The sequence below is a fragment of the Dermacentor silvarum genome, chromosome 1, assembly GCF_013339745.2.
Source record: "Dermacentor silvarum isolate Dsil-2018 chromosome 1, BIME_Dsil_1.4, whole genome shotgun sequence".
NCBI classification, from domain to species: domain Eukaryota; kingdom Metazoa; phylum Arthropoda; class Arachnida; order Ixodida; family Ixodidae; genus Dermacentor; species Dermacentor silvarum.
This window is the reverse complement of record NC_051154.1, coordinates 224,379,800-224,523,978: the sequence shown is the minus strand read 5'-3', so window position 1 is coordinate 224,523,978 and position 144,179 is coordinate 224,379,800. Positions and strand designations below refer to the sequence as shown.

Below are 144,179 nucleotides of genomic sequence, written 5' to 3'. Positions count from 1 at the left end.
GTGGGAGAAGGAAAAAAATACAAAATCTTGTATACTAAAATTAATAAAGGGCACTTGGAGCTCATTTTTCGTTGAAGCATTCTTGCTTTTGATTAGAAGTAATATAAAAGTTTTATACTAAATGAGCTATCTTCCTGCTGGTAGGTATTTAATTTAGCAGGCTCTAGCTCACAATGGTTTTCAGATACCAAGTATTTAGGATACAGTAATTTAGGCAAAGCAAGTTACTGTTCAGACCTGATCTTAGATTACAGTGCTGCAGCAGCTATGTGAACAACAGTGTGCACCGCAGAATGAACCCCCGTTCGTGCATGCTAACTGTAAAGGTGCGTTTATAGTTGTACGCTATCGGCGCGTGGCGAGCATCGTTTGTGGCCAGTCACGCTATGCCGCTTGCGCGTTGTTGTTCTCGCCAACGTGACGCAGCGTGTGCATACGCTCATGCTGCGTCGGACGATATACATGCCTTAAGAGCCTGTTCATTATCTTGATGTATTTTTTTAGAGAGGGGCAAGCATTAAGTTGTTCAGCATTTTCTTTATATTTGATCACGCATGTGTCTGGAATAAACAGATATCTCAAATGCGTTCACTTCAGAGGAATTGTTGTAGCCGGACAGCTTCAAAATGAACTTTACCTACCGCTTGCAGGTTAAGCCCGCTACCAGAGCTGCCTTTGGAGTGTGAGGAGGCGCCACCCTGCCCAACTAAGTTTGACTCTGATATGCTATGGCGGAGAATAACGATTACTCGGAGTGATCCTGATCGGTGGGAGGCCTTGTGCGTCATGAATCCTCAGCTCGAGACAAATATTCAAATGGTGAGCAGTGCACTTGTGGATGACCGAATGTATGAGCTATAATATCATGTTTCCATTCATAAATAAATGAACTTTGCGAGAGGTATGTACTTTATTGCATTTAGATCTGCTCTGTAGAAATTATGAAAGAATTTTGCTGAACCTGTAAAAAGCATTTATGAGCATAGTTATCTACTCAATACCTTCCCTGCCCTGGTCCTACGACTTTCACTGCTACATGTTGCTTTCGGACGCATTGCACTGTAGGATATTCTTAAGTTGATTGAGCTTTCATTTTAAGTGGCCAAAAGTGCATTTGTTGCTTGTTTAGTTCAGTGATATAAAATGAGAAAAGGTAGCTCTTGACCTGTTTGTCCTCTTTTTTCTGTGCCCATCACTTAAATTTGGAGGCGCGACTTGTCTGGATACATTTAAAACTTCTTCAGTGCATTGGCATCTAAGCTGGTTTGACTTGTGCCAGGATAATTGCATTCAGTCAAAATCTGTGGCATGTTCATCGATTCTTCCAAATACTGAAAAAATTCCAAATGGTCTCTGAAATGTGTTCATTGCTTGTAGTGTAATGTCGGGCATGCATAAAACAATTTTTATAAATGGGAACATATTCTCTTTCACAATACATGCTTATTTGACAGCCTGGTACCAATGAGGTTTTGGTGTTAAGGGCTATGTGTAGTGTGCCAGCAGCAGTGCTTGGCAGTTTGTGTTCTCCCATTTGGCACAATATTAGAGGTTTGATTCCTTTCTGTGGCGATCATACGCTGAGGAGAGTAGAATGAAAGCATTCGGTCTGCTTTGGTGCAGGTGCACTACGGGTGCACATTACAGGGCTTTGTGCCATGTCTGGCCATTCTGAACAGGCAAGTGTGGTATTGTTACGTTCGGCGACCAGCGGGGGCAGCGATCTTGGAAGTATCTCCTGTTTACCTGCGATGAATCGCTTCGGGAGGCTGAAAAGCCGTCCCGCCGGGAAAGATCAGCGGCGACATCACGTCTCTACACCTTTCAAAGAGTACGAGTCTCGACACTATAGGAAGAGGAGACTCTTGGAAAAGGGCCGCTACTACGACGCGTTCTAACGGCCGCTCGACAGACCAGCTGGTCGCCAAGGCCGTTCTCCAAACACACCCGTCGTTGGCTGGCCATTCCAGGAACAACAGATGCGTCAGTTCAAGTCAGGTGCAAAGCCACCTGTCTTTGAGTGTCCCCTCCTTTATGTGGGGAAGTGAGCAGTGTGTGCCCGAGGGCACTTCTCCGAATGTGGTCGGGCAACGAAGGCGCCGGGGGATTATGCGTACCCTCGCCCTCAACGCAGACCATCGGTGACTCTCGACACTCCGATTGGAGGATGGTGGGACCGCAGCTTGGACAGGGGGATTTTAAGCGAGACTTTGGCGGGCCATCGAGAGTGTTCTCCCATCTGCCCAGAGATGTAGGCAGTGCTTCGATCTAGTATGCTTCGATCCAGTCATGTTAGACTGAGGTGTAACTTCTCGTACTCCTACTTTTCTTGTAAATAATGTAAATAAACCCAGTACTCTTCATTCTCGATGGGAACCTGTTCCTCCCTTCAACAACGTCTTCAGCGCCAGCGTGGATGAGTCGGACGATGGCATGGGCCAGCTACCACTTTAGATATGCCCGACTCCAACTCTTACAACTGCTGGCGAGGCCACGACCCCAACTCCAACAGTATGTAGTTGATGCAGCAATGATTGCACCAATGTGTGCTTCGAAAACAGTTATAAACGTAAACGAAAGCCCATGCTTTTCTTTTAGGAGGACCCATGCTCTTCACCAGCAGTGACAATGTCACGGGCTGCTTCACATCACATATACCATATCTACTCGCACAGTGAAAGCACTTCTTTTTTTTTTCCCCCCCACAAAACCAAACTAAATTTGAGAAGTGCATTTAATTTGTGGGGATCATTTTATGGGAACATTTTCAAAAGAGCAAAAATTCATAAGACACTAATGACTACAAAAGTGTTGGATAACGTAGCTTTGCAGTAAGTACTGCATAAACGGGAGTATAGGTTGACCCCTTACCTTGAAGTAAACCCCTCCCCCCCCCGTTGAATAAGAAATGAAAAACATATGCGTCTATATTTACAGAAGCACTGTCACCGGCAGCGAGCGTGTACAAAGCTCCCACACAAAGTGTGCAAATGCGTCCTCAAAATGTGGATGCACTGCACAACGCCCACAAAATGATGTTTTACGTGGGTTGTACACTAACAGTTTTCCTTTTTGTGCTCACCAATATTGCACTCTTTTTCAGAAACTCCAAACTGGTGTTAAAGGGGTTGAGACATAAAATTTGCGGCTTCCATGTTCTTTGTTTCAAACGTTTCTTATTACTCCATGAAGCTTGATACACACTCGAAGATTGATATATTCTCGGTAAATGATTTATATCGCATTATTTATGTAAACGATTTTCAATTTCGGTTTCTGGTCGCCGAAATGGACAGTGACGTCACTGTCTAAGCTTGGTCACGTCGGCCCACTAAGCTGTGACGCACGCATTGCTGCATTGTCTGCTCTCGCACACACGTTCTGTACCAGCGCAGGCAAACAAAACCACGCCAACAGTTGTCATGGCTAGCTGTGGCAGCTTCGATTCCGACTCTACGTCTGCATCCGATGCGGCTCACTGCACTCTAAACTCGAGGAACTCTAGGCTTGCCCAGTGCTGTGGGTCACCGCTCATTGTACATCACTCTAAGGTGGTATGATGTCACTAAAACTTTCGTTACGCTTCCAACACAGTGACTTCAGTGTCAAATGTGCTAGGAATGGGTCTTGATCGTGAGAAGGAGCATTTAGGCACTCTTTGGAAGCGAATTGAAATATATTTTAAGTGTTTGTGCCCACCATTTCATGTTGAGTGTCCTTGCATACAGAGGAAGCCTACAGCAGGCTTTTTATAACCTCAAAATTAGGTGCCTCAACTCCTTTGAGCAACCATGTTTCCATTTGCTTCGGTGTAGTCCATAACCTTTATCTTGAACGCCACTGAAAACTGTCTCTGCATTACTCATTGCTCACCAGACAAAGAACAAATCACACTCGAAGTCGATTGGAAGAGCACCCACAAAGAGACTCAGTGACAACAAAAAGAAAATGCCAGCAATCACATTTGGATGTGGATATTGCTTAGACTATGCATTTGCCAACATGCATGCCCTAGGTTGCCAGATGGCATACATTCGGCTAAAGACTGCTATATAAGACAGAGGGTCACTTTAGCCTGCTTTTTTCAAGAAAATATCTTGACTTGTATTCCGGTTTACATGGTATACACGTCCATAATTTGCAAAAAGTGACAGCTTTTTGGTATTGGGCCACTGGAAGGTGTGACCTGATTTGTAGCAAGCAGCTTGTTGTGCTGCTTCAACCAGTAGCACTTGCAGACTGTCAACGCCAAAATGCCTCACGGCAGCATGATCCCCATGCTCCACAGCATACCGCATAGCCTTTGACTTAAAACCAGCAGTATAACTGGTATTACTGCCCATTGGCCACAGCAAAACGTAAGACAGGCAGAAAAGCAAGCAATAAATGGCGCTGTCACACAATGTTAGCTCGTGTGTGCAGTGCCCTCATGTGTACAGTGCACAAGAGATTCATTGCAATAATCTGAGCCCTTGCCCATTGATACAGCTTTGGCACTGTAAAGCGTATGCATATGTACTGCGTCTGGCCCTGCACTCTGTTCACAGAATCTCTTGTGCTTCCAGATTCTGCAACTAAAGAGGGCGGCATTCTAACCTATCTTCGTCATTTTAATTATTCTCTTTGTTCCATTGTGTTGTAGCCCTCAATGGCTCCCAATGCTCAGCATGTATAAACCTGAACTGTGCACGTAGCACAAGCTACTGCTTGTGTGAGAAATGTTTAGAACATTCTGGGCTCACGCAGGTCTCGCTATGCATGCTCAGATTTTTTTCTCTGGGATCTTGTCTACTCAAAATTCGCAGTGACTTGCCGTAAAGAGCAGACACCCTGTCCAGTGACACTTCCTGCAGGTTTCAATCTGCATTTCCTTTTTTTTTTTTTTGAAGCCTTGATGACTGCATTTCACAAAATTTCACATAAACCATACTCAAGGTAAAACAGTGCTGCCTTTATTCATATTTGGTGTTTTCAAGCTATTATACTTTACCAGCTCCTCCATTCTCTTTGAAGTGCCATAAAAACATATGAAGTGGTCATGCTGTGTCAAAAGAGCAATTTTCCATTACAGCAATACCCCACCCCGTTAAGTCGAAGTAGTAAAAACTAGTAAAAAATTTCAAGATAAGCAGAGTTTCGAGATAGCCGAATTCACAAAATTATAAGCATAACCACCGCGTAAAGCCAACATGACTCCTTTCCAATAAGTGCCGGTAACCGCCGACTTCCTCACAAAAGCTTAATGTACCAGGAGCGGTACTTTTAGTACCGTATATCATTTTTGCGATATTATGTGCGACCCAGGAACTCGCATGTCGGTCATATAGGCATCAGCGAACCTCGCACATAGTATATGTGTAAATGGACGTTTGGCACAGGTGCAATGATATTTCAATAATTCAGGTTGACGCCATTGATTCTCAAACCATTTATGTTCCACAAAAGAAACTTGTAATGCTGGTCTGCTTGGTGGCTGCACTCAGTGCGAGAAAAGAGTTCTCATGCTGCCCGACACACCTTATCAGTTGTTCGTCACCACCACTGCACTCGACTTTGTTCCTAAGCAGCCGCAACGAATTCCTTGTTTTGGCTGATGTCGGGGAGTCTCGTGGCTCCTCATTTTGTTCATCCATATCCTCACTGTTAACTGTGGTTTCCGCAATTTCACCATTTGTCTTTTCCCCAGTCAGTCACAGGGACATCTTGGCCCCACCGTGGTGCCTTAGTTAGCTAAGGCGTGGTGCTGCTAAGCACAACTTCGCAGGATCGAAATGCGACCGCCGCGGCCACAATTCGATGGAGGGGAAATGCAAAAATGCCCGTGTGCTTGCATTGTAGTGCACGTTAAAAGGCAACTCCGGCGATTTTTTGACCATATCAAGCTAATAAAATATTTAGGTTCCCGAGACCCTCCTGTGACGCGCCTGATAGAATTGTTCCGCAAATTCGAAAATAATTTTAAATAAGCAAAAAAGTGCCAAAACGAAACCGAAACCTGACCAAGCAGCCGAGCGAACCTCTGCGTGTGACGTCACGAGTGTACCTCCAGCGGAGAAGGCGGCAACGCATGCCGGCCTCGTCCGCGGAGCGAACGAAACCGGCGAAGAGCAGACGCTCAGCTTATTCATGACCGCGCCAGACCTTCGGGTGACATTGTAAGCTGCACCACCTATTTGGATCTGTCAAACAGTGACAGTTATGATTCAGATGAATTCAATAGCCATGAATCGCCGTCCGCATCCGACCCACTACCACTAGAGCCAGCGCCCATGCGCAACATATTGCACTGCAACATGAAGACCAAAGGTAGCCCTAACCACTGATTGTTATACGTGCTGCTTGCTATTTTAGGTGTTTTACCCCTTCTCAGGGAACCGCTTCACATGCTGACTGTAAGATGTGGAGCACGACTTTCCGCATTTGTATCCCGCAAGAACATCGCTGACAGTCCAAAGCACCGACCGGTGCATTTGTTTACATCGGCAGGTACAACGACCACTCGTCGTTCGCTTGAGATAGGCACTCATCGGTGACATCAATTAATGTCAGAACATATCAAAACACGCAGATTTTGCTCATGTAAGCACCATTATATCACTCTGGGTCACGCTGATATGAGCGACCACACACCTTCGAAAACAGCGAGCGGGAGACTGTAGTAGGAGAGCGTTATCATTCTTCGTATTCTCTTCATGCTCACAATTAGTGTTCTGTAAAGTATACATAGAATAGGAGATTGTGCGTATGATCGTTCATTTAGAGAATACATAGTTTTCTTGCGGAAACGCCGATGCCATGAAGTTTGACATCGTTGGCAGCTGAACGAGACGGTTGTTCACGCATGCTGTATCAAAGGGGCCTCCGCTTGCTGTCCATTTTGGATACGAGGCAAACAGTGCACCTCATAAGCTATATAATGAGTCAGCATAACAATAGGTAAAAATACACCCATGGATGTGCATAGTCACATTTCATTTAGGGAAGCGCCGGCGAGTGTGACTGGCTGCATTCAAGAACGGCAACGTATACGAATGTTGATTGCGCGTCGTGTCGTCGCTTCTATCTTTTTGCGTTTGCTCTGTACGAAATAAGGAATGGTTTATTTCAAATCCATATGGTCAAAACTGAACTACAGATGCAGCTTTCCTCATCCTAATGGCTTAATTAGCTTCATATCAGTCACTCAGGTCCGCCAGCAGTAGACGCATGAACTCGGCCACTGTGATAGGCTTAACCTCGGCTGAACGCGATCGGCATCCGCACAAACTGTGTTTGCATATGGCGAGGGAGACTGTAGTAGGATGTAACTCTCATCGCTGTCGTCTGCATGATCCCAGCATGCTCTGTGTGGCACACTCCTGACGTCATACACAATGTGGCCTGTAACTGAAGAGGAGGTAAGATAGGGTCTCCGAGGCAATTAATAAAATTCATTTGTAAAAAATGTATGCAACTCTCAAGCCTGATTTTTTTAGGACGTGTCGGAAGTGTTCAGAGGAACATACCCAGTGAATTTCATCGACATCTGTTGACATAAAAAAATCGTCGAAGTTGCCCTTTAAAGAACCCCAGGTGGTCAGAATTAATCCGGAGCGCTCCATTACGTCGTGCCTCATAATCAGAACTGGTTTTCGCACGTAAAACCTCAGAAAGAAGGGACATCTCGCTCGTACAGAGCGTACTCATCAAAGCCGAAATCCGACCCATCACCGCCATCACTTGCAGAGCCTGTAAGTTGGCACCCTTCTTCACAAAGTTGGTCGCAGCCACTGAAGTCCTCCATCTCCGGTTGTGGTTGAACTGCCTCCCGACAAAATTCGGCATCAGCAAAACAGTTAGCAATCAACAACTGCAGCATGTGTTTCCAGGCGCCCGTGAGAAGGTGGACTGCACCAAGTAGATCAATTTCATAGCCCTTCCCGTTCTCATAGGACAACAAGATCCGCTGTAGAAGGTTTTTTCTGTACAGCTTGTGGGTTATCTCGATGACACCTTGGTCCATTGGTTGCAGGAGGGACATCATGTTAGCTGAGAGAAACTCAAGTGCGATAGCCTGCAGGTTTTCAATTTTGCTGTGCCCAGAGCAGTTATTGATGATAAAGATGACTTTTCGATTTTTTTGTGCCATTTTGCACTCTAGCATGTGGACGTAAAACTCTTAAATCCCGAAGAGAATAAAAAAAAGTTTTGGTACTATCTTTTTTTCAGCATTTTCGCAGTCTAAGTTTCGAGGTATTTGGAGTTTGGCGCAGTGGCGTTTTGAGATTAGGGGTGAAAAACACATGCAGTTGACACTATGCCAGGGAAAAAAATTCCACTTATCCGATGATTCGAGATGTCAGAGTTCGAGTTAACGAGGGATTACTGTATTTGTTTTGGCTGTACAGTGCATTTGGCTGTAGGGTGTAGGCGGGTTTAAGCAATTGTATGGACAATACCTTTGATTCTCTCTCGTAGTCTCTGGTTTGCTGCTTTTGGTGATATATTTCATGCATATCTAACTGTTCTCTGAAGTCAAGCTATCTGCCACCACTGTATGTGGCTCTCCTCGCAGGTGGCGGGGCAGCATCCTGAGGGTGTACGGCTATCATGGTTTTCAGAGGTGTACAAGGTGAGGAGTTAGTTACTTAATTCATAGTGGATGCTAGAACTCAAACTTGCATTGCACTTTCACCATTTGTTGTTAAGTTGATGTGCCCTCAAGTTGCCTGGCCTATGCAGGCTCTTCTTCTTCTTTCTGTGGTTTTATGCAGGCTCTACATATTACATAATAAAATTTTGGACTTATTGCCGTTCTCAGATTTTTATTTTATTTACTTCATTACAGCAGAGCACAAAGATAAAAGCAACAAGCAAGCAGTGCATATTGAAAAAACATCCTCAACAAAAATAATGTTCAATGAAACCCCCCCCCATCCCCCCCCCCCCCGGTCGGAAGATCTCCAGGATTGAGTGTTTTTCGAACTTGGCAGGTACGAGTCTGCCATAATAGTTGCGGTTTCATGCCAGTCGACATGGTGGCAACATTTTTCATGGCCGCCATTTATTCGGTATCTCAGCGCGGTTCATGGCTGATTGTGCAGCACCAAAATTTCAATTATTGCCATGATACATTGGTGCTAAGGGTTGGTTGTTGTGCTACAGGAATCGCACAGGTCTGAAAAATCAGTTTGTGACTGTATTATACATTTTTGCTACTAGAGTACGTATTTTGAGGGAAGTGGAAATCGGAATTTACTTCACTATAGCTGATACCATGTCTGATTCCACATTTTTGGTTTCATTATACCAGGAGAATAACCCATAGTTAAAACGTTACCAACCAAATTTTATACTTCTCGGATATAATGAACTAATTTGTTAAATCGGTAATCATTATATCAAGGTTTAACTGTATATGCTTACAGCATATATCAGATACAACAAAGGTATCTTAGCGTCGAATGTGGCTTTGTGAAAATGAGGTTTGACTGTATATGAACCCAAGGTCCTTTGTACATCTTCAGGTCTAGAGATGTTGCTTTTTGTGTAAGGATTTCATACGGCAGCAGCATATTCCAATAATAGTGGCTTAATGTTTTAGAAGCAAGGATTTTATTTTTTGTGTTGACTTGTTTAGGGGACTACCTCAAGTACCCCTACTTTCTCGGTGCCTTTCGGTATGTTCAAGGTGGTCATTGCATCTAAAGTTGAAGAAAACAGTACCTAAATTTTCAACTAGTTGTTATCATTATGGAGAGAAGTTCATGTAGTACGAGAATGATATAAGCTTTTCCAGTTGACAGTCATCACAACATATTTCTAATAGTTAAGGTTCATTCGACACATGAAGCACCAGGCATCAATTTATGCTCAAAAAGGGTTTAGTAAAGTCTGATCCCTAGTAATAAGAATTCCTTGGTATAAAATGCAATAATTGGTAAAGAGCTTTATTTTTACTGGTATGTCACACACTATGTTGTTATTCTTATATTGTGGTGCAGGAAGTGATCGGCACTGAGCTATGTCCTGGGGACTACGGCTACAACAACATCCGGGACCTTATTATTGACTTCAGACACGTGGTGTCAATGAGACCTATTCCTGACGGAGACATGATGATCAGTCTGCATACTGTGCCAAATTTGGCACTATGGATTTGGGCATGATGGATATGGGCGACAAAAGAAGGAAGCAGCAAGGAATATGTCACACCTTGTACATGAGCTGGAGCTGAGCAGTTGGTGCTTGCAATAAAATGTGCTCGTATTGCATGCACATATTCTTGCCCATTTTGTCTGTTCATTTCATCATGCAACAGGGAGGGGAGGCGACGCTTAGCTACGGCTCTAAATGCGTATCTTGCGACCGGGTGCAAGGGGAACTGGCGACTCAATCTCCCACGCGAAAGGAGGAAAGCAGGGAGGCAACGCTGGAGGGAGGAGGTGCGGCTTCTACTCTGCCAGCAACTGCCTACTTGTACTTCGCGCGGCTACGGGTGGGCGTGCGCACCGTACCTAGAAAGTTATCTCCACACGGCTTTTACCTTTGGACGTGCTGTGCTTTCGCCGCTTCACTTTCCATTGAAGCAATAGACCGCACGACCCTTCGCTAGCTGCTGCCGCCGCGCTTGCTCACGCCAGCGTTTTAACAATGGTTGTCCACGGTCATCGAGTGTGGTCTATTCATCTTTGCTTGTGCACGCCGACACCGTGATTGCTAATTCAATTAGTAAGCAAATGTGTCCAAGTTTATGCAGCCGATAAAACTACTATCTTTACTCCATATAGCTCTCTACTAATTTGCTATCACAATTGATGCTTCACCTTTTGGGCGAAACTGGGACATTTTTTGTACACTGCTATCATAGTAAAATATTACATGGGATTAGGTGTAAAACAGCTGGGTTCTAAAATAATTTTGTGTGTTAATGTGGCAGAGGTTTGTGCACTCAGTGTCTCAACTGCTTTCTAAAAGCAGGAAGAAATGAAATTTAAGTTTCCAAAAACTGCGTTTTTAATGCGAAAGCATTATATGCCCTATTAGTGAAAATCCAGTGGCCTCGGCGTTGCTACCGAGCGAATGGCACCAAAAATGGTCGACGGCTCAAAGAGTAATAACATGTCAGAAATGCTCGGAGCTAATAAATGAGTAGCATTGAAAATTTGGTAGATTTTGGTCTGTGTGGGAATCGAACCCGGGCCTCCAGGGTGCACACTTCCCCGACACCCTGGTGGCTTCACAGTTGCGATTGACTAAAGGTGTGCCTAGTACGTGTGTCATTGTGCATGTGACGGCGCAGGCAATGAGGAGGAGCTGGTGCCACGTCATGAGTGTATAAAAAATAAAAAGCATTAATGTCCATTTAAACGCTGCGGAGCGATCCTTTGAGTTGTAAACTCCTCGCGTTGAGATGCTTGGCACGTTTTAATTTGGAGTTTCTGAGGTGCAGTTAGAATGCAGTGAGCGCTTGCGCGGACAAGGAACGCTCGGAAAAAAGATTTCACCAAAGGACTATAATGCTTTCACATTCGCACACCTGAGTAATCTTGTGTCTCAGTGAAATTTCATTTTTTGGGTAGCCACTATGAAGTTATGTGTAGACTTATAGACCCTGTAGTACACAATTAGATATAGTTCCGCTTTTCTAGAGTTACAATTTTGTTTTCACACTGCCAAATATTTATGCATGTTGCTAAGAACACAGCTGCAAGAAACAGAATATCAGCTATAGTACAGGTGCTTGAAGTCTCTCCAGATCTGCCATAGTCACTTAGTGGCTATGGCGTTGCGCTGCTAAACATGACATCACAAGCATGATTCCTGTCCGAAGGCAGGCTGCATTTTGATGGTGGTGAAATGCAAGAATGGCTGTGTGCCATACATTGGGTTTGTATTAAAGAGCACCAGGTTTGTCTCATAATCAGATCGTGGTTTTGGTGTGTGAAACCCCTAGGGATGGTAATATCGATGAACGATTAATCGATTAATCGACTAAAAGTACGCCGCAAAACGATTAATCGTCATCGATGTGTACCTTTAATTTAATCGGTTTAATCGATCAAAGCAGTTCGATTAATCGTTTTCCAGACAGTGACTAAAGTGGCGTGAAAATTTTGAAATCGTACTGTAGAATGCGGAGTACGAGCAATGACCGCGCGGCTGTGAAGACCGAGAGCGACTGTCGACTGTTTTCCCGAGTCATGTCGAGCTGGCCAAGCGCTTCCCCGCTTTACGCGCACGTCACACAGGCTGCCTGGGGCCCGGAGAGAGGCCGCCCCCGTGGAGGAAGAAATAAACTAGGCGAGAGCATTACGTGAGGCAGCCAGTCTTGGCAAGCGAACTCACCGTCAAGCGACTTCCTTCGCTTTTTACTTCGCAGTAGGGTCAACACGTGACCCTGAGTGACAACGTATTGGCCGATAATGTTAGGTTCGCAGCAGTTTCAAATCAGTGCGCACCCGTTCAGCTGCGCTGCTGCCCTGCACCCGGCAGCATTAAACCTACCGCGCGCTCTGATGTGGTGATCACGTGTTGCACCATTACTTCTTGATGTCAGTCGTGCTGCGATGTTCTCTTCTAATTATTCCTTCCTCCATGCCCACCCTCCTCAGTAAGCGCCATTTTTAACATACAGGGTGTTCATTTTTAAGTTTTACGGAATTTTTAGAAATCGCCTGTGGCAGGTAGCATAATTTTATCATTGAGCTGGGTTATTCGATGAGGCGCAAATTCGCACGAGAAATCGAAACACATATTCAACTAATTAACAAAAAATCACTGATTAACTTCTTAGTTAATTAATTTACGACACATATAACAATTTACGAATTGTAGCCGGTGATCTTGTCAGGCGTATCCACTTGCAATGAATTTCCAGAATGACACCAGTTTGGAGATATGCGCCATCATACTCGCCGTAAAAATGCACTGTTGTTCCACTTAATTTTTTACCAAAATGCATTGAAGCACAAAAGTAACTGTAACGTCCATGTATTTCGTCCCACACTTTGAGAAATAGTATCTCGAAACTGGTGTCATCCTGGAAATTCATTTCAAGTAGATGCGTCTTGCAAACTCACCGGCTACAATTCGTAAATTGCGATATGTGTCATAAAGTAATTAACCAAGAAGTTCATTAGTCAATTTTTGTTAATTGGTTGAATATGTATTTCGATTGCTCGTGCTACTAATGTCCACCGCTCAACGATAAGAATTATGCTACCTGCCACAGGCGATTTTTAAAAATTCCGTAGTAGTTGTCACGTAGTAGTTACGATGAAGAAAACAGTCGCAAAACTGTGAATGACGAAACGGACTTTTTATTGGGCGAGCCTGTGCCCACAAAAGCAAGTTTCACTCGAAGCACAACGATAGCGGCGAACACAATCGGCGATCGTCGAAATCTGATCAGCGGCGAAGCGCGTCGGCTTTTATACATGAGTCATCGAAGGTTCCAGAGCAATCTCTGGTACCCGCGTGTCTTCCAGAAGGTACTAGACAATTGGCGTCGCTCATACAATCAGATTACATAAGCGTCGGTGACAACTGACAACGGATAGAAGCATCGATAACGTTCGAGAAAATTCCGATACATGCAGGCGCTTCCTGCGCCGAGCGATAACGTTTAAGGTGGCGGTCCGGCAGCACCAGCCCCCCGTTTTGAGTACATTTGGAGCAACCGCGGTGGCTCTTCTACTTAGGATATAAAGTTGTGGTATAATCCATAAAAAAGCTTAATTCTTGTATATTCTAACTATAGATAATATTATGAAATTGATTAATGTGATTTAGAAATAAATGTTCAAGAACAAGCATGAGATGCATGGTTTTTGCGAACTGTGTCTCAGGTGTGACCATATTTAGAAGAAATTAGCGCATTTACTGCATTGCAGCTTGCTCTGTAGCTTTAGGACATATTTATTTCCTAGACGCAGCAAAACAATGTTAAATTTTTACTTTTTGGATAATTTGCTTTTGAAGTTTGCCAAAATATCGCAACTTCTGTTGCAAACAGCCCGGCAACTAAACGCTCAAGGAAGCTAAATTTTGGACAAATTAGAGATCAAGCAATTTCCAATTGGGATGCAAAATTTTATTTATGTACCTTACTTGGCTTTCCTAATAATGCGACCGAAAAATAAGCAATATTTAGAATTCTGGCCGGGCTGTTTACAACAGAAGTTGCGATATTTGGCAATCTTCAAAAGCAAATTATCCAAAAAGTAAAAATTCAACATTATTTTGCTGCGTCTAGGAAATAGATAAATATGTCCTAAAGCTACAGAGCAAGCCGCAATGCAGTAAATGCGGTAGCTTCTTCTAAATATGGTCACAACTGAGACACATTTCGCAAAAACCATGCATATCATGCTTGATCTTGAACATTTATTTCTAAATCACATTATTCAATTTCTTTATAATATAAATAGTTGGAATCTACAAGAATTAGGCTTTTTATGGCATATACGACAACTTTATATCCTAAGTAGAAGAGCCACCACGGCTGCTCCAAAAGTACTCGAAACGGGGGGCTGGTGCCGCCGGAGTGGGACCACCACCTTAACATTTGTTAGCCGGTGAAAAGCGGTCACCGGGGAAAGATAAACAAGCGCACGTGTCGATATGAACACTCTGTATATTGCTTATTCCTTCACTAGTCACTAGTGGCAATTATAGTTGACTTCTAACAAATTAAACATTATTCTTTATCAAAATTTATACGCTTGTATGTCTTTTCCTGGTTCCACCTTTCAAGCGTTAAAATAGGTACTTGCGTTAATAGATAACTGTGTTTCAGCCTTTTTAAAGCGCCCGAAAAAAATTCGATTAATCGATTAATCGACGAAAAACCCCGCATCGAAATCGATTAATCGATGATACGCTAAAGCGACGAACGATTAATCGTTAATCGATTAAAACATTTAATCGACCATCCCTAGAAACCCCAGAGTTTAATCAAATTCATAATATAATTTAATATAATAGCAAAGACAGCTTGCGCTTCGCTTTCCGTGGACGCGTGTCTGTTTTCAAACTTTTCTTTTTCTTTAGAGGGTCGATTTGCTGCTTCAATTCGCAATATGATCAACAAAGAAAGAACGGATCAATAGTTTTTGAAGCAGGTTCACTGGCAGGCCTAGCAGACGAGTGCTGTGCTGGCAGCATCAGGGCACTAGTTGCCATAGCAACCACCAATCGGAAGGCGCCTCTCAGCGTGCTGGAGCACTGAGCCAATAGGAGGGCCGTGTGCATCGCAAGCTTCGTCATACCGGTCCCTGATTGTTTTACGTTTGCGCTTTTTCTATGAGGCCATCGTCGGTGGGAATGCGGGGAAAAGAAAGATGAAACCATGAACTTTGAGCTTACCAAGATGGCGGTGCTCAGCGACGGGAAAGACGAGAGAGAGCTCCGTGAACTCCATTATTTCTGCGCGATTTTGAGCTCATTTCTTGCTGTCTGCGCTGACAAAATAATTTTTTTTTCAGACACTTAGGGTGCGTTTTTGGGCAAATCGTTTTCATGCGGTGTAGATTAGGCATTATAGATGCCGAAACAAGTAGTTCCCCAAAATTGATTTTTTTTTCACGATTTTCGGTTTTTAGGACCCGTGTCCCCCCTTAATCATTTTTAAATCTTGCCAAGATATCTCAAACGTTTGGCTGCCAGACAACAAAACCTCCAATTTACCCCGATGTTCGTGCCATACAACTAAACCTGATTTATCACCAGTTTTCTTTTTTAGAAATATAACAACCAATTTTTACCCTCTGCATTCCAAAAAAAAAAAAAAAAAAAAAAGTCACAGGCCTGCGCGGCACTCGCAGCACAGTCACAGCGTAAGCTGGTTGAGCGGCGCAAGAGTAGCTCCAATTTCGGCCCCACGCACAACAAGGTCTTCGCAGCAAAGTGTATTCGCCTCGATTTTGATGAGAATGATCTGAACTGTCCGCCCGGAGTCGGCGTCGACAGCGAGCTGTGGCTTAATCTAATGCTGTCTGCACAGCAGCCTGCTGAGCCCGATGATGCCTGGTTGTAGCCGCGCAGGTAGCTCTACGATTCGCTTCTTCAGTAGCTGTTCATAGCTTGCGAGGAGACACCAAAGTTGGTTCTTTATTCTATGGAGACACCATAACGTGTACCGAAGAGGTATCCAGAATACGTGACGCACATCTAACATCTGGGTAGTGTTGATTGTGCGCCTTGTCTGAATCGCATCTCTTCGCACACGGCGGTTGCAGGCACGTTAACTAGATGGCGCCACCATACTGGCAGAGGCTCGGGTACTCTGCGCCTGCGAGGTGCAGGGCGCGTATAAAGAGAGTTTTTCTTATCTGTGATAGCAAGCGCTTGCATGGCTCACTGGTAAAGTATCCGACTCCTACGCAGCGGGCCTGGGTTCGTTCCCAGCAGAGAGCGGGTACTTTTTTTCGCATTTCCGGCGATAGCGGCTACGGGGCGGCGGCGGCATCATCGCGACCAGAAACGGCTATTGGAATGAGCCCATAACAGCTTACGCTGTAAAAAATAAAACCTAGAAACAAAGGACCCTGCATATATTCCTTTATAGAAGTGTGCTATTAGAGCAGTGAGGATAATGTAAGATCAGGGGTTCCCAAACTTTCTGGCCTTGGGGAACCCCACCACCTTTCCCAGAGTGCCATGGAACTCCTCACCTATTCCTCTTTACGTAATTACTTTGTTTAGTGCAAAACAATGGACACAAAAAAGACGACAGGACAAGGCACTACTCTCAATCAGTGTTGTACACGTTCCTCAAAAACGGGAACGAAAGCTTGTTCCTCATTCCTTCCCAATATTGAAACGAGTTCCCGTTACAAGTTCCTTTAATGCAAGAGGAACGCGTTCCGTTACACTTCGTACATTGGAATGTGTCATTACATTAACGTTGCATTTGATTTTTTTTTAAATTGAAATATCGTGTTGGATAATGCTGAGGAGAAATAAACTAAGCAATTTAAAACTCGCATCGAACTACGTATGTTATAAGAATTTGAACATCGCCGACAGCAGATTGTCTCCAAAGAAACGCTCCTAGACGAATTTGTTCAGGGAGCACCGCACATACTCCAGGCATGTCTAACTGCAACTTTGGTGCTCGTCTATTACAAGTGCAACACATATGGCACCTTCCACTTCGGTCTTCAAATGCGCTGTCGGGATACTGCGCTTCAGATGTGCAAATATAAAGTTACTCACATGCATAAAAATAATTAAATTTCTTGCACAAGAAACCACATCGAAAGGAACAATACATAGGCGTTTAATGAATGCTGATTCAATATTGCAGTATGGGCAGAAGAAAAATGTCCGCTATACATATTCGCAACTTAGTAAAGTCCCTTGTTTTAACTCTGCAAGAGTTGCATCTCTATGTTAGTGTCCGACAGACGAACCCGTTCCTACGTCAGCACTTCGTTGGCAATGTTGAAGAGCCAATCCACCAAAGTGCTTGAGGGTATACTGCCGCAGTAGCGCACCCAGAATCTCTGCCAGGGGGGGGGGGGGGGGGGGGGTTGACAGTTTGGCAATACCATCTAAACAGCACTAATTTCGATTTCTTCATGGGAAATTGTCAAAAAAATGCGCTTTTTGCGAGTGTGCAGATGATTGCGTGCCTCACATCTTAGTTGCAGTACTGAAATGTTTAAGGAAAGAAAAGGGATTAAACAAAAGGGGGGGTACGTTAAGTCGGCCTTAGGGGGGGGGGGGGTTACAACCCCCGAATCCCCCCCCCCCCCCCCCCCCCCCATCGGTGCGCCACTGTACTGCCATGCTGTACTTGAGGAAAAGTTCAGTTCCTCGAAATTCTTCATCTGTGGCAGCGGGTAGTCAGCTGGTACCAGCAGGTACCGCGACAGCTCATCCTGTTCCTCGGCTGGAAGGGATGGGTGCCCAAACGCGAAGAAATCTTCAGGCGCAGACGAGGGGAAAACATCTGCACTGGCTGGTTTGGTCACCGCAGCCAACTCTGTCTTTATGTTTATGGTCTACAGGAGGGAGCGTCACGTGAGAATCTTGAAGCCTAGTCATGAAAAATGTAGTGGAGAACTCGCAAGAAAAAAATGTACCATAGTCAGGTGACAGGCAAGCGGTAGTTCTTTGCGCCTCACGCGGTCGCCCATCCGCCGTGCATCATGTGCTGCGTACGTGCGTGTATCTGTTCAATGCCGTGGAACGTTTACAGAAGGAACGCCGTTCCCTCTGCCATTCCTTTGTAAACCTAACTAGTTTCTGTTACAGTTCCACCGACCTTTAATGGAACGGTGGTGTTTCTCCATTCCTCCCAAAAGGAACTTGTTCCAGGTACGCCGTTCCGTATAACACTGCTCTCAACTGACATCATTTTATTGCGTCACTCCTTTATAGACAGCAGAATCCAGAAGAACATGTGCAGTGAACACCATGCGCAGCAACCACCACAACATCCGATCACCAGAGCGAACTCATGTGATAGAATCCAAAAAACAATATTCAGCGCTGTACAAGGTTAAAACAAGGCACACTAATGCACTGCGAACCCAGTGACTGTAAGAAAAAAAAAAGCTTACGATAATTCTCGGGTGGTGGTATCACGGCTTTTTTTCAAAATCATAGTATCTTAAAACATAGCTTTGCATTTGCATATTTTACAATGTTGAGCTAAATGGGAACCTGTACCTGTCCATATGGATCGCTCATGTTCTCTAAGGTGCTCGTTAACACAGCGGCCTGACTGCCCTACATACACTTTGCCACGTGACAGCGGAATCTTATATACCACACCGACGCTACAATCTACAACCTTCGCGTGGTTCTTTGCACAATCTGTTCTTTTTGTGATAGCAATTATATGGACACTTCAGCCGGATTTCTGCCGTCGCCGTCGCCGTGAGGTTCCCTATAGATAAAATCTTCGCCGCACGCCGTATGCCCGAGCGGAAGCGTGCGGGGACGCGTGCTATCACGGAGAGCGAACGCACTCAATCTCCCACGCGCAAGCAAGGAAGCGGGAAGCCAGCGCCGGAGGGAGCGGGGGGGGGGGGGGGGCGCACTTCTACTCTGCCAACAACCGCGCTCGTCGCTCGCTCGCACCGTCGCTTATCTCCACACGGCTCTGACCTTTATGCGCCGTGCATTCGCCGCTCAGTTTCCGTTGAAGCGATAGACCGCACGTAGCTTCGCCCGCTGCTGCGGCGTATGCGCTTGCTGCCAACGTTTTGACAGTCGTTGTCTGCAGTCATTCAGTGTGATCTATTCATGTTTGTTTGTGCGCGCTCACACCACGCTTGTTCAATCAGTTAGTAATAGTCGGGCCACATTTTCCAACGCACGCTACACATGCAATGCTGCCCCGGGTCGCAACACTACAATTGCTAGTAGGTACAGCGTTTGACCACTGGCGCCACGCTGCGCCGCTCGCGCGTACCGCGTTTCTAGGTGGTTTCTGTCGCCGAGGGCGCTCGAACGCAATCATATCGTTCGCATGAATGCAGCCCTTGGAACCGTGGCTGTATGGCTGAGTACCAGTATGCAGTTGGAAGAAGAAAGTTTTGACCCCAGACCGCACTGGCATCCGTTTCACTCGCTTCAATACGCGTCCACTCCTGTGGTCGCTGAATACATTGAACGGTACAAAGGAACCGGCATACAAATATCTACTAGGTCCTTGTACAATTTTTTCCTTCCAACAATAGCAAGATAATCAAATGAAAAGCGAACACACAAGAATTCCACGGACCAAGCTACCTCCCGTAAAAAGCCGCGGAGACTTGCACCATTTGCCGATCTTGAGGATACGATAAACTGAGGTAACACATCTCGTAAACGTACTTGGCACACTGTTCGCAAAAAGGGATCCTTCTGATCTCGCAGGAAAATAAATCTCGAGACAACTTGCCTCAAAAACAAATGCACCAACCCAAGGCCCCCAGACTTCACCGATCGAAATAAATTCGTGCGACTGGAAAACAGCACATGCTCTGTGTATCTTTTGGATGGTCATTCTTGACACGCACAGTGCTTGCAGCACATACCAGATTTTCGCAAAAAGAAAAAGATTGCATACTGTTGATCGCGCGAAAATCGACAAATTCCTACCTCCAAACTTTGTTGCTTTAACTTTAACTTGCTCTACTTCTTCTTGCCAATAATCATTTGTATCACGGTAGTGTTGTAGCGGTACTCCAAGGTACCGCGCAGGTGTCACGGTCCACTGCATATTTTCAAAAAATTCTGCTTTATCGTTCTAATTACCATGCCAGATTCCCAATGATTTGCTCCAGTTTATCGCACTTCCGGTGACCTTGCAGAATCTGTTTGCTACCTCTACTGCATTAGAGACGCTTTCCTTGTCTCGACAGAATAGGGCGATGTACACTGAAAAAGGATTTACCTGTCGCACCGTACGGCATCCGTTTCCTTCCAATTGCGAGTGAAGATGTTGTTCCTTATGATATGTTTATGGCGCTGACTCTACACAGCCTGTGGAAAACGCGCATGGATGTCAGGCATGAACGTCTGGTTATTCGCTCAGCTAGGGAGCATTTTATTGAAAGTATTTTGTTCTTGCGCGAGGCTTGCAATGCACGACTAGCTAAGCCTGAATGGGCAACTTTGTTGGATGTACTCGTCTGTCTAAAGCGTTTTTAACATAGAGGGCCAGCCAAATTACGGCAGGCGTTTATACCACCAGAGCATTGTAAATATCATATTCGCTTCATGTGTATGTGTGTTTGTATTTTTGTCAAAGAACGGCAATAATAAAAAAAAGGCTGTATGGCTGAGTGGCTACGGCGCTCGCTTTGGGATCATGCGTACGCTGGTTCAAATCCCGCTTGCGCTACAATTTTTTTTCTTAATATCACGCTTTTCTTTTTTTTGCCAGCGTGGTCGTTTGATCCCCGGTGCCACGGCGGCAGCCGTGGTACCGGGCGCCGACGCGAAGCGGCGGTCGTTGGGGTGTTGCGGAGCGCAGCGTAGCAACACCCCAAATAAAAAAATACTGCTCCAGTCAGGTAGACTGCTCCCTCCCTGATAGTGAGATTATATTTGGATCATCAAAACAGTGATGCGTTTATAATACCACCGATCCCAACAGCAGGCTAGTCACCACCAGCCCAGCGTTTTCTCCGTCAACGCCTCCTCCGTTCCAACGGCGGCGGCTAGAAACATGGTACGCACGAGCGGCGCAGCGTGGCGCCAGCGGTCAAACGCTGTACCTACTAGCAATTGTAAATACGCGCCCGGGTCGCGTATTTTTATTTGCGCCCCCGTACAGCGCTCGACCGCTTGCGCCGCGCTGCGCCGCTCGCGCGTACCATGTTTCTAGCCGCCGCTGGCCCGCCGTTGGAACGGAGGAGGCGTTGACGGAGAACACGCTGGGCTGGTGGTGACTAGCCTGCTGTTGGGATCGGTGGTATTATAAACGCATCACTGTTTTGATGATCCAAATATAATCTCACTATCAGGGAGGGAGCAGTCTACCTGACTGGAGCAGTATTTTTTTATTTGGGGTGTTGCTACGCTCCGCAACACCCCAACGACCGCCGCTTCGCGTCGGCGCCCGGCACCACGGCTTCCGCCGTGGCGCCGGGGTTCAAACGACCGCGCTGGCAAACAGAGAGGAAAACAAAAGGAAAAGCGTGATATTAAATCGAGCTGGGCAGAATTCGAACCCGCGTACGCATAATCCCGAAGCGAGCGCCGTAACCACTCAGCCATACAACCGCACTTGAAAGGCGTGCAAGCATGCGAACCATATGATTAAAGCCCCTATATTTATAAAAGTAGCGCCATTCTTAGATCTTGCCGCCACCGCGCTCACCCCGGCGCTTCCTCCTCGCCCTCTCTTAGCCGCCTCCTGTCGCCCCAGCCTCCTCCGCTCCCCCATTGGCCAATCCGTGTCACGTGGAAGTTCGCGTCGCGCTTTTGTATATTTTTTTCTTTCCAGCGCGCTCCGACTGCCATTCTCGGGCCTGTGCGACGAAAGTGCTGTACGCACAAACGGATCAAACGTCTTAGGGACAAGAACTTCGTTGTGATGGCATGCTGCTGCGCCTTAAGTTGCCGCAACCGACAAGGCGAGGGCAAAAGGCTTTTTTTGTTTACCATCCGGCGTGCGCAAACGCTTGCTGCACACTTGAAATTTGCGCCGTCTCGCATCGTCGCGTTGCTACTTCCAAAACGGCATTATTAAGACCAGTTACTGACTGACGAAGCAAAATCGCGCCTCAAAAACGTCTCCGCAGGGCGCGATCGCAGTTTTCCTCGGATTTCCTCTGGTAGCGCGTTAGCTGTCGTCTGCCACGGCAGGCCCGACGCAGGCGGCGCCACTGTCGATATCGCGCCTCGATCGCGCCGAGCGCGATAGTGGAACGGAGGAGGAGGGAAGTGGATGGCGCTACTTTTATAAATATAGGGGCTTTACATATGATTGCGTTCGAGCGCCCTCGGCAAAAGCAACCACCTATAAACGCGGTACGCGCGAGCGGCGCAGCGCGGCGCCAGCGGTCGAGCGCTGTACGGGGGCGCAAATAGAAATACGCGCCCGGCGTCGGCAGTGCAGCGCTACAGGTGTGTCCCTTCGCACGCGTTGCCCACGGGAAGCGCTTCTCATCAACACCACCGTTTCACACGCGCCTTCTCGTGGTCATCGAGTCTCTCTTCATGTCGGTCTACTTACGCCGCAGCACACCTGCTTACTTAATCAGCTCATGTTTACTACAATTCATATTGCTACCAAAGCCGCTCACCTTACTTCGTATGACATTGCTGTGTTGCTATCGCATTCATTGCTTCGCCCTTAGGGCGAAACTGTGACATTTTTTTTACTTGTTTTAGAAATACGGCTGCACAACATTGACAGCTTCTGAGAAGCAGAAAAATACTACTGGGATTTTGTATCTAGTAGCGACATTCTTTGGATTGTGAGCCACTCTATGGCAAAACAGCACAACTTCAGCCTGGCCTCTTCTTTTGTGTAACACAGTTCCTTTTGTGACGTTTTCCTTCCAGTTTCAGAAACAATATCTCAGACTGACGTCACCACCGGCCACTTGGGTAACCCGCAGCCTGCAGCCTATTTAACTGTGCAATGAAACTCTGGTTCATAGTGTGATGACATGATTGCATTAACGAAGATTCTAGACACACCAAAGCAATGGCGCGTTTCACAATCTTTGAGTGCGCAGACGCATAAGGTAAAAGTTCCTTACGTGCACGTGACGAGTACATCCAACAGGTGTGGCCTGTTTGTAAGGATAGCTGCAAACCTAGAAACTGGAGTTTACCATCCTTAGATAGCTCATGTGTGAAAGTTAAACCTTTGCTATTGTCAGTGAACAGAGTTAAAATATCAGCTACCGTAATGGAGCATTCGTTGTTAGGCTGTTTTATCACAACAAGAAAATCAACATATCTAAAAATTTGAAGCAAGTCATTGTTTAAAGCACTCTTAAGAGCGCGGTCGACACGACAAACGATAAAAAAAAAGAAATATTAGAGAGCAGGCGCCACACATGAACCAATACACACGCCATTTTAAAAAAAATAAATAGCTTATTTTCGAACCAGATAAAAGTTGCACGATAAAATTCGAAAAAGGACAGCAAATTTTCCGAGGACAACCTGGTTGCATTGTGAAAATCTACATCGCCACTTTCTTTGATGCACGTCATCACACTACGAAATGGTTTTCTTCCAGAAAAGAAACAACATCGAAAGAATTCTTTATGCCATAAGGATCATCAATAGTTAAATGCTTCAACTGTTTTTGTAAGAAGCGGCTTACCAAAACCTGCTTTTCTTTGACTATTGTACGGAATGGCACATCCGGTTTGTGCGTTTTTTGCAGTGAAAAAAACCTCCAGAGCAAGCACCCTACATTGCTTGACATTTTTCGCAATCTTGGCGAGGCCTATATTTTCCAAAAAAAAAAAAAAAAAAAAAAAAACGGCTTTGCGTTTTACCTTATAAGCTTTCTCGTTTTGTCAGAACGAAGTTCTTGTCAACAGCCTGGATGCATGAACAACTAAAAAGCCATCCAGGCCTTTAAATTTGGAAGTTGCCCTAAGCTTGCAGAACTTCTGAGGTCATTACCGCTCATGTGCTGCAAAAGCCCATTTGAAGACACTGTGGGCCAAAAAAAGGCTCTCGCAAAGATTACTAAGTGCAGATTCGGCATATGGTGGCTTCATTGAATCTAAAGTTCAATAGAAAATTTCTTCTTTTAATCGAGAATTTGGGAAAATGAATGAAGGCAAAACGGGTTTTCGTTTTTCCCCTGTGCCATTCGCAGTACCCAGTTTGAGAACCTCTGATTGATAGCAAAAACTTGTGTGCATGTATAGGCACGGCCACTAATAGAGGTAACACGGAGCGGGTGGCCGCGCTCCACGGAGCGCCACGACGGGCGCCGCGCGAAGTATTGCGGCGCAAGCGCAATCGGTGCCAGAGAGAGGCGGAAGTTAGCTGCACGTCGTCTGCTACGGTTCCTCCCACTTCGCTGCGAGTGGCAAAACCTATGCGCGCGCGCGCGCATTTGGAGTACGCAAACCCTGTAACAATGGTGCGTCAAAAAGTAGTATTCTAAATCACTTATCAAAGCACGCAAGCATGCTGTACGCCTAAAATTTTAAGTGCGCCTTTTACTTCTAACAGGTCCCGTTTGTCACAGAGGGTCTGTTTCAGAATTCACATACTAATGAAGTAAAAAATCACACGACAAACAAGGCATATTTATAAATCTGCTGCAGATTTATTATATGGTATATACAAAGAAGCACAGACCACGGCTGCAAATGAAGCTTAGATGAAGGTCTCCTTCCTTTCGGAGACAATCGCGGCAGCAATTCCGCGAGACCAACAGGGCTCACCTTAGCAAGCGGGCAATTTTAACCCTTAGTGGTCCGAAACTTTTACCCACTTTCCGGCTGTTCTGGTCCGAAACTATTTTGCCAGTTTATAGCGCCGCGATGAAAACCACAAACTGTGGACGAAAAACTTGTAGGATATTTATTTTTTCTTTTGCATTCTGCGCAGGCAACTCCTCTACCGATATTTGAGCAGCGTGTGACACCGCTCGAAGCATTCTCCTGGATGCAGGCCAGGGTTGTTACTGCAGGTTTTGCAGAATAACACAGTTTCCCTCCTGCCTCCGTTTGTTTTTCGATCGCTACAAACAGCACAGTCCTTGCTGCTTCGGCCTGGGAGCTTGTAGATGAAATGGCTCCTCCCATCTAGTCTTTCCTCGCACTCCTTCTGCACAGATGGGCCCTGCTTTTTGGCTCTAGCCCTCGCGTCACCCACCAGCTGTTGGAAGAGATTGCGGTGGTACTGCAGGTGTCACTGTTCTTTCTCAGCATGATTCCGCAGGTGTGTGCGCCTCAAAATAAAGCTATTGACAATGGAAATCTCACGAAGCTTTCACTAAATTCGCCGCCGTAAAACGCACGCGATGAAAATGCTTCTCAGCAAACCGTGCGAACGTGCTGTTCCGCGCGCAAGTGAGGCTCTGGTATCCAGAAGCCGTGCTGAACATTGTGCTGCACCCTAGTGCAAAGAGAAGTAAACTTCAACAAACAAAGTTTATTTATCCCTCAAGAGATGGCGCATCGTGTATACAAAGAATGCGCACGAATCGCAGTAAGAAATACCGTGAAATTTAACCCCTGAACCTCCTTGTCGGGCGGTGCCCGACAGCGGACCGCTACGGCCGTGTTGCGTTGTCGGGCCCTTCCCGACAACCGACCGCAAAGGGTTAATGACGAAGGCAATTTTCTAGTATCTGGTCGCATCTCCCCCGGAGGCAATTGCGGCAGCCATCCTACGTGGCAAGTAACTGTATAGCGAATCCACAAGGGCGGCATCCAGCTTAAGGCGTTCGCATTCAGCGTGGACGGCACTCCAAAGGCTGTCCCTTGACATTCCATGGAGGGGCTTAGATGCGAGAGCCGCTTTCATTTGGCCCCGAATATTTTCAATAATATTGAAGTCCGGTGACTGGGGTGGCCACCCTAAAACGGTGATGTTCAGCTGGCGCAGTACGGCTTCAACTTTCTTTGAAGTGTGCACAGGTGACCGGTCCTGTTAGAATACAGGACCAGCCTCGGAGAACTGCACCTCTTCAAGTTTGGGATGCGCCAACATGGTAAAATTTGGCAGTACTTGTTCGCTGTGAACTTTCCGTCTATTCTCACAAGAGGCCCGAGACCCTCTTTCGTGATCATGCCCCACACACTTACAGTTGCCCTTCCGCTTTTCGCAACTCTTTGTAAGTACTTTGTCTGGTACCTGCATCAAAAAAAAAAAAAAAAAAGAAAGAAAACGTTTGGGTGTTTAGACTATCGATTGGGAACGCATAGGATGTAAGGAAACTGACAGATAGCTAAAGCCGTTACGATCTTGTTCAAGCTATGTTTGAACTTGCAGTGTTTGAAATGCCTTTACAATTAATCGCTCCTTCATTAGTTGTCATTATGTTATGCTTCTAAACGATTTCAGCGCACGTTATCAATCCCCAGGTGGTGTAAATTAATCCGGAGCCCTCCACTACGGCGCGCCTCATGCCGGAGCCTAGAGATGCATGCATGCAAACGGAATCACACACCTACTTACCTAAACGTACTTACAATACGAAATCGGAAGGCCATGTTGTAAACACATTTCGTTCTTACAAAAAGCACATTTGCAAACACACCACAATTCTCGTGTAGCTTACCGGGTGTTGTTAGGGTGCCAAATACAGGCTTGTTGATCGCACGTTGTACTGAACGTGCACTCCTCTGTTAAGACGACTTGCTTCCAGTTCTCAGTTCCTTGCGCATGCTGTCGAGAAAACTGCAGCCATTTTTATGTTTTGGGTGCGAAGAAGAGGCTTCTGGGCTGCAATTCTGCTCTTGAGACCCGCTTCCCGTAGGCGTCGCTTGACCGTTGTCATCGATGCTCTCAAGCCATGGGTCTTTTTGATTAATTTTCCTGAGCAGAAAAGCCTGGCTTCACGGCTGCCGACGCAACAATGCAAAAATCCTCTTCGTCCATCGTAGCTCGAGACCTCGGCTTCCGCGGAGCATCCTTGATTCGCCAACAAGATTTAAATGCTCTTGCAATCCTCTTAACTGTCTTGAGCCATCTTCCTGTTGCTTCGGAAATTTCTCGCTGCAACAAATCCTTGAAATAAAGCTTGACGATTTCCCATCGCTCATCCTCAGGAACTCTAGCCATGCGCGAAGGTATTGCTTCAACAATATGCAAGGCTAGTAACACTTGCAGCGCCCCTTTTAAACTCGTACCAAACAAGGTTTTATCAAAAGTTGGCGTCACTTTGGTCGCCTGAATGCGCTGTTTGACATTTGAAACAAAAAAGACAAACACTGTTAACCCTTTCAGACCCAAATTAATTCTGTTCATTGTAAAAAGTTGGTCTTTACAATTTGAGATGTGCATGATCGTGGTAGTTAAAAAAAATTTAAAAATCTGTGCTCACACTTTTCAATCAAAACTTAATAAATGATTCCAATTGGAATCAGTGGGACTTGGTGGACTTGAAATGCATCGTTTCAAGCAATACGTGAAAAGTCTATTTTAGATGAAATTCTTTGAAGCAATTCTTTTCTTTGTTGAGGCAGAGGTGTGTGCCACACTTCTTGCACCGAAACCGGGAGTAAGAGCACATTCTTTATTTTTTATAGTTTGCGCAATGACTTCTTTTTCATCGGACGAATCAATGTCACCTCGAGGGATCAACACAAGCCTCGCGACTTCTTTCTTTTTTCAATAAAACTCGCATGTGCTGATTGTCGGCATCTGTTCTGAAAGAAATTGTTTCCGTATTGCGGAGAAATTTCCCCCCAAAAAGTTTATCTACACGGCATAAGCTCATATCAACAGCATAAAATCACAAAAAGCTGAGCAAGGCTCCACCAATAATGCAGGCTCCTGACGCGATAATGATCCATCAGGTAACACGCGCCCAAAACATGGCCAAGTACAGCATGGAAACGCCGTTTGGGCGCGAACAAACGCGATTTAGTCAGTGAGGTAACGTCAATCGAAAATGTATCGCGTCAGTAGTCGGAGCCGCTACGTCCCAATGATTCCATTTGGAATCATCAAGATTCGCAAAGTTCTCCGCTACCCGCAAATACTTTTCGCCGAATAAATTTACTGCGAAGGGATAGCATAGCACCTAATAGTCCAAATCGAAATGTTCGAGACAAAAATAAAATAATTGTCGTACCTCTGTACGGTGAAAAGAAGAGGGGATCTCAGCTAATGGCAGGAACAGTGCAAGCGATTCTTTTATTTTTTCGTTCAGAGGTGACAGAACTTCCTTGAGTCTACCAGCTTGCCAGCATATGTAGAGAAAGGGCTAAATATGAGTTGTAGCATAAGAACAACCTTTTTCTTTTAACCTGGGGTTGCCCACTGAGCTACAAAATTGATGATTCCATTTGGAATCACTGGGCCTTAAAGGGTTAAGCTTATGCCACGTGCTCTATCTTCTTTTGTAACCAAGTGAGATTTCAGCAGTAAACTTAATTTTATTCTATTGAAAGACTCATCTAGTCGCGCTTGCACACTCGTACAATGCCTTTTGGTACAGAAATTGATTGCCATAGCGATTCAGATACGCGCATCGAGACTATGATGACAGAAAGACCCGATAACTGTGAGATGAACTCCACGAAAACGAAGGTCCAAAACTCGAAGCCGGATACTGGGTGCAGCATGAACTGCGCGCCCAGATACCCCAGTTCAAATACTTTTTTTCGAGCACCATGGCTACAGTCTTTTGTACTAGAGCGCGTGCGGCGAAATGGGAGGAACCGTAGCAGACGACGCGCAGCGCCTCTGGCGCTGATTGCACTTGTGCCGCAATACCTTGCGCGGCGCCCGCTTGGTTGTCCGAGGAGCACGGCCACGCGCGGCCACGCGCGCCGCGTTACCTCGAAGAGTGGCCACGCCTGTACAAGTTTGTGGGTGAGGGAGAATGGGTAGCATAGTTCTCGAAGCCAAATGCCAATGAAACTGTTACTCCCTGTACTATGTTCCACAGCTGAAATTCCAAATTAAATTTGTGTCCTTTTCTGTTAAGGCCAAGGAAGCACTTGTATTGTTGTATATTTCATATCACATTTTTTTCCTAACTATGAATTGGTATCACCTGTAATTAGACAATTCCTGAAAACTCAAGGGGAAGAATTATGCAAACAAAAAAGTGACGTGTTACACTAGCACTAATCAGTGAGCTTTGTTTCATGGAATGTGTATGCTTCACGTTTGCATTTTTCTATTACAGGGTGAGCAGCCCAGAGGGCCTGACAGTTGATGAACTTCTGCATTTCTTTGAGGAAGTAACCGGGAAAAGCTTGAGCATCAAATAATATGGCTTTTCAATCGAAGCACTTGTTGTTTTCCTTGCCATGAAGTTCAACTTTACATTCGACTCTCTGGGCGGAGGTGCGTATAAGCTTTGTTTACCAGTTGAGTATGTTATTTTCATTTCAGGTAAAAAAGAATGCATAAAATTGGACCTTCACTGTGAGTACCTCTCTGTATGTGCTACATGGTTTGAACAGTGGCATCAAAGAGCATTGCCTTTTCAAGTAAAGAGTTTTCCACTTTCGCATTTTTTGAGTACCCCTTCATAATTGCTCTGCACTTGCTCTATATGAAGGCTGTCTGCTGTCTTGACTCTTCCAAAGAAATTAGGGTGGCTGCAGTCTGACTGTACACACATGTGAGCTTCCGATGCGCCTGCAAGCTCTGCCATGACTTCCTCAAGTTGCTCTTTGAAGTTTATCAGGTATATTCTCATGACAGTATATAATATACATGAAAACTACATGTACCGAGAAAACGTTTGGCGCAGGTAAGAGCAACAGTGCCCTATGAAAGTATTTGCTGCTGTGAGTACTCAAGTATAGTATGAGGACGAGATCAAAAACCCAGAAATTGCAAAGCAACGCAGGAATGGCAAAGCCATTAAGCTTTATCTGTGAGACCAATTTATGCCACTGTCAGACCTAGGAGCATATTCTAATGTGCTTGAATATTGTAGCTCATGCCGAATGTGAGAATATACATTCTTACTATGTCCTACCCCAGTAGCGCACCCAGGATCTCTGCCAGGGGGGGGTTGACAGTTTGCCAATACCATCTAAACCACACAAATTTCGATTTCTTCACGGGAAAATGTCAAAAAAAATGCACTTTTTGCGAGTGTGCAGACGATTGCGCGTTTTACATCTTAGTTGCAGCACTCAAATGCGTAAGAAAAGGGGTTAAACAAAAGGGGGGGGGGTTAAGTCGGCCTCAGGGGGGGGGGGGGGGTTACAACCCCCGAATCCCCCCCCGTCGGTGCGCCACTGTCCTACCCTATATGTACAGCTAATGGGAGACAAGCATGAACTAATGGTTAGTTGAAAGCCATTAAGCTTTATCTGGGAGACCAATTTATGCCACTGTCAGACCTAGGAGCATATTCTAATGGGCTTGAATATTGTAGCTCATGCCGAATGTGAGAATATAAATTCTTACTATGCCCTACCCTATATGTACAGCCGATGGGAGACAAGAATGAACTAATGGTTAGTTGAAAAGTATGCGTGTCTGAGTAGGTGTGGAACTACCACCCCCATAGGCATTGACAATCATTGGTCTGCATGTACTGAACAAGCTGTACTGATGTAACAAGTGAGTTTTGGGATGGTGGTCTGCTCATGCATGACTACAATTCTAGTCTATTACCAATTTTGAATTGTAGCCGCATACAAAAACCTAAACATTGGATCATATATCAACCGGGCCGGGGCCATATGCTATGGAAATGCTGCGTGTAGCTCGGTACCAACCATAGGTTTACTTGTTCAGTACAGTGTAGACCGCTTATAACGTAAGTCGCCGGAGTCGCGAATATCTGCACTATAAGCCGTACCGCACTACAACCGAAACAACGATTTTCAAGCACTGCACGTATGCAAAACATGTAGACCAAGCATGTAGACATGCTTTGTACTATCGCGCGCACATCGCAATTACGTTTTCGTCAGTGAGCTGGCGAAAATATAATCGCGATGTAGCCAGGGCTCTTCAAGCTCGACAGCTTTGCACCGAGTCAAAACGAAACAACTGTTTGCACAACCGCTGCGGAAAAAAAATGTCACAGTTTCGCCCTAAGGGCGAAGCAATGGATGCGATAGCAATACAGCAATGTCATACGAAGTAAGGTGAGCGGCTTTGGTAGCAATATGAATTGTAGTAAACATGAGCTGATTAAGTAAGCAGGTGTGCTGCGGCGTAAGTAGACCGACTTGAAGAGAGACTCGATGACCACGAGGAGGCGCGTGTGAAACGGTGGTGTTGATGAGAAGCGCTTCCCGTGGACAGCGCGTGCGAAGGGACACACCTGTAGCGCTGCACTGCCGACCCGGGCAGCATTGCATGTGTAGCGTGCGTTGGAAAATGTGGCCCGACTATTAGACAGTTTTAGTTTAGCGTTAGCGTAATAGCGGGGTTACGGGAAATAGCGTTACCGTTCCGCAAACGAACTTTGCAGAAAGAGAGTTTTAGTATAGCGTGATAGCGTAGTTTACGTGCGGGACGCTATTCCATTACGCTTTGAATTTCGCATACATAGGGCACCTAAGATATGTTTGTGTGCGTCCGGAAAGTGCGAGAGGCAGCGCAATGGAAGCCAGGAGCGCGTTGTATTTTTACTTGCCATGGCCGCCGAACTGCAGCAAAACAGACAAGCAGTACAAGCTGTCTACCATAGCCTCCAAAATCCTCCAATCTCAGAGGCCATATGCCGTCGTCGCGCCTATCTCCCGACTTTAGCGACAGATGGCGCTCGGATCTCAGAAAAAAATTTCTCTCGTTAGGCTTAGGCGCGTTCGAAACGAGAAGCGATCTCGAAAATTCCTCAAGATTAGCCATAACACTCTCTCGGCGAAGCGACATGAGACTAAGCAAAAGCCGTTTACGCAGTCATTTGCTACGAACGAAGTGAATTCTACAAAAACAACACCAAATTCAGTTCGAAGCGGGCGGCCGGGACCGCCGCCATGTTTTACGTACACTACGTAAACACGCTAATACGGTAACGTTAACTCTGAGAAATAGCGTGCACACGGTAAACGGTATGGGTCGGTTAGCGTTCTGCGCATGCGCACTTCGATCCCGCTATTCCGGTACGCCCGCTATTCCGGTAACCACGCTAAACTAAAACTGTCTATTACTAACTGATAGAACAAGCGTGGTGTGAGCGCGCACAAACAAACATGAATAGATCACACTGAATGACTGCAGACAACGACTGTCAAAACGCTGGCAGCAAGCGCATATATACGCCGCAGCAGCGGGCGAAGGTACGTGCGGTCTATCGCTTCAACGGAAACTGAGCGGCGAATGCACGGCGCATAAAGGTCAGAGCCGTGTGGAGATAAGAGACGGTGCGGACGAGCGACGAGCGCGGTTGTTGGCAGCGTAGAAGTGCGCCCCCCCCCCCTCCCGCGCTCCCTCCGGCGCTGGCTTCCCGCTTCCTTGCTTGCGCGTGGGTGATTGAGTGCGTTCGCTCTCCGTGATAGCGCGCGTTCCCGCACGCTTCCGCTCGGGCATACGGCGCGCGGCGAAGATTTTATCTATAGGGAACCTCACGGCGACGGCGACGGCAGAAATCCGGTAGAAGTGTCCATACAATTGATATCGCAATAAAACCGTGACCGCTATCGACACGATTATGAACGGTGACTTTGCGGTGCTGAAGGCATGTGCCTGACGCACGCACCGAGTCTGGACGAATTAACTACCATTCGCGGCAACAACTGCAGTCGAAACCGCGGTCGCTATCTATGCGATCATTGATGGCGACTACGCAGTTTTCTAGGCACGCGGCCGACGCGCGTACCGAGTAAAAACGAAACTACTGCGGAGAAAACCGCAGCCGCTATCGACGCGATCATGGATGACGACTAAGCAGTTACGAAAGCCCGCGGCCAACGCGGTGTTGTACGCGGTGGTAAACGCAAGAATTCAGGCTTTAAAGACACAAATAGGCTCGAAGCATTCCGGCGTTGCTGTCATTTTCACGTACGATTTCAACTGATGGCTGTGGCGATGCGGGCTCCGCCGCTTCGTTTTGGTTGGACGCTAGCGCCGTTCTTGCTCTTTTTCGTCGCACAGTTGCGGCGCTCCTCACTCACCGAGCTCCAAAAGTAGTCCGGATTAACCGATGTGCGGCCAAATAAGTCCGAATTAACGAGAGTTTGATTGCATTGCATAATGCATACGCCGGCCGGCAGCACGCATCTTGTTGAGAAGCGTGCTCGCTGCCGCCCTTTTCGGCGCTATTTTCCCGCGGAAGCCACATTATAACCGGTATTTCGTCTCACGCGGCTGCAATGTAAGCGGTATGCATATACATGGAGTGCTATGGGAAAATTAACGGGAGTCTGAAAAGTCCGTACTATATCCGGTCCTGCACTATAAGCAGTTACGTTATAAGTTGTCTATACTGTATACAGTACATATTGAAATCGAATATTGTGAGACATTGCTGTTCAATTTGTGTTCATATACTTAGATTCACACACTCCTAAAGCTAATGTAGTGTCTATTTTTAGTATCTTTTGGACTGATAATTTCCTGCAATCCTGATAGACCAGTTTCGAGATTATTTCAACTGAGACCAGCAAATTAAAATAAGCATGTACCACATATACACGATTATAACCTGGCCTTAGTTTTAACACGTGCTTCGATTCTCATACTTCAAGAAATGGTAAATGCAATGCCCTTGATATTCCATCACTAGTTTTTCATGGTAAGAGAGAGAGAATAGTGGCAATCTGTCCTTACTTGGTAAAATAATTTATTGTATTCGAGCTACAGTAGACTGGGTTTCACTCTTCACTACTGGATCACTATTGGATGTATTGGCACCGAAGGCACATGTATGACATCTCGGATACCACATTTATTAAATGGCTTGCAGCCTAATGAATTTTCGGAGCAGGCACCAAGCTACCGGAACTTCTGCAGCTAAGGTTCCCTTCTAAGCACAGTCAAATTTCATGTTGACCTTGACGATGTTGGAATTTCGAGCTGCTCGTAGGAGCCGCAGCCACCCTTTGAGTCAATCAGAGATATAAAAGATGGCAGATTCAACACTATAGTGTAGTATTTTACAGTGTCTAGAATATTGTACCCCCAGAGCATTGTGTTGATTGTATTGGATTACAGGAATTTTTAATGTCAATGGTGAATATCTTGTCACTATTGTAGTTTTGCTTGCATACTCTAACAAAACTGGTGGTATAAATTGGTAAATAAGGAATGTTGAGCAGTGGATATTTGTACACATAAAGATCCATTTATAGCCCTGTAATGTTCACTACCAATAAATGTTCAATCCACACTGTGCTTGATAAGGTAGCCACACGTCGTGATCCTTTATCCAACCTTTGGATGTTAATTGCTGCAATTGCAAAGACCATTTTCTGTTTGAGATGTGTGCCATGCACACAATGTACCAATTGCATGCAACAGCATGAAGTGATTGATGCCCGAAAAGTCGAGAACTCCTCTACAATGAACGCCTCAACAACGAAATGACCTGTATAACAAATGATTGATTAGGTCCCGGCCAAATTCCTATCTTCCCTACATATTGTGAACACCTCTTGAACAAAGACCACTACAACAAATTTGCCTGTACAACAAAGAAATATAGATGTGCTCCCGGCGGCTGATTTGTTGCTTTACAATAAATGACACGTAGCAATGCCGCCACTACCCTTCGCACACGTCACTAGGGTGTGCTCAGCGCTAGCGCTAATGGCAGCACTTGACGAACGTGCTGATGCCAGAAGTACGTATCTGCTGCAGAATTATTAGAATATTATCTGCTGCACTGTCAAAGGAATCGCTCAACTCGTATGCTGCTTGTTGTAGCGCATCAGTAGGTGCGACTGCTGACAAATACGTTGCAGTTGATGACAACGTGATGTTGTAATCATAACTGATGACCGATGACGTCTTCAAAGCCATCTCTAGGACGTAAAGGACGCGAACGTCGAAGAACTCAGCAATAATGAATACCGTGTAGACCGCTTATGACGTAAGTCGTGGGAGTTGTAAATATCCACGCTATATGTGGTACCGCGTTATAACCAAAGCATGCTTTTTTCGCCTTTTGCCTATATGCCAAATGGGCAACCCACCTTTGAAACACAGTTTATTACACATTTCACTCACACACACACATGCAACACAATCGCAACACAGCACAGAAACCAAGTTCTCCTGGCAAGTGCGGCATCAGCAGAAGAATGTTGTTATTTTCGTCTGGAGATTTTTTTAAACAGTGCTTCAAACAATTTCGTCTTCTACAAGGCTTAAGCACTGAAGCAGCACTTTTTCACTCAAAGTGTTCTTCGCACAGTACATCTTCACTTTGCTGAGGTATTCCAACAAGTCTTTGCACGGAACATCTGGGTCTGGCGTCGGGTCGACATTGTCGTCGCCGTCAGGCTCATCTTCGGTTGCAAGCTCCATGCTACCGCGCACTGCTGCAACGATCGCATCATCCATGCTCGCTTCCTCGCAGACCGGAAGCTCCGACTCACCGGCATCGACATATTCTTGGAAGGTGTCTGTGGCGGAAACAAACTTGCTTTCAACGAGGCCGGACCACACCTCGTCGGTGTAGTCCGGCCTTGCGGATCATAATCAGATCATGGTTTTGGCACGTAAAACCCCATAATTTTTTTTTTCGTTGTCGGTGTTGACCGTCTCATCGGCAACATTGTCGCTCTGCTCATTGGCTTCAAGAGCCTCTGCATTGTGCACGAAGCCTGCTTTGTTGAAGCACTTGCTTATTGTGGCTTTTAACTGCCACCACGAAGCTGCAACCATATCAATCACGCCCCTTAAATTCACTTTAAGAGGCTGTTGCTGCTGCATGCTCAGCAAAACATTTTTGCAGATGCAATTTTTGTAGAGCGTCCTTACAGTTGCGATGACACCCTGGTCGAACGGCTGACATTTTGCAGTCGTGCTGGCAGGCAGAAAGTTTAACTTGGCAGCAGTCAACTTTGGCTTGATGTTGCTAGCTGTGCACTTGTCGAGAAGGACCACGACCTGTCGCTTCTCTGCCACCATGTATTCATAGAACTTGCAAAGCCAGCTTGTGAACATGTCTTGCGTCATCCAGGCCTTTTTGTTGGATTTGTATGTCACTGGCAGGCACTCTCGCTTTTTAAAGCAACGTGGCCTCGCTGATTTTCCAATGACAAACAGGCGGTGCTTGTCGCTTCCATCCCTGTTAGTGTGTTGTTCTGCGCTCTTTTGAGGCCCTGCGGCCAGAGCAGGGTTCGCCTCTGAGCTGAAGAGTGCGGTTGGTCAGAAGGTTATACAATACGCCAGCTTCGTCGGCATTATATACGTCTCTGTCCGTATACGTGGACAGCATGGTTTCCAAATTTACGCGAAGCCAGACTTCGATGGACTCGTCGTCGACATCACCGCTTTCACTGCACACCACTTTGCAGCTGATGCCATGGTGATCCTTGAATCGCTGGATCCATCCATTAAGTGGGTTGAAGTCATCGTGGCCTAAAAGAGCACCAAGGAACTTGGCTTTTTGTTGCAGCATGGGGCCACTCACTGGTATGCTCCGAGCCCTAACTTCGCGGAACCATCTGAAGAGCGCTGAGTCCTTGTCTTCGTACTTCGACGTATCTATTCTCTTCCGTGACAGGGAAGACGAATCTTGCTGCAGTTGCTGCTGCAATTTGTCCTTGTTCTTGTGCAGTAGAACCTCGCTGTTACGTTCCCAGGTGCTGCGTTTTTCCGACTGTTACGTCATTTTCGGCCGGTCCCGGCACAGCTCCCACAGAACCCAGTGCATTGGTAACCCCGCTGTTGCGTCGCAACTGTCACGACACGATCCCGCATCATACGTTGCGAACTGCCACCGCTTGCCGACCCGAGCGGCTATTTTGACTTTTCCTGTCGCTTGGCTTGGTGGCTTGACACATTGGCCGCCCAAAGGGCCGGGGGCTTGACAACTATGACGTATTTTCGGATTCCGCCAGCAAAAGTATGACCTCTGAGATCCGTATTTGCTATCTAAAGATGGTGTCTATGACGCGTTGTGGCCCTAAGATTAGTTTTGGCGCATAGATGTTCCGTATAAAGTTCAAGGGCGATAACGCCGTTGCCGCGCGCCGTACACTGTATGTGCGAGTGAAAGCGTGCAATGGGAGTCGATGACCGAGTCTAAATCTCGCGCGCGCAAGAAAGAAAAGCAGAGAGAGAGCGCGCCTTCCGTTGCGCTCAAGGCACCAGCGAGGGTGTGAGGGGGAGGGAGGGATAGCGAGCGGTGTTGCACTCTAGCGCTGAGCCGTGCTCCCTCAAGGGCTGCAGAAGATAGCGCCAACCCAACCTTTCCCTTTCCCAACGAACCACTTAGTAGTATCAAATGCGTACTGCGCGGCGGGGCGCGGGCCGTATCTTGAAAGCCATCTGTATTGGGGGCAGAGTCACAGAACACCCATGCAGAGTCTAGTCAGTGTAGGTGGGTCAGTGGCTCATAGCTTTGTGCATGCTGTGTGTTCTCGGTGCTCAGTTTGCGTTGAAGCGATAAACAGCACGAAGGTCACTTCGCTTGCTGCTTCAGCGGCACTTCCTCACACCAGCGTTTGACAGCGCGTGTCTGCGCTCATCAAGTTTGATGTGTTCATGTTTGCCTGTGGGCGCTGACACCACGCTTGTCAATATAGTTAATAACTGAATGTTACAAGTGTTTACGGACGATAAAACTACTATCCTTACATTGTATAGCTGTCTACTAATTTGCTATCGCAATCGATGCTTCGGCATTCGGGCGAAAGTATGACTTTTTTTTCACACGTAAGATTTAAAATAATATTGTGTGCAGTTCAACCCTACTCTCGTTTCCCAATTTTTCCTATTTCTCGGCTCGTGCGTTTCCTGGCTCTTACATTTTTTTTTTTTTTTTTACGGTCCCGAGGAAAACGTATCAGCGGGGTTCTACTGTATATGGTCGACACGGTTGTGTTGGAAACACCGTATTTGGCCGCTACCGACGCCTTCTTCAGCCCACTTTCTATGTCCCTTATAACGCATTCCTTTGGCTCCAGCGATAAGGCATGCCTCTTTCTCACACTGCTTGTAGACGCCGCCGACGCCATGGTGACAAAAGCTGGAAAACACACGTGCACAGAGGACAACTAGGACACGACGAGGTCACGACGTGCACACACCAAATGCAACAAAGAGACTGAAAAAAAAATGTAGGTCCAACCCACGCTGTAAAGGTGGATTTTGGCGAAGCTGTTGAGATTCACCAAAGGAATTATTAAAGAAAAAAATATGCGGTAAAATGCAGTGCATGAAATTTATTTGATTGCACAACTACATTCACCACTGCTTTTTGGTCACTGAGGTATACGCTTATGTTTTCTGTTTTGATGCTTGAAACGTTCTTGGCCAAGGTCCGCACACCTCGAAAGCAGACGCGGCTTGTCCGGGGAATGCACGAGCGAGAACGTCGAGGGCACTGCTTTTCTTTGCGGCATTCTGTACGGCGGAGATGCGCGTCAAGTCGTCACGGAACCACAGGCTATCACACACGGCACAGGAGAATCCCAATTCCATGTCGAGGAACTTGCGTTTGAATTTCGCCGTCGCTCCCTTGAACGTGGCGACCTTGTCGGCACGGTACTTTAGTCGCTTCGCAGCATTCTTTGCTTCGCGACGCTCATCGTCGTCCTGGCGGGCTTGTCGCATACGCTTGGCATGTCTAGCGGCATATGTCGGATCCTGCTTACGACACGCTTCAGCGAGACTGTTTTGTTCTTTTCTTCGAGCTTTATATTCCTGCTCTTCTTCTGCAGTTTTCACTTTGCGTAGTCTCCCCATGGCAGCCTGGGATGAACTGAAGGCGTTGCTAGACCGGTTTTCCTTTTATTATATATAGCTCACACACTGGGTGATTGCCAAATGGGCACTTTGCCAGACGTGCGGCGCTTACTCTGTGTGTGTGTGTGTGTGTGTTTTTTTTTTTTCTTTTTTTCTTGGAAAGCAAGCGCTCGGTTGTGCGGCTAGACCGGTTTCTGTGCGGGTTGCTTGACAGGCACTATATCGTCAATCATGTGCCTGTGATGTTTGTTTTGGTTTTTTTTTTCTTTCGAAAGGAACACTGAGTTGGATGCTGTGTGTGTAATGGCAACGAAGATATGCTGTTTTGTGCCTTCAATTGCTTACAACAGGAACCTTATCATTCGTTATGTGATTTTGATACTTGTTTTGTACTTCTTTTGAAAAGCCCTACTGAGTTGTTGCTGTGTGTCTGATTTCAATGTAGATATGCTGTTTTCCCCCTAAATTTCTGGCGGAAGTTTTTTGCTGGGCACACGAAAGAACCGTTGGTTGGTAGAGGTATATATAGCTTCGCTATAAAGAGTGCGCTATCCCTTCTACCCCGCACTACGCGCAGCGCGCACTCTGATTGAACGCTGCTTTTTTGATAACACGCACCCTCTTTCCTCCAAGGTCTCCCGCTCTTCTCCTCCTTTTTCTTTTGCTTTTCGCCGCTGGTCTCCACGCACGCATTCACGCACCCCCTCCTCTGTGTTTGCGCGCCCGGCAACCTTGCGGCGTGCGGGCCGTGCTCAACGCCTCCTAGAAAAGGCCGTGCTCCGTGTGCTGATTTCATGGTCGCGCACTTAAAATAACCGCACCATAACCGGTATTCTGCTTCGCGCGCCTACGCAATAAACGGTCCGCCTATACACTGAGTTGTATGGGAAACATATCGGTGGTCAAAAAAACCTACGCTATAGCTGGTCCCGCGCTAAAAGCGGTTACGTTATAAGTGGTCTGCACTGTATCTTGTGAATGAACCAAGAATTTTAACGGCCATGGAGGCGATAGTAGCATTCGACGATCTGCAGCTTTACATTGAGTAGCTCCTGCATTTTGCCGCAAAGCATGTCATGAACCTCGGTTCTGTAAGGTGCAGTCGCATTTTCTGTAACACAAAGTGTGCACATAAAAATTAGTTATCTTATTCACTAATTCTGTATTGAATTTGGATTAGATAAATGTTTCCTTTTGTTGAATGGGCTTAGTATGCTCTATTGTGAGCGTATGGTGTGCATCCTTTGCACCAAAGTGACTTGTTTCACGAAAGATTTTGAAGCTCCCGAGAACTTCGTTATACAGGCATTTGACTACATATTTTTATTTTTTCATTATTACTAACAATTTTTAAGATCCACCTGTGACATCTAGGACCATTCTACTTCTAGGGCTGGATTACTCTCAGAGGCGGACATTATTTGCACGTGAAATTGAAATGATATTTGACTAAGTGAACATATTTTGCTAATTAACTTTTAAACTAATAACTTTATGGCACATATGGCAATTTATTAATTGTAGCTGGCCACTTCATAAGTCATACCCACCGTGAACAAATTCTGAGAATAGCACCAGTTTCAATGTATGTATTCCCAAAGTTGTGACCAAATGCATCGATAATTTTTGAGGTTCAATGCATAAAAAGGTGTCTTGCTAAAGAAAAGGCAAATAGAACAGCAATGCATTTTGTTTTCTAGTACCAAGTAGATGTGCTTTGTGAAATCACTGGCTTGCGCTAATTCGACTCCGGTTAATTAGACCCCGGCCAAAGGTCTTGGCCGGCGCCCATGTATTTCTGTTAGTCCAAACTTCTATTATTTCTATCTCAAGATTGACCTTCGGGGGAAAATTCGAACGTGACTGGCCAGCTTCGCCGCAATACAGCGGTGTTAGGCAGTGAAACATAGTAAGAATGGCGAGAGGCCACTGTCACGGGACATAGTCGCATTGCCTAATTAAACAGGTGCGTACGTGCCATCTTTGGTCACAGTAGCAGCACCTCGACGCCTAATAAGCATACTGGCAGCCATTCAGAGCTGTTTCTGACGTTGTTGTGGCGATACGAGCCCTCGTGTCGCCCGTTATGCGTGTCTCGTCTATGAGATGCATACAAGGGGCCTAGTACCCAACAGGGCCTTACGTGGTCGCCGTGCTCCGAGAAGTGGTAAAATGTAAAAAGCTCCGAAAGTCTATGGGACATTTAAAGCCAACTATAGAGCGGGACTCTGACGGCTTGCCAGTAAACTTGTTAAGTCAATTATCAATTTGTCATTTAGCAATTACGCACTTTGTTTTCTAGTGTAATGTCTGCCTCTTGTAATAATGCAACACAATGGATTTCCAGTTTGCCAAAATGCCACAGGCGATTTTTAAAACTTCTGTATATAAACCTAGTATATAGTGACTTTAGCACTGGAAAAAAAATTTTTTTTCTTTAACTGTTGCATGCACAGAAGCTTCGTTTGCGAGTAAAACTGAATTTATTCAAGTGGTCACCAGAGGTGACCACCATGCACTAAGGGTCTAGCAGTCAGTCTTGGTGGAGGCTAGCAAAATGTGCCCCGTTTCCTAGCAGGCGCAAGGGGACATTGCATGTCTCATACATAATCCTTGAAGGTTTGCGTTTTGTACTGCAGACAACACACCTCCGTAAAATGAACCTTTTAAGTGCGAATGCACTTCTTAAGCGACCCCGAAAACTCCGCCGGCATCCGCGCTCCTCCTCCTCTCCCCTAGCAACGGCGCGAGGAGCGGAGAGGAGCGTCTGTAGCAACGGCGCAGCGACGTCACGCCCCACGTGACTGCGCGCGCTCCGCCCTCCGCTCCGTGGCTGCGCGCGCCCCGCGCCGGCTCCGCACCGCTCTCCGCGCCGTGACGTCACGGCGCGTTGTGCAGCTGGCGCCTCCGCGCCGTGGCTGCGCGCGCCGCGCCGGCTCCTCGCACCCTCTCCGCGCCGTGACGTCACGGCGCCATGCAGCTGGTGTGCCTCTCCCCCCCGTTAGGTTTGCACTCACCCTCGGCCGCCGCCTCTCCCCTCGCGCTGACAGCTCCCTCCTCGCCCGGTAACAGCCCCTCGTGTGCGTACTCTCCCCACCGCTCACCCCCTCTCCAACCGCCTGGCGTGTTTCGCTCCGCCGTCACGTGTTGTGTGTGTGGCGCCGGCGCGTCAGTCGTGCTCTCTCGCTGCCGTCTCCTTCGCTCGGCTCTGCAGTTTAGTCGCGCGCGCCCCCTCATAGCATCACCCCGTGCTTCGCACTTCCTCATACTCCCCTTCGGGGAAATGCGGGTTTTTTTAGCTAGTGCTTGCAGTGAAGTATACATATTGTACTTTTTACAGAAGGCCTTGATTTTATTATCTGGACCACCTCTCAGAGGGATTCGAGAAGAGAAGCACATCTCACTAATGTAGTTGGCATATACAATTTGCTCTACTGCTGACCGTAGCAATTTATCTCAAAGACCAACATTTGTCTCAAGGATAGCCTCAAGAAAAAGCTGAAGATGTCACTTGCACTTATCTCTTGGTTCTGATTGGCAAATGACACTTCACTGTGTAATAAATGGTACAACGAGGGTGAATTTTGTAGGACGGACTCCTTATAGGGTACCTTTGCAGTCATGAGATGAACATAATCTTCATCAGCCCATGTATCTGGAGGCTCACATACAGTGCGAAGTGCTTTTCTTGTTCTGGCTGTTTCTGTATGCTTTACCCACTGTGGTTGCTTAGTGGCTTTGGCATTGCGCTGCTAAGGACGAGGTCGCAGGATCAAATCCCAGTCATGGTGGCAGCATTTCGATGAGGGCAAAATGCAAAAATGCCCATGTACCTTGCATTAAGTGCACATTAAAGTGCCCAACGTGGTCCAAATTAATCCGGAGTTCAACATTAAGGTGTGCGTCATAATCATATTGAGATTTTCCCTCATAAAACCGCAGCTTTTTTGTGTGCTTTCTATTAGACTATTGTGAGCTTAGAAGTCAGAATCGCTGTTATTTGATTTGTTTCAGCCTGCGAAACTATCAGAGTGCGATTGTATTTCCACAAACTCCAAATACTAAACACCAAGTAATAAATATAAAAAGTAGCCCTCTAAGACGCTTCAAGCCCTCTCAGGGGCATCTGCGTCGGAAGGCGTTTGGTGTGTTGCAACACCACGGAACCGCGCACATGGGAGTTGGACCCTCCCGCGTGTAGCTGTGCAAGGCTTAGCCGTGTCTGGGAAAAGGGGGATCCTGGGGGTTGAGCTGATGCCAGGTGTTTAGACCTTTAATCCTTTCACTGCCGTTTTTTTTTTCTGACTGCTCCTCACCCCCTGCCGGGTATTTTTTTCATGTTGGTTCAGTGGAAATTTCATGCTAGTAATGCACCATGATGTAAAGATGATGTAAAGGACATGTAAAGATGTTCATCAGCAGTTCTTGAATTTCTTTGTCCGTCAAAGAAATTCAGCCTCGCCATGGCTGCTGCGTTCTGTTGAGACGAAGCGATGCGGGTGTAAACACGTGCGCTACATCTGTTGTCTAAAATTTAATTTACAAGTTCTATGTGTTTAGGTGACCTCTTCATAGATGGCGGGACATGAACGCATTTTTTTGCACGAGTTGTCTCGGGAGTGGCAGGAAGTGAGTTTAAAAAGCAACACGAGTATACTCGGGAGTAGCAGGGGGTGCGCGTGGGTGGTTTCACGAGTTATCTCTGTAGTGACAGTTAAAGGGTTAAGGCCCCCTGGTGGAGGCAACACAGCCTTTGGCCCCGGCTTTACATAGACTGCACCCCTGGGCTGACCACCCAAGGGAAATCGGTGGTGGCCTTTTCCTATCCCCCTCTCCAACCATTTGCTTTTCTATCTACTTTCTTTTACTCTACCTTCTCTTCAATCACTTTCTAATTTTCATAGGTGGCTTGGGTTAACCTTGTGTATGTGCCCTCCCTTGGGTATAATATATTAGGTTACAGTGGAAATGTATGGTTGGCACCTGCAGCCTTACGCGTTAAGCACTACAGCGTCCCCTAGTTGGTACCCCGTGGTGGGTGGCCGCCATTGCTGCCGAAATAAACCAAACTATTACGGAAACACCAGCATTTCCCCGCACACTTGATCGTCCCCCTCTAAAGAGGGGACGCGCCGATGAACTGAACACGTTTCAATTGACCAAAAGATACCTATCCGAAATTTTATGTCGTGCACAGCGAGAACTCTGAAAAACTGGCCAGATCTATTTCTCCATTCATAGTTGCCAAATCTTTGACCAAAGCCTTAGGCTTAGGTTATAAAGTGATCAAAATGGCTAGCGGAGACCTTCTTCTTGAGGTCCCACAGAAACATCAGTACGAGAAGCTCAGCTGTCTTGGTACGATTGGCAGCATACCAATTTCTGTATCGCCACATTGATCAATGAATAGCTCACGAGGAGTATCAGAACTTGTATCAGAAGCAGACCTCCTAGAATTGTCAGAAGCTGAACTCCTGGAAGGGTGGAAAGATCAAAGTGTCACCAATGTGAAATGTATCATCATTAGACGCGGCAAGAAAGAAATCCCCACCAAACATCTTGTCCTAACATTTGCATCTAGCGTTCTGCCTGAAACCACCGAAACAAGATACATTAAGGTGAACTGTCCGACCATATGTCCCTAACCCTAGATCGTGCTTCCAATTCCAAAGCTTCGGCCATAGTTCGCAGAGCTGTCATGGTCAAATAACTTGTGAAAGGTGTGGAGTCCAGGGCCACTCCTCCGACAACTGGGGTGACACTCCTCACTGTGTGAACTGCAGGGGTGACCACACAGCCTACTCACGTTGCTGTCCGAACTGGAAAAAAGAAAGACATAATCACCCTAAAAGTCAAGGAAAACATTTCTTTCAAGGAAGCCCGTAAGAAGTGCTCACCTTTCCACAGCACACCTCATGCTGATGCGGCGCGTGGGGGGGAAGGGGTGGAGTGTCGCAGCGGCCACCGCCACTTGCCTAGCCCGCATGCAGCGAGCTGTTGCTTGTGGCTCCTGCCCCCGGGGTGGAAATAGTTAAGCCTACTCCACCCAACCAGCAAACGCACAGTTACCCTAGGGTTGCCAGCACCACAACAGTTCTAGGCGGCAGCCTACACTACGCGTAGCGAACCTGCAGGACCGCCAGCAGCCCCCACAGTGGGCGCAGTCAAGGCTGTCTCGCCCTCTCCGGCCCCTGCTGGCACTAGGAACAGCCGGTGCAGCTCGGACCCAAAGGAAGCCCCATCGACCTCCGGGCTGGTGGGCGCAAAAGTCTCGTCCTTCGAGGCGCGACTCTCTCACGAAACTCCTCGCTCGCAAGAGCACGATTGCTCTTGCGAGCACCTCGCTCGCAAGAGAAATCTTTTCTTCTATTAGCATAGCTTCCCCGTCTGATTACCTGAACTTAAATGGGAAGGTACCAAAAATCCTTATGGGAGCGACCACTTCCCAATACTACTGTGAACATCCAAAGAATACGAATCTGCGCCACAGGCTCCTCGGTGGAAGGTTGATACAGCCTATTTGGAGAAATTTCGAACTCTTACTAGTATCTCCTGGGATGCCATGTCTTCATTAGGAATTGATGCTGCTGTGGAGTATTTTACTATCTTCATAATTGATGCAGCTTCTAAATGCATATCTGAAGTAAGTGGTGTGGCATGCAGACCCCATGTCCCATGGTGGAACGACGAATGTGGGAACACTCGTAGCTAGGAAACAGAAGAAAGCGTGGGGGTTGCTACGAGATTCTCCCACTGAGGAGAATCTTATCAATTTTAAGAAGGTAAAGTCCCAAGGCAGGAGAACGCGCTGACAGGCCAGAAGAGAGAGTTGGCAGAAGCTTTTATCCCATGTAACATGTTTTATTCAACGTATGTAGATGATGTTCAGATAGAATTTAAATCGTGCAATCTTGCAATCTGTGAGCAGCAGGTTCAGCTTGTTCTGAACGAGGTGTCTAAATGGGCAGACGAGAATGAGTTTTGCCTAAATACACTAAAGAGCACCTGTATCCTTTCTTCTAGAAAGAGGACTGCACCTCGATCCCGGCATTGAATTGCAGGGACAGCGTCTACATGTAAAAACGGAACATAAATTTTTAGGCATAATTCTTGACACAAAGCTAACATTTGTACCACACCTAAAATATCTAAAAAAACAAATGCATGAAAACAATATATATTTTAAGTGTTGTCATGCACTACATGGGGTAGTGACAAAAATTGTCTATTAAATTTGTATAAAAGCCTCATACGAACACGCGTAGACTATGGTGCCATAGTTTACTAGTCAGACACCCCAACCGCTATGAAGATGCTGGACCCCGTCCACCATCTAGGTATTCGCCTTTCTACAGGTGCCTTTAGGACAAGCCCTGTAGAAAGCCTTTACGTGGAAACCAATGAGTGGTCACTCCATTTACAGAGGACCTACTCAACTTTCATGTATTTCCTTAGAGTGAACACGCAGTGAACATCCCACATATTCCACCGTAAATTATTTGTCCAACTCCCACCTCTTCCATAACCGGCATGCAGCAAGATAGCCCTTCTCGCTGCGTGTAAGAAGTCTGACTGAGGAAATGGGTGTCTCTTTCTTTGAACATCGTCTAATGACACCCATTATACAGGTCTCACTGTGGCAGTGGCAGATTGTAGACTGTGATTTGTCTTTTCTACATGTTATGAAGCACGCCCCGGTTACACACATTCGGATGCACTTCCTTGAACTGCAGCATAAATACTGCTGTCCGGAATTTTATACCGATGCATCAAAGTCTCCTGCTGGCATCTCTTACGCAGTAATTGGCTCATTGTTTTTAATGCCGAAGCCCTACAGCCCCAAACGAGCATTTTCACAGTAGGGGCTTATGCAATACTGTTGGCTCTTAAACACATCTGTGATGAGGTTCTTTCAATAAATTACTCGCTGCTGAGGCACAGCCTCAGCGCATGAAATGACGAAGTCGTTCGTTACCACAACAAGCCATTCATTAAAGAAAATACAGCGGAAGAGAAAACGAAACTAAGCAAACTAATCACAAAAACAAAAGAGGATTAAGTGTATAAAGAAAGCATAAAAAGTCAGAAGGGGCCTACAGTTTCATGGTTAGCACTGGAGCTGTGGGTTGGCCTAGAAGCGGCGACAGAGGTGGAGCACGAAATGGAGTAGCGGTGGCGAAACTAGACGCCGTCGATGAAAATCCTGGTCGCCCCCAGGCGAACACCAGGGATCCAATAATGCAGGAGGAAGTTCCGCCAGTTCCACTGTGACGTTGGGAACCTGGATAGATAGCCTTGGTACGGTAGAGGTCTTGTCGCCGGACACCAAGTCCAAGGGCTTCACCTCTGCGACCGGTACAAGGGCTTCATTTCTCCCACGTCGGTCGGCACCTTATCATCAGGCAGCCATGATCGACACTGCTGTGAAGACAGGCATGGTGGAGACGGGTAACGGCTAGACGCCCTTGCGGCGTTCGCCAGCCGAAGCTCGGGCACGGCACTGGAGACGCTGGGCCGCCTGGTTCGGACGCCCTTCCGACGTTCACCAACCGCAGGCTGCAGGAAGAAATTGGTTGTCGTGTCGATCCCAGGTGGGAGCCTGGAGCGGCCTTGCGCCAGGAACTTGACTGGCCGCTACTCCCGCACCCGGGTCATCTTCTCCCTCTTCTTCCAAATCTGCCACGATGGCTGTCGCTTGCTTGCTTCCTTGCTTGTTACTCATTTCTGGCACTTGCCCACTACGATGACGGCACTCGCGCACTTCACATATCACAACATCAAAGACTTAAAAATACCAAAAGCAAACATCTACACAGACTCACTGAGTGTAGTAAAAGCTTTAAAATCTCTCAAAAGGCACCATTACCATTACCATTACCAAAGGTACCATTATAAAAGGTCCCCCTACAGTGTTTACACTATGGGACCTTTTTCTGTACTAAATATATATACTTTTGTATCTGCACTAAGTATTCAATAAACTTCAAACTTCAAAAAGCCTGTAATAGTATCACTTTATTCACTCATATGTACTATTTATGCGTCCAGGCAGCTTGTTGTAGTGTGGTGGGTGCCAGGACACTGGGACATCGAGGGTAATGTACTGGCATACTAGCTTTCCACATTCGAGGCAAAAGCTGGCAATGCATCTATGCCTATACCTATTCGTGATATGAAGCCTTATCTACACAAGAGACTCGGTGTTTGTCGCATGTGAGACACCCAGACTAGTAACAAGCTTCATTTAATTAAGCCTCGCTTAGGGAACTGCCCATCAACCACGAAATCTAGAAGGAATGATGTCCCATTCTGTTGGCTCAGAATAGGACACACTTACGGCACGCACAACTGCCTTATGTCTGGAGGCCAACCTCCGACCTGTACTAGATGTGGGGAGGCACTTGTGCTTCATCCTAGTATTGTGACCACTAATAGAATCCAAAAGAAAAAAGCATTTCCCTAAGGCCTATAGAGAGAATGTACCCCTTCATCCAGCAATGTTTTTACCTAAAGACCCTGTATTTCATCACGATTCAGTATTAGCCTTATTAAACGACATCGACATTTTGCAAGTTCTTCACCCGAGAGATTCGTAGCAGCATCCGCTTCAAGAGGAGGCTGCTGTGACAGTATACTTGAAATGCAGTCTCCTCCAGGCCCTTGCTTATAAGGGTCCTTGTCAGGCAGTAGTGCCTTGTATGGCCTATACCTTTTATTATGTTTTTATGTTACATAATTATATTCATTGTGTACCTATCCCGTCATTGTCATGATTTTATTAAATTTCTCTGTTTTACGCACCTTTAGTGCGCAGGATTTTAGGCCCCTTTACAGCCACCCTACACTTACACTTACCCACTGTCATTGGTCACACCATTGCTCACTTAGTACACCGCTCTTTGGCCACAGCTGGCCCTTGCGTCACAAAGCAACACATATCATCAAGACGCTTCACACATGGTTTTCACCCCAAGTGACCACCACCTTCAGTGACATGGCAAGTAGTAATAATGAAATCTCTTACTTCGTTTCTTGCACGATAGGAACTTTCCATGCATAAAATGCGTTATCCTATGCTCTCAACCTAGTGAGGTCAAGACTTAATTTTATTTCCATAGAAGAGTTTTGGATTCAGCCTGTGTCACGTCAAGGAGGTCATTGCGGTCTGGAAGAAATGTTGCCACACGTGACATTGAAATCCAATAGCAGTGTGCTACCACCCCGCAGGGGCGTCTGTGTCAGTAGGCGTTTGGTTGGTTGCGACACCACGTACCCGAGCACATGAGGGTTGGACCCTCCCGCGTGCATCCGGGCGCGGCTTAGCCGTGTCCGGGGAAAAGGGGATCCTAGGGGTTGAGCCGATGCCAGGTGTTCGGACCTTTATGGCCCCTCAGCGGAGGCAACACACCTCTTTGGCCTCCGCTTCACGTAGACGGCAACCCCAGACTGACCCACCCAGGGGAAATCGGCAGTCACCCTTTCCTGTACTCCTCCTCAATCTTCGTCTTTCTCTGACTTTCACTCTTTCCTGTCTTCTACTCACTTCCTTTTACTTCTGATTTTCTGGGCGGCAAGGGTTAACCTTGTGTGGGTAGCCAACCTTGGATATACCATATTTGGTTATAGCAGTAACGTACAGCTGGTGCCTGCAGGGCCTGTTTTATAGTTTGTGCAGTGTCCCCTTGTTGGACTCCATGGTGGATGGCTGGCGTTGCTGCCGAAAAATCCATATATCCTTATGGCTAGCTCTTTTCCACCACTCCCTGATCGCCGTCAAAAAAGAGGGCACACCGAAGGTGTGTTCCAGTTCTTTGGACGTCAAAGACAATATTTCCCACGATTTCATGTCATCCACTCGTAAAAGCCAGAAAAACAAGTTCGAACAATCTCGCCTTTTCTTGTTTCTAAATCTCTAACTGAGGCTCTAGGACCAGGTTATAAGGCATCGAGGATGGCAAGTGGTGATCTCCTCTTGGAGCTCCATGATCGCAAACGATATGAAAAGCTGCCCAATCTAGTGTCCTTTGGGGACGTTCAAGTAACAGTAACTCAGCACCGTACTATGAACACCACACCCGGCATTGTTTCAGACGAATATTTGATGGAGCTGACTGAGGCTGAACTCTTGGAGGGCGTCATTGAGCAGAATGTCATCAATGTTAAACGGATTAAGATGACACGAGACGGCATGGAAATTCAGACCAACGTTACTAGACTAGCTTCATTTGTAAAACTCCCCGCCCGTGCGCTTACCGCCGCTGTCGCCACTCTTTGGGCAGCCGCCAGATGGCGGCGCCGTTTCGTCGCGCTCCACTGCAGACGCCTCGCCGCAGCCTTGAGCTCGTGCGGACGGGCAGCTTGCGCGTTTCACACTTGCTGGTGTTCTCCCTATAGTCCGAATTAGTGATAGCATGCGAAAGCGGTATCCACCTACAGCAGTAAGGTATATCGGGCTAGTTGGTTCATACTGAAAGAAGGGTAAACTCCACGATAGGAAGAAACACATACGACGAAGCGCAGAAGCTGCGTTTTTAAGTGTCATGTGTTTCTTCCTGCTGCCCTAAACCTTTCACGCAGCTTACCCTTCCCATATAGCAGCTTGGCACGTTTTCTCGCTGCTTTTACTTGCTGAACACTTTGGTCTGGGGCAGTTATACGCCAGCTAGCGATACCAAATTTGTTATCCACAAAAATGACAGCACAACTTTCTTGTAAACCAATGAATGCTTTATTAAAGAAAACGAAGTAAAAAACAACTGTATGCCCTCATATGTAGCTAAGACTTAAACTGTCAGAGGGGACATAATCTAGGCAAATGATTTGGGCCTACATGGAAACCAACTCCACCTACAGCAACTTAGCACGTTTCCTCGCTACCTTAACTTCAAGACTGGATCCCCGCCGCTGCTCCAGGAACCTTGGCTAAGAATGCATTTTTATGCAAGGTTCCTGCAAGATTTGCGTGTATGCATGCGCATGACTAAATAAAAATTAGCGTAGCTTGCACAAGTGGCGCAAAGCTAAAGAAACAGCGGAGCTGATCAGCACCTAGCTGGTCCTGGCCTTACGGGTTATGCTTTTCTGTAATTTATTGATTATTGATCGATTATCGATTACCTATTGATGGGTTATCGTAAGGTATTGGCCACGTATTTGGGCTAGGCTAATCACTACCAAGTCATCCCCAGCATTTCCCTGAATTTATTGGTTATTGATCGATTATTGATTAGCTATTGATTGGCTATCGCAAGGTAATGGCCATGAACTTGGGCTAGACTAAGCACTACCAAGTCATCCCTAGCATTTTCCAGAATTTATTGTTTATTGATCGATTATCGATTAGCTATTGATCGGCTATCGCAAGGTGATGCGAGGCGCAGCTGTGCGCACTGACGTCATCGCTAGGCGAGTTTTTGCGAGCACTGCGCGGGGAAGCAAAACAATGAAACAGCTCCACTGTTAAAAATTTAAGGATGCGTGCACTCAGTTCCTAAAAGCGCGAGGGGCTCCCAACACGACTCAGTGTATTCTCTGACAGCTCTTCTAAGATGGCCCAGAACAGGTCACCAAACATCTCTCTTCGTTTGCGTGTTTTTTTTTCCCTCGGTTTGGTTCGACAGATACGAGGAAAGGTTCGGAAACACTTTCGGCACCGCACCCTCAGCAAGTGTCCACTTGTCTCGTGGCACCTCAACCGTCTGTCTGTTGATAATATGCACAAACACTTTAAGGTGTCCTAATCATGAAATTGTAAATCACACACCATGAATTTCACAGGGAGTTCCCGGTCGGCGCGAGGAATCGCTCTGTTCAACGCTGAGTGAAGTGGCGCATTGCTGGGAGCACACAAGAAGTGGCGCGCCGAACTGTCGACATCGTTCGATGGCCGCTTGTTGCAGTCAGGGACGTAGCAGGTCAACATCTTCTGCTAATATCCTTAACAAACGCGGCGAAGGCTACAGTTTCGCGGATGACATGCTTCCTGAAATCTGCCGTCAACAACCAACCACAGAATACACCAACGCTGCACCGCGTGTTTTGTCCAGCCAGTTCGCGTAGCCGCGTACTGGGGAAGTGAAGCTAGGTGCGACGGCAGCACCATGAAAGCGCGGGCGGGTGGCAGTTCCGCGCAACGCTGCCGAGCTAGTCTAGTAACGTTGATTCAGACTAAGCACCTTCTGCTCCCTTTCGGCTCATGATCTGCCCGACTCCATCGAGGCCAGGTACATCAAACTTCATGTTAGACCATACGTGCCAAATCCCCTCAGATGTTGTAAATTCCAGCGATTCGGCCACAGTTCACAGAGCTTCCAAGGCCGCGAAACTTGTGCGAAATGCAGTGCACACGAACAGACTTCTGAATCTTGTGAAAACTCTCTCCACTGTGTAAACTGTGATGGGGAACACGCCGCATACTCGCGGTCCTGCCCATCCTGGAAAAAGGAAAAGGAAATTGTTACAATTAAAGTTAAACAAAACATTTCGTTTAAAGAGGCAGGAAGGCAGGTGTCCTACCTGCGAAAGACCAGCTTTGCCGATGTGGCGCGTCAGGGGCTGCGCCGCAACGGCCTTAGGCGGCTGTCTGGCACACATGTAGTGAGCCGGCGGTAACGCCATTCGCCCCCTCGGCGGCTGCAGCTAGTGCTGCTCCGCCATCTCAGAAGAAGGGGCCATCGACCTCCGGGCTGGTGGCCTCAAGGGTCTCGTCCCTCGAGACGAGGCCTTCAACGCGAGCAAACCGCTCTCAAGAGCGGGTGTCCAGCGCGCCGCAAGAGCCGGTGGACACATCTTCTAGCCAGACGGCGCAGCCAGCGCCTAAGGAGCGGCGAGAATCTCTCGACCGCTCCAAAGAAGAGTAACCCCGCATTACAGGGCCTCTAAAGGGTTCTGTACGCTAACTTTCTTTTCTTAAACACACAGCGCAACACTCTTTTTAATATGGGCACTCAAATAGTTCATTGGAACGTCAGAGGTCACCTTCAAAATCTTGACAATGTTAAAGAACTCCTCCGCAAGTTTTGTCTCGGGGTGCTGTGTGTTCAAGAAACACACCTCAAACATGCACAAACAAATTTCCTCAGACAATATGCTATTTTTCGCAAAGACCGCGAGGACACTGTCGTGTCATCCGGTGGTGTGGCTATCATAGTCGACAGACGTATTACCTGTCGGGAAATAAAACTTCGTACTCCCCTAGAGGCAGTTGCTGTCCAAGGGGCGCTGTTTGACAAGCTAGTCACTATCAGTTCTGTAGACATCCCTCCCAGTTATCAACTTAATAAAACAAAATTTAAAAACTACATAGATGAACTTCCCTCTCCATACATAGTTGTCGGAGATTTAAATGCACATAACTCATTGTGGGGAGACTCGTTGCGATGAGAGAGGTCGCCTGATCGAAAACGTTCTCTTTTCCTGAGGAGCATGTATACTTAATAAGAAAGAGCCAACGTACTGTAGCGTGGCGCACAAGACATACTCCTCCATAGATTTAAGTATCACGTCGTGTACACTAATGCCGTACCTGGAGTGGTCCGTTCTCAAGAACTCTTTTGGGAGCGACCACTTCCCAATTATATTAAACTTAACAAAACAAGATACATGCTCACCACACATTCCTCGATGGAAGGTTGACACAGCTAACTGGGAACGTTTCCGAGAACTTGCATATTTAAGCAGGGATGATATTGCTTCCTTTAATATAGAAGTTGCTGTGGCGTGTATAACAGGCTTTATAATTGACGCTGCCACGAAATGCATCCACCAAACTAAAGGACTTGCGAATAAACGTCGCATTCCGTGGTGGAATGAAGAATGTAAACAAGCACAGAAAAATCAAAAAGCTTTGGGACGACTTCGCGACTCTCCAACTGCCGAAAACTTCATTAGTTTCAACAAATAAAGTCCCAGGGTAGAAGAACACGTCGACGTGCTAAAAGAGAGAGTTGGGAGAAGTACATCTTCGGTATAAATTCTCACACGGATGAGACAAAAGTGTGGAATCGAGTAAATAAATTAAAAGGCGGGGAGGGACACCCATTACCCTTAGTCAGTACCCAAGGTGAGAGCCTGGAAGACCAGGCAGATTGTCTGGGCACTGAACATGTATCCAGTTCGTCCCATTGCACACAAACATTTCTCTGGTTCAAAGAACACGCAGAGCATAAGCCCCTTGATTGAAAATGTTCACAAAATGAAGATTACAACTTCCAATTCAGCCTAGTTGAACTTGAAGTTTCTCTTGTTGCAACAACTTGGCGCCAGGCGGCGATCGTGTCATGTATGAAATGATTAAGCACCTACATCCTGAAGCGCTGAAAACACTCCTGTCTCTTTTCAATGCCAGGTGGGCGGCTGGGTATATATATCCCGTCCTCATGGAAGGAGGCTATAGTCATTCCCGTGCTTAAATAAGGCAAAGACCCGTCACTAACCAGCAGCTACGGGCCAATAGCGCTAACAAGCTGTCTGTGCAAACTGTTTGAAAAAATTATCAACAGGCGCTTAATCTGTTTCCTTGAATATAACAAACTACTAGACCCCTTCCAATGTGGTTTCATGGGAGGTATGTCCACAACAGACCACCTTGTTCGCATTGAGTCTTATATTAGAGATGCTTTTATACATAAGCAGTTCTGTCTTTCAGTGTTTCTCGATCTAACAAAAGCTTACGACACGGCATGGCACTATGGCATTCTCCGAGATCTCTCTGCAATGTGTGTCTGTGGCAACATGTTAAACACAATCGAAAGTTACCTACCTAATTGCACATTCCGCGTAAGAGTGGGTAACGCTTTGTCTAAGGCGTTCACCCAAGAGACCGGTGTGCCGCAGGCAGTGGCGCACCGACGGGGGGTGATTCGGGGGTTGTAACCCCCCCCCCCCCCCTGAGGCCGACTGAACCCCCTCTTTTGTTTAACCCCTTTTCTTTCCTTACGCATTTGAGTACTGCAAGCAAGATGTAAGACGCGCAATCGTCTGCACACACGCAAAAAGCGCATTTTTGGACAATTTCCCCCGAAGAAAGTGAAATTAGCGCTGTTTAGATGGTATTGGCAAACTGTCAACCCCCCCCCCCCCCCCCCCCCTGGCAGAGATCCTGGGTGCGCTACTGCCCGCAGGGGGGCGTGCTTAGTTGCGCACTATTTGTTGTAAAAATGAATTCCCGGCACACAGTCATCCCACGCACTATGTTTTATTCTGTTTATGTCGACGATGTGCAGATAGCCTTCAAGTCATGCAATATTGCCCTCTGCGAACAACAAGTGCAGCTGGGAATAAACAGATAATCCAAATGGGCAGATGAGAATGGTTTTAAAGTAAACGCCCAGAAGAGCTCTTGCGTACTCCTGTCGTAATGCCTGTCCCAAGTATACAAATCAAAGGAGCATCACTTTCTGTGAGCAGCGAGCATAAGTTTCTTGGAATTATTTTAGATTCCAAGCTGACATTTATTCCTGATATTAAGTATCTGAGGGCAAAATGCCTGAAGACAATGAACCTTTTAAAGCTTCTGTCGTGTGCTACTTGGGGTAGTGATCGAAAGTGTCTGCTTAACTTGTATAAAAGTCTTGTCCGCTCACGCCTCGATTACGGAGCTATAATTTATAATTCCGCTACGCCAAGTGCATTAAAAATACTAGACCCCGTTCACCATCTGGGTATCCGCCTCGCGACTGGTGCTTTCCGAACAAAGTCCGATCCAGAGCCTCTATGTAGAGTCGAATCAGTGGTCACTCCATCTGGAGCGTTCATATAGCAGTTTCACATATTTTCTGAGCATACGCGCGAACACTGAACATCCTTCTTATTCAACTATAAATGACATGACCGCTGCCACACTCTTCCATAATCGACCGGCAGCGAGAAAGCCCTTCTCCTTGTGTGTGAGGAACCTCAATGAGGAAATGGGTGTTCCAGTTCTTGAACATTGTCCTATGGCTCCAGGGAAATTGTTACCACCGTGGCAGTGGCAACTCATAGATTGCGATACATCGTTTGTAGAGGTCACGAAACACGCACCAGAGGCACACATTAAAATGCATTTCCTAGAGCTTCAATGCAAGTACTTGTGCACAGCAGGGGCGTAGCCAGGGGGGGAGGGGTTCAACCTCCCCCCCCCGAAATTTTTCCGCCCCCCCCCCCACTTACCCGCCCTTTGTTTTCGTCGCTTCGCGCTGACATAATTCATGAAAACGGTGCTACTATCACAATTTCATTCCTGGGCGCGTCCGTTGGGTTGGTAATTTACAGCGAATCATGTCTGCATGTGGAAAAAACTGTCACGGTGTTTGTCAAGGCTTTGACACTCTGTGAAGTTTTGGGTGAGAATGTGGCGGCCGCATTCTGAAGCAACAAATGTGCAACAAATGAAGCAACAAATGCGGCAGCCGCATTTTAGATGATGGCGAAAACGCTCGAGGCCCGTTTACTTAGATTTAGGTGCACGTTAAAGACCCTAGGTGGTCGAAATCTCCGGTATACATTTCCGCCGCTTCCCTTCAGGTGCCGGTTAGGCCGCGCTCGCGCAGGATCCTAGGCTACGTTCACACTTGGTCTAGAAGCTGTAGGAAGCGGCAAAATCTTGCAAAAATCCGCCCGCCTAGGCGGCAAAACAGGCAGAAAAACGGGCTGCGAGCCAAATCAGTCTCGGGCCGATTTTTTCGCCATGGCGAAGCGGAAACGCGGCGGAAAGTCGTTCTGCTTCACTGGAAGCTACACTAGCATGTAAACAACCGGTCGTAAAATTGAACATGGCACCAGAAGTGTAGGCTGTAATGCTGATCGACGCGATCAAGAACCAGCCCTTGCTCTACGACAAGAGTGGCACTAAAACGTACTGTCAGCAATACTCGCGATAGTATTCAACGTCGCGCGACCGGAGGTGCGGCAACGAAGCCTTGGCGTGACCCAACTTCTCGCGCTTTTGCAAAGCCAGGCGAACCCACCACCGCCGTTTTCGAGGTGTCCACGTCTTCTGTTTACTCATTGTCCATTTCTAGAAAACAAGTAGGTAGAAGTATAAAAGCCATTTCTTCTTCCACTTCCACGGCAGACAATAGTTAGGCAGATTCCTCGTTGGCGCTCCACAATTCTCCTCGCACGTGTACGGTATGTTGCAGAAGTCGCGGGGTGCTTTTCTCGTCGCGACGATAGATTGGGAGCGTAGGTCTCACGTAGGACGCGTAGGCTTTGGCGAGCCCCAACACAAGGATCAGCCCGGGTTTTAGCTGTGGTGTTCCCGTTGCTCCTTTGGTGTCCTGGAGGCGCCGACAATACGAAATGATGAAATGTTATTACAACTTGTAAATAAAAGCTATTAAAGAAATATTCTCACGTCTAGGCACCAACCTGTGACTCAGCGCTACCGCGCCCGTGTGCGGGGAATTACGGAACGCCAACGAGGAATTTACCGAAGGTCGCAGATGACACGCGAAGTTGCGTAAAATGATCACTTTTGATGACGGTACGTGGGTCAAAGAATGAACATACCGCTCGACATAATGCGATAATGAGCGCCACCACGCCAACAAACGTACGCAGACGAGATGGATCCGGACGAAAACGGCAGCGGCGGCCGCGGCGGTAGCAAAACAAATGTGAACAACTTGGACAGGCGCGGAAAAAATTTTCCGGCCGCTTTGGCCTTTCCGCCCGCTTGCCGCTTCCCAAGTGTGAACGTAGGCTAAGTCTGCGCGAGAAACGTCTCTTGTTTGCGATTGCGCCCCTACGGAAGGCTGGTAATTACTGTTGTGTTGTTGAATCACAAACCAGCAATTACGGAAGGCTGGTAGTTGCTGTTTCAGTTGTGGAATCCCAAACCAGCAATGTACACACGTAGGGGTTGATGACAGCAGTGAAATTCCACCGACTCGCAATAGAATGCACGAAACAGACAGCCGACAAGCATGAATTACTGCTGTGTGCAGTACAGCGTAAGTAAACTCTTGTTGCAGGCGCTGACAGTTCTCGTCGGAGTTCACGCGTCCTGAGAAATTGATTATGTGCATTATGTACTGAACAATACCGGAGTTCATTCCTGCATCACTAGTACACCAATCAGTCGAGATTCTGTGAGCTACACAGCCGCTTCCTGTTTTCACCGGCGTAAGTGAAGCAGAAATGAGTTGCACGCACTACTTAAAATGCGTACACATGCCATATTTATGCTGTGCGGTGAAATATTCTGTACAATTCTGAATCTGTTGACGTAAAGGCAAATGACGGCTGCACGCTCGCACACAGCGGAAGACACAGCGGCCCATGCACTTGCCGCAGGCAATGCAACCCTCTCGTATGAGGGAGCAGGGCGACGAAAGCTTCGAAAAAAAAAAAAGCCTTGCGCGTTTTTGCGCGTATTTAAGTTTTCTAGCGCAAAGACGCAGCGAACAAGCTATTGCTATGGGAGTAGGTATAGCCTGGTCACACGTGCATTTTCACGCGTATAGCCGTCCTTTACTTGTGAAACGCACTTCTCTCCGACGAGGACGACGCCATCTACGCTTAACGGAAATTAACAATGAATGATGTCTTCTCCGATCGCACGGGTCGTCTCAATGATGCGTTTTCGAAGACTGGTCCATTCAGTGGCGCGATGAGAGACCGTTGCTCCAAACGCCCACTGTACCTGTCGTACTTACTGTATTTACTGAGCTTACTTTACTTTTTACTTAATTTCTTCACAAGCACACGCACACGCGAGGGAGGGGGGGGGGGGGGGGGAGTCCCATGTCTTTGATATACATGTAGGGAGTCTGCTTGAACTACCGACATTTATTATCGATCACGTGACCTAGAGGAAAGCAGAAGCTTGTTCCCCCCCCCCCCCCCCCCGGTCGGGCCGGTGAACCCCCCCCCCCCCCCCGAAAAAAATTTCTGGCTACGCCCCTGGTGCACAGAGTCTGTGTTTCTAGGTCACATGCCGGCATGTCGTATGCAGCCGTCGGCCCATCCTTCTCGGAATCCGGTGTACTGCACCCGGAAACGAGTATCTTTACGGCTGAGGCCCATGCACTATTGTCGGCCGTGAACCATATATAAGGAAATCAAAACTTCAAAAGGCAATTATATTTACAGACTCCCTAAGTGTCGTGAAAGCCCTGATGTCATTCTGCAAACACAAAAATCCTATAGTAACTGAGCTCTATTCCATCCTATGCAGAGCGTATATATCAAACTGGCATGTCATTATATGCTGGCTGCTGGGCCATAGAGGCATTGAGGGTAATGTACGAACAGACCAAATGGCCACATCAGCTATATCGCACGCTACTAATCATACAGTTGATGTTCCTGCAACAGATCTGAAGCCTTTTTTTGCGAAGGAAACTGCGAGGCCACTGGAAGCGCTTCTGGGACGCTGAAACAAATAATAAGCTTCATTTGATAAAACCACAGTTAGGTTTCTGGCCCCCCGTAACGAAAACACGACGAACTGATGTCTTGTTCTGTCGTCTCGGAATAGGACATACATATGGCACCCACAATTTTTTGCTGACTGGTGATGAACCACCAACCTATGGTAGATGTGGCGAGAGGCTGACCATCCTCCATCTCCTCGTGGAGTGTCGGGAAGCCGAAACAGAGAGAAAGAAATATTTTCCACAAGCGTACCGATATCATGTCCCTCTTCATCCCATTATGTTTCTTCGTGAAGAACCGCTTTTTAATGCCAAAGCAGTCGTAGATTTCTTGAACGATGGGGTGCTACATGTTATTAGCCCAATAAGTTCGTAGTGCATCGTCTCTCCAGAGGATGCCGCTGTGATAGTAGTTTTTTATAGCACATGCCTCCAGGCCCTTGTGGTTCAAGGGCTCTGTTTAGGCAGTAGTGCTTCTTGCCAATTTTTATATCCTACATATTTTGTATATGATATCATTCTTTAGCAATGCATTTTTTACGTTTATAGTACACGTCACTAGTCATTGTCATTATCTGACTACTTGTTGATTTTACGCACTTTACAGCAACTATTTTTAGGCCCCTTTACATCCCCATCACATCTACTTCTCAGAATTCATCACTTCACTGCGAACTAACAAACACTGACAAGGCGCCCTTTGGCCATACCTGGCCCTTGCGCCACTAAACCACACCCATTCATTCATTCAGTGTGCTACCACTCTTGAAGTAGCGGAAGCATGAAAGAGCACATCATTTCAAAGTCAACACGCTATGTTGGTTTGATTGAGAAAGACCTTCAGATAGTTCTGTGAGGCAAGCATTAATTGCTGTATGTATGATACAGCATGCAGTTTATGGTTGTTTTGTGAAGGAGATCAGAAATACGTGTTCTCACAAAAGAACAAATTTGGCGGCAAAATATGCTTTTCTGGGCTTTACTCTGAACACCATGTTCAGTTATAAATAGGCCAGAGAATTAAAATGCCAGCAACGTTTGTGATGAAAATAGCATGGTGCCGAGCTAATAACAACAGCCAGAAATAACTCGCAAAGGAAGAGGAACCAGGTTTGCTTTTAGCTTGCATGAAGCTCCTAAACATTATGCAAAGAAAAAATTTGCTAAGAACAAGATCGCGGGATCACGTCCCGGCTGCGTCGGCCGCATTTTGATAGGGGCGAAATGCAAGAACCCCTATGTCCCATGCGTTGGTGGATTTCCTGGTGCTCAAAATTAATCCAAATCTAGAGTCTCCCACTTCGGCGTGCCTCATAATCAATTCGTGGTTTTGGCACGTAAAGCCCCAGAATTCAAGTCAATTCAACTCAAACCAAAATTTTCATAAAAAGGCGTACAAGTGACGCTGTTTAAATTGTGAAGCTACCAATTTGTCAGTCAATGATGACGTCATCAAATTTTAGAGATACTTGTGCCAGCTGTAGCTGTAAAGAATACACTCCATCATTTAAAGCAATATTTCAAGTGTTTTGAATGGTTCCAATATTCTTAGGTAATTTTCTGCAGTGCAAATATTTGTCTTTGGCTCATAAAATTGCAACCAAGCATTTCTTTAAAAAAAACTAGTTTTGCTTCGACCCAAACAAACGCTGTCTAAATTTTCGCTAGCAAAATAAAGATTCATGCAGTAAAGGGTTAACATCTTCTTTGAACAACTTCTGAGATCCATTATAGACCTCAAAAGGCCACAGTGGCAGGCTTAGCTTTTTGGTGGTTTAGATTACAGCGGAATCTTGTTGATATATGGTTCTGCGCGATATGTTTTTCAGGGTACTTTGTTTCTTCTTTTTTTCTTTTCCCGACCAACGTTACCATAGGAGCAATGTGTTTTCATACGGCTATTGTGATCGTATTTTCACCTCAAATTGGATAAATATGACTGCAGAAACGGGCTTTTACTGGCATTTCTAGAACTCATAGCTTTATATTCTAGTGTACTAGCTTAATAATATTTGAACGACGTGTTAAGACACACTGGAGTAAAAACGCTTGCTGTGGCACACTGTGATTCATGCAGTAAAGGGTTAACATCTTCTTCGAACAACTTCTGAGATCCATTATAGACCTCAAAAGGCCACAGTGGCAGGCTTAGCTTTTTGGTGGTGGTTTTTGGTGGTTTTGTAACGGTGCTGCGGCAGTGCGGCCACACTGACTGGCAGTGTGCCGCTGCTCAATTGAGTGAGGAAACATTGGCTTCTTTTTTCTAGAATAACTTTCTTACGGACATTGAAAAGAAGAAAGAACTGCGCAAACTGATGAGCTATTTAAACGTTACTGAATAAAAGAGCGTTTGCTGTGGTTTGTGTGGCGTCGAGTGATGCAAAACAGGTTATGCGGAGCAGCATCACTAAACGCCACACGAACCTTTGCTATTGAGTTTGTCACCGAGTACACCTATTTTCATACTTTTTGGAGCTTGCTTTGGATAATACGATTTTCGGATGATGTGTTTTATTTTCCGGTTCCTGTGAAGATTGTATCAAGAAGATTTACATCACAAATTTTTTGCCAGGACTGTGGTGTCATGAAATCAATTGGCAAATTGAGACTAAAGCTTTGTAAAAGTAAATGTAGAGAATTGAGGACCCTTCCTGCAGTGCACAGAAAGTAATTCTCTTTGAGGATGGGGAATTGTAATGTATACATTATTTGATGGTATTATTCCAGGATGTAGAGAAAAGACGGAGTTCTCACTTTATTATTTATTGTAAGAAGGAACACAAGCCTCACACATTTGGGTGGTTGCCTTATGTTACCTAAGATTACCACAGCTAATGCTAATGCCACAAAACTTGATTTGACATCTATGCAAGTAGTCTCTGTGCTGTTTCAAAACTAGTGACAACTGCGTTACAAAATCATGTTGTTCAATGCATTGTCCCTGTTGAACGTTGTAGTATACTGAAGGTTTATCTTGCGGCTTTTTAATACTCTAAAATTTATTTTTTTCACATTCTGTAATGAGATTCTGCCAGTCCTCGCATGATAAAGAAATAGCTTGCATTTAGCTTTGTAGGCAAGCTGCCAACATTATCCCAGAGCTGTTTGTTAAAAGTATGACTACTTTTGCGCTTGTTCACAGGGCAGTTCTTGCTAAAGTGCTCGGAGTCCAGCGAGCAAGTGGCATGTGTGAAGGCTGAAGCAGCTGGATCGATTAAAACTGCTGGTGCGACGAGAACTGAAGGAGCACCTGAAGATACTGGCACAGCCCGGCCAACCGACACAGCCCGGGCAACTGAAACAGCCCAGGAGACAGAAAGTGGAGGACCAACCAGTACTGTCTGGGACAAGTATGGCATTGGAGCATATAAAAATGCAGAGATAGCCAAAGATGCAGAAACAACTGAAAGCACTAATTCTGATGAACTGGAACAAATAATTATAAAAGCAATGACCTCTCCAATGCCTACAATAGGGCATGTCAACAGCCCCCCACTTTTCATGTCCAAAAACCAATATCCACAGGTGGACAACCTGCAAGTAGGGAAACATTATGTTGTGTATGTGTCACAAATATATAATGTACACCACTTCTACATCCAAAGGAAAGACACCAATGCCTTGGTTCGTCTGGAAGCACTCATGAACAAGGTGTATTCGGTGAGTTTAAAATTTATCTGTTCTTTTAAGGGAGAGGGCTCCTATCTTAATACATGGAGATGGAGAAATTTTTTCTCGGAAAACACTGCACTGATTTTGATGAGGCTTGTTGCGCTCTAAAAGAAAGTAAAAATCTAGTCTGTAGGAAGCAGATTTTTTTATTTAGACCGTCCATATTTTAATAAAAAATAGTTGAAAATTGTTAAATAGAGAAGAAAGTTGGTAATCAAGTTCACAACTGTTTAAACGGCGCCTAGTAATACATCTAAAGGGGACAAAATTAGTGTTATATACCGATTTTGATGGTATAGTCCGAAACGCCCTTCTCTGGAGTGGTCGAGCAGCCAGCTGCAGACTGCAACATTGTCCTCTACAACTTTTTTTGTTTTCTGCTTGTGATATGCAGCTGGTGATTTTTGTGGTTGATGAAGAGAAGCCATTTTTTATTACACAAGAGATTGCACACATTAAATGCTTCAGAAAGCTAGAATTAAGTTTAAATAAATAAAAGAGCACAGAAAACAGCACTAGCACTCACTAACGATTTCTGGAAGTGAAAGGGCAGTTCAAAATCTTCACAAGTGCGAAGACAAACACCACCATGGGTGGTCAAAAGAAAAAAAAAACTTAGCTTGTTCTTTATTAGAACCAAGGACCTTGTCAGTTTAACCTTTCCAGCAACCTATTTTTACCCTTTCTCAAGATGACAGATGCGTCGCAGATGAAATTGCCACCCTTCAGCGTGATGAAAAAGGTTTCCAAAAGTTAATGTGCCAACGGTGTCCCTGCTTCTACCATTATCTTTATTTGATCAAATCATGGCACGCACTTGCAGCTTTTAAAGTGCGCAGGCAGATGTGTGTATTCCTTGTTTTTTTTTAATGACGTGATGTGTTATTGGGCCAGGTCATCAACGTACCTACCAGCCTGCCCTACGACATACCCTCCACAATACAGAGGTACAGTTAAGGGAACAGGGTAGGCCCTATACCTCCCATGTATTTTAGCCTATGCATGTGGCCCTTTTTCTCGGGATCTGCTAGGCTTAGAGGATTCATGTTGGTATCATTGTATTCAGCTATCTGTAGTTATCGTGACCTAACTAGAAATATTGTTATGTATAGTTTAGTTCTTTTTTGCTTTTGTTTTAGTGGACCCTTCCAATTTTCCAGGCAAAATGGTCAATAAACAGCTTGTCAGACAAAATTGCCTGCATTATTTTCCATAATACTAGTTCAGTAGACTCTCCCTTGGTAGTGGGGAAAATACTTCTATCTTTTGTGGTTCCAGAGAAAAAGGGTTAAACGACGCAAAAATTGATGTTTTGAGATAATTGGCCTTGAAGTGATACCGGCAGCGTCTTAAGAATGTGGCTAAAATTGGAAAGCTAAGCAGCTTTTTGCTGTTGCCAAACGAGTAATAACTATTCCGTTAAACATAAAGGAAGCCTGTGTTTTTCTTTCGGATTTTTTTTAATCACAGGAGAGATACAGATCACTTATATGTGTAAAAGGGGGCATGGCCGGAGACTGCCTAGGTTTTAGAAAAGGTAATTTTCCGTGTAAATAAATTGTGCACACTAAATGACACAGTCAGCAATGTTCAGTAAACACTGTGGAATCCAAATCCAGTGATTCCACTCCTGTGCCAACTGCGCCAAAGTTCGCCAAATGAGATTTACTGCGCCATCCTGATACAATCGACGAAAATTGCGCCCAACTACGCCAAACAGTCTCGGATTTGACGGCAGCGTCTATCGCCGACAATTGTTCCACCGGGGAATTAAAATGTTCAACGTGATGATAGGGCAAGCCTTAGTTGCAACCTTAATTGCAAACAGGAGACGAAATAGCACTAGCGCGTGTGTCCCGATTAAAGTCACTGGAACCTGTGACTTTAGTCTCGCCACAGCGCCACGCACGGCGCTGACGCGGCGTCTGCCTTGCAAGGTGGCTCGACGGCAAAGTGCGGTTTCTGCTGAGGCTCGTGGCTTCAAGGTCAATTGACGATTTACCCGCCGTGGTTGCTCAGTGGCTATGCATGGTGTTGGGCTGCTGAGCACGAGGTCGCGGGATCGAATCCCGGCCACGGCGGCCGCATTTCGATGGAGGCGAAATGCGAAAACACCCGTGTACTTAGATTTACGTGCACGTTAAAGAACCCCAGGTGGTCCAAATTTCCGGAGTCCCCCACTACGGCGTGCCTCATAATCAGAACTGGTTTTGGCACGTAAAACCCCATAATTTTTTTTTCAATTGACGATTTATCGGTGGACGTTATGTACTCCGTAAACGCAGCTAGTAGCTTGTTTGATGCGCAGCATGACATGTGATTTGTGGGGTCTCACACATGCTCTTGGGACAAAGGAACGACAACACAGTAGTGTAAACAATCAAAAGGGCATTTATTGCACCTTTATTACACTAATACACACTAGCCGAATTACAACCAATAGAACATTCACATGGGCGCGCGACAAATCAAGGAAGTCCGACTCACCGTGACCCGATAGCGAGCGAATACGTTCGCCCCATGCTATGACGCCATCGCCTAGTCGTTCACGTGTACAGTCACGCGAACGGTGGCGCGCTCGAACGATCCGTGTTCGTCCATACCGGCGTCGTGCTCTTAGCCTCGCGCGACGGTCGCGCGAAGCGGGCCGGCGCACGCGCGAAAAGCGTTCGCGCGTGTTGGCCGCCGATCCCAAGCCAAAGAGAAAGCGCCCTCGACCTTTCGCTCCCAAGTCACCCCGCCGTTCGGTGGCGTTAGCATCGCGACACTCGCAACGCGCCGCAACCACTACGACCACCGCCAGCACTTAGCCACGCGGTGAAGCCGGACCGCAGGAGACATGCGGGGAAAACAACATCAGGGGACGCGTGAGAGTCGCGCATCCCCACAGATTATAATATCTGCATGCCGCCAATGTGTCCCATCATTTCTCTTTCTGGATATTTCCGAATGGCATCTGGGAAAACTAGCAATATTTTAAACAATAAATTTGTATGTGTGTCGCATGCACATAAGAGCATTTTTTTTTCTCCACGAGATCTGCAATGGATGGAAACGTTTACCAAACTTCTCGTAAGAATGTACAAATTATTCAGGTATTTGAATGTAAATTGCAACTCTCTTTTTCGAAATACTTCAGGATATGGAAAATCAGCTGCTTCAAGCTGCTCCCAAATGCCAAATTGCCTGCTCCAACGTGCTCCAAAATGAAATTTCTGATGCTCCAAAAATTGCTCCAAATCACAAGTCCAAAGTAGCATCACCGCGAATCTCTAAGGAAGAAAAAAATTAATTTTTTGCGAAGTTTGCCATACCATGTTTCCTTATACCTCGATATAACAAAGTATTTATTTTTCATAACTTCTTGTCCATAGAACATCATGTACGTCAAATAATATTTTAATATAACGATATTTCACTGCCGCCGCAGGGAATACTGAGACAATAGAGAGTTTTAGTAGTGTGGCATGGCGATATGTACGCAGCATGCAAGCTGTTTGTAGAACGTGCTTTGCGGAGCTTTGTGCGTGTCACGACGGGCTTTTAGTACATGGGAGTACCCATATACATACATATGTATACATATACATATACATACAAACAATATAAAAAAATGTTTGCCTGGTAGATGCAGATATGCCTTCTTCCGAGTTTATTCTACTATACAGTGGAACCTCGTTTACATGATTCTGCTTAATACATTTTTCGGGATAAGATTTTTTTTCTTTTCCCGAAAATACGATTTGGTTGGATGATACGATTTTCGAATGATACGCTTTATTTTCCGGTTCCCATTAAGATCGTATCAACAAGGTTCCTCTGTACATGGATTTGCTTTGTTGTTCGTAAATAAGCTGTATTGCACGGTTTTGCATTACATGCAGCTCTTGCTTCGCACACGGAACAAGATACACAAGTCAGACGGGAAAATGCAGATTGTAAAGTGTATACTTAAAACATTTTTATGTAAACTGCTTATCAGTGCCTCTGTAAATGAAAAATTTGAAAATAAGTTGGAACACAGTTTGTCTACATATTCGTGAAACTTGCGGCAAATTAAAAGTAATTAGTGTCGCAGCAGCCAATTAGAAAAAAAACGGGAACGTTGTCAAAGTTAGCATAAAAAGCATCCTTCACATGCAAAGATACTCCTAATGAAGGAAGTAAGTGGCGAGCTAGAATTTGTAAAACTAGCTGCAAACAGAAAGACTCGTCGGAATACCTCTCACCAACTGTGTTTTCTTTCAGCTCCTTATCGTGTTTTCCCTCATTGAAAATAAGCTTCATATCAGACTAGAATTCTAGCACATGTGACTAGAAGCACATGTAATTAGAAGTGAATGTGATACTCGGCCTCTTATGTGCAGCTATGCAATTCATGTAACAGACGTACACTTCAGTTATGCCTGACAGGTTTATTGATGCTTTCATGAAAATATTGGTGCCTAAGAAACATTGCTAAGTTACAGTGGAATCTCGATGATACGATCATGGCTAATACGAATTTCCGGATGATACGAATTTTCCTGTGGTTCCGACCGAGCCCCATTACTTTGCAATGTGCTAGAGAACGGTTGTTACGAATAGATTGTCGACCCGCGTTGGTTGATACGAATAACCGCCGCCCCACCGACGGCCGCCAAAGAGAACAGCGCACAGTCACGTGCTTTCTCCCTTTCTCTTTTGGTGCGGAGGCTGCGAACGCAGCGCCGGACAGCGCGGAGGCCGCGACTGGGTGCGCAGAGTTTGAAGCGGTGGCGCTTTTGTTGCTTTTGTGCTTTTCCTCCTTTTCTCCATACCATCCGGCCGATGGCACGGCTGCTGTGCTTCGAGCCGCGTTCTTTGTGTTTGCGCCATTTTGCCTTGTCGCAGCGAGCTATGTCTACCGAGATACGATCTCGGCTGATTCGTGCGGCCATATGCCGAGGCGCGGGAGCCTCCGTTGGCGCGTCTTCCGTCGACTGTGTTATCGGTGCCGATGGCACAGGGTGATTGCCGGTTTCTCTGCTGGAGTCGCACGGTGCAAGATAGTGCGGCACGTACACGGTGCAAGGCAGCGTGGCACGTTCAGTCGGGTGTTCCTCCGCTTCTCCCGCTAATCGCCGTATTTTTTCTTCCCGTAGGTGGCTTGCACTTCCGTATTCCGAAGGCGTGCGTCGTCCAAAATTTATTCTCCAATGAGCGACGATCCATCACTAACCTGGGAGCTCTCAGTAATCCGAATTTGCGTGTCAAGTGAAGACGCCGGCATGGTTTACTAAGCAGACAACTGCGGTTGCCATCTTGCCTCTGCCACAGCAGCAACCAATGGAGAGACGCCTTTCAGCACGGCAGCCAATCGGAGGCCCGCTTTCATCGGAGGGCCCGTGTGACTACCTTCGCAGACCCATGCTTCTTTTGTGTTTGTGCGTCGAAATTTTGAGCTTTCGAACGATACCAAGCTGGCGGCACTCGGTGGAGGGAAATACGATATGTCTCTGTGAACTGCGGTGATTTTGCGCGATTTAAAGCTGTTTTCTTGCCCTGCGCACTGATGAATTAATATTTTTTTGGCCGCTTTTAGTGCGTTTTCAGCCAAGCCATTTTGATGCAGCGTAGATTAGGCGTTGCAGATACCGAAACACGTGGTTTTCAAAAATCGATTTTTCTCGCGATTTTCGCGATCTGATCCCCACGTCCCCTTAATTTAGCTATTTTTAATTGTGTTTCAATGGTGCGAATTTCAGCTAATACGAATATTTTTCGTGATCCCGTGAGATTCGTATCATCGAGATTCCACTGTATATAGGTTTGACACCAAGGAAGGATTTCCAAGTAATTTCTCATCGAATGAAGGACAGTTGTCAACTTAAGGCCCTACACCCTCTCCAGGGTACAGAAGCTAGCAGTTTGCTCATACTGTCAATTAGTGTATCCACAACACCCTGTGTTGGAACCTCTTCCTCACGTCACCTTTCCACCCTCAAACATACTTTCCCAATTGCAGTCTTCTCGCCCCTCCTCTGTACTTCAGTCATGCTTAGTTTGCTGTTGGGCTCTGCAGCATCAATTGAGCACTCAGCATACACAAATATACATTCAGGAGAGCAATTTTTGACCGAGATGAGGGAACTTGAGTCTCAAATGTTTGTTCGGCATTATTTGCATCTGTATTGTACATTGGTGAGGCCATTTGTGTCAACGCCACACATATTACGGGCTTCGTTTTGCACAGAACTTGGTCGCCTTCATTTCGGCATGGAAAATACCTGGTCACAAATAAATGGTTCTTTCCACTTCTTTAGCAGCGAGTACTTCGGAGAGTCCAGAAACTTAGTAGAAAAGTCATACGGGAAAATTGGCCGAGCACGGGTGTTCTCAACAACCTCACTGTCAATCTTTCTCTAGAATGCATGCTGTACAATTTGAGCCTCAAAGTGATGTTCATAGATGACACTTCCTTTGTCAATGGATTCCCCCCCCCCCCCTTCAATGTCTTCGCGGGAATCATACTCGTCTGCAGCATGAAAAATTGACAGGGCTTTTTCACCTGAACGGCAGCCACAGTTGCTACCCAGTGCGAAGCAGGTCTTGAATTGCTTCTTCCCCCACCTTTCTGTCAATTGATTGGAATTCTGCTGTATCACAGTAGTTCCTTTTAGCTGCACAAGAAATGCACAACAAAACAAAATACTGCAGGCTTCATTCACAGCCGGTGAGATGATTAACTCGCTGAACACAGGAATGTGCGTATGGGACAGCGAATGTGTTGTAGCATGCCTGCTGAGGACAGTGTCATGTCGCGGCGTCATCGCAGAAGCGGCCCCCTCGCCTTTGTTCATTCGTGCCTCGGACGGCACACTTCCCAGTATTTTAGTACACTAAAGCCTATGCTATAGCTGGATCCCTAGTAGCCGCTATTTTACTAAAACGAAAAGTCTCATGCTGTCACGCACAAACAAGAGCTAAGAGAGCAGCATGCCGAGGCCCCCATGTACGTGTGCAAGAATCCCAAAATTTCATCATGCAAATACCTTTCAACCTGTGCTTGTTTGTGGCAGTGAAAATTGCTGCTCGTTGATAAGCTATCGAAGTCTTTCGGCAGTGTTGATGTGGAAGGAGCCTTTTCAGTAGCTTTCATTGTTAAAGACATGTCTGGGTTCTTTGGTGTTGAAATATTTCTTGCTTCTTCTAAAGCGAGGTTTTTAATCCAGTTTGACATCGAAGCATCCTGGTGGTATTCAACTAATTTAGAACAAGGGTCTAAAAACATTGCCAATTAAGCTCGTTGCTTGCCAAATTTTTAGTTTAGAAAGCATGTTTTTAGTCACTTAGCAGACACAGATGTTTCCACCTGGCAGCTGGTGTTGTACAGATGCATGAAGAAGCAGCACTGTGTTGTTACTTGAGCTCATAGTGTCGGGTAGCCATAAGCACCAGCAGGGACCCCGTTACAGTGCCCCTTCTTATTTTTGACATCCTTCACTGTAAGGGCAAGTATGCTTCACCGCAGTATGCGTTATATGCTTTGCCGCATAACACCGCTGTACTGCGGCAAAGCTGACTTAAAGAACTGACAACAGCAATTTTTGAGGATCCGCATATTTCGAATAGTAAGTGTCCTTCGAATCGAATAGTTGAAGTTGAAGCTAAAGCATCCTCTGTTTTAATTGAGTTGGAAGTCTTCATCAATGATGTTGTATTGCACACCTGCCCATCAACGTTCTTCAGAATTGTCGATTGACGTGGGAGCGCGTTTGTGACAAACTGGCTTTGTAGAAAATTTAGGTCTATGATTGGGGAAAATGTCTCGTATTATCAGTGCCCTTCGATATGCACCCTTGCTGTTCTGGACTTTTTGACTTCATGCTTTCTGACTAGATTGTTTAGTCCAATTTGTAAATACAGTATTTGGCAACTGATACATATTAAGTATGTTACTCAGCACCACCATGATTAATACCCAATCAGACAGGCAAATTTATTGACACTTCAAGCTATTGCACTTTTTCTTGCTAGTGTCACTTTGGTGGCACAGTGCTAGACGGCAAAACGGTGTCATTTGAGATTGGTGACAATGACGATCTATGAAGTCATAGGGCTTATGATTTTTAGCATTTTGAGGTTTAGGAACGGTTACTGTTTTATAACAGAAAGAAGTGCTTCTTTACAACAGCCTGTGCAATAAAAATAGAAGTACTTTAATCTCAAAACACGTTTATTAATTTCAAACCAATACAGGCAAGCAGCGTATTCAAAATGCAGTCAAAATGGCAAACTCTGTGTCTTAGAATTAGTGTCGACTCTGCATTGAGTATTTGTTTATTTATTTTTGAAGAACTGCTATCAAGGCTGCACACTTCAGCACAATGAAGTGAGTTTGTCAAACACATTTGTAAGCAAGTGCACTACACAGCAAGTGTCGCTAAACATTTTCTTGTGATAGCCTGCGAATGACACTAACGGCGAAGTGCACTCACACAAAGTGACACTAAATTTCCTGTCAGATGGGCATGTGAGACTGTATGGCTGTTATGAACATGTATGAAAACAAGTGTTTCATGCACATTGCGTTGAATGTTCTTTCTTGATGACACCATTCTTCAGCACGATGACACCACTTTGCAGAGTGATGACAGTAATTTTTCGAGTGGCACCATGGTGTTGGCACTAGATTAATTGGGTTATTATACTCTGGGGGGATGTCGTAGTTGTCGTCCAACGGGTACTTAAAGCGCGTTGCATCTTATTTGTTGTCGTCATCCATGGCCTCCGGCGGGGGTATCTGTGGGTCCCCCAACAATACAAAAGGCAGAGCAGGCGGCTGCAGGTTGCCTTGCTTGCTCCGCAGACGCTCGCTCTGCCACAGAGTGAACCTCACACCTGGCAGTGCCCAACCACGCACACAGTCTCGGAGAGATAATCATTGCTGCCACCTGTTGCAACGGTGGCGCAGTGGTTGGCGCACTCAGCTACGGAGCGGTAGCAGTGGTGGTGGGGCAGAGTATTGAATCCTCACCGTGGCCACTTTTATTTTTCGTTAGGTGAAGGTGATGTAATTTGTGTGCCGCTTTTCTGCCACGGCTTTCTGCCATGCTTCCTGATGACATCAGGGTCAAATTTTGCCAATTTCCTGTGTAATGGATGCAATTTAACGTTAACCTTTTGACTGCCACTCCCGAGTATACTCGTTTTGTCTTTTCAGCGCATTACCTGCCTCTGAAGGAACAACTCTTGCAAATGTGGACATCGCGTACCTGTTGTACCATCTATATAGAGGTCGTACAAACACCTAAAACTTGTAGTTAAATTTGTAATAGCAGGTGGAGCAAACGTCTCGGTTTCCTGTCGCCCAGTCCCAACAGGACAGCCATGGCAAAACATTGTGGCAAGTCTGTCTGCACTTGATAGACGAACGGATTTGTAAGCTATTGATGAATTCGGTGTCGGAAGAAAGCGACGATGAAGAAACAGTTGCACAAAATGTCCACTAAACTACCAGTAGTCCAAGGGTGAGAGGCACAATTCAGGCTCAGAAATTTGATGTTGTGGCCCATTTCTATTCTCTACCAGAAGGCAGGGATAGCTAAGTATGTTTGATGCTGAACTGGAGCATATAGCTCAAGGCTGTAAAGTTGTAGGCATCATCTATTGGGCCATTAGTAGGAACCGCTGAAGTGACCTTTTTATTTTTCCTCCAAAGTTGTAACTGGCGTGTTTTTGCATCCTGTTAAAGTTTATTGGTGTCCTTGCCAGACTTGCTAGATTGGTGTCCTTGACAGAATAAGACTTCGTTAACTCTTTTGTCCCCTTGTCAGGTGTACAACGGACCCCAATCCTATGACTACTTCGTTGATGAGAAGCTGGTGTATGTGGGGATGCCTTGTGCAGCATCATATACCTACAATGAAAGCAATTCCGATTGGCACCGAGCATAGGTGGTTTCCCTTGACCCTGACCGCAGCACTTGCCAGGTAAGGGCTCTTCATTCAGTAGCCTTAAAAGAAAAAGCCAGGATGCCTAGGTAGAAAATTAAAATTTGTCTTGTATGAGATCTAGTGTGGATTTAGGATGTCATTAAAAATCTAAGTCATTAAAAATCTAAACTCAGTGGGCTGTTTATATTGTCTGTGGATGGGCTTTTTTGTCTTTTTGCACTCTAGTTTCTGAATATAAAGCTAACCTTGCCTATGCCCTATTTCCCCCCCCCCCCTGCCCATTTTTTTCTTCTTGGGTGGTGGTGGGAGTGTGAAGGTACACTGGTGCTATCACGCTCAATATGAGCTTCAATATGCAACTACTTTGCCACACACTTTCGCATTGTAGCTCATACAAGCACGATAATGCACATGTACTAGTAACACAAAATTGCACCATATCACTGCAAAAGCACTATTGCATATAGTTCAGAAACGGTAGTGTGCAGAAAGATAGAATGAAAATTATGACTACTCGCAGGCTGTGATGTTTCACTGATACTGAAATTTCTGTCACACCGGAACTGTTGCAGCCAGTTCAAGCTGTCTACAGCTGAGTTCTGCCATGCATATCTCACACTCATTGGTATGCGTCGGAAGAAGTACATTTAGTGATCAGGAAAGAACAAGACCTGCCACAGTGGCCGAGTGGCTATAGCATTGTGCTGCTAAGCATGAGGCTGCAGGTTCCATTTTTGGCTGCCATGGCCACATTCTGCTAAGAGTGGAATGAAGAAATGCTTGTGTACTGTGATTTAGGTTTACAAGAACTCTAGGTGACTCAAATTAATCTGGACCCCTCTTCTGCAACATCTCTCATAACCTCCGAGTTGCTTTGGGATGTAAACTCCAATTTTAATACAGCATAGACCACTTATAGCATTAGTTGCCGGAGTGGCAAATTTCCGCATTATAAGCGAGGTGCTACACATTTTTCAAAGGCTGTGCACATGTGAAACATGTAGACCAAGCAGCCGCGTGTCTCTTGGAATCGAAGCATACGACGGGACATTATGCCCGTACTTTCATTCGCGAGGTGATTCCTCCACTTCCCTAGTGCCTTACAGCCACTACGAAGCATTTCGTTGACTCTGCACCAAACCTCAACATTGGCCCACAGATTCCCACCACCACCCATGAAGAAAAAAAATGGGCAGAGGAGAAAATAGGGCATAGGCAAGGTTAGCTTAATATCACGTTTAATTTAGAAACTAGCGTGCAAAAAGATAAAACCATCCCATTGAGTGTAAATGGCGCTGTTAAGGCCTAGCCGGTGGTGGTGTAGTGCGGCATGCTGTCACGGGAAGCTCGTTCTTGATATATGTTTTTACTTGTAAACGAATACACGGAGATCTTCCGCGAGAGGATGCGCACAGGCTGCACTGACGGCAGCACGCGGGAGGAAGCGGGGTTTGTGGGTTATCAGCTGGCAACTACCACGAGCGCGTATCACTAAAGTTTGTATGTGTGCATACTGGTCTCATGTAAAGTGTTTCAAGCTGAGGAATTTGGGGAACACAGATTAATCTGACAGAGTTGCGGAGTCAAGATTGCACATGCAATATTTGCACTTCAACATGACATGCACCGTGACGAGGGAACACGAAACACACTCACGGTTTAGGGTTCTACAGCTGTGGCATCTGCCTGAGACATGAGGTATAACATAGCTGCTGAACCATGGCCACTGCCATGTTTCTGGCTACAAGTTTGCATGTGCTTTAGTATCATATAAATCAATTTTGTATTTTTAAGTTCTTTTAACATTGAAGAGTATGTTAGCAAAATATTACTTATATTGGTGTTCAAGAAGACGAGCAAACCACCATCACTCACCAGTTGTTGCCGAATTCTAGAATGTATTAATGGCGCAACCATACTATTTTAATTTCATTAAAATCAGGCCAGGGGCGGTATTCTGTAAGAGTCTACCTAGTGGACTGTCCATTTCGGCGACCGCTGATTCGCTGCTGCTTGACGCGGAGGAAGGAGACTGGCTGGCACCTTCCTGCACGTCAAGCAGCAGCGAATCAATGGTCGCCGAAATGGCGAAACGGATAGTCCACTAGGTAGACTCTTACAGAATACCGTCCCAGCACTCAAAAGTTAACTCTCATGCACTGTTCCCCCTTTAAAACTGAATTTCTGTAGGTGAGGTTAGCATTTAAATAGAAAAACAAAAATTACATGAATCATGGCATGCATACTCTTTTATCCCAGGTCAGCCAACCTTCCCTAATTCTTTACTCATAATAAGCCCTCTTCTAGCTTGCCTGTGGGAGGAGTGTTCGCGTGTGTTAATAGTCTCTAAAGCCCATAATTATGACAAACGCCAACCAGCGTTGAGTTGTAGGGAGTTTGGTGTATGTCAGTGTCACTGTTAACACTCTCCTTTAAGCGACTTGTACAAACTGCCTTTAGGTTCTCAAGGCAAAGCTGTGGTCTTCATGCAGGTGCTTTTTGTCGACTATGGCACACTGATAGTGCTTCCAAGAACAGAGTTACGCTTTTTGAGGTAAGTTTTCAAATTACAGGGGCAGCTGACAAAGTCGGAAAAGCACAGTAAATCATTGTTTGTGCAATATGGCAGCCAGAAATTTTATTAGCAAATGAATGCACATACAGTCTTTGTCAAAATTATCTGGGCTATGTTGACTGGTTATGGCATTCTGCTTGCTGAGCATGAGCTTGCAGGTTCCACTCCCAGCCACAGCAGCCAGATATCGTTGGTGGCGAAGTTGGGAACATTCATGGGCTTGAGGTTTTAAATTTAGGTTGTGAGGATGGAGGTGCGTGCCCCGGAGCCTTTGTGCGGGCATTCACCTGTTCTGTTGTTCCTAAATGTTCTGGAGGTAACCCTAGGCCCTTGAGCGTCAACGGCGCCAAAGGATCGGCGTGCCTCGTTAGAGTGTGCCTGGACAGGAAAACTCTCAAGAGTTACTGCGCTTGTGAAAGGGCCAGTAACATAGCTGTACAATCTTGAATACAGAACCACTTATTCCAGCTGCAATGGCTGTACAAATGTTATAATGGAATGTCAGAGGCCTTATTCATAATCTAAATGATGTAAAAGCGTGGTTGCTCAGTGGTTATGGGGTGAGGCTGCTGAGCACGAGGTCGCGGGATCGAATTCCGGCCACAGCAGCTGCATTTCGAAGGGGCCGAAATGCAGAAAACACCCGTTTACTTAGATTTAGGTGTATGTTTAAAGAACCCCAGGTGGTATAAATTAAAGCAGAGGCCCCCACTATGGCGTGCCTCATAATCAGATGGTGGTATTGGCATGTAAAACCCCATAATTTAATTTAGATGATGTAAAAGAACTCTATCTGAATTCCAACCAAAAGTGTTCTGTATTCAGGAAACCAGGAAACACACTCAAGACCCTGCCACACAAATTTTCTAAAACAGTTTGTAGTATTTCGGAAAGACCGCGATAACTGTCTTGCTCCCTCAGGTGGAGTGGCTATAATTACACACAAATCAGTTGCTTGTCAACATCTAAATATTCAGGCATGAGTTGAAAGTGTAGCAATCTGTGCCATACTCTTTAGCTAGTTGGTAACGATTTGCTCTTTGTACATCCCTCCTAATCATCATCTAGCCAGGGTTGAGTTTGAGAACCTAATAGACCAATCTAAAGAACCCTTCATAATACTCGGAGACCTGAACGCCCACAATCCGCTTTGGGGCGACCCACGTTATGACTCTAGAGGACGGCTCATAGAAAATTTTCTTATTTTAACAGGTGCATGTCTTTTTAAACACATTTTATAACTCAGCACACCACACATTTTCTTCAGTTGATCTTACCATAGGTTCCTCATCACTACTACCATATTAAGAATGCAATGTAGTAAAACATCCTTAACAAAGTGACCATTTTCTACTAATTTTGACCACTACAGATGCGCTCGATCTTCTTGTCTACCCAAAAAAAGGGGAAATTTAGTACTGCCAATTGGAATGAGTTTAGAGAACTCTCTGTTCTCTCATGTGATTCAATCATACACTTAGAAATTGAGGAAATGAATGCATTTCTCACGGAACACATATTAAACGCGACCCAAGAGTCCAACATGTAAACAGGATGCACTCAAGTTAATACCAAGCCGTGGTGGAACCGCGAGTGTGAAATAGCTAAAAAGAGGCAAAATAAAGCGTGGGGTAAGCTTTCGTGTTAACCCAACACAGAAAATCTAATCGCTTTCAAGTGAGTAAAGACTAGTGGAAGGCACATCCGGCGTGAAGCCAAGAGAGAAAGCTGGAGAAACTATCTATATCACACATAACCTCATATGAAGATAAAAAGAAGGTCTATGCGAGGGTGTGAGAGCTTAAGGGCCAAGCTTTTAGCCCATTCCCATTGGTAAATAATCTTGGCGACACACTAGAACAAGCTGGTACACTAGGTGAGCATTTTGAAAGCATTTTTAGTTCACTTTACTATACGAAAGAATTTCTAGTGCACAAAAAACAGGCTGAACGCAGACCACTTCTTTCCCATAAACGAAGTCAAGAGGGCTATAACAGCACTATAACAATACACGAACTAAACGTCGCTCTAAACATTTGCCGAAGTTAAGCTCCGGGTAAGGACTAGATTAGTTGCGACCACGGAGTAAGATAAATAGGAGCGCCGACTCCGCCGCCGCGCAACGCATTCGCTCGGGACAAACCGTGTAACACTAAATTAGTCATCGCGTAGCACCATCTGACGAGGCGCGTGGAAAACATTCAACAGCTTGCTTCCATGTGCGCATGCGCTGAGTGGCGAAGGCTGGTGACGACGGCAGCGCGGAACCGGCAGGGCGGCACGCGTAGAGCTTGTCGTCTGCTAGAAACGTGGGCCCTCGTCCGCGTCAATGTGACAGCAATCAAGCACAAAAAATATATGCGCACAAATAATAAAAACGCAAATAAACACGCGGTAGTGCTTTTATGCACTTATGCAAAACATTTTTACATGTCTTTAGAGGAAACAGACGATAAATCATGCCATACAAAAAGACACAACAGAAGTACTTGTTTTTCACTCAACGTCTGCGCGGAAGCGAAGGTGCGAAATTTTCATCTTCCTCGCTTTGTTTACCATGTCTGCAATATGTTTATTCATGTGTGAGGGAACAAGGTATCTTGATACTTGTGCGTGAAGAGACTGAGCAACAGGACAGTGTTTTGTTCCCGGCTGTAAATCTGGGTATGGCAAAGGACGCGAGAAGCTTTCGCTGTTCACCGCGCCATCTGATCTTCAACTACTGCACCAGTAGCGTCAAAAAACTCCTGAAAGTAAGCAGCGCTTATAGCAATGGACAAAATATGTGCACGACACTTCGAGAAGCAGCTTATTTTTGATAGTTACTTCAGCAAAGACAAAGGAGATGACCTACTAGATGTAAAGAAAGTGCCTCGACTTCGAAGCGGAGCAGTTCCTTCAATTTTTTTAGGGAAGCCTGGCATAGCTCAATGATGCTGAATGCCAGGCGAAACCAGAAGACGCCAATACGGAAGGACGGGAGGAGCTCAATTTAAATTTGTCTACAACTACACACAGTGCAGGTGCCTTTCCTTGTCCAGAGACATGCCGTAATGTAGAGAGAGAGAAAGGGAAAGAAAGACAAGGAGGTTAGCCAGTGTAAATACCGGCTGGCTACCCTGTAAATTCTCAGCCTTGCCTTCGAGATGATTCCCCCAGTTATGCAGACACATAATCAGAGCTTCTCTTGTGAAATAATAAGCAGGAAACACTGGCAGGAATTCCGCATTATTATGTTTTAATGAAAATGCGGCAATTTTGCTCGCAAGAGAACCGGGCGACACGAAAAGCACCGCGAGAAACAAAGAAGCAAGCGAAGCATCATAAAAAGAGTGATAAACGTTAGCTTTGCATTAAAGGCTTCTTTTCGCTGTCGTCTGTCATTGCTTGAGACCACCCAAACTGCCATTATATCGCCTTACCATTTGCTATAGTTTTTCTTTCCGTCTTAGTTTCTGTAATTTGTTTATTTTCTGTTCCTGTGCCTTGTAAAGTTCCATGCAGGCCACCTGACAAATGCCCTGCATAAAGTAAACTAAATAAAGTAAATGCATGACTTGTTTCTCCTGCTAATTAACGTCACTCCATGAACCGCAAGAGCTATGTGCGCTACAGGCGTCGGGGCGTGCGCGGAGCAGGCGACAAAACGGATAGGCAAGCAGACGCCGCGAGAGTGTTTCCTGCGCCTTTGCTCCTTCGGTTTGTTGGGCCCGCCTCTCCGCTGCAGAGTTTTTCCTCATTCGTATGCGCCATCTGGCGAACACGCTGTGAAACAGGAACCGGCGTTTCAGAATGTGTCCCTTCCAGACGAGCGGAGTCGGCGCTCCTGTCTTATCTTACTCCGTGGTTGCGACACACTAAATAAACTGCCGAAAGAGACACTTAAGTGTTTGCTGGGCCTTTTTAATAAAATTTGTGGTGCTGCCTGTTTCCCAACAGTTGGCAAGAGGCAATCGTTAAAATAAAAAAAATTAATTATGGGGTTTTACATGCCAAAACCATGATCTGATTATGAGGCATGCCGTAGAGGGGACTCTGGAAATTTGGACCGCCTGGGGTTCTTTAACGTGCACCTAAATCAACGCACACAGGTGTTTTCGCATTTTTCCCCTATCAAAATGTGGCTGCCGTGGCTGGGATTCGATCCCGCGACCTCGTGCTCAGCAGCCCAACACCATAGCCACTGAGCAACCACGGCGAGTAAGAGGCAATCGTTATACCGATCCTCAAACAAGGCAAAGATCCCTTTATGGTTGCAAATTATTGTCCGATAGCTTTAACAAGTTGCTTATGCAAACTGTTTAAAAAATTGTGAATCGCCGCATCATACACTTTTTGGAATACAGTGGAAAACTAGATACACTCCAAGCCAGTTTCTGTGCCGGTAGATCTACAACCAACAACATGGTCCTTCTCGAATCGTACATACGCGACGCCTTTGTCCATAATTAGTACTGCCTTTCTGTATTCTTTGATCTCAAAAAGGCATACGACACAGCATGGCGGTATGACATGGTGCAAGATTTGACCGCATATGGGATAAGCAGAAGCATGCTCCATGTCATACAGAGCTACCTCTCCGACCGAAAGTTCCGAGTGAGCATAGGAAACAGACATTCTCGAACCTTTGTGCACGAAAATGGTGTTCCCCGGGGAGGTGTACTTAGTTGTATGCTGTTTATTGTGAAAATGAATTCTCTTCGAACTTCTGTACCGCCAACAATCGCCTATTCGGTCTATGTAGATGATCTGCAAGTGAGCGTTAAATCTTGCAAGATGTGAGCACCAAGTGCAGCTTAGTGTAAAAAGACTATCGAAATGTGCAAATGAGAATGGTTTTCGCTTTAATACAGAAAAAACATGCATACTATTTACAAGAAAGTAAGGCCTGCACCCCAATCCATCCATTGAATTAAATGGATGCAAAGGGACGGTCAAAAGGGAACATGAAGTTCTCGCCGTCATTTTCGACAGCAAACTTACATTTTCCCCACACATCAAGAATTCAAAACTAAAATGACTAAAATCAACGGACTTCATTAAGATCCTTACTAATTATTCCTGGGGAACTGACACGCAATGTCTGCTGTCACTCTTCAATAGTCTTGTGAGGTCCCTAATGGACTATGGCAGCATAGTATTTCAGTCAGCGTCTAAAACAATGTTAAAGATGCTTGACCCCATATACCATTTAGGCATTCGGCTAGCTTCTGGTGCTTTTTGGACCAGCCCTGTTCAAAGCCTCTATGCAGAGTCTAATCAATGGCCCGTAGTGTATCGGAGAACATATTTAGGAATTACATATGCCCTCAACATACTAGTTTGGAGGGAACACCCGTGCAGAGCACTAATGAATAATCAAACATTGGAACAGCTGTACGTAAATACGCCATCACTAGCTCAGCCATTCCCTTTGGCTATCACAACTGTTGCCGAAACACTTGGGTTTAGTTTTTCAGATCTCGACGAAACTGGGCGTAGTGATCTCATTGCTCCTTCATGTCTCCGCCCAGTTCTTTGTGACATGTCCTTTAAAGCACTTGATAAGAAAAAGATGCCACACGAGGCTATTATGCAACACTTCCTATCCCTGGAAGACAAGTACAATGCAACGTCCTTTTTTACAGACGCCTGAAAGGTGGTTATGGCAGTTTCATGCGCTGCACATAGTCACTGCTATAATATTTCAAAGACTCTGAATATAAACTGCGTATATTCACTGTGGAAGCATATGGAATTCGACTGGCTGTGGATCATATATGGCAACATAGGATACAAAAAGCTTTTTATCTACACAGATGCACTAAGTGTCGTAACTGCACTAGCTTTGGGAAAGGTGGGGGAGAACCCTGTTTTTAATCACCTGCTAAAATCCATTTATGATGCTTACAATGAAGAACTTTCCCTCGTGATAGGTACCGGGGAATTGCGGCATAACAGGAAACGAGACGGCTGATCAGAGTGCTAGAGAAGCTGCTCTACGTGGTGACGAAGTTACTGACATCTATACAGTTGAGATACTAAAACTTATATCCATAACCGGCTGAACCAGCACTGGCAGTCCCAGTGGGATAAAGAAACGGAAAACAAAACATGCAATAAAACCATAACTAGGCAAATTTTTCTAGCAAAAAGTCTCAAAACTAACTGAAACCACACTGTGCAGGCTACACATAGGACACACATACTTAACACACATATGCCTGTTAACAGGCACACAACCACCCATATGCAAAAAATATGGAGAGCAACTCACAGTCTGGATGCATCTTAATTGAATACTTCACCAAGCAAGAGTACAGCGTTTTAAAGAATTTTACACACATAACATACCATCTCACTTTGCATTATTTTTATCCCATGACCCTATGTTTAGGGTCAACAGAGTTTTTAAATACCTCGCTGATCTCCAGGTTTTATACACTGTGTAATGCAATCCAAACCACCATGCTCCATCACATACGTGAGGAGCCTGAGGTATTGAATGCCTCGAGGTCTTGCAGCTTTTCGTATGGTAAAAGTACTTTGCTGACGGCTTCGAGGCAAAAATTTATCGGTTATAATCAATGAAAACTACAAATTTGCATAATGTATACATAGCATATAACATATAACAAGTGATCACTCATAGTAACCTAAATCTCTCTATATAACCCATACACAGTTGAAATGTCTGACCCCCGCAGGGGCGTCTGCGTCAGCAGGCGTTTGGTGTGTTGCGACACCACGTACCCGAGCACACGAGGGTTGGACTCTATCGCGTTTCACCTTACGTGGCTTGGCCGTGTCCGGGGAAAAGAGGATCCTGGGGGTTCAGCTGAAGCTGAGTGTTTTGACCTTTATGGCCTGTCGGTGGAGGCAACATACCTCTTTGGCCTCTGCTTCACGTAGACGGCGCCCCCGGACTGACCCACGCGGGGAAATCGGTAGTTGCCTTTTCCTGTCCTCTTCTACACTCTTTGTCTTTCTCTCTCACTTTCAATCTTTCCTGTCACCTCCTCTCTTCTATTTACGTCCGATCTTCTAGGCAGCGCGGGTTAATCATGTTTGATGTAACCAAACTAGGTTATATCATATTAGGTTATAGCAGTGGCGTACAGCTTTCGTATGCGAGACCTATCCCAGGTTTTGTAGCGTCTCCTCGTTAGGCTCCATGGTGGGTGGCTAGTGCTGCTGCCGAAAATTTCATCTATGCCTATGGAAAGTTCTTTCACCCCACTTCACGATCGCCCCCAGAAACGAGGGCGCACCGAAGAAGTATTCAAGTTTTTTGGCCGCCACGTTGATAATTTTTGAAGATTTCATGTAATACATTCTGAGAAAACAGAAAAGTCAGCAAGAATCGTCTAACCTTTCCTGGTTGCGAAATCACTGATGGAAGCTTTGGACCCAGGTTATAAGGTTTCCAAGCTGGCAAGTGGTGATCTGCTTCTCGAACTCCATGATAAAAAGCAGCATGAAAAGCTACCTAATCTTGTGTCTTTTGGGGATGTTCCCGTGAGTGTCACCCGCACCGTACTATGAACACCATTCGTGGTGTCATCTCTGATGATGATCTGATGGAGCTAACCAAGACTAAACTTTTCGAGGGATGGAGTGACCAGAATGTCATCAATGTGAAAAGAATTAAGATGAGGTGTGATGGTGGGATGAGATGTGATGGAAAATAGATTAAAACTAAGCTTATAATTCTAACATTTGGCTAAAGTGTGTTACCTGAGGTTATCGAGACAGGCTACGCTAAGCTTTGCATCACACCTTATATCCCCAATCCCCTTCGAAGCTTTAAATGCCAAAGGTTTGGTCACAGTTCTCAGAACTGCCGTGGCTGACTAACCTGTACCAAATGTGCCCATGAACATTCTTCCAAATCTTGTGAGAAGGCTTCACACTGTGTAAATTGTGATGGGGAGCATGCCGCGTACTCGCGATCATGCCCATTATGGAAAAAAGAAAAAGAATTTGTGACGATCAAAGTAAAAGAAAATATCTCATTCAAAGAGGCACGTAGGCGGATGTCATATCTGCCGAAGAACAGCTTTGCCGAAGTGGCGCGTCAGGGGGCAGCGCCACAAAGGCCTCCAGTGCCTCTTCGGCCCACACACAGTGAGCCGGCAGTGACGCCATCCACCCCCTCGGTGGCTGCAGCTAGCGCTGCTCCGCCATCTCAGAACAAGGGGCCATCGACCTCCGGGCTGGTAGCCTCAAGGGTGTCTCATCCCTCGAGGCGAGGCCTTCACGTCAAACCAACCGCTCACAAAAGCACGTGTCCACTGCCTTGCAAGAGGCGATGGACACCACAACCGGCCAGATGACGCCACCAGCGCCTAAGAAGCGGCGAGAGTCTTGCGATCGCTCCAAAGAAGAAAAATACCACATCACGGCGGCCAGAAGGGGCTCTGTGAAGTAACTCCTCTTTCTTAACACACGGGCACAAAAACCACATTCAACATGGATGCACAAATATTACAGTGGAATGTCAGAGGTCTCCTCCACAATCTCGATGACATGAAAGAACTCCTACATAAGTATAATCCAAAGGTGCTGTGTGTCCAAGAAACACACCTCAAACATACGCTGACAATATGCTATTTTTCGCAAAGACCGCAATGACACAGTCGTGTCTTCCGGTGATGTGGCTGTCGTAGTAAACACAGGTGTTGCATGCCGGGAATTAAAACTTTGTACGTCCCTAGAGGCAGTTGCTGTGCGAGGGGTGTTGTTTCACAGGCTAGTCATTATTAGCTCAATATACATCCCTCCCAATTATCAACTTAATAAAACTGAATGTCAAAACTACATAGATGAACTTCCGGCGCCATACATAGATGACAGAAATTTAAACGCACATAACACATTGTGGGGAGACACTCGTTGCGATGCGAGAGGTGGCCTAATTGAAAACTTCTTTTGCTCAGGAGCATATTTACTTAAGAGCCAGCGTACTACAGCGTGACGCGTAATACATACTGCTTCATAGATTTAAGTATCGCGTCGAGTACACTAATTGCGTGCCGTTCTCAAAAACCCCTTTGGGAGCGACCAGTTCCCAATCATGTTAAACTTAACAAAACAAGATGTATGCTAACCACACATTCCCCGATGGAAGGTTGACTTTGCTAACTGGGAATGTTTCTAAGAACAAACCTATTTAAGACGGGATGATATTGCCTCCTTTAATATAGATGATGCTGTAGCGTTTACAACAGGCTTAAAAATTGAGGCTGCCACAACATGCATCCGTCAAACTAACGGACTTGCGAATAAACGTCGTATCCCATGGTGGAATGAAGAATGTAAAAAGCACGGAAAAATCAAAACAAAGCTTGGGGACGACTTTGGGACTTTCGAACCGCCGAAAACTTGCTTAGTTTTAAATACATAAAGTCTCAGGGTAGAAGAACACGTCGACGTGCTAAGAGGGAGAGTTGGGAGAAGTACATCTCCGGTATAAATTCTTACATGGATGAGACGAAAGTGTGGAATCCAGTAAATAAATGAAAAGGCCGGGAGGTTACACCCACTCCCCTTAGTAAGTACTCAAGGGGAGAGCCTGGAAGGATCAGGCAGCATAGGCGGAAAGTTTTCATTTTTCCAGGGGGGGGGGGGGGGGGGGGGTATGGCCCGCGTGCCATATCTAATTGTTGGTAATCACTGGTGGGTGCAATGATAAAAGGTGACCAGGGATGGCTGCTAACTTCATGTATGCTGTTTTTCTGCGCCCCTAGTGTTGCAGAGTTAAGAGACAGAGGTCATCGCAGATCACTTAGAAAGGCCGTCAGTAGTTGGCATAAACATAGGCAGATAATGATGATGAATCCAATTTTCAGAGTTGCGGTGAATTGCGCGGCTGTGCGAATCGTTCGCCTCCGCTGCCGGCGTTCTTCACAATGCATGTGTTGTGAAAGCGAGTGCTCGAGGTCATCCAGTGAAGTAGTTACAGGTTTACATGGTCCGTGCTTACTATGTCCACTATGACCACTATGCTTACTATTTTAATTTTAGGTGAATGTTTACTACAATTTATATGGCCACTATAACTAACGTATAGACTCGTGTAAGGGCCACACTTTTCTGTCGCAATTTTGACGAGCCTTTCATGGGACCGGGCCATTTGACCTCATTTTTCCAACTACGATCGAGTATGAAATCCGCCGTAAACCTCCGCGATCGCCTCCTCTCGACATCCAGTAGCGAAGCACGCTGCGCGCGACATTTCGCTGTTGAGCCCGATCAGAATCAGCACACGGAACGCGATTGCTTCTCGGTTGGATGTCTTTTTTAAAATTTTGGCTGTCAAGTTATGGGTGCGGCCCTTACACGGGTGCAATACTTACGCGGATTTACACGGTAAGAATCTTCCTTCGTGTAATTGTCTTCTACTTCTCTATCACTAATGCTGCTTCGCCTTCCCAGCCAAACTGCACTCTTTTTTATTTTTTTAGTACTTTGAGTCCGAGTATAAGCACTGCTGCGCATGACTTCTAGACTTCTATTTATTCTGATTTTGAGTGAATCCGGCTTGGCATCATTTCGGTTACTGAGTGAGTTCTATACACAAGGTGTTTCAGCGAACAGTTTCCAAAATTTTTAAAGGTGCCCTGTGGCAGATAGTACAATTCTAGTTCATGAGCTCGTCTACTCGAAGAGGCGGGCATTACTTGCACAAAAAATTGAAATGCATAATCGAATAATCAACAAAATTAACCAATTAAGGTTTTAGCTAATTACCTTATGGCCCATGTTGCAATTTACAAATTCTAGCCGTGGAGTGCGGATCCACTTTGAACTAACTCTCAGGTTGACACCAGTCTCGAAATATTAATTCTCTAACTTTGCAGAAAAATACATTGGCGTGCCAGTCACTTTCTCAACAAAACGTCGTTTTATGCATCAAAGCACAAAAGTATAAAAAGAACAAATTATGGGATTTTACGTGCCAAAACCACGATCTGATTATGAGGCACACTGTAGTGGAGGACTCTGGAATAATTTAGACCACCTGGGGTTCTTTAACGTGTACCTAAGTCTAAGTATACGGGTGTTCTGGCATTTCGCCCCATCAAAATGTAGCCGCCGTGGCCGTGATTTGATCCCGCAACCTCATGCTTAGCAGTCCAACACCATAGCCACTAAACAACCACGGCGGGTAAGCGCAAAAGTAACTGGAACGCCAATGCATTTCTCCGCAATGTTCGGGAATTAATATAACTGGTGCCATCCTGAGAATTAGTTCCTAGTGCATCCGCCTTGCGAATTCCACGACTAGAATTTGTAAATTGCAACATGGGCATTAAGTTAATATGTTAAAAACCTAATTGGTGATTTTTTAATTAGTCGATTATGTATTTCAATTTTTTGTGCAAGTAATGTCCACCTCTTTGAGTAGACCAGCTCATGAACTAGAATTGTGCTATCTGCCACAGGCACCGTTTAAACATTTTTTGAAAGTGTTTGCTGAAACGGGGTGTATTTATGGCCTCTGCATGCAAGAGGCGATGTTTCCATCCTTAATGCGTAAATGTTGTAAATAATTAGAAGAGCTCTTTTTTTTCTTTTATTTTGTGGCCAGTCGTTAGCATTGCCTACTGGAAAGAGAATCAATATTGAGACACATATCACTCGCGTGCTTTTCACACGCTGTTGATAGAAGACTCTGCCGAAGGGGTCACTGAAGTCTGCAGGTTTTTTTCAGGTTCAAAAAAGCACGCAAAGTAATTTGAAGTGAGGTGAACATACATCACCATATTCATTCTCTAACTATAAGCTATCTATTTAGTTGGCTGCCTTCTCTTTAAAAAATATAATAAACATTGTCCTTTGTATATATTTAAATATATTGTGTCTGTGCATGGTGTTCGCAGCGGCAATTAAAAAAAAGTTTTAAGGTGAGGAAACACGGACGAGGTAGCCGCCGCTGGTTTATGCGCTTGTCCTCCTATTGTCACGATTTGCCGAAATAAAGCGAAAGTATAAATTAAAAGCCGTGCACGTCTGCGCCAACAATGGTGCCGTAAGCTTTTAGCCACAACAAAAGTGAAAATGTGGAGCCAACGCAAGAGAATCCTCAAATTATGTGGGTAACAGAACTCCAGTAATGACATTTTAGGGGCGGGGAGGGGGGGGGGGGGTGTAGGCTGCGCATCACCGGGGGGGGGGGGGGGAGGAGCTCCCCCCCCCCCCCCCCGGGAAAATTCCGGAGGGGGCTCGAGCCCCGGAGCCCCCCCCCCCGTAGTCGGCGCCTATGTCAGGCAGATTGTCTGGACGAACACTTTGAATATATCTGCAGTGCGTCCCACTACACGCAAGCATTTCTGATGTTCAAAGAATGTGAAGAGCAGCAGCCCCTTAAACGTAAGGGTTCATCGAGTGAGGCCTACAACTGCCCATTTACTTTAGCTGAACCTAAGGCATCTCTCGCTTGCTGTAACAACTCGGTACCAGGCGGTGATCGAGTCATATATGAAATGATTAAGCACCTACATCCTGAACCTCTGAAGACACTCCTGTATCTTTTCAATGCCATGTGGGTGGATGGGTATATCCCGCCCTCGTGGAAGGAAGCTATAGTCATCCTCGTGCTTAAACAAGGCAAAGACCCATCCCTAGGCACCAGCTACAGGCCAATAGCGCTAACAAGCTGCCTATGCAAACTGCTAGAAAAAATGATAAACAGGCGTTTAATTTGTTTCCTTGAAAATAACAAATTAATACGCCTCTTCCAATGTGGTTTCAGGGAAGGTATGTCCACAACAGACCACCTGGTTCGTATTGAGTCTTATATTAGGGATGCTTTTATACATAAGCAGTTCTGTCTTTCAGTGTTTCTCGACCTAGAAAAAGCTTACGACACGATCATGGCGCTACGGCATTCTCCGAGATCTTTTGGCGATGCCATGGCAACATGTTAAACACAATCGAAAGTTACCTATTTAATCGCACATTCCGCGTAAGAGTGGGTAACGCTTTGTCTAGGGCATTCACCCGAGAGACCGGTGTGCCACAGGGGGGCGTGCTTAGTTGCGCACTATTTATTGTAAAAATGAATTCCCTGTGTTATGTATAGTTGCTAGCGCCCCCTACCCATGTCTTTGTGTAATAAAAAGGCTAGGCAAGCCAAGCCTAGCCAGTGCTTGTTCGACACTCATGGCTAGAGTGTACTAGAATATGGTCGAGTGGGACGAGCGGCTGGGGCGGCGCATGCTTTGCAGTGAGGCGCCCGACGTGGAAAAATAGTGGGGAGGCGCTGCGGTCGAAGTGGATTGGGCCGCATCAAGGTCGCGCCGTTGGAAACTGCTGACGATACTGCTCGGCAGGGTCATTCGTAAAACTTCGCGCGCTGGTATTTGCGTTCAGACCAATCAAATGGGGTTCATAATTGCATATGACATGTAGTTATGCCTTAAGAATGAATTCCTTATCTTTCTTTTATTTATTTATTTTTTATTATTTTCTAATGCCACTCGATGATTGCGCGTGCATTGCGGCCGCAGTGTCGGCTTTTATTCTACTATGTTATTGTACGGTTCTCTTTGGAGAAAAATACTTTTCTCGTTCTTCAAGCAGCATGTATCTCTCGTGTGTATTGTTACGCATATAGTTTTTTATCAGTAGGTCTTGCGAAACGCAGACGAAGCAACATATGTAACCTTCCTGCTTGCCGCTTCAAACAAGTAAAGCATATCTGCCCCATTCGGCGCCTTGTACTCAGATTTACAGGAACCATTGTAATAGATAAAAAAAGAGTAAACTGCAGCGCAACATTCCATTCAAGATTCCGCCTTTCTCGCGTAACAGAATGCGGAGTAATTGGTACGGGGTTATTTATTGCAGTCGGACCTCGAGCGCCGAAAACGGTTTTATAGTTAGACATTCTATAAGCTAATCTTTGGCCGTAAGACGTACGTGGAATTTTTTGTTTCCAGTCGATACTTCAAAAAAGAAAAAGAAAAGAAAGAAAGCCTGCGCGGTAGCCTAATTAGTGCCTATATCGTGGATACGGCTTTGCGCTGCTAAACTGGAGCTCGCGGGTTCAATCCAGGTGGGAACGAAATGGAAAAAGACTCGTGTACTTCTATTTAGGTGCGCTTTAAAGAACCCCAGGGGCAAAAACTAAACCGGGCGCCTCATAATCATATCGTGGTTTTGTCACGTAAAACCGACGAATTTGCTTATATTAAAAAAAAGAAAAAGGTAGGCGGCTGCGCTCTTTGGCTTATTTCTGGGGGGTGTAAACAACATAAATTATTCTCAAGTCTGATTTCCGAGAAAGACATGTTACGCTTATCCTATATTTCATGTTTATAATATACAAGCTGCAGAGTTGAGCGGTCATACGTTTGGGAACGGCATTACATTTATGCATGCATGCATAAATGTAATGCCGCTCCCAAATGCATGACCGCTCAACTCTGCAGCTTGTATCTTGTATATTATAAACGGCTGCGTTCAGTTATCCGGTGCACGATCATAACGACCCTAATAAACAATTAAATAAACGGCATGTCTACCATACAGAGATATGTGCAGATCTGTTGCGTTCGTTGAAGAAGATAAGTGTACGTACCACATGGGGCACCCAGTTTTAATGGTTACAAACATGGTGAGACTGTCAAACAAAGTTTTCCTTGTCTGAATCAAGTTAGCAGATTTACAGGCTGTCCCAAAACGGGTCGTTTTGGGACGATTGCTAGCTAGGAACTTGTTAAGCAGGACTTATTGACACCCGTCCGTTAATTCTCTCAGGAACTGCGCCTCTACGCAACAGCCACGGCTCTCATGCAGCAAAATCATTCCGAATAACAGTACTCACTTGCATGCAGTCACTCACCTTTGAGATTTCAATAGTGCTGTCATGCGTTACATTCGAACGGAAATATATATATATATATATATATATATATATATATATATATATATATATATATATATATATATATATATATATATATATATACTATATATATATAAGTGTGTTACTGCAAACACGTGCGCTTATTCCGGTCGGGAGTTCTCACTTTTTCATTTCAATTATTGCGTTTCGAATATTTGTTATTTTTTCCCTTACCTATACATATCGTAAATGTATATGTCTATGTACCCTTTGATTTAATTACCTATAAATACATTGGTCATTCTTCGCGCCACGCAGTTAATAAATCTGGTTTATTTCACTCTAGTATTGTTTTCTTCGATCATTGGCCCTGATCAATATCCACCAACAAGATGCGCGTGTAAAATGACACGATATCAATAATAAAATTTTTTATGTAGCCTTCACGGTGCGGAGATACCAGTTACTTCTAGAAGACAGTGGTAAAAACAGCAGTTCACCTGGCTAAAACTACATTTGGCACCGGCCGTCAAGAGTCACGGGCGCACTGAAGAAACTAAACCATTAAAAAATGTACTGCACAGAGGTTCTGAGAGAAAAACTGGGCGTCCGCAAGCGGCCGCGTAGCGAACGCGCGCTCGCTAGCAGACGACGCGCTTGACAACGACAGCAAAATTGAAGACGTCGCGTTGTATAATCCATGCCTCAAATATATATGTTTGGCAAAATGATTTAAACATAAATTTGCAGTTGAAATAAAGCGCTATTTTAAGAGTGTACTATGCGCAATCGGCCTCGGCGCCCGCAGCGAAAGTACGTAGAAAATGCCGCGGAGGTGCGTCTCCGCCCCAATCCAGTTCGCTCGCAGCGCCCTCGCACTATTTTTCCACACGCGGCGCCTCAGCGGCAGAGCGCCGTTCGGCCCACTCGACCATTGTCTAGTACACTCTACTCATGGCGGTATCTCACTTGCGGCTCCGTGCCGTCGCATCGTAACCCGGGTCGTACAATAACCGTACGACCCCCAAACAACATAACATGGTGTAAGAAGATTGACTGACATTGATTGCCCGCAACCAGCAAGCATGGCCAGTGCGTTTATCCAGCCACCACCGCAATTCGAGCCGGGTGACGACCCACCGTCCGCATGGGAAGAATGGCGGGAAGCATACACGATATATGAACTGGCTTGTGAATACGACACTAAGCCTAAATCAGCACGAAAGGCATTGTTGCTTCATGTACTGGGACCGTATGCTCGTCGCATCACACAGACTTTTCCTGCGGATCCTGCCGCCGACAGCGACGACGCAGACCCAGTGAAGTACATTCTTGACAAGTTTGACGCGCTGTATTGCCCGTACAAGAACGTCATACAGGCAGCGGCCCTGTTCAACTCTATGGTGCAAAAGCCAGGTCAGTCAATTGACGATTTTGTAACTGATCTTCGACGACAGGCGCAGAAGTGTGACTTTGGCGACAAGTGCGACAGACTCATTGGTGACCACATAGTGGTTGGCATTCGTGACGGAGCTCTCCGTGAACGTCTCTTACGAGAGCGCGACGTTACACTTGAAAGAATTGTGTCTGCATGCAAGGCAGCTGAAATCTCGAAGAGACATGTACAAGAAATCGCAACAAGCGACCAACAGCCAGAGGTTAATGCCATTCACGAGCATAAAAAACCCACGAAGCGATCGGATCGCCCGATAAGTGCCAACAGGCCTCAGCAGCCTCAGCAGCCTCATCGCTCGTTTGAAAATTCTAATCGTAAGTGTTCTCGATGCGGAACCTCGCATATCCCTCGACAGTGCCCAGCTTATGGCAAAAGTTGTCACAACTGCGGAAAACTTGGCCATTTCGCACATCTGTGCAAACAGCCACGTCGGCAGCCAGCAGCGTACAGACCGCAAGTTGGATTGCTAAACGAGCATCTACAGCAAGACTCACAGGAGGAATTATACTTGGGCTGTTTGACTGCGTGCAGTATCACTGTCGACACAGCTGACTGGAGCGAGACTGTCAGTGTGAATGGGCATGAATTGACATTCAAGCTAGACACCGGGTCAGATGTCAACGTAATTCCTGTACAGATGTTCACACAGTGGCCGTGCAGACCAGCAACAAAGCCAACGACAGCAAAAGTCACCACCTACAGTGGGCAACAGCTTCCAATAGACAGCGAATGTGAACTTACTTGTGCAGTAAACAGCAGGGTGTGCCAACTCAGATTTCTGTTGGTGAAGGAGCCACTAAAACCAATACTGGGAGCCACTGCATGTACAACTTTGGGATTGCTCTCACGTGTGAAGACTCTTCATGCAGTAACAAACTCAGCCAACAGACTGCCCCAAGAGCAGTACCAGCAAGTGTTGGATGAATTTCCTGACATCTTTGAAGGCATCGGTCAACTTCCAGGACTGTACAGCATTCACCTGCGTGAAGGTGCCATTCCAACAGTTTGTGCGCCTCGCAGAATACCATGCGCGCTTGAGGACAAGGTGAAAATGGAGCTCAAACGAATGGAGGAGAATGGCGTGATAGTGCCAGTGGCTGAACATAGTGAGTGGGTTCATCCAATTGTGGTGATAACAAAGAAAGACGGGACTGTTCGTTTGTGCCTGGATCCACGCAACCTAAATGCAGCCCTCAAGAGGCACCACTACCCCATACTTGTCCTGAGGAGCTCTTTGCGAGCCTAAGTGGCTCAACAGTGTTCTCTATTCTTGATGCCAAGAGCGCATTCTGGCAACTGACCCTGGATGAGGCAAGTTCAAGGCTGTGTACTTTCACAACACCCTGGGGCAGATACCGCTTTCTCAGAGTACCCTTTGGGCTTGCCACAGCTCCCGAGCTGTTCCAACAGGCCATTGATGAAGTGTTTCAAGGCCAAGTCATAGTCAAGCCATACTTCGACGACATACTGGTCGCCTCAAGGACTTCCGTAGAACACATGGCCCATCTTCGAGCGGTGCTGACTATTGCAAGAAAGAACAACTTGAAGTTCAACAAAGCAAAATTAAAGTTGGGACTTTCAGCCATCACATATCTGGGACATCGGCTTTCCTCCGAGGGGCTAGCTCCAGACCCCGAAAAAGTCAAGTCTATTGAAGCCATGGCTGTGCCAACCGACAAGTCACAGCTACAAAGGTTTTTAGGAATGGTGACCTATCTGACAAAGTTCATCCCCAACTTTTCAGCAACGACCACCCCATTGCGTGAGCTACTCAAGGCGGATGTAGCGTGGCACTGGACAAGTTGCCATACTGAGACCTTCAACCTCATCAAACAGATGCTCTCAACAGCACCAGTATTGCGTTATTTCGACCAGTCTAAGCCCATCACTATTTCAACAGATGCCAGCTCGTATGGCATGGAATCGGTTCTGTTACAGGAAGGCAGACCAATTGCATATGCTTCTGCAGCTCTCACAGCGCCCCAGCAGCGTTATGCTCAAATCGAAAAAGAACTCTTAGCAGTAGTGTTTGCATGTGAGCGCTTCCACTACTACACTTTTGGCCGATCGATAACTGTGGAAACAGACCACAAACCTCTAGTTGGACTGCAGACTAAGGATCTAACCAACATGTCACCTAGACTTCAAAGGCTTATGCTCCGGCTTCAGTGTTACAGCACTAAACTCGTGTACGTACCAGGGAAGCTACTGTCTGTGGCTGATGCACTGTCAAGGTGCCCAGATCCTGAATCCAAGATAGAAACTACAGACAGCGACCCAGGACTAATGGTGTCGACTCTGGTTCAAGCGTCGCCTACAAAACTAAATCAGATTCAAGAAGCAACAGATCGAGATCCAACCTTACAGCAACTAAGTGAGTAAATTCAACATGGATGGCCAGATCGCCTTTGTGATGTCCACCCTGTAGCAAAACCACACTTTCACATAAGGAGTGAACTCTACATCACAGAAGGTTTTATATGCTGTGGGCAACGCCTTGTAATTCCAGCAGCCCTCCAAGCTGAGGTTCTAGCGAAACTGCACCAAGCTCATCGCGGCATTGTGGCTTGTAAGGGATTGGCAAGCCAGAGTGTTTATTGGCCTTCACTCAACAAGGACATCGTCAACCTAGTCTCAAGCTGCGACATATGCCAATCCAACCAGAAGTCAAACCCCCAACAACCTTTACTTGACAGAGACTTGCCAGTAAGACCATGGGAAAAATTGGCTGTTGATTTCTTCCACTGTCAAGGCAGCACGTATATCCTTGTAGTTGACTACTTTTCAAAATACGTTGAAGTGAAGCGTATGGAAACTACGACAGCATCGTCGGTTATTATGGTCCTGAAAGACATATTTGCACGCTTTGGAATCCCCAATGTCCTTATTTCAGATCAAGGGCCACCATTTGACTCTGAAGCATTCAAATCATTTCTGCATCAATGGGACATTGTTCATGAGCCATCATCACCCTTTTATCCCAGGTCCAATGGGCAAGTGGAGAGAACAATACAGACGGTCAAGACGATGCTGATCAAGTCATGCAGCGATGGCAAGGACTTGTCTTTGGTTCTTCTCAATTACCGTGCCACCCCAACCATTGGAGCACGCTCCCCTGCAGAGCTGTTAATGGGCAGGAGATTGAGAACTTTTATGCCAACATTACCAATAAGCCTAAAACCGTACTACTCCACTGTTGCGCATCAGCAACTTCTTAAACGCACACAGAGTGCGCAGCACAAGCATGGAGACAACCGCACTCGTACACTTCCAACTTTGGAAAAGTACCAGCCTGTCTGGGTGAGGCACAGAAATACCTGGCAAAAGGGAGTTGTCACTCAAGTTGGTCCCCAACCAAGGCGCTACACTGTGCGAACCACAGATGGAGCAAAATATGTACGTAACCGTGTACACCTAAGGCCACGTGTTCACTCCATCCACTCAGCAGAAGACTACACCCTGGATGAATATGGACCAACCAACGAACCTGTGCCAAGTGCAAGTGTTGGTGATGCTACACCTCGCAACCTACCTGCTCAAGTCCGACAAAGTTCGACCTATGTGACGCGTGCTGGGAGACACATACAGCCACCGGCCAGGTACCGGGAATGAACGTTGTTATTGTGTTTGTGCCTCTCACATTAGTTTCTTGAAAACAAAAAAGGGGCGTGTTATGTATAGTTGCTAGCGCCCCCTACCCATGTCTTTGTGTAATAAAAAGGCTAGGCAAGCCAAGCCTAGCCAGTGCTTGTTCGACACTCATGGCGGTATTAGGGTGGCCTAGCGGTATCTCACTTGCGGCTCCGTGCCGTCGCATCGTAACCCGGGTCGTACAATAACCGTACGACCCCCAAACAACATAACACCCTGCAAACAGTCATCCCACGCGCGATGTTTTATTCTGTTTATGTCGACGATGTGCTGATAAGCTTCAAGTCATGTAATATTGCCATCTGCGAACGACAAGTGAAGCTTGGTTACAGATAGTCCAAATGGGCAGATGAGAATGGTTTTAAAGTAAACGCCCAGAAGAGCACTTGCATACTCCTGTCGTAGCACCTGTCCCAAGTATACAAATCAAAGGAGCATCGCTGTCTTAGCAGCGAGCATAAGTTTCTTGGAATCATTTTAGATTACAAGCTGACATTTATTCCTCATATTAAGTATCTGAGGGCAAAATGCCTGAAGACAATGAACCTTTTAAAGCTTCTGTCGTGTACTACTTGGGGTAGTGATTGAAAGTGTCTTCTTAACTTGTATAAAAGTCTTGTCCGCTCACACATTGATTACGGAGCTGTAATTTATAATTCCGCAACCCCTCGGCATTAAAAATGCTAGACCCCGTTCACCATCTGGGTATTTGCCTCGCGACCGGTGCTTCCTGAACAATTCCGATTCAGAGCCTCAATGTAGAGTCGAATCAGTGGTCACTTCATCTGCAACCATCATATACCTGTTTTACATATTTTATGAGAGTACAAGCGAACATTGAACATCCCTCTTATTCCGTCATAAACAATATGATTGCTGCTGCACTCTTCCATAACCGACCTGCAGCGAGGAAGCCGTTCTCATTACGTCTGATCATAGTGAGGAAATGGGTGTTCCAGTGTTTGAACATCGTCCTATGGCTCCAGCGAAACTGTTACCGCCGTGGCAGTGGCAGATCATAGTGTATGACACATCGTTTGTAGAGGTTACTAAACACGCACCAGAGGCACATGCCAAATGCATTTCCTAGAGCTCCAGTCCAAGTACTCGTGCACGGAGTTTTACACAGACGCTTCTAAGTCACATGCCGGGTTGTCTTATGCAGCCGTCGGTCCATCCTTCTCGGAATCCGGTGTACTGCACTCGTAAACAAGTATTTTTACAGCTGAGGCCCATGCAGTATTGTCGGCTGTGAATCATATAAGGAAATCAAAACCTCAAAAAGCAATTGTATTTACAGACTCCATAAGTGTCATAAAAGCATTGATGTCACTCGGTAAACACAAAAATCTTGTACTTACTAAGCTCTATGCCATTCTGTGTAAAGCATATTTATCTAACCAGCATGTGATTATATGCTGAGTGCCCGGCCATAGAGGCATCGAGGGCAATGTGCTAGCAGACCATTTGGCCGCATCAACTACATCGCAAGCTATTAATTCTGTCACTGCTATTTCTTCCACAGATCTGAAGCCTTTTTTTTTTGCGAAGGAAACTGCGAGGCCACTGGCAACGCTTGTGGGACGCTGAAACAAATAATAAGCTTCACTTGATTAAACCACAGTTAGGTTTCTGGCCCCCCGTAACAAAAACACGACGAACTGATGTCCTGTTCTGTCGTCTCAGAATAGGACATAGTTTTTTGCTGACTGGTGATGAACCACCAACCTGTGATAGATGTGGTGAGAGGCTGACCGTCCTCCACGTCATCCTGGAGTGTCGGGAAGCCGAAACAGAAAAATATTTTCCACAAGCGTACCGATATCATGTCCCTCTTCATCCCATTATGTTTCTTGGTAAAGAACCGCTTTTTAATTCCAAAGCAGTTGTCGATTTCTTGAACGATGTGGTCCTGCATGTTATTAGCCGAACAAGTTCGTAGCGCATCCTCTTCCCAGAGGATGCCGCTGTGATAGTAGTTTTTTATAGCACATGCCTCCAGGCCCTTGTGGTTCAAGGGGTCTGTTTAGGCAGTAGTGCTTCTTACCAATTACTGCATCTTAAATATATTAATATCCTATCATTCTTTCTCAATGCATTCATTTTCATAGTACACCTCATTAGTCATTGCCATGATTTTAGTACATGTATATTTTATTCACTTTACAGTGACTATTTTTAGGCCCCTTTACAGCCACGCCTTTACAGCCAGCTTCTCAGAATTCATCACTCCACTGCAAACTCACTAGCAACTGGCATGGCGCTCTTTGGCCATATCTGGTCCTTGCGCCACTAAACAACACACATTCATTCATTCATTCAAATGTCTGACATAACAGTAACACCATTGTTTAGCTAGGCTAAAAACCTCTGTCAGTATGAGAGTTTTGCCCCTTTATATAGCACAGTTCAACGTCCTTACCATTCTTGTCCAACTTTTGTATTTGTATTATACAGTCAAACCTCGTTAATACGTAGTCGGCTGGGAATGACGTTTAGGTACGCACTAAACGATGTACGAATTAACCTCCAATACCAGTTTAGTGGCTACTTACCGGCCGGAAAAGAACTACATCACGATGCTCTCAAACACACGCACTCAGACAGGCTTTATTTGCGGGTAGGCATCAAAAATCGGTAATCTTCACTTGCTGCCGTGGCGGCCTCGCCGCGACGGCGGCATCTTCGAACTCGATAAGCCCGCGAGCCAGTTTGTCCATGAGGCCCCGCTTACTAACTAAATTAACAAGCACGGTGTAATGCACGCAGAGGTAAACACGAACCCATCTCGCTCGATGACCGTGGAAATTCGCTCTCAAAATGCTGGATTGAGGAGGCGCGGCAGCGAGCGTGCCATCTCTCGTTTCAACGCGAACTAGACGTTGAAAGCGCAGCACATACAAAGCTACCGGCACTAGTTGCACTTTGTCTGCAGATCGCTTTGAAGATGAGGCCTGCGGGGGCGCGCACTTTTTCCACGTCGCAGATCGCTTTCAAGATACAGCGGCCGCTGCTGAAGTAAACTCCTCCCTTTCTCGCCTCCCCCGCCGTGCCTCGCGCAAAAGCGCGCTTTCACCCCGGCTTTTATCCCTTGCGCACCTGAGATTTAGTCGGCTGACCCCCGCAAGCTTAAGATTATTGTGTTGAATTTGAATGTGGCAACTACTTCCAACAATTTTGGCGAGAAATGCTTTCCAAGAACATCAAAAATGGTGGACAAACTTGCCTCACACGGCTTCACGGGCGCCAGCAGATTATGAAGCAGGGTGTATGTGGCCGGGCCACAACACGTGCGCAAGGCAGCTCGTTGCTTGTCATCCGGCATGTCGTTGGCGATAAAGTACTGTACAGTCCACTTTTGGTATTCTTCGCACCTCATCTGCACGTAGAATGGCTCCAGCTTGCCTACGCCTGGCATTTCCAAAGTACAAGAACGCAGCCCAGGGCCGCAGCGGCACTAGAAAACAACCTCCAAGCACCTCAAGGCGTCTTCCTCGTCGCCATTGTGACGTTTGAGTCCCCGCCTGAAATAGGCGGACGAGAGCAAACAACTAGGCAACACAGACTCCGGTGATCGACAGACTTTATTCCAATTTGCGCGCTCTGCTAACTGTGCCGTTAGCCAATGAGATGGGGCGGTGTCACCATCTGCAGTTCTCCTCTGGAAACATGACCGTAAGATGCAGAAACATCACAGATTGGCCACGTATAAAGGCCATTTTAATACGTGGAAGTCAATGGGATTTACGTCGGGACCGTGAAGACTCCACGTAGCAGCTGGAAAAACGCAGCAGCGAGAAATGTATCAATCGGGTTCCACTGTTATGAATTTTTTCTGCTAAAAATAAATTTATTTTTTCTTGATTTGGTGTATGTTTTGATGATATGAATTTTGGATGATTTGAATATTTCAAGCGACCCCGCAAGATTTGTATCGCCGAGATTTCACTGTAAATCATGGAAAGTATCCATAGACTTGGGGCTCTTTGGCCAAAGATGCCCTTGCGCCATTAAAACCCATCAATTGCCTTTTTCCAGCCGCGACAACTGTCGGAAGTGGCTTTTTTTTCATACCGGTTTGAGGCGGGGCATAGCTGGTCAAAATTTTGCCGTCTACTACAGCATCTCTTGTCGCTTGCGATGCTAAACCCATTAAATCAATAAGAACACAAAACATGTTTTACATGCCTTCACAGAAGGACACACTGTGAAGAAATGCGTCTTTCTATGCCAGGGCAGTAACTTCTAGATTAGCCCGTTACGGTTGCCAGATGTACGAGTGGGTGACCAGCACTGGACTTTCGAACTGATACACAGCGCCCCCTTGTGGACACCGCGTGCATTGTTTAGGCATACAAGCAGAAGATGGCTAGCAGAGGTATGGTGGGGGACATTCAAGAGCCGTGAAAAAAAAACCAAAAAGCTTGAACGCCATAGTTATTCCTGGGTGGTTAATTGCCAGAACTAGTTCAGCCGTAAAATTGCCCTATCATTATATAATTTTTGTGAGAACTATGAGCATGAGTGACAGCGACGTTGGATTTAAACAGCCGCAATCGCATACCATTTCAACTATTTCTACAGATTCTCTATTTCTACAGAAACCCTGAACCGCGGTTGTTGGGTGTTATTTTTCTCTACATAGCAAACAATTATCTGTATGCAATCCTCGCCCTTCTCGAGTTATTTTGCATGAAAGAACTCTTACAGTAAGTTGATCATTTTGAAACCATAGCGCAACACTATCGGCAGTAAAAGCTTGCAGGTAGGTGCTCTGGTGGCTCCCAGTTTTCTGCGCAAGTACTTCTGGGGTGTTTCTCGCAAGTAATTTTGTCCTCAAGGATCATAGCGTATTCACTGTTTTCAGTATCGTACGGAGTGAAATTAAAAAGAAAAAACATGCAATCTCTCTAAGGTAACAGCTTCGTAAAATGTAAAAACAATGTGCTTGTGGCGGCTCCACATTTGTTTGAGAGAATAAAAGTTACGGTGCTTTCTAACTAATGGCACTGAGGGCCATTTTTCACGAGCGGCCCCCTGGGCAATGTTCGTTTCCCATAGCAATGTAGCAGCACATCTTCTTTTGCCATGGCAGGCCAGCATCTTTCTAGGAATTTTTAGCTTGCTTGTCCCTCGTAAAGAAAGTGGAATGGTTTCTCAGCCAGTAAGTATAGCACATAGCATGCATGGCAGTGAAGTGCAGTTAGTCAGCGAATGCAATATCTTAAAGGGGGCAGTCTGTGGCCTCTCAATAATACTTTGTTGTAAGATGTAACAATGTTAGACAATGGGAAGTAGTGAAAATTAACAACAAGGTTATAAGCACAAATCAAACTGTGCTAAGTTCAAGTACAATGGACTACTCATATAATGACCATCTTTGGCAGACCTATTGTGATCTAAGTGGGTTTAACTGTATAATACAGATACGGTGGCTAGATGGGTAGGTGTGCCGACCGAGCGTAGTTCACCACTTCTCCGCATCATGACGCAGAAGTGGCGCTGCGGACAGTATAACGGCTAAGCTGCGCGCAACGTCGGCTGCACTGTATAGACGAGCAGCGTGTTTGATAGTATCGCTGCCTCTGCTCTAGCTTTCAATTACGCGTTATACAATGCCGTTTTGAGCAGTGTAGGTAAAGCCAGAATGGGGAATTTGTTACTGTCGTCTAGTCAGAAGACACGATATGCTGAAGTCAATTTTCTAGCTTGGCAATTGGTTACATTTATTGGTACAAACGCGGCGCTCCGGCCCATTGCATTAAATACGTAGATGCATTTTTTCCATGCATAAAAAAATACTGCAGTGGCTTTATACGGTATATGGAAACGTGTTTACGTGATATTTAGTGAGTTCTAATGTTTCAATTTGAGAAATCCAGCTATTGTGTTTATTGCTGCCTCAGTTACGGTATTTAAATTGTTACGAGACGAATTGTGTTGGTAAGTGCATAGGGTTCACTGTTTGGTTGCAATAAAATAAAGCAATATATCTTGGGCTAGATTAATGAATATATTTAAAATACAAGAAATGCTCTCATAACTTCAGTCAGCAGACGCACCAACATAAATAGCCTAGCGCCAGCAAGGTTGCAACGTTGGTCCACCACATCATAACATTATTCACAGCACACGCCTCCGCTTCAGGTGCTTCCTCTTCTCCCTGTTACTTTCGCGCGCCATGTTCTTGCCCTTGACAAGAAAGTAAAGGCGTGTAATTCTTCGCAACATCGTTTGTGAGCTCTTTCTTGTGCCGCTCACAGACGATCAAATTCCTAGGATTCAGCTGCAGAAAGGATGCAAAGTCGGCGATACTGTTCCTTCGTAACTGTACTGAAGCATAGCTTGAAGGTGTATTCGAGCGATGCTACCAGTTTTTTTAGTGCTTCAGAAGGCAGCAACAGCCCTGACCTACTCATTCTATTGAATTCAGTAATGTCCCTGAGCAATCGGGTACTTGGTTCTTTGCAGGAACTTCCTTGCTACATAGCCTGCTATATAAAATATAAGCCTAGAGTCACTTTTCTTTTCCCTGTAGCAGCGCAGCGGTGCTTGATGTCGCAGGCGCTGAGCACCTCATGTGCGGCTTGCAAATTTCCAATGTCGAGGAGCTCATCGACGTACGCTTTTCTGTGTACGGCTTGCTCATTAACGTCGCCGATACTGAGCATGCTACTGATCAGCCCGGGGCGAACATTTCCGCTGCCTTTCTCACAAATTTAGAGCCCAACTTGCAGTTCGCAGCGAAGCAGTAAGTCTCCTTGGTTGTCTTTGTTGGAGCAATGCTGCTGCTAATCTCGCCGGTCATTTTTCCGACCTGGAACAATCCACATCGCTTGGGAACTTGCAAACAGTACGATAGACGTGGAGCTCTTCACCTTTGAAACTGACACAAACAGACGACATACAACTATTCCAATACGGGTTTTCTTTCTTTATTTATTTTTATTTTTTTGCCCGACGCCAGCTTAATTGCCTGTAGCAGACGACGCACGCTGCGGAACCGTTATACCGACCGCAGCGCCAATTTTGCGTCATGACGCGGATAAGCGGTGAACTACGCTCCAGACGCGCCGGTCGGCACACCCAGGCGCGGATCCAGGGGGGATGTCCGGATGTCCTGACCCCCCCCCCCCCCCCCCTCAGATTTCTGTATCGCCCCCTCGCTGATAGGGGGATGGCCCTGTAAAAAAAATATGGCCACCAGCATTCTTCAAAATTATTTTTTGTGAGTACCAGTGGTATCAGCCATGTAGAAGTAAAGGTAGCTCGCTCACAAGCTTAGTTGTACTCCGTAGGGGTGTGGTGTCGCGAAGTTGCCGTAGTTAATTTTTCTCATGAACACCTTGGACCTCCTGGCGCCGGCCGTGCCTTACTCGCCCCGTCGGTGGCGTCGAATGAACGAGCGGAAGTCCCTTTTGCCAAGCACGCCGATGTCCGCGCGAGCGCCTTCGCGCCTGATCAACTTAGTTCCGCATTGGGGTGTCATCGGTTGCCTCATTTGCTGTCATCGGTTCCGCGACCAACCTGCTTAATGAAAGAGATATCTTGCTGAAGTGTTCATATATAACTAATAACAACAGCTAAACTAAGAACTACGCATAGGCAACTTTTTTTTAAACTGTAGCACCCATTGTGATCACAGTTACACGTTAACAATATACAGTACGAGCACAGTACCGTTCGTACGCTACAAGTTTTATTGCGATAGCAATTATATGGACACTTGAACCGGATTTCTGCCGTCGGCGTCGTCGTCGCCGTCGTCGTCGCCGTCGCCGTCGTCGTCGCCGTCGCCGTCGCCGTGACGTTCCCTATAGATAAAATCTTCGCCGCGCGCCGTATGCCCGAGAGGAAGCGTGCGGAGACGCGCGCTATCACGGAGAGCGAACGCACTCAATCTCCCGCGCGCAAGCAAGGAAGCAGGAAGCCAGCGCCGGAGGGAGCAAGGGGGGGGGGGGGGGGGGGGGGGGGGGGGGGGGGCGCACTTCTCTGCCAACAACCGCGCTCGTCGCTCGCTCGCACCGTCTCTTATCTCCACACGGCTCTGACCTTTAAGTGCATTCGCCGCTCAGTTTCCGTTGAAGCGATAGACCGCACGTACCTTCGCCCGTTGCGGCGTATGCTTGCTGCCAGCGTTTTGACAGTCGTTGTCTGCTGTCATTCAGTGTGATCTCTCTTCGTGTTTGTGCGCGCTCACACCACGCTTGTTCATTCAGTTCGTAATAGTCGGGCCACATTTTCCAACGCACGCTACACACGCAATGCTGCCCGGATCGGCAGTGCAGCGCTACAGGTGTGTCCCTTCGCACGCGCTGCCCACGGGAAGCGCTTCTCATCAACACCACCGTTTCACATGCGCCTTCTCGTGGTCATCGAGTCTCTCTTCATGTCGGTCTACTTACGCCGCAGCACACCTGCTTACTTAATCAGCTCATGTTTACTACAATTCATATTGCTACCAAAGCCGCTCACCTTACTTCGTATGACATTGCTGTGTTGCTATCGCATTCATTGCTTCGCCCTTAGGGCGAAACTGTGACATTTTTCATTGTAACTTCGCAGTTTTATTGTCGTACATTAAGCATAGGAAGCTCGAAGCCGCCGGATCCATTTATCTGAGTGGGCGTTCTCGCGGAGCGGCGCGAAGCCTCGAGCAGCGGCTGCGTAGTGGGGGAGCGTGACGTCAGCGGCCAACGCCAGCGCGCGGGCCTTGGATGGCGTCGCGTGGTTAGAGAAACGGGAGCGGATGCGCGCCTTGTGTAAAAGGATGACGTCGCGTGGGAAACAAAACATGAAGACGCTGGCTCGCGCTCACGGCTACTACGCCACATCGTTCTTCTTGTAGGTGGCGTCGTGAGACTTCATGCGCGGTGATTCGCATATCTCAAACAACCAGCGTAGTGGTTGCCGCGTTGAAACGAAGGTGTCTCAGCCGAACACAAAGAATCTTCTTAAGGAAATCAAGGTGTCCCAACAGAACTCCTAAGACGGACCCGTGCTTACGCATTTATAACGAACCTGCGACAGACCATCCCTAATTTTATTTTAAGAAATAATACAGGTTGATATACCGGGTGTTCAAAATTAAGCTTTATGGTGTTCTTAAAATTCGGCACTGGGATGCACGTGAAGACCACCTGCGCAAATAAGTTGCGTGGCCAGGGGGACACAAAGTGAGATAATTATCGCTGTCAGCAACCGAATTAATTAAAATTGAATAATTAACTTTTTATTGACTGCAGTAAGTGTATGTTTGTATTCAAAAGTTAAAGGCAATCGTGTTTCTGCACAGTTTCACTTGGAAGAATTCTTCTAGCATGTCTATGCTCCGAGATATCCAACTCCAAATTTTAATTGTCGTTCGCATGATTACGCATGCAAGAGAGTGAGGATCGGCGCAAAGCTCCTCCCTGATGTGACGCGGCTGTTGGGTGCGGCGTTTAGTCTGACAACGCGGCGGAGGCATTGGCAAAGATAATAACTGTCCCCTTCCCCTCACGGCTGGCGAAAAAAAAAAAATCAAAGAACCTGTAACCGCTGTCGTAACACGCGACCGCGCAGCCTGTAAAGATGGCGGCAGCTGCCATGCCGAGATAATGGCTCGAGCGGAGAAGCCGGAGGGCAGTGCGCGTGCGTAATGGTGACTAGACGACCGGGCATGGTCCTTGTTTGGGCTATGCAAATAAAGTGACTGCTGATTTCCAAGTATTGTAAGTTTTATTGAAATCAAAAGCAACAACTGCACCATCAACAGCAGAAACCTTTTTAGCTATGCTAACGAATATTTCATACTGCCGCTTTAACTTTGGTGTTGTCATGCACAAATCTCATGACAACACTTCACCCATCAAAATGTCAATGCCCTAAAAATGTTCAAAATGCCTCCCTTCCACAGCAACGCAAAGCATAAACCGCTCTCGCGTCGAGTCGATAACTCTGCGCAGTACAATTGAAATTTGGAGTCGGATATCTCGGAGCACGAACACGCTAGAATAATTCTTCCGACTGATACTGTGTAGAAACACGACTTCCTCTAAGTTTTCAGTACAAACATACCCACTTACTGCAGTCGACAAAAAATAATTGTTCAATTTTAGTTAATTGGGCTGCTCACAGCGATAATTATCATCTCACTTTGTGCCCCCCTGGCCACATAACTTATTTGCACAGGTGGTATTCGCGTGCCTCTCAGTGCCTAATTTTAAGAAAACCATAAAGCTTAGTTTTGAACAACCTGTATTATCAGGCACAGCCGCCAAGCACATGGCTGTATTGGGTAACGTCCTTTTCCTATAAGCTCGGAGAAACCGATACCTGGCTTAGCTATAGGGCTTCTTCCTCTTTCTGGGGTTTTACGTGCAAAAACCAGTTCCGATTATGAGGCGCGCCGTAGTGGAAGACTTCGGATTAACTTTGACCACCTAGGGTTCTTTAACGTGCACTACAACGCAAGCACACGGGCGTTTTTGCATTTCGCCTACATCAAAATGCGGCCGCCGCGGCCGGGATGCGATCGCGTGATCTCGTGCTCAGCAGCGCAACGCCTGAACTGACTGAGCCACCACGGCGGGCTACAGGTGTTGCTCTAGCCGTATAAAACGCGGGTTTATCGTGAGCAGAAACGGTGAATTTCGGTAAATGATAAAGGCTACTATCATCATCATCATCATCATCATTGACAGAAGCTGACCCCCCCCCCCCCCCCTCAGAAAAAACCTGGATCCGCCCCTGGGCACACCTACCCATCTAGCCACCGTAATACAGATGCAGACATTTGTAGTGTGATGAAGCTAATGAAGATGCCCATTTGTGGAACTGTAATGATGAGACTGGTGAAGCCCTCCCATAGGTGAACTGAGCACTGGATGACACCTGAGTGTGTTGATCTGTGCTAGCAGCCACAGCAGGCTTCATCGCCACATTCGATATATTGAATGCTGTGGCGCACCGTGTCCCTGCAAGTGCGCTTCTCCTAACCGAGTGCGACTCTTGCATCGTTGCAAATATTTAGTGCCGATGAATTTGAAGCAGCGCTGTTTTAGCAGACGGCATTAAACGGGAGATTAAATCTCCCGTTTAATAGCGTAGTACATGTAATGGAGAAAAAATGAGCAGGCTGTTCTACGCATATGGAATCATGACTCATGCAAACTGCGGCCGTTCAATAACGGCAAGAGCAGATTGCCACTCTGTTTCAAGAAAGTGCAAGGCCTCCCACACATTACACTCGGAAGCGTGGATAACACTCGATCTTTTTACTGAGTGGGGCCGGGCATGGGATGCGAACTGGACATGTCTAGTTAAGGCTCAATCACACTAGGCCAACGCGACACCGATTTTGGTCTGTCGACTGTTGGTGACAGCAGTCATGTGTCCCTGAGAGTAACATCACAATACAACGATGTACATAGCGCACTTGCGATATATATATATATATATATATATATATATATATATATATATATGTCACTCTTCGGCTGAGAGAATGGCGCTGCAGCCAATGGTTTAAAGGAAGGAAAACGCAGTCGCCAACAGTCGGCAGACCAAAATCGTTGTCGTGTCGGCCTGGTGTGAATGAGCCTTCAGTTGCGCCACCGGCCAGGGACAGCATTTTAGGGTTGCACGACTACCCAAAAAGAATCCGACCCAACCCCCACTTGGACGGATTTTTACACATTACGGATACACATTACAGTTTGAATTCAGAAACCACTGTACGCCACATACGCATTTTGTGAAAGGACCCCCCTCCCCATTGCGTTATCGACATGCAATACTCATCGCTTTGCGATTCACGGGCCCGCACTGATGGCGTTTTATTCGTGATTGCACGCTTACACAAGTGGGAATGGATTCAAATCTTCTGCAAGTTGAAGGCCACTGTCAGATGCAACAGCGTGTGTGTAGTGGCAGTCACTGATGCAGCAGCCGGAATAGAAGGGCCAAGAACAAAAGGACCACGAGGCTTCGGAGCACTGATTAGCATGCGAGCAGACTAAAGGCCCCTCGCCAGGCCACTTAGAAAATTTTGGTTATATGCTGGAAGTTGTTACGTACCCTCTAGGGAGTGTTCTAACGCAAGAATTTTTCATATTGGTTCATTAATAGCCTAGATAGAAATATTTCAGTCCACGAACCAACGATTTCAGGAGGTGAGCATCACCACCAACATAAACACACTCTCCACTTGCTCCATCTAGCCTCTGCAAGTGAAATACCTTCCCTGCGTTCTCCGATAGCGGAGCTGAAGGATCGTGTGATGCATACGTCACGAGCCCCGCCCTCTTTTTTTTTCTCTCTCTCTCTCTCACTTTCTTGCTGTGCGGCGTACTTCCGCTCACGGTTGCTCGAGCTGTTGATGTTTGCCTCGTTTCGCGTAGCGCACGAATTTGCGCGCTGTGCACAGAAAACCTGACTGGCGGTATAAGTCAGTGCTACACGAACACTGAGGCATACACAAGTGGATCACAGAGCACGATCACGCGCTGGAGCATGGTAGAAAATGACAGTTTCATTGTCTACGCTCGCGACTGCACGACGTGGGAACAAGCAGACTAAATCTCTCATAACCACATTCATGCATGATTTGCTGTACAATTGTGCTGATGGCGGCACAGCGTGTATCCATACAGGCTGGTGTGCTTCCACGTTGCACCCATTGCTACCTTGAATAAAAACACCCAAGTGCTTCCATGCAAGTGAGTTGCACTGCTACCTTACATCGGAGCTATACGGGCTTTTAAGTGTTTGGAGTTGCGATCAGTGTACTGTACTTTTAAAAAGCATATGGAGTCGAAAATTATTTCGCATTTCTACATAAAGCCATCTGGCTTCAAAATTTAATTTACTGCTCATATTTTGTCACCTTGAAATTGTTTTGCTCAAATGATGTTTGTTTTTTAAATGTTTTTATTAGAAAGTTTGTTTGCTGATTTCAGCAATGACTTCTTTGACTTGCCACCCCAAGCCGTGCGAGCCACCATGGAATACTTGAAACCTGCGACTTCTGTAAGCATGCCTCCTTGATATTCAATTCATTGCACAAGAGTTACCACTGTCTAGCTGTATGTAAACTCCACAGTGGTTTTATGGATGACCTGCTTTGACAGTTTCATTGATTGCTCTATATATCGTAAATATTATTGCAATTTATTTAGGAGTAATGACGATTAAATACTTTTGTGCACTGCAGTAATGCTCACTGCAAGCTGAAATAAAATGGTAATTTAGGAACAATATACATGCATACATCCATGCCTACTGTAGTGTACAGAGATTAGTTTCTGAAACTTCCTTCAGTATCCACTGAGGTAGTATGCACTAGTGTTCATATATCATTTTGATATGTTGCTCTCTGAGTGGGAATGGATGTATATCTGAGAAGGAAGGTTAGAGCTCAACGAAAATGCCATGGTTGCATGACTACAGTCAAATGCACTTAACAGTCTCACTATGTCTCCTTGTCAGGGTCAGAAATTTCGTTATCACTGTGCTAAGTTCAAGTACAATGGACTACTGATATAACGACCATCTTTAGCAGATATATTGTGCTTGATATACGTGGGTGTAACTGTATAATACAGATGCAAACATTTGTAGTGTGATGAAGGTAATGAAGATGCCTTTTTTGTGAAACTGCAATGATGAGACTGGTGAAGCCCTCCCATGGGTGAACTGATCACTGCGCGACACTTGAGTGTGTTGATCTGTGCTAGCAGCCACAGCAGGCTTCATTAATCTAATCTTTGAGCAGCATCTGTGTGCTGGTGTCATGTTACATGCCCTAATGCTTCTTCTTGATTGACTCCCTCCCCGAGAGAGTGCTAAGTGTCTGTCACACAAGGTGTATAGCGCCCGGGAAATCCAGGAAATGTCAGGGAAATTATTAACAGCTGATTGAGTCGGGGAAAATTAGAGCACTAGAAACAGGAGCATTTCCCAGAGATTGGAAGACTGCTTATGTTGTGCCTGTCTTCAAGAGCGGTTTGCAGTCATCTGTGTGTAATTATAGGCCCATCTCCTTTATTCCATATCCTCCAAAACATTTGTGCACATTTATAGCACTATATTGAAGCACTTGTAGTCAAAAACCTTTCTGCCCAGCACAACAAATTTTCAAAAGGGCATTTCCTGTACTGCTCAATTAGTTGAGGTCTATGATGACCTAGCAGGAACCAGCTGAAAATATGGTACAGACTGATGCGGTGTTTTTATATTACCGAAGAGCGTATAAATACTGTCTCTCATGAGTCATTCCTGTGTAAAATGAGAGCTCTAGAGATTGATGATAGTGTCATAAATGTTATTGTCGATTACCTTAGAGTTAGAAAACAATGTGTTATTGGCAGTAAAAAATAAATATTTGCTGAGGGGTTACTTCAAGTATGCTCCAGGGCTCACTGCTAGGGCCACTTATTTCTAACCTGTGTGAATGTTATTTCTTCAAATGTTTCCTGCAACATGAGGTTGTTTGCAGACGACTGCGTGGACTATAGAGCAATTCGCAAAAGACGCAGTGTTCCAGCAGGATCTTTACAGTCAAACCTCATTGATACGTAGTCGGCTGGCAAAAGCGTTTAGGTACGTTACGTACTAAATGATGTACGAATTAACCACCAATGCCAGTTGAGCGGCTACTTATCGGCCGGACTACGTCACGACGCTCTCAAACACACGCACTCAGACAGGCTTTATTTGCGGGTAGGCAGCAAAAAAATCGGTAATCTTCACTTGCCGCTGTGGCGGCCTTGCTGCAATGACAGCATCTTCGAACTGGATAAGGCCCCGAGCCAGTTTGTCCATGAGGCCCCGCTTACTAACTAAATTAACAAGCACGGTGTAGCGCGCGCACAGGTAAACATGAACACGTTTTACTCGATGACCACGAAAATTCGCTCACAAAACGTTGGAGTGAGGAGGCACGGCAGCAGCAATGAGCGTGCCACACGTCTCTCGTTTCAACGCGAACTAGACGTCGAAAGCATGGCGCAAACTAAGCTACCGGCACAAGTTGCACTTTGTCTGCAGATCGCTTTGAAAATGAGGTCCGTGTGGGCGCGCACTTTTTCCATGTCGCAGATCGCTTTCAAGATACGGTGGCTGCCGCCGAAGTTTGGCCAAAGGAAACCCCATCTCTCCCCTCCCCCGCTGTGTTTCGTGCGCGACAGAAGCGTGCTTCACCCCTCCTTCCTCCCTCGCGCGTGCGAGATTGAGTCGGCTGTCCCTCGCAAGCTTTCACTCGCACACACAGCGTACGGTGCGCGGCGACGATGTTGCCGTCGGTAGCAGCTGTATGAGCAGGGGAACATGCATGGTGGCCATGTTTTAAGATCACTATCGCTGGCGACTGTCGTCTGGGCGTCGCAACTCAAGAATCGAACGTCTGCACACATGAGATTTTTCCGATTTTGTGCCTGTGTGCGTAGAACAAGAAAGAAAAATAGTACGCAGTAACCGTTTGGAGGGCAATGAACAACTACGGCTTAAGCGGTCTGCCAATATATGGGGTTCAATGGGGGCTGGGTGAGAGAATCTTTACGACTACGTTTAAACCGCAATTACACATTAAACGGATACGTATTAACGAGGTTTGGCTGTACAATATCTGCTCGTTGAGTGAAGGAAACTGGCCTTAAATACTAACAAATGCTACCATATGAACTTATCTAAATCGAAGCATTTAATCAATACTAACTGCAAAATACGAGGTGTGTTCAAAAAGAAACCGAACTTTTGAAATAGCGCACCAACCGGCAGAGGGAGCGTGCTGCAGCTACTGAGCGCATGTAGCGGCAGGTTTAGACAACAAACTGCCCTTTGCCGCGTTTCACTCTGACCATTAGTTGGCGAGCTACAGCTGCTGAAGTGAGCACATGAACAAGCTGTTCTTCGGATTGGTGCCAAAGTGACAATGAAGGAATTGGATGAACAGCGTGTGTGTGTTAAGTTCTGCTACAAACTTGGGAAAACTTTCATAGAGACATTTCAGTTGCGTAGCCAAGCATACGGGGAGGACTGTATGAGTCGCACGCAGTGCTATGATTGGTTCGAGCGTTTTGAAGATGGAAGAATGTCGGTCGGTGACGATCCCAAGCCTGGACGACCTTCCACATCCACAGATGATGACCCCGTCGAGAGAGTTCGAACTGTGATTCGTTGAAATCGTCATTTGACTGTTCGAGAAGTCAATGACGAAGTGGGTATCAGCGTAGGATCATGTCATGAAATTTTGAGTGACAAACTTGGGATGCGTCGTGTCAGTGCAAAATTCGTGCCGCGTTTGTTGACTGACGAACAGAAGCAGACCCATGTTGAAATCAGCCAGGAACTGCTCGCCGCTGCCAATGACGATGAAAACTTTGTTAACAACATCATAAAAGGTGATGAGACATGGGTTTATTGCTATGATGTTGAAACGAAAGTGCAGTCATCGCAGTGGGTGACCAAATGTTCTCCTTGTCCAAAAAAAGCGCACATGAGTCGGTCAAAAATGAAGGTGGTGTTGGTTGTGTTTTTTGAGCGCAAAGGCATTGTCCATCAGGAATTTGTGCCACATGGTCAGACGGTAAACAAAGAAGTTAATGAGAGCAGCATTCCGGGCAAGTTGGTAGTCCATTACTAAAGTATTATTGCGCAACAAAAGGACATGGACGGCAGAGAAGAACACACACACCAAGTGGAAACTTTCAACTAAATTTATTGTGCCACTGAATCAGTTTATATGTGTAAAGCAGTATAGACTGCGCATGCGTTTACATGAACTAAAAGGATTTCGTATTCGTGTAACATAGTTACGAGTCAAGGGATGCCACCTCCAAGAAACTTAGTTCTTTTTCTGTGAGAGCCAGTGAAGGGAAACTAACACACTTATCACCCAATTTCGCAATCATCTGCGCTTCAGTTATTTCACGGATAAGCTGCGTCCTGCCACGGGACACAATCGTGCACTCGTCCTCGATAGGTTTGCAGCCGTGATCGCGACAATGAATCGCCAAGAACCCACCTGTGCCATTTTTTTCATTATTGCGGTGTTCGCGGAGCCGATCATTGAGGCAACGCCCAGTTTGCCCGATGTATTGCTTCCCACACGAAAGCGGGAGATTGTACACCACGCGGTGAGCACACTCGACGAACTTTTTTCGGTAATGCTTAGTGGACTTATCAGGGGGGACGGCATTTGGCTCCGTCAACTTGCAAAGCTTGCCGAGCTTGTTGGGAGCAGAAAAAACCACTCTTACATTTGCCCTTTGGGCCATCTTTTTTGAGTGATGGGATATCCTGTGCATGTAGGGTACAACACTTACTTTGGGCCGTTTGCCGGGAGAGACATCGGCAGCAGGTTTTGGCGTGCTGGGTCGCGCTTCTCGTAAAATGCATTCCGCGACAGACACCTGCATCAGCTTGGGATATCCAGCCAAGGACAAACGTCGAGTTTGCTTCTCAAAACTTGCGTCCACTACATGGCAGCAAGGTTTGCTAAGGGCATTCTTGAAGCACAAACTGATAATAGCCCACTTAACAAGCTTATAATGTGCAGACGTATATGGCAGAAGTGGCTTAATTGTTTGCTCCCGGCTCATACGACCAACACAAGTGGCTATCCTGAAAGCTCAGGCGAAGATCAAGAAAGTGAATAGACCTCTCCCCGGGAACTCATGAGTAGTTTGAAGGGGAACTAAGCACTTTTGAAACGTTTCTAACGCTTTCTTTGTTTCCAGAATGAAGGCATCAAAAGAGCAGTCAATAAAAAATTAGAAAGTCATCAACATATCTAAATATCTTAAAAACTGCAGTGCCTTGCACTTGTAATGAAATGTCATGGTCTAAAAAGGATAAAAATAGGTCACTAAGAATGGGAGCAATGCAGGAGCCGATACAAACTCCACTCTTCTGAAAAAAACATTCGTTATCCCAAGTGAGGTACGCTGTAAAAATGTTTACACCCTTGAGGGTGTTTGCTTGTCACACGGGTAACACCCCTACTGTTAGGGCCTTACAAACAATCTATAAAGGACGACAACGGAGCTCTAACTGGACGTGCGATGACAAAAGACGTAGTTGAAAACTATGTAATCATTCTGACAGCCATGGGCGCACAGAAGTATCCGACGGGAGAATTTCCCGTCGGATACTTTACTTAATGCACTTTTTTATGTCGCCTGTAACAGCTGTCATCATTTTTTACTTGCAAGAAAAAGTCGGCAAACAAGACGCCATCATTGGTTCCCAACAAGCTCTGCTCCCAACAAGCTTGGCAAGCTTTGCAAGTTGACGGAGCCAAATGCCGTCCCCCCCCCCCCCCCCGATAAGTGCACTAAGCATCACTGAAAAAAGTTCATCGAGTGTGCTCACCGCGTGGTATACAATCTCCCGCTTTCAGGTGGGAAGCAATACATCGGGCAAACTGGGCGTTGCCTCAATGATCGGCTCCGCGAACACCGCAATAATGTAAAAAATGGCACCGGTGGGTTCTTGGCGATTCATTGTCGCGATCACGGCTGCAAACCTATCGAGGACGAGTGCACGATTGTGTCCCATGGTAGGACGCAGCTTATCTGTGAAATAACTGAAGCGCAGCTGATTGCGAAATTTGGTGATAAGTGTGTTAGTTTCCCTTCACTGGCTCTCACAGAAAAAGAATCAAGTTTCTTGGAGGTGGCATTACTTGACTCGTAACTATGTTACACGAATACGCAATCCTTTTAGTTCATGTAAGCGCATGCGCAGTCTATACTGCTTCACACATAAACTGATTCAGTGGCACAATAAATTTATTTGAAAGTTTGCGCTTGGTGTGTGTGTTCTTCTCTGCCAACCATGTCCTTTTGTTCCGCAATAATACTTTAGTAAACAAAGAACTTTACCAGGGAATCCTATCACATTTGAGAGATTCTGTGTGCAGTAAGAGGCCTGAATTGTGGGAAAATCAGGCTTGGATGTTGCATCATGACAATGCCCCGCTCACGCGTCGCTCCTTGTCCGCAGTTACTTAGTGAAACATCACACTCCTGTTGTGCCCCACCCACCATATTCTCTGGACCTAGCCCCAGCAGACTTTTTTCTATTCCCCAAGCTGAAAACCACCTTGAAAGGACGTCGTTTCTGAACCGTAGAGGAGATCCAGAACAATTCTAGAAGATACACCATTCCAGAATGTGCGCTCCAGGAGGCTTTCCAAAAATGGAAGAAAAGACGGGAAGAGTGCATTGCCAGTAGAGGGGACCACTTTAAAGGGGACAACACTTAAAATGTTGTACCATAAGCAGTAAAAGTGTTATAGCCAAAGTTCGGTTTCTTTTTTAACACACCTCGTAGGTCAAAGTACACTTAGAAAAAGATTTGAGGTTAAATACCTGGGGGTAATGTTTTTGGAGGGCTTGACTTTTAGCGAGCACATTGACATGATTGTGAATAAAACCAGGAAAATACTAAACCTTGTCAAAACAATTAAAAATGCCCCTCGGGACCTGAGAGAAGCAGCACGCTGTTCTTTTATCAGATCCCACCTGGAATACGCAAATGCTGTATGGGATCCTTACCAACAATGCTACATAGATAAGCTTGAAGGTTTACTAAACTGTGCCACCAGATTTATAGTGAAAAAGTACTCATGTAAAATAAGTGTAACAACAATAAAAGAACAGCATTGGAATTGGGCCACTCCATACGAAAAGGATAAAGTCCAGACTAAGCTTTTACATTCGAGGAGGTTGCATAATCTCGAGTTTCGGCGACGTGTTGAAGGCGAGAGGCAGGCGAAGCATTCGCTCACCACTGCAAGCCACTGTTTCAGCCGCAGGGAGCCGCAGGGAATGGTGGCTTCACTTTATACCATCAATTTGAAGATACCGTTGACACGGCATGGAAACGTATCTTTTGTCGTCAACTCTCAAATCATCAAAATGAATTTATTTCTCCTTAAAATTTTCTCTTTCCGATTGCTTGATTATTCAAAACTTTTTGCGGCGCAGTCTTATACTGCGGTAAACATTGCATGCAAGGCAATAAAGTGTCTTGTATACGCTCCAAAATGACAAACAGGTCATGTAGTGAAACATTGTGTGTTGTGGTGAAACATGTTGATAGCTTCAGAGGTGAACCTGGCACATCGGGTCACCGCCAATGATGAGCCTAAAGTTCTACTCAACCACAAAGCCATTTACCAATTTTGTTGATGCCACGTAGTGCCAGCCTATTTGGAAATAATACCACATTGCTATTACAGACAGGTATTAGTGTAGCAAATGAAGTTGGTTGTGCTCAAGGGCAGATTTAGGGTAGCCTTGATGTGGGGGAGGGGGGGTTATCGGAACGATCGAGGAAAGGTGTTTACTAACTGCACATTCAGTTTTTTTTTTTCAATGCTTAAGTGCCGTTATGCTTTGTGTTTTGTGGGGGGTGCACCAGGGCTCAACCGGGGCACTGGATCAACCAGCAGTTGGGCTGTTTTATGTGCAGTGCAACAGCATGTGGAGGGACTAGCTAGATGGTCAGGCAGGGCATAACGCTGAGGTGAAGTGCAGGGTTGCCATGACTGCTGTGGTAATGCATTTTATTACATTGTAGAAAGCTGCATTTAGTAATGTCATTATTGGGCATATATGTGGAACGGAATCTGCCGCGATAAAGGAGCTTTTGCTGCGCATCTGTCTTGTAGATTTTGCAAAGGGCTCATTGTCTCCAAGAAATGCCTGTCTACAGCATGAATTTCTGTCGTAAGTGTGGAGTGCTCAATTAAAAAAATGGGACACGAAAAACTATGTGCAGTATGTGTAGTGAAAGCTGTGTGTCGCATCAGCCAGCTGGGAATCTGAACTGGCGGTACGAGTTGGATAAAAGTCGAGGGTTTGCCCATTTACTGTCGCAACAACCCTGGTGACATTCAACCAGCGTCATGCACAACAAGACTAGTGAGGAGCAGTAAGCGAGAGATGGAATTGATTGGCATTCTAGGTTGGCCCATGCAACCGTGGACGTCGGTGTGCTACATCGAGTTAGGCGCAGCATAGCCGATGCAATATTACTGCATCTGCTGCCCATAACAAAGTGCCAGCTATCACTTTTCACATGCCTTCATGCCTGCCCGATACTCGGAACTGGTGTGACAATGGCTGCTTCTGTGTGTGGCAGACACACACGAGGTCATCGAATACACCTGACGCATATATTGCCACTGCTGCAGTAGTTTTAATCTTTGCTTGAAGGACACTAGTGACATCATGTGCAAGTCTTGTGGTACTACACAGGATGTGCAGGACTCTGAGGGTCTGTTGCCCTACAAACCTTTATTTGAAACGCAAACCCAAGTTAAATTTTGACTTGTATATTTGTTTTCAGTAGTGGGAATGCTGCACCATCTGTTCTGTTCAGTTAAAGGGTCACTAAAGGCAAATAGTAAGTCAACGTGCACTGTTAAAATGCCATTGCAAAAACCTCACAGCGCTTGTTTCATGCCAAGAAAAGACTTAGTTAAGATAAAATCGCGTCTGAATGGTCGGCATACCTCTAGCGTGATTCAAATCACCCAACCTCAAGCGAGGAGTGATGACATTGTATACGCCATCACCGCCCTTTACTGCCGTCGGTGAGTAAAAGAGTGCCCAACAGCCAGTGCTACGGTTTCTTGCAGGACACACAAAAGTGCGGCGAGAAATAATCAAGCCAAGACATAGCCAACAGTGCAAAAGAGGAAGGGAATGTGCACATCGAGTCATAAACACGATTTTCAACGCTTGTCACAATGGCCTCGTTCTCTGCTATTTGCAGTTTGTGTGAGCTACATAAGCCAGAAAAACCAGCGCAGCATTATGCGTTAATGATACTACTAAAACACAAAAGCGTGGGCAGCACAGTAGTAGTAGTAGTAGTAGTAAAACTTTCTTATATTCAGAAACCGGACAGGCTCCTACCCCAGTCCTCAGAGGGGGTAGGGGCTTAAAGACGAAGTTTGTCCAGCAGGGTGGTGCCCCTATTCCAAGGCCCCACTAGCACGGGCCTTCCGCTCAGCTTCTTGGATCAGTCGTAGCTGATCTTCCAGGGCCGGGCTAGACAGCAGCGCCTCCCATTCGTTCCATGTGCCGTTTGTTTCGTGTTCTTCTCCGTGTTCTGCACACTCCCACGTGATGTGAAAGAGTGTTGGTGTTGCTCCACACCACGGGCATATGTCTCTGTATGCCGTGGGGTAGATCAGGTGGAGTGTGTGCAAATTTATGTAGGTGTTCGTCTGTAATCTTCGCAACACGGTTGCCTCAGCAGCGCTGAGTTTACCATGCGGGGGTGGATAGATCTTTCTATTTTCTCTGAAGTATTTCAGAATTGTTGCAAAGCAAGGGTCTAGGGGTGTAGGGCCCTCTATTGCAGAGTCTGGGGCGGCACGGTAATTTGTAAAGCCTCGAGCCGCCTCGAGCCGCCTCGTCCGCATGCAGGTTCCCGGTGACGCCCTCGTGCCCCAATGCCCAGGTCACAGTTTGGGTGTATTGAACCGTGGGGTCCCATCCAGTCCCGACAAGTATTCGGAGCGCCTGTGCTCCAACTTTACCCCTTAGATAGTTTCTGCAAGCTTTCTGTGAGTCTGTGATTATTGTTAGTGGAGCTTTTCGCGTCCAGCCCTCTTTTATTGCGAGCGCTATTGCAACCTCTTCTGCTGCGTAGAAGCGCGATCTATTGAAGCGCAGGCTGTAATTTTCCCTCTACGGTCTGTGACCACTGCCACCGTGTTCCTTGCATCTGTCTGATAAGGCGCAGCGTCTGTGAATCTTGCCGTATTCCTGTATTTTGTCATTTTTTTATGTATTGTGCCCTAGCCGTTCTTCTCCCAGCATGCAGGGTAGGATCCATGTTATTTGGTATGGGGGATACCGTGTACCATTCTCTAAGTTCGTTGGGTATCTCATTAGTTTCTTGATGTTTTTGTATTAGTGTATCACGCCCTAACTTGCTTAAGAATTCTCTGCCTGTTGGAGTCTGGAGCAGGCGATTTTCTTGTGTTCGTAGCTGTGCTTCAGTTAATTCTTCAATCGTGTTGTGTAGACCAAGCGCCAGTAGCTTGTCGTTTGAAGTATTCTAAGGTAATCTTAGAGCAGTCTTGTAGGCCATTCTTATTATTTGGTTTCCTTTTTCTTTCTCTTCCCTGTTCATATTATGATAGGGGAGTGATTATGTGATGCGACTGACGACGAGACTTCTTACTAGTCGGAGGGTATCTTGTTCTCGCATCCCCGTACGATTGTTTGTTATACGGGTGATCATGCGTGAGATCGGTTGCACTGCTGATTTGAGGGTATTTAGTGTATGCAGGCATCTCTGATTAGCTTGCAGCCACATACCAAGTATTCTTGTGGTATCTTTCTCTTGAATGATTTTTCCTTCTAGCTTGACTTGCAGCTTTAGACTCCGGTCTGTCCTTAGTGATTTTCTCTTTGTAAAGGGGTAAGTTCCGACTTTTCCGATGAGCATTGGAGTCCCCGTAGTCTCGTGTACCCTTCTATGGTGCTAGCTGCCTGTTTTAGTCTATAGTCTTTCTCCGCTAGGCTACCTGTAGTTGTCCATACGGTTATGTCGTCAGCACAGATTCAAGCTAGGCTACCTATAGTTGTCCATACGGTTATGTCGTCAGCACAGATTCAAGCAATAGTGAAACCTTTCAACCTGCATCATTGTCAAGGGCAAGAATAATAAGTTCTTTTTTCTAAAAATTGAATAGAAGTGTCACTTTAGCTTGCCTTTAGTGTCTCTTTAAAGCTGCTATATTCATGCTACAATTGAGAAAAATTGTGCCAAAGCTGCGCCAAGAAAAGCTGCAGTCAATGCAGTTAATGGGAGGATATGCAGTGATTTTTGTCATTGCATCTCTTCTTACCATTTATATGCTAAAGGGTCACAGCTGACATGTTTATAAGTTGATTTCTGTACATAGGGATATATATTGTCACTTATCTGTTTCGATTAAAAGGGCGAGAATTTGCACTTTATGACTACAGTTGCCAACTGATCCAGTAAATGCCTGCTTTTTTGGACCTGCTAGATTGTTTGGGCACCCCAGCAGCACCATCGCCTACTCCATAGAGTAGACATGAATGCATGTCGTTGGTGAGGCAATTTCTCAACCTTCCGCATGCCATTTGGGCACTAGAAAAAGATTTTGTCAACATAGGCCTAGCGTTGTAGTATGACAATGGCAAAAATTTGTCACTGCCTGTGAGCAGCAAGCATTGCGAGAAAATTGGTGTTATTATAGTCGCTTTAGTTTAGTATCAACAGCAGTTGAGCCTGAGATCGAGCTTGCTGACAGCTGATGCGTATCTGTGGGCAACCATCCAGGAACTACCAAGTCCACCTATTATCAAAGTTGATATTGCTGGGTTTTCTTTCATTTTTGAGACTGCACAACTATATGGACAGTCCCCTCTTTTTGAAAATTGGTAGACAGCTATACGAAGTAAGGATGGTAGTTTTATTGGCAGTGTAAGCATGTAAAATTTCTCAAACTAAATTAACAAGCATGGTGTCACGCGTGCACATGTAAATATGACCATATCTCACTCGATGACCGCGAAAACTCACTGTCAAAACGCTGGAGTGAGGTAGCGTGGCAGCAGCAGCGAGCGAATTGGCCTTCGTGCTTCCTCGCTTCAACAGGAACTAAGCGGCGAAAACACTGCACACACGAAGCCATCAGCACTCGCACTCTGTCCCCATCGCAGATCGCTTTCAAGATGGGGCCCGCGCGGCCGCGCCGTACCCAGCGGCCGCCTGGGTAGAACATCCTTCACCTCCCCTCCCCCAGTGCCTTACGCGCGGTGGAAGACGGCGCACTTTCTTCCCGCTTTCCTCCTTCGCACGCACGAGATTGAGGGATTAAGCCGTTATCGTCGGCTCACCCTCGCACGCTTTTTCTCGCATGTACACCATACTGCACGCGGCGACGAAGTTATCGCCCATGGACTTTATACATAACGTCACGGCAACACTGGAGACAGAAATACGCCTGGATTGTGCATTTAATTGCTATCACAATAAAAGCAGATTGGAATTGCTTTATGTTATACCACCCCAGGGTTGATTGCGGCTCTCTCTGTCTGCGGTGACATATGGTGACCCAGAAATTGTTACAGCGGCGATTGGACCGCCTGATTTGAGAACATTTTCTGCTATCGTAAGCGGCGGTACAGGAATATATAGTTCGATTGTAGTGCCACCGATGTTTTTGGCTTTACTAAAAAGCATGCGCTGTGTCACCACTTAGCCCACTCTTCCGTATTCTAGTACGCTTTAGCTACAAAGCGCGCTTCTTCTATGTGCTTCGTGTTGGTTTATTCTGTGTTTCGTTGTGGTTTCGAAGTGTGCTGCCACATTCAATTATTCCACCAAAATTCAGATTGGCCTGCTCCAAACTGCTTCAAAATGAAATTTTGTCTGCTCCAAATTGCTTCAAAATGAAATTTAGTCTGCTCCAAGCTGCTCCAAAACGCAATTTTACTTGCTCCAAATATTGCTCCAAAATGACTTTGGGCAGTCCCACCCCTGATTAGGTGTATAAGTGCTCTTACTGTGATAGGAGACAGCGGATGCACACGTGTATAATTAAGGAATACATATTGCGTCCCGTGACAATTGTCCCTTCCCTCTCAGGGTGTGCTTTACCGCGTAAAATTGCTGTATTGAGGCAGAGCTGACGTTCGGGAATCGGCATTATGCAACGCGTCGTGCTTTCCGAGCTTCGAAGCTGTTGGCGGGGATTACAAAGGCGGAGTCAGCGCCATTGGTGACAGTGGTGAATTCTTTCAATAAAAAACACAGCACCGAACAGCAAGAAACTCGGTAGCGTAACGTCGAAGCAGGAAGGCGTAGCGTTGCCGCGGTGGTAGCTAGCTGCGGCTGCCAACGGATCAGCACGCGAGAGTGCTTGTTTGAGTCAGTGAGATAATCAAAATGGCGGCGGTCCTGGCTTCGATAACGCCATTTCGGACCTGTGCTCATGGCAAAAAGTTAGGAAAATCTGACGGCAAAGGTTTTCTGCGTCCAAAATTTCAGACGTTCGTATACATTGACTCTGTGGGGTACATGGCGGTGACGCAAAGGCGTCTGATTTATCAGTCATGTTCAAAAGATCAGTCATTGCCCGTACTCTGCAGCATAAGCAAGAAGTGAGTACAAATTATTCTTGTTCGCTCAAGGCAAGTTGATGGTCAGTTTGTGCACGCCCGCATGCCTGGTATTTCAACATGATCGACCGATTGTGACTGCACGTTATCAATGTGTCAAAATAAAGTCATATTGAGAAGCGAATTAGTAGCTTGCATTGAACAGTCAAATGTTTCCAGGACCCGAGCAAATGTGAATTTCTGCTCTGTTAAAGCATGGTGCTTCTAATTTAATGGATAACTCTGTACATTGCAAAGGCAACTGCACACGGCATCTTTGAATTTACCTGTTACGGTTATATGCCAAGGCTTCTTGGAAATTCAGCTTTTTTTTTTTTTTGCAAATTCCATGTCCCATGAACTTCTGTGGCTGACTGTACATATCACTGACGATGTATATTTAAAAAATTTTTTTGAAATTTCCAGCATCCCATTCCAAGACTGTTTAGGGATAAATAAAAATTATAATCTTGTAATTTCGAACTAAGCCAGAATTAAATGCTTAATGTGAATGTCTTCAAGCAAGAATCTCAAAAATGATAATCTTGTAATTTCGAACTAAACAGAATTAAATGCTTAATGTGAATGTCTTCAAGCAGGAATGTCAAAGTTACTAGATTGAGAAGCATTATTTGGTGTGTAGTTAATGAAAACGCTTCTGTGTTTGGATAGTCCATGCAGAAAGTTGTATGCAACCCCTTAGGTATGCCTTAATTCTTTATTCCAAATCTCAAAGTGTTCATGGTAAGGCTAGACGGTACCTTTCAAGGAATTTGGTGTGGTCTATGCAGTGGTGGGAATGCTGCTCCAATCTGCTTCACAGCGCATGCTGCCGTGAAGCCGCACATCAAGGCAAGGTTCTCCGCCATTCAAAGTTTCGTTATCTCCTAGGGAACCCTACCCTCTCCCCACTCTTGCGTGTTGAAGCTCCCTTCTTTCCTCCTTCATGGTTGCCAATTCTCCTCCTCTTTACGGGTTACCATTTTCTGTTAATAGTTAGCGAAGTGCACTCGGGGATAGTGATAGGACACGAGGCTCCAGTGAATTGGAACTCTGATTGCGATGACCTGTGCTTAACGGCCATTTTTTACAGCACAGCAGAATGTGAAGATTATCAGGATCGCCAAAGAGAGCCACTGACCGATGATGCAACATGGACGAGTCATTCATGGTTGAATGGAAACTGTTTTTGCAAAGATATGAGAGTTGTTGTATGAAGTTATTTGCGCAAGTTATATGCATGAATTTTTTTTCCTGCCTGTATTGAGGGTGCGGGTTATAGGCAGTGGTGGGTAATGCGCATAAAATATGGTAAGCGTCATTTCCGGGTTTTGTAGTTTAGGGTGTTGTGGGGCATAGTTGTTCTTCTTGGCCAATTCCACATTGTTACCATGTCCCGCATTTGTACTGAGTGGCCTTGGTAGGAGAGGTGTCGACGGCTATGTCATGACACTCAGCAAACTGAAACCTGCTCAAACCTACTCCCTTTGATGTTATTGGCTGTTTTGCTGTGATGTGTTTATATGTGTGTGCTTGTAATGCAGCGGAATTGTAGTGCGCCCATTTTACTGGTTAAATCTGACTTTAGGCCTAATATAAGATTGCTCGAACAGCCGTCCTGCCTACTATGTGACTGTATTGCCACAAGTTCTTTGTGCCTTTTTGTGGCTTACTTTACTGCTTGGGGACGGGTGGTATTTATTGTTCCGACTGTGCAGGTTAACTCAATGAGGCTGCGTGATAGTTGTAATTCGTTCGGCTAAGTGGCACCTAAACGGATTATCTTCCACGAGAATAGTTGCTATGATGTGCGCTGGTACTCCAGAACCATTGTCGATGCGCATGAGTAGTGTCCGGCTGATAGCCATTCAGAATCAGTCATTGTTGACTGCTACGGAATCTGCTCCTAAAACGCTCTTGACCATTCCCACTACTGTCTCTGTTACCAATATTCATAATATAATGAGAGCATGTATGTTTCAGTTTCTTGACCACACATCACTTCATTTTGTGGCCCGCCGTCGTTGCTTGGTAGCTTTGGCGTTATGCTGCTAAGCACAAAGTTGAGATCAAATCCCGGCTGCGGCGAAATACAAATACACCCTGTGCTGTGCATTGGGTGCACGTTCTTGGTTATTGCCACTACGGTCTATGATACCAATATTCATAATACACGGCTAGCATAAATGATTCATACGTTTTGAAAAGGCTATATTTTCAAAAGTATTCCACGTACACACATGAGATATATATATATGAAAAGAATCACTAACTCACCAAATTTATACACCCTCTACAAATGTTCGGTAGGTTCCCCTTTGGTGATACGACACATGTCCAGGCAATAATCGAGCTCATGCCATACATTTTGCAACATAGTCCTGTCAATTGTCTACACTGCAGCACTGATGCGTTCTTTGAGCTCGACTAAGAATTGCAGTAGTGGGGGTACGTAAACAAGGTCCTTAACGTACCCTCGCAGGAAGAATTTGCAGGGAGTTAAATCAGGTGTTCTTGGAGGCCAGGGGAACAAAGCTAGGTCACTCCAGCGCCCTCTCCAGCGATGCGGAAGTTCATCGTTTAGATAGTCACGAACTGGGATGTGCCAATGAGGGGGTGCCCCGTCTTTTTGGAAGACAAAATACACAAAATACAAACTTGGTGAGTATGTGGTTCTTTTCATATATCTTTTGGGTCTGTACATGTAATACTTTTGAAAATAGTCTTTTCAAAATGAATGAATCATTTATGATAGCCCTGTATAATGAGTGCATGTATGTTTCAGGTTTCTTGACCACACATCACTTTATTTTGTGGCCCGCCATCGTCGCTTAGTAGCTTTGGCATTATGCTGCTAAGCACGAAGTTGTGAGAATAATTTTGACCACCAGGGAATCTTTAACATGCCCTCAAAGCATGGGACACAGGTGTCCTTGCATTTCACCCCCATCGAAATGCAGCCTTCTCGGCCAGGGTTTGATCCCGCGACCTCGTACCTAGCAGGGGAACACCAAGGAACCCATGTGGTCGAAATTAATCTGGAGTCCTCCACTATATGGCGTGCCTCATAAATCGCGGTTTTGGCATGTAGCACCCCAGAATTACTTCATTCATTCATTTTGATTTTCTTTCTTTTTCTGTATTCAGTGTCTTAGCTACTGAAATTTTGTAAACTTAGGTATTTTATGTTTTATGTTTTTTTTTTCTTCCTTTTTTCTTTTCAATTTCAGGAAGGCTGGACTCGTGAAGCAAAAGCTGCCTTTGTCGACTTAGTCAGCGGCGACGAAACCATCGTGTGCAGTGTGTTGAAGGTTAGGTTATACCTGAAATGTTTATTGTGGGTCTTCATGCTTTTGTAGAGTGTGCAATTGGAACATCCTGACTGTTTCCTTCCCTCCTCCCCCTTCTTTGTTTTTAATTGTTTGGGACGAAATAACAGTCACTTAAGCTTTGTAAAACATTGTGAATAGCAATCAAATGCCTATATATTAACCCTTTGAAGGTCCTCTCTACTTGTTCTTTTTTTTAGAACCTGCATCCCCACAGAGTCACATTTTCAAAATAGGTTTGTTTTCAATTAACTTATTTCAAGAAAAATTTTAGGCAACGTTAAAGTGACAAAAGACCCACCGCGGTGGCTTAGCGGCTATGGTGTTAACGCTGCTAGGCATGAGGTTTCGGGATCAAATCCTGGCCGAAGCGGCCGTATTTCGATGGGGGCGAAATGCAAAAACGCCTCTGTCCCGTGCTTTGGGTGCACGTTAAAGATCCTCTTGTGGTGAAAATTAATACAGAGTCCCCCACTACGGCGTGCCTCATAATCAAATCGTGGTTTTGGCACGTGAAACCCGCGAATTAATTCAAAGTAACAAAAGCAGCTAGAATACATTTTTTTACAGGGGTAATAAAATTAACACAACTTATTTTTATGTTTTAAGTAAGTGTGACACAACCAGGGCTCGTACTTTGTAATGCTGCGTTTAATTTTCTATTCTCGGCATTTGTCATGCCGAAGGGCTGGCCCAGCAAAGACAGTAGTGCGGCAGCATTCGAGCCACATCTGAACCAATGACAAAAGGCTAGAGAATGGAATAGAGACTACAGCCCTAGGGATGTGTGGCCAATAGCCAAAGCGAGGCATGCTATGCGAGCACCTGCTTGCAAATTCCTGCATGCAAACTCGGAGATCTGCACCTATAAAAAAAACTAAGCGAGTGAGAAACTTGCAGCAATTAATTGTTCGATTGCTAGACGAGATTCTATCACATAGTAAAAAATAGATGCATGTGCAACAGTATCGCAGCGAGCATCTCACGGAAATGCTTTTAGAGATAAAAGAAAATGTAAAGTATGTAAGCACAGGCTTGAACACGCGGCATTAACCCTCTCAGGCTACAGTTCATTCTGTTGATTAAAAGCTTACTTTTCGCCGCATTTCTTGCATCTTCAGAACCATAAAAAGGGTACACCTGTAGAATATATTAAGAATTTTACAAATTTTGGTGAGTTTTGTCAAGCTTCCTGAATGTATACTCCACGTGAAAACTCACTACAGTCGAACCCACATAACAATATTCAAGTCCCATAAAAATCCCATTGCGGTGATGGAAGTGCTGCTCCAATTTCTCCAAACTGCTCCAAAAGAGAAATGCTGCTACATGCTGCTCCAAACTCATTTTATTGCGACAGCAATTATATGGACACTTCAAGCGGATTTCTGCCGTTGCCGTCGTCGTCGTCGTAAGGTTCCGTATAAAGTCCAAGAGCGATAAAATCGTCACCGCACGCCGTATGTGCGAGTGAAAGTGCGCGGGGGACGCGCGCTTTCATGGAGAGCGAACGCACGGCGGAGAGCAAACGTGACTTCTTCCGTCGCGCTAAAGGCCGTGAGGGTATGGGAGGGAGGGAGAGGGAGGGGCGACGCTGTGCTGCGGCACCAAATGCGTATCTTGCAACCGGGCGCAAGGGGAACTGGCGACGTGATCTCCCACGCGAAAGGAGGAAAGCGGGAAGGCATCGCGGGGGGGGGGGGCAGCTTCTACTCTGCTAACAACTGCCCACTTGTACTATGCGCCGACAGCCCACAGGCTGTCGCACGCACCGTATCTTGAAAGCGATCTCCACACGGCCCTGACCTTTGTACATGCTGTGCTTTCGCCGCTCAGTTTCCGTTGAAGCGATAGACTGCACGAACCTTCGCTCGCTGCTTGCTCACGCAGTGGTTATCTGTGGCCATCGAGTGTGATCTATTCATGTTTGCTTGTGCGCGCTGACACCACGCTTGTTAATTCAGTTAGCAAGCGAATGTGTCCAAGTTTATGCAGCCGATAAAACTACTATCCCTACTCCGTATAGCTCTCTACTAATTTGCTATCGCAATTGATGCTTTGCCTTCCGGGCGAAACTGCCACATTTTTTGCTAGTAACTGCTTTGCACCTGCTCCGAAACGGAGCTGGCAAAATGAGACGAGGAACTTTAACCGTATGACCAACCGATGAGCCCTAAGGAAACCGAAAACAAGCTGTATACTATCATCTTTGAAAACTCGGTGGAGCCAATCGTAGCATCAACTGCAGCCGAGCCCGCCAAGGCATTTTTCACGGCGCATGTGGACGCAGTCTCCACGGTGCCTATGGCGTTAATTTCTGCCACAAGTACTGGTATTTTAAATATATAGCTCATTTTACTACTGCGTGCAATAACCATCCTATCATTCTGATTGCTTGTTTCTTGCAATTTGTGTTTATTTCATGGGCAATCTGTTTCGTAATACAGTAGAACCTCGCTCATACATTTTGGGGGAAAATGCGAGAAAAAACGTACTAACCGGAAAAACGTACGATCTGAAGTAACTAAAAAACTGTCAGCCCTTCCACTGGGGTGGAGATGGAAGACCAGCGAAGCTGTACTATGGTGCGAATTATGTATTTACAATTGTGACTATTAAGAAGTGATGGTGTATTGTTTATTTGAACTATGAAAGAATGAGAACTATATATGATCCGGTGGTTTTCATTTATTTAGTCACCACAGGGACCATGGCCTTATGGTCGCTACGGTACACCGCCATAGGGTGTACCCCAAAGATTGGCACATTCTTCATAAGCACTTCACCAACGCCGTGTGCGTTCGGTGCGAACCTGGGCAAAACGCCGCCATTGACAACAGTTCTGTGAGTTGTTTGTGTGACCGCACAAAAACGCTGTCAAAACGCTGGCGTCAGAGGCAGCACAGGGGACGGAGACCGGCAGGGCTGTGCGCATGCACTGCAGTGGGAGAGAATATTGTGGTTGTGAAGAGGAATAGGAGAGCGGGCACGCACACGCACAGTCTAGGGTGCCTCGATGCCCTCCTCGCCCACCGCTCCCCTTCCACTGGGAAGTCGCGTTTGCTCTTCGCCGTGCGTTCGCTCCCCGTAAAAGCGCGTGTTCCTTGCCCTCGCATGCTTTCACTCGTACATGAGTCGCGTTTGCTCTCCACCGTGCGTTCGCTCCCCGTGAAAGCGCGCGTCCCTCGCCCTCGCGCGCTTTCACTCGCACATAAGTCGCGTTTGCTCTCTGCCGTGCGTTCGCTCCCTGTGAAAGCACGCGTCCCTCGCCCTCGCGCGCTTTCACTCGCACGTACAGCATACGGCCAATGAGAGCCTTTTTCTAGTCCCGTCGCGACCATCGAAGAGTGAGCCCTTGACAGCTTCACTGTAAAAAATTAGACAGAGTAAACTGTAGTAGACACCTACATATTGCGAATGGTTGCGCGAGTCATTGCGGTTCGAGTCGCCGACGCCAGTCGAGCTGGTGGGGCTCCGGCAGCTCGAGACGTTCATTGTTTTTCTATTGCGTAGTGTTTTAAGACTGCAACGGGAAACCGAAACGAAATCGTGCTGGTGGGCGACGCCTGATGCCTCCGAAGCGAAAGCTGACGCTCACATCGCGTCGCGTGCAGCAAGGAACGGCGGTGCGTTTGGGTTATCGCCTACTAAAAGCGTGCACTACGCTTCGAACGGCACTACACCCTACGCACTGTAAAATGGATAGGTGAAGATGCTTATGGCAATAGAGTTGGCGGTGATAGCTGTGAATGCGGCGTACGACGACCTGGGAGATTTGCTTGTAAGGACTGTGTGGCGGAGACAACCGCCGCAAGGCCGAGAGATAGCGCCACCGGACAGAGCGACATCATCACCGATACGGAGCCGAGAGTGGCGGGACTGGACGGAGCCACATCATGATCACCGATACGGAGTGGTGGGGAGGCCGAGGGATGGAATAAATGGTTGTACTTGTTCGAGACGTACGTGGTGTGCACGCTTCCATCCTGACAAGTGGGTACTCGTCCGGGATTGGAAATGGATAGCGTGCATGTTCCGGAGGAACTGATGCAGTACCTCGTCAACCAGACAGACGGATCACCCATCCAGCGGGGACAGGTCGCCTCCCTGCTGCAGCAATGAGTGATGACCGCCACCGTGACTACCGCGCTGGTGGACCTACCCACGAAACACAAAACGTCTTAAAAACTTCTTGACGTCTTGGTCTACGCGAAGACGTTAAACAGATGTTCTTGGAAACATTATGTAGCAGGAAGTACGGTTTATCAAATATGTTATTGTGTTTCAGCTGTGGTAACATCCCACCTCTGGCGTCACCGGAGTATACATTGGTTAACGTCTTGAGAGCGTCTAACTCAAGAACTTATTTAGATGTTTTTGTCAGAAAATGTGCGACATGCTTGGGCGCGCACCGTGAAAGTGAAAAAGATTTAAAATGCGCGTGCCCGACGCGCAGCGTTGCATTCCGTGCGACTTTAACAAGCCATATGCAATCCATTAACGTCGCATCCTATAGCCTTTCGCTCCTTTCCCCCTTTGGGTAAATATCCTATAGCCTTTCGCTCCTTTCCCCCTTTGGGTAAATAAGCAGAAAAATCCTGTGGGGTTATTTTCTTTGATTCCTTTCCGATCGCCGCGTCGACAACGTGTTTGCCGCGCGGCCAGCAAAACTCACCCGTGCCACGGCGCGATGCATGATACGGGTGAGTCTGTCACACGGTGTAAGATATATCTTACACCGTGGTCTGTCACGACAGTCAAAGTTTAGAAAAAAAAAGAAAAATGTCACAGTTTCGCCCTAAGGGCGAAGCAATGACTGCGATAGCAACACAGCAATGTCATACGTAGTAAGGTGAGCGGCTTTGGTAGCAATATGAATTGTAGTAAACATGAGCTGATTAAGTAAGCAGGTGTGCTGCGGCGTAAGTAGACCGACATGAAGAGAGACTCGATGACCACGAGAAGGCGCGTGTGAAACGGTGGTGTTGATGAGAAGCGCTTCCCGTGGGCAGCGCGTGCGAAGGGACACACCTGTAGCGCTGAACTGCCGATCCGGGCAGCATTGCATGTGTAGCGTGCGTTGGAAAATGTGGCCCGACTATTACTACATGAATGAACAAGCGTGGTGTGAGCGCGCACAAACAAACATGAATAGATCACACTGAATGACTGCAGACAACGACTGTCAAAACGCTGGCAGCAAGCCCATACGCTGCAGCGGGCGAAGGTACGTGCGGTCTATCGCTTCAACAGAAACTGAGCGGCGAATGCACAGTGCATAAAGGTCAGAGCCGTGTGGAGATAAGAGACGGTGCGGTCGAGCGACGAGCGCGGTTGTTGGCAGAGTAGAAGGGTGCCCCCCCCCCCCCCGCTCCCTCCGGCGCTGGCTTCCCGCTTCCTTGCTTGCGCGTGGGAGAGATAAGAGACTGTGCGGGCGAGCGACGAACGCGGTTGTTGTCAGAGTAGAAGTGCCCCCCCCCCCCCCCCGCTTCCTCCGGCGCTGGCTTTCCGCTTCCTTGCTTGCGCGTGGGAGATTGAGTGCGTTCGCTTTCCGTGATAGCGCGCGTCCCCGCACGCTTCCGCTCGGGCATACGGCGCGCGACGAAGATTTTATCTATACGGAACCTCACGGCGACGGCGATGGCAGAAATCCGGTTGAAGTGTCCATATATTTGCTATCGCAATAAAAGAAAACGGCCGGGCGCACACGTGCGCGCCCGTTCACCGTCCTTATCAGAGTCGTGCCTCCCTTTCCCTTTGCGTGAACAAGAACAAGTGGTGAAGCCGGAATTGCGATACCAGCTATCGTCGCCGACATCTCTGGCCGCGCGCGACAGATCTGACCGCACCAGAGGGCGCGCTGAAGTTACCAGCGCTAAAGTCCCTATATAAGAAAAGTACCGTCATCCTTTGATAAATGCCTCTTCTCTCTCTCCTGTATCTCCGATTGGACGATGATAGCGCGCGCTTTTCACTTCTTTATATTTTCTTTGTTTCCGCCTCAGGGCCATGTTGAAAGTCCTCTGCGCAGCCGCAGTCGCCTGCCCCGGCCTGAAAGCTTCAACGTGGACTTTCTAGGTGCGCCACCGTCGACTTGGCTTTCGCAAGCAAAAAGTAAAGAAAAAAGCAAGCGCTTTAGGAGAGGAGGCGGTGGAGGAAATAGTAGATGGCGGTACTTTTCTTATATAGGGACTTTAACCAGCGCTTGCATGTAGGCTCCCTAACCGCGAGTAGAGCTTCCAGGGGCTTTAACCGCGAGTGATTCAAAGGGCCGTGCTCATGGCTCGCAAGGTTCGCTCGCCGGTGCTCATGGTTCTCTTCCCAAGTTCTATCGAGTCTGCATAGCGTGTGCGCCGCTCGTGGCTCTTTTGGTTACGTTCAAGCCTTGACCAGCGCCTGCAGATACGGTGCAGTTCCTTACGGTACGTATACGTTTACCTGCTACAACTTGCAACCTGCACGCCACTTTTGTTTTTGCGGGCCCGTGCATCTTTTGTGTGTCCAGGGCAGATATATTTTCAATAGTGTTATGAAGATTTTGTGCAATTAAAAATTAATCCGCATAATTACACGTAAAATAAACATCAGGGCTGCAACTTTACAGACTGCTGAGAATCTTTTGAAGTGTGAAGCAGGTCATGAATTGTAATTTTCTTACATTCTTGTCACCCATATGTAGTTGTCAAGGTTTGTATGCAGTTATAAATTTGTGTTTTATCTTGCTGTAGGGCACATGTTTGAACGGAAATAAAGAGTTCAACGGCGGCTAAGCAGCCATATTTTTCAACAGTTCTGTGCTCATCAATCAAACTTAAGGTAAACATATAGAAGCATGCTAGGCTTGACTGTTTTGTTGACTGTCTCTTTTTATTTCCTATGTATTTATTTTACTCTCACGGAACCACAAGGCCTGCTGGATTCCATTGTTTTTGTCTAGTCAAGGTAAGTCGCATGGTTGCAAGCCAGACGTTGACTGTTTTGTTGGCTGTCTCCTTTTATTTCCTATGCAGCAATTTTACTCTTTCACGGAACCACAAGGCCTGCTGGCTTCCATTGTTTTTGTCTAGTCAACTGTCAAGGTAAGTCGCATGGTTGCAAGCCAGAGCCTTAATGTATGCTTATTCGGTCGCTTTGTTTATGTGCGTGCACAATCTCTGCATTGTTTCCATACTTATGGCATTTGACCATGTGTATGCTGCTACAAATTTGTTGATCTTGCTGTAGGGCATATGTTCTGCAAACCAATGAACAGGAGCCAAACGGTGTTTGTTTCGCACAGTTTCATGCACACTTAATTAATCTTAAGGTAAACCTGTAGGAGCATGCAAGGCTTGACTGTTCTGTTAAGTGGCTTCTTTTGATTTCTATGCACCTCTTTTGTGTATTGTTATTTCTTATTTGGCACCATGTGGCTGCCTGGCTGCAATTTCTGTTAGTCACGGTAAGCCAAAGCTTAACTATAATTGTATTGCTGTTGAAAATGCTTGCTGCTTACTGACAACTGTGGTGTTGATATATAGTTTACGTGCTTTTTGTTCACTTTTTTCTTCACTGTTGTATTACAGAGAAAACTTCTGTTGGCAGCCAGTGGTATCCAAGAGGGAATTCAGGGACCTGGATTGCTGTGGTTACTGCAGCTGCGTCTTATTTTATGTGGTCACCTTTTCTACTGTATTTAAAAATTTTGTAAAATCATTCTGCATGTCCTTTAATTTATTAGTCAATAAAGCCGCTTTCTCACAAGGTCAGGTTGTATTTTTTTCTGGGTGTTGTTATGCACATTTGATATATGTTAAAACATTTAATGCAAGTTATTATAAATAATAAAATGTAATGCTTCAATTTATTTTTCAGTTCTATATAGTAACATATGTACTATGAAGCTAGCATACGAACGCATGGTATGCTGAAGTGGCCATTAATTTTGCTTACCACGTCACTGTAGAATGACAATCTATAAATGCTGCTTTAAAGATAGCTTTAAAAGCCTGCATATTGTTTCTGAAGCCATTATATGCTTTATGACTTAAACAATACGCAGGCTTTTATAGCTTAATTAAGAATTTTGCTAGACGTCCCCAGAATTCTATAATTTATAACAGAATTCTGGGAACGTCTAATAAAGTTCTTAACTTGTTCTTGTCAAGATGTTTTATAAAAGCCTGCATAATGCTTCCGAAGCCATGATTACAGAATTCTGGGAACGTCTAATACAATTCTTAGTTGTTCTTGTCGAGATGTTTATTAGCCAACTTTTAGCGTAACGTTAGCACGGCTTACTGAAGTACCTGTAGACGTCCACGGCTAGAAAATGTCTTGACCAGGACAGCTATTATACCTTTGAATTATCCGTTCAAGACATCAAATAGCTGCTTGTGTGTTTCGTGGGTAGGAGTGCTGGTGACTGTGTCGCAGCCGCTTGCCGTGACTTGCACGCCATACGTGACAAAACAGCCGCTGAAGTTCACAGGATTCAATGACCTACAGTCGCCGGAGGTGGTCTTCGATCGTTGAGAGAACGTTTGCCTCGTGTCTGGTATTGACTCTGCCAGAAGGCTTAGTAACGTGGTGCCGGCTGCCTTGGAGGGCAGCGCTAAGCTGCGGTGGCACTTTGTCGTGTTTTCGCCACATGGTTGAGTTCACACAAGCGTTCCGCGCAGAGTTAACTCTTAATCGACTTAAAGCGCCGCCTGAAGGAAAAGCTTCAACAACGCACTCAGCACCCAGAGGAGAACCTGAAGGAGTTGATTTATGTGATATCGGCATACTATGACCGCATCGCTGAAACCGTACCAGAAGAGGAAAACGTCTAGCAGGTTCTCCGCCAAATGCACCCGCAGTTACAAGACCTCGCAAAAGGGTCAACCTTTAAAACATCGGGGAGCTCACGATGGAGGCAGATAGATTGGTGGAAAGAGTGTTGCGGCGATGGCAGTACAAACCACCGCCACCACCAACATATCGGATCGCAAAGGATTTGGCATTCCAACCACACAGGGCAGTCACTAACGCTCTCGGACCGCGGCCCATGTCGGCGGCTGCCACCGTGGGCACCACTACGTCAGCCACAATGTCTCCGGCGTACCACCATGGCCACTACACCCTGTAGCGGTCCAACCATCCCATCTTCGTGATCAAATTCATCCCGTCCCCACCGTCCCTACGCTGACGCAGCCGATCACCCACACCTCGCAACCGGCTGCTTGTTGGCAGCGGCCCGACACGCAAGTCCACTGCCAGCGCTGCGGAGGGATCGGCCATATTGCCCGCCAATGCGCCACGGGTAGGCAAAATGTGCCACCCAGGTGTTTTCAATGCCATCAACTCAGACACATGCAGGCCGAATGCCCAGAGAATCGGTACTCGGAAACATGCATTGGTACACGCTATGCCGGCGGGCATCTACGACAGCGCGCTCCAGTGCTGGCAGAAAGGAACCCCTTCTCGACATCCACATCGGAGCAACGACATTCCAGGCGCTCGTGGACACGGGGTCCAGTGTCAGCCTTCTGGGACAACAAGAGACAGCGGCCGCTGAAGCCACAGGATCCAGTCACAAAAGAGAGGTACGCACGCTCCGCCTGGCCACGGGCTGGTCTCAGTCTACTTCCTCACTCCGATGCAAGATCCACTGGGCAGCAGGCTCCTGATGCCAGCGGTTCCTGTGTGTGCCTGACCTCTGTAAAGACATTCTACTCAGGAGGGACTTCCTCACGGTGACTGGAATATCGCTCCATATTGCACTGGGAGGTTGGACAATTGGGACTGAACCGCAGTGCATGGTACCCTTCATCAAAGGAGAGCAGCAGGTTAAGGGGGAGCTAGACAGCGAAGAATCATATGACCTGCAAGCAATCTTCGCCGAGCAACCTGAGCCTATGGTCAGCTCAAGTCCCAACGGCCAATGACCCTGCTAGCTTCGCGGCTCAGGTGAATGTAGGTCCACGTCTGGCGCAGGTGCTTCACACTTTCAGCCCAATTATTACAACTACCCCCGGGCGCACAACATTTGCTGAACATTGAATTGATACTGGGGACAGCCTACCTGTACATTGCAAGCTTCGCCCTGTCAATGCTAAAAAAACTGGCCATTTTGGATAAATGCATCCGTGACCTCCTAGAACAAGAGGTCATATGCCCGAGTACCAGTCAGTGGACGAGTGCTCCTGCTTTGGTCGCAAAAAAGTCCGGTGGCTTCCGCCTCGCCATTGATTATCGGCCACTGAATAGCCAGACAAGGGTGCCTGTTTACCCTATGCCCAGAACTGACTGGCTCTTGGCACAGCTGGGTCAGGCACAATGGTTTTCAAGTTTTGATCTTTTGATCGCAAGGCTTTTTCCAAATCCCAGTGTGCGAACAGGATATCCCCAAAACCGCATTTATCTGCCTCCAGGGCACCTTCGAATTTACTAGGATGCCCTTCGGAGTGCCAGGTTGGCCAGCAACCTTCCAAACATTGACGGACAGAGTTTTGGATGGTATAAATCATAAATTTGCAATGGCATTCCTCGACGACTTCCTGGTGTATTCAGACACTCTGGACGTGGAACACATCCGATGTGTACTCGAGTGCATCAGAGCCGCAGGCCTCACCATTAACCGAGACAAGATTCAACTCTGCCACCATTCGCTCAGGTTCCTGGGACATATTATTTCACCTAGGGAGTGTAGACCTGACGAATGCAAAGTTCTTGCTATGTTGCACTACCCTCGACCAGCAACAGTCAAACAACTGCAAGCTTTCCTTGACCTGGCGGGGTATTATCGAAGCTTTTACCTCGATTTTCTCTCACAGCCCACCCCCCTCGCCAGTCTTTTGAAGAAAGATGCACCCTGGCAGTGGACCAACCAGCAAGAGTGCGCATTGCAGAGTCTTAAGCAGTCCCGGGCCATTGATGCCGCGGTGAACCTCCCTGACCTCAACCAGCCCTTTGCAGTGGAAACAGTTGCCAGTGGTATCGGAATAGCTGCTGTGCTACTCCAGGCAAGCCCCGAGGAACTCAGACCCATGTCGTTTATAAGCAGGGTCCTCACCGAGGCAGAAAAACAGTACACTGTTCAAGAATGGAGTGCCTGGCAGTGGTCTGGGCAGTCGATAAATTCAGGCCTTACCTCGAATTCACGACATTCGAAATCCATTGTGACAATTCTTCTCTCTCATGGATGTTTCAGACAAATCAAGCCTCACCAAGAGTCAAGCGGTGGGTCCTTAGGCTACGAAGCCTTAACTGCAAGATCAAACACAGTAGGGGACTTGCCAACATTCCAGCAGATGCCCTTAGCAGAACCCCCTTGAACTGTCCAGACAACCCAAGCCAGACTCGACCCGAAACTCTGTTCCCGATTACCGTTCAAGAGCCTGAGCAACACATTACGTTCGAGACAGTTGCCCCCTTTGTCTATGACAGACGATGTGGCTCTCCTCAACAATAGGAATGCCTGATTGAGGAGCAAGGTCGTCATCCAGTGTTCGCCAAGCTGAAAAGTGTCATGCAAGGTACAACGCTCCCAGAGAACGACCCACAATCATGCCTAATTAAGGACTTGGCTGCTTCGACAGAACTGGAGTCTACTGGGTTGCTCGTTCAGCACAGAGGGAACCAAAAGGTGCCTTGGCTACCAGAGCGCTTGCAGACTCTGGTGCTGAAAATGACGCATGACCACCCCACCAGTGCACATGTGGGTTTTTTCAAGACATGGCAGCATGTTTCTTCTCGTTTCGGATGGCTGGGTATGCGAGCAGACGTATCTAAATATGTCAGATGCTGCAAAGTTTGCCAGCGCTGGCCAGAAGCCAGCGGGCCTTATGAGCAGCCAGTGGGCCACTGCTCATAAGCAGTGGCCCACTTCCCAAGCGTATCACCCCTGAAGGAAGCCGAACGCCAGGCCGGGGTACGCTTGTACCCTTTTGAACCAGTGGGTGCCCGGCGGCGGTGAGAATCGAACCCACAGCCTCCCGCAGCCGAGGCGGGCGTTCTACCACTAGGCCACGGCTGCGGTAGAGGAGGAACTTAGTGTAGATGTCATTGGACCGTTACCACTCACACCACGGCGCCACCAGTACCTGCTGGTGGTGGTTTACAAGTTCACAAAGTTCATTACAAACTGATTCTTACATAAACCCAAGACTCATGCACGCCATGTATCCAGACATGTACACAACAGATGCACATCCTGTGGCGAAGCGGCCACACTTAATCACATGTTATGGGAATGTCAGGACATAACAAACAATTCGGGCAGTGTCGACACCTCCGTCTCTTCCACCGCCAGCCTCCGCTCGCGTTGGAAGACCGCACTGCTAAACTCGAACCTGACAGTACAGCTCTGGGCCGTCCAGCGAGCCGAGGAAGCCGCTTCGAGACAAGGTCTCAGAACCGCGTCCGCGGCGGGTGCCCAGACCTACTAAAAGTACGCCGTACTCAAATCTTATCGATTTGATAATAAAGTTTACGTTCTTCTTCATTGAATTATTTCCTCCAAGAGCTGCTACCAGCTGTTGACTGTATGCGGCAAGTCTTTTGTTGGCATGGAGTATGAGTAGCAATTTCCAGCGACAACGGGTGCCCATTTGTCAGTACGCTTTGGAAGGGCTTCCTGAAACAATGGGCCATAAAAGACCGTCATACCGTGCCTTACCGCCCCGCTGGACAGATGGTAAAACGCGATTGCGGTACAGTTAAGGAATGCCTCCGGGCCTACTGCACAAACCACAGGGAGTGGGACTCTCACATTCCCGAAATTGTCTTTGCTCTCCGCACCGTAGAGAGTGTTGTGACAGGCTTACATGCCTGCCTTGCTGTGGTATGGTCGAGAGCTGCGCATGCTGGTACCGGAATGACATGCTGGTACCGGAATTGGAAACTGAGTAAGCGCCGGCGTTTTTGCGTGAGATGGGCGGGCGAGTGTTGTGGTGAAGCTGCCGCGGCTGGAGGCTGGAGGTTCTCGATCGCGCGCGCCTCCTGCTTTTTCTTGTTTACACGGGATATAGTGGCCGGAAAATGCACCATACGATCGCAGTCTGCTGCAGGGAATGACAGCGCATCTGGGTTATCGCTTATTATAAGTGTGCAGTATGCTTCCAGCAGCTGTGAAACAGATAGGTGAAGATGCTTATGGCAAGAGGGTTGGTGGCAATAGCTGTGAATACGGCATGCGACGACCCGGGAGGAGATTTGCTGGTACCGGAATAAGAAACAAAGCGTGCGCTGGCGTTTTCATGTGAGACGGGCGGGCGATAATGCGGTGAAGAGAGAGAGAAAAACATTTATTTAGACCATCGAGTTGATCTTGAGGACAAGTGGGTGGTGTCCTCATTCCAGGACTCCACTGGCCATGGCTGCTCGACGTACTTGCTGGACGAGAGCTTCTTGTCCCGCCAGGGTATCGCCGGTCAGCTGTACCTCCCACCGCTCAAATGACGTGTTAGGCGTCTTTAAATGGTCAGGTTTGCCCCCGCACCCCCCACGAGATGTGAAAGAGCGTAGGGCGTGTGTCGCCGCACCAGGGGCAAATGCCGCGATATGTTTGTGGGTATATTTTGCTGTATCTGTGTAGGTTTGGGAATGTGTTTGTTTGGATAAGTCTGAGGGCTATTGCCTCTTCAGTGCTGAGCTTTTTGTGAGGGAGAGGATAAATCCTGCGGTTGAGTCACTGGATCTCGAGTCGGTCGCAGTAATTTGATGGCAGGAGCACAAAGGTAAAGGGTGGGGATTGATCAGACGATTGGTTTTGCCCCGCTCGGTTAATTAGCGCTCGAGCTAAGGCATTCGCCCTTTCGTTCCCCTCCAGTCCCGCGTGACCCGGCGTCCACGTGATTTGATGGGATTCTTGCAGCCTCGGGCCTAGAATCTTAGCCGCCAGCACCGGTGTTCGTCCGTTGGTAAAGTTGCGGCAGGCCTGTTGCGAGTCGGTAACGACATGAACTTCCCTGCCCACCCTGTCATGGTGCTTTATTACTAGCACCGCGGCTATGGTCTCAGCCGCAGCTGGGGTCTCTGCCCTGACGGAGGCCGCGAGGGTTAAGGAGTTGTCTCTCCCGTTCACGGCAGCTACCGCGAAGAGGCCCCCTGCAGGGTACGCCGCCACGTCCACGTACGTTACGTTCGGGTCATCCTTGAATTGTCGGCGCTGTCTGTCGACCCGCGCCTTGCGTCGTCCTTCGTGGAGTTCATGACTCATGTGCTTTGGTATGGGGTTCGCCGTGATCTTGCTTCTGACCTCGGGCGGGAGTGATCGTTGCCCATCGAGGGCACGAAGCTCCGTTGCCGTGCCGGTCCGGTGGAGGATGGCTCTGCCCGCCGCCGTGTTCTGTAGTCTGGCTTTTTGCGAAGCCATAACCGCGTCCGACAGTTCAGCGAAGGTGTTGTGGATCCCGAGAGCCGCTAACTTCTCGTTTTGAGGTGGTAACAGGGAGACCTAGGGCTGTTTTGTACGCGCCTCTGATGATGGCATCGACTTGTTCTTGGTCGCGTTTGTTTAGCGAGTCGTAGTGATACGGCATGCTAAACGTTACTCTGCTGATCACCAGAGCCTGGACGAGGTGGAGCGTGTCCTCTTCTCGCATGCCCTTGCGGCTTCTTGTTATTCGTTTGATAATCCGCGAGATCTGGTTGGTGGTGGACCTTAGGGTTTGGATGGTGTGGGTGGCTTTCAAGTTGCTCTGGATCCAAAAACCCAGAATCCTAGTCTTTTTTGCTTTCCGTGATCTTGTGGTCCTCTAGATAGAGTTCGATAGGGCCGGGTGACTTGTAGATTCCTCCTCCATGCACCCGGATCACCTCGGACTTCTCGGGCGCGCAACGCATCCCACTCGCTGCCGCAAATCTCTCCACGGTCGTCGTGGCCTCCTGAAGAGTCGCCTCCTTTTGCGCGAGGGAGCCCTTGGTGGCCCAGAGCGTGATGTCGTCTGCGTATAAGGCGTAACCTAGGTCTGGGATCTTCCGCAGCTCTTTGGTCAGTGCTAGCATCGCGATGTTGAAGAGAATCGGGGAGACTATCGCCCCTTGCGGCGTTCCTTTGTTCGGCACGTCGATCGTATCCGATCGAGTCTGGCCTATTCCGATGGTTGCCGTCCGGCCCGTCAGGAACGAGCTGACGTAATTAAAGATGCGCTCTCCGCAGCTGATGTCGTTCAGTCCCTTGAGAATGGCCTCATGAGAGATGTTATCGAAGGCCCCTTTCAGGTCGAGTGCGAGCAGGAGGTGCTCTCCCCCCTTCGGGATGCCCTTCAGAACGTCTTCTCTCAGGATTAGGAAAGCATCTTGCGCAGATAGTCCCGGCCTGAAGCCAAGCATGGTGTGCGGGAAGAGGTCACCGTCCTCTATGTAGTGTTGGAGGCGGGCTCCGATGACCCTCTCGTACAGCTTGCCGAGGCACGAAGTCAGCGAGATGGGACGTAGGGCGTCGATCGCGGGCTTCTTGCCTGGTTTGGGAATGGTCACGACTTCCGCGTGTTTCCACTCGTTCGGTACGTGGCTCTTGCTCCAGAGTTCCTCGTTTAGGTATTCCGTCAAGTCCAGGATGTGCTTCGGGCTCAGGTTTCTAATCATGGCATTGGTGATTTTGTCGGCCCCGGGAGCAGTGTTGCGCTGTGAGGCTCGTGCCGCGGCATACACCTCTTCCTCCGTGATCGGAGCGTCCAGTTCTGGTCTTGGTTCCCCTTCGTATTTTAGGAGGCAGGGTCGTATGGGGTCGCTACCCAGGTATCTGCTTTTTAGGGTGTCAATCAAATCCTGGTCATTCCCGGGGAATTTGTGAGCGATTTCTTGAAGCGTCCGACTGGTTGTCGATTTGGCCTTGTCGGGCTCGATCAGGCAACGCAGGATGGCCCACGTCTTCGCCATGCTCAAGGTACCCTTGAGCGAGGTGCAAAACTGGACCCAATTTTTCTGCGTCAGCTCGGTCGCGTAATCCCTGGCTTCTTCTGTTATATGCGCGATTCGTAGACGGTGTTTCTGGTTTAACAGCTGTCGCTTCCTCCGTTTGAGGAGGCCCTCACGGGCTTCCCACAGGTGTAAGAGCCGGCGGTCGACTTCGGGCGTCTCGACCGTGCGCTGGATGGTTTTGGTGGTTTGGATGTGGGCGTCTCGGAGGTGCTGCATCCATTCCGCTATGTCCGTTATACCGCTTTCGGGTGGGGAGTACTGCCTGTACGCCTCCCAGTCCGTGAGCCTAATTTCTCCAATTGTTCTCTTGAGTTTCGGGGTGGACACCGAGATGCTGAGGATGTAGTGATCGCTGCCCAGTGTTTCGCCCAGGTGCGTCCATGAGTATTCCCTTACGTTTTTGACAAATGACAGGTATGGGTGATTTTGGATGAAGAGCTGGAGCGAACTTGCCTTCTTGTTGAAAGAGCGACAATTCCACTGCCAGATCTCGAGGTGTTCGTGGGCGCTGCGTGTGGTGTTAGCCATTGCTGACGTTCATGCCGCCGCCGTCGCAGTTGTCGGCGTCGCTGACGTCACCCGTATTGTTTATGCGCCTGTACGCCTTGATGCGTGTGTTGTTTTCGTCGTCAACCCGCTTGCGCGAGCCAAACTCAACCTTGCGTATTCTTCTTTCAAGGTCTTCACTGCTTAGTGTGTTCTCCTTGACCTTATTGTTTAATTCGCCCATCTGGTAAAGCATCTGTTGCAACGTAGCATAAATGCTTTCGAGGCATTTATGCCCCCCCCCCCCCCCCCCATTTTCTTGTTTACATGCGATCTAACAGCCGGAAAACGTATCATACCATCGCAGTTTGGCGATGTACTGATCGTTGGTGTCGAAAGATAGTGTTTTTCCGGGAACATATGAACTGGTCAAAAATAAGCATAACTCAGTTGGGTCATTTTTTGTGTTCCTCAATCGTGAGCGTTGGCGCCAGGAAATCATACGTAGTGGGAACGTATCAACGAGGTTCTATTGTAAATACTAATATTTATGAGACGGTACTTCGGTGATGCTTTTAACTCCAGGAGTCGTATGGCTTATTTTGCCATCTCCGAAAACGCAATAGTTGCTCGAAACTAGCAGTTTTTTCTACTCCGAAGAGACTTATGGCTGCTCCAAAGTTGCATTTTTTCTGCTCTGAAATTTTCTCAGAACAGTAAAATGCCGCTTCTATCACTGCGTTTGTTATAATCGGTTTGCTTGAAAAAAGCAGACGGGACAGATATTCAAACATTTTAATTATAGACAGAAAAAAGTACAGTCGAGCTCACTTATAGCGTCGCTAGTTTTAACAATACTAGCATATAACAATGAGCAGCTGAAGCACTGTGGACTTTCGTGGTGTGTGTTATGTGGTAAAATAAACCACTGTTCCGATGCCGCATTATTGGCTAGGACAATTAAATCTAGCTACTGGGTGTCTGATGCTGAAAAGAAACGTGTAATCCAGGAAAAGAAGATAAATATTCCCTGCTGCTTTGCCGCACCTTTCGTTTGTGCAGCGCACCCTGAACGGCCCACCTTCCTCACCAAGTCCGCCTTCGTAGAACGCGCCGACGGGCTAGAAGAGAGAGTTGGCAAAAATATATATCAGTAATTAACTCTTACACAGCTGCGACAAATATCTGGACTAGAGTGAACAGAATAAAAGGTCGACTACCTTACTCGCTACCCTAGTAAATACTCGGGGAGATAGTATGGAAGACCAGGCGAACTTTCTAGGCACACATTTTGAACACATATCCAGTTCATCGCACTACTCTGACATATTCCGAAGACACAAAACACGAATAGAACGGCAGCCATTAGAATGAAAAAGTGCAAAAGGCGAGGTATATATACAATGGACCATTTTGCACAGCAGAGCTTCAAGCAGCACTAAACGGCTGCAACGAATCTGCCCGAGGTTCTGACCGTATAATGTATAAAATGTTAAAGCACTTGCCATCTGACACACAAAAAACCCTTCTTTTTCTTTACAATGGTATATGGTCTTCCGGCCAGATTCCCTCTGTCTGGAAAGAGGCTATTATAAGTCCCATTCTGAAACAGGGTAAGGACTCTTCCTTGGCAAACAGCGATAGGCCTATAGCGTTGACAAGTTGCCTATGCGAACTCTTTGAAAAGATGGTGAACGAACGCTTGCTCCACTATCTTGAAACCAACAAAATGTTAGACCCATGCCAATGCGGTTTTAGGGAAGGTAGATCGACGACAGACCAGCTTGTTCGCATGGAAATGTACATCCGGGAAGCCTTTATGCACAAAGAGCTTGTCGTATCGGTATTCCTTGATATGGAAAAGGCATATGATACTACGTGGAGCTTTGGGATCCTTCGGGATCTTTCTGGAATGGGTATACGCGGCAACTCGCTGACCATTATTGAGAGCTACCCGTCTGACAGAATGTTTCGTGTCAGAGTTGGCAATGTGCAGTCTTAATCATAATTCACACAGGAGGCAGGTGTACCGCAGGGTGGAGTGCTGAGCTGTACGCTCTTTATTGTAAAAATGAACTCCTTACATACCATCATACCTCGCACACTCTTTTACTCAGTCTATGTGAACGATGTACAGATAGCTTTTAGGTCGTGCAATCTTAGCGTCTGCGAGAGTCAGCTACAGCGTGGCCTAAACAAACTCTCAAAGTGGTCAGAAGAAAATGGTTTTAAATTTAACCCTCAAAAAAGTACATGGTGTTCTCTTCTCAAACAAGAGAGGTATATAACCAGAATCCGCTACAGTACAGGGGTGGAATCCCTGCTCCATTTGCGCCATCCTGCTTCATTTGAATTTTCCTGCACCAGACGTCTCCATCGCACGCCAATTGCGTAAAAAATGAAGCCCTGCACCGCACTGCGCTATACAGGAAATTTTACTAAAAATAAGGCCACTTTGGCTAGTTTCGGTTTCAGTTACTAGGCAAGCTCGTTTTATGTCAAGCTAGCTCCAATACTGGCTACGATTTGGCTGTAGCCATTTTTTTTTTTTTTTCAGACGCGATGGTTGATGAAGTTGGCGGTGACTATCATTGTGCGCTGGTAGCACCGGGAGTTCAAGGACTGAAAAATCGCCATAAATAAATATTATTCTCCTGGTATTTCGTATAAACGCAACTAAGCGTACAATCACGAAAGTGTAAGGGTCGTTTTGAGCGCACCAGCTAGCCTGTGGCCAGCTATGCGGCGTCGGAAGGGGTCAGAAGCGAGTGGTCTCTTTGTCCGCGCTCGCACGTTTTCATTACTTGCCTTTGTCGCGATCGTGAAGTGGGATAAACAGGTGTAGCGGCTCAGCTTGTAGAGTGCGCGTGTAAGAGTTACGGCATCTTGGAGTTTAAGAGAAAGCTTTAGCTCGTGCGTCTAAATACATGGGAAAGAAGAAAT

At 46.5% G+C, this 144,179-nt stretch overlaps 2 protein-coding genes across 2 annotated transcripts in view; both read left to right on the top strand.

Annotated features, from left to right (window-relative positions):
• The window catches only part of LOC119436834 (uncharacterized), a 109,927-nt gene extending 99,677 nt beyond the window's left edge, over positions 1 to 10,250 (top strand). The window contains exons 14-16 of the mRNA XM_049660007.1: positions 651 to 819; positions 8,555 to 8,611; positions 9,984 to 10,250. Of these exons, the coding sequence (XP_049515964.1) occupies positions 651 to 819; positions 8,555 to 8,611; positions 9,984 to 10,148 (391 nt within the window). The 3' untranslated portion in view covers positions 10,149 to 10,250. The remainder of the gene's footprint in view (positions 1 to 650; positions 820 to 8,554; positions 8,612 to 9,983) is intronic.
• Positions 10,251 to 29,330: 19,080 nt separating this feature from the next.
• LOC125942081 (uncharacterized) lies at positions 29,331 to 108,407 on the top strand. Its single transcript, XM_049660005.1, has 5 exons — positions 29,331 to 29,439; positions 62,428 to 62,945; positions 72,755 to 72,910; positions 75,367 to 75,428; positions 108,331 to 108,407. The coding sequence occupies exons 1-3, from the start codon at positions 29,403 to 29,405 to the stop codon at positions 72,872 to 72,874; spliced, it is 675 nt and encodes a 224-aa protein (XP_049515962.1). The 5' UTR covers positions 29,331 to 29,402; the 3' UTR covers positions 72,875 to 72,910; positions 75,367 to 75,428; positions 108,331 to 108,407.
• Positions 108,408 to 144,179: the final 35,772 nt, after the last annotated feature.

Coding starts and splice junctions, on each gene's coding strand:
- LOC125942081 (XM_049660005.1), top strand. CDS start 29,403: ATGAAGTTCAACTTTACATTCGACTCTCTGGGCGGAG. Junction 29,440..62,427: donor ATTCGACTCTCTGGGCGGAG/GTGCGTATAAGC, acceptor GCTTGTTCACAG/GGCAGTTCTTGCTAAAGTGC. Junction 62,946..72,754: donor TCATGAACAAGGTGTATTCG/GTGAGTTTAAAA, acceptor TCCCCTTGTCAG/GTGTACAACGGACCCCAATC.